Consider the following 144,179-nt stretch of genomic DNA (forward strand, 5'->3'; position numbering starts at 1 on the left):
GAATAGACTGCCCAGATGGGTTGTTGAATCTCCTTCCCTATAGACATTCAAAATCCACCTGGATGAGTTCCTCTGTGACCTACTCTAAGAGGTCCTGCTCTGGCAGGGGGGTTGGACTGGATGATCTTTTGAGGTCCCTTCCAACCCTTAAGATTCTGTGATTCTGTGAAAAGCTGCTAGAAGCTTCCCCTGTATCTGATAGGGCCAGTGCCAGTTGGCTCTAAGATGGACCCACCACTGACCAAGGCTGAGGCAACTAGCAATGGAGGTAACACCTCCGTGATTACCATAATGGAGAAGGGGAAGAAGTTGTTGTGCAGATGCCAAAACTACAGAAGAGAATGTGAATGGGAGAACAACATCTCCACAGACATCAAGCACTGGAGGAGAGATTCCCCTGCAACCTGTGGTGTAGCCCATGGTGAGGCCCTGCAGCCATGGAGGACCCTATGCCAGAGCAGGTGGATTCTCAAACAAGACTATGATCCTGTGAGAAGACCACGCTAGAGCAAGTTCCTGGCAGGGCCTAGGAACCCATGAAGAGAGGAGCCATGCCGGACTAGGTATGTTGTCAGGACTTGTAACCTGTTGGAGGACCCACACTGGAGCAGTCCATTCCTGAAGGGCTGTTTCCCCGTGGATGAGACCGATGCTGGAGCAGTTTGTGAAGAACTGTACCCTGTGTGAAGGACCTATGTTGCAGAAGTTTGTGGAGGCCTATCTCCCATGGGAGGGATCCCACACTGTAGCAGTGGGAAGTGTGAGGAGTCCTCCCCCTGAGAGGAAGCAGCGGCAAAGACCTTCTGTGATGAACTGACTGTAACCTCCATTCCTTATCCCCTGTGCCACTGTGGGGAGGAGGTAGAAACTTGAGGTGGGGGTGGTCTTTAAAGAGTCAGCTTTTATTTCACATTTCCCTACTTCATTTTAATCGGTTGTTAATAAATCAAACCAGTTCTCCCCAAGTTGAGCCTGTTTTGCCCATTACAGTAATTGCTGAGTAACTTCCCTGTCCTTATCTTGACTCACACACCCTTTAGTGTATTTCTGTCTCACCTGTTCAGCTTAGGAGGGAGAGTAATAGAATGGCTTTGGTTGGGGGGTTAAACACCACACAACTTCAAGCCCCTCAAAGATTCCCTGAATGGAACCTCAGCAGCCTTGCTTTGAAAAAACTCTTGAAACTGCCAGTCATTAGCATCATAACTCATTCTATTATATTGATAATGTAACACATCCTACTCTGTAATTCAACCAAAGACATGACTTGGCACCATCTACCCCATCAATACACTACCAACTACAGAAACTATTAAAATATTTTTTAAATAGATCATTGAAAAGTATTTTAAAAATGGAATTAGGAAAAGAATTTCAAGGTAATGATTGTTGGAAAGAAAATGATGTATGCAAATTGAAAATTTTACACCCTGGAGTAAAGCTCCTCAAAATCAATTAAGAGGTGGTTTAATTAATTCTATTATTAACAGTTGTTTCTAGTTACCAGGAAAACTATTTTAAACCAACAAAAAGTAGAGATTAGGCTACAACTACTTTAGGAAGCATAACAACATCAGGTCAGCATGGCCTTCTTAGAATATTTTACAATCCAAATTGCAAACACAAGTAAAATTGACAGGAGGTGGACCAAAGGAAGAAAAGATGGGAAGAAGCAATGCTATAAACAGGCTTATTGATTGAACATCAAAAACATATTAGCAACATAATTTTCTTAGTACTTCTTTGATCAAGGTTTTGTTAGAAATGCACATAGAAAAATTTAAGAAGAGAGAAACTGAAGGAAAACCATAAAGAAGCTAAGGCAAAAAAAAAAGTTGAGACAATATATGATCAATACATGAATAACTGCTGTTTTGTAAGCAGAACTAATACATATATCCCTAACCTCTGTATACTGTCGTCTTAGAGAATAATTACAGACTCTTCTTTAGATTTGTATTTGCAGAAATAAGATGGCAAATCCTATGTGAAATAACTCATATATAAGACATCTGTCTTTTTTATCACAATTTCTTAGATAATTACGATAATGGTCACACACAGAAAAAAAATAAAGACAGACTAATGGATTATGCATTGCTGTTTCCAAATATTCACCTTTTTTTCTTCAATTTTGGTAATGGTTTGAATGTTGATGTTAAGACTGGGCTATATCCTTCAACAATCCCAGTGTCCACGTAGTCTAGCACGTTCAACTGGATGCTTTCACCTGGACTTTCTTCGTAACTTTTGTAATCAATACATTTGCAAATAGAGGAACACATAATTTTGGCCTAGCAAATACAGAATACTTACATTAAAAATTGTACAGATCTTAAATTAAACATACGTTTAAGCAAGCATTGGTGCTATACCACCAGGGATGTGCTGGTCTTGGATACAGAGGAAGAACATCAGTATCAATATACTAAGGAAGCAAGATGGAGTTTTTTCCATGGATTCTCTGTGGAGATTGATATTCTGTATACGGACAAACCACTCCTCCCCTCAATTTGTGGAAAACTTCACAAGACAACAAAATACCAGAGACACAAAGAAACTACCACGATTAGCAGAAAACTATTCCACTTCAGTCGAAATCAGTTCTTTAAAGCCATGACAAGGAGACTGTGCCTCCTGTGTTCAAAAAGCTTTATGATGAAAAATGCAAAGAAAGAACTGATTATTTTCAGCAACTGCTAGTTACAGAATATAGTCAATGTCAAGGCAGTAGCTGATGAGAGGGAAGTTCACTTGACTCACCTCAAAGCACTCACAGTAGTTCTTGAGGCACTCTGAGTGCTTGCAATTACATCCTTTGTTATGGTGAGGTTTACTTTCTCCTAGTTTCCTTTTCCCAATCTTTGGTGAGAAAGCTTCAGGGTTTCTATCAAGACAGGCCTAAAAAAAAAAAACCTGCCATTATGAGAAATTCATAAGCCAACTTGGCTCTATCATGGGAAGCAACTTACATAGTTTTTACAGAATAATGACCCATCTACTATTCTCTTGAGGCTGTTTTTCTTTCACTGCCAATGCTACCTTCACCAGTAAGAAAAAGTTATCAGTGAAGAAAGAACCCTTGCATACACAGTTATATACATCTCAGAAGTTTTAAATGCATCTTGTTTTGTTACAGACAAAGATCATTCACTGAAATCAGCATTGGATTGGAAAAACAGGTTTTAATTAGGTCCCAAGACCTCACAATGCCATGAGTACTAAAAGGCAGGTTAAGGAGGTTATGTGCCCTTTACATACAATATTTATGGATGGCACAGGTATGCTTTTGTCAGTGACAAAAGATGCTATCTATGGCAGGGAAAGGCCCACGTTGATGAAGTCTCACAGGAACTATTACTTGGCACAACAGAAAAAAGTGCCTCCCCAACCTCTTGACATACAAATTTTAAATATTTGTAAATATTAATGAGATCCACCCTCAGTCTCCTCTTCTCCAGGCTGAATAGTCCCAGTTCCCACAGCCTTTCCTCATAAGGAAGATGCTCCAGTCCCCTGATCATCTTGCTGGCCCTACACTGGACTCAATAAAAGTTTACTGTCTCTCTTGAGCTGGGGAGCTCAGAACTGGACACAAGACTCCAGATGAGACCTACTGAGGGGAAGGAGAACCTCCCTATGACATGCTCTTCTTGATGCATCCCAAGATGCCATTGGCCTTCTTGGCTACAAGGGCACATTGCTGGCTCATGCTATCAACCAGTACTTCCAGGTCTCTCTCTGCAGAGCTGCTCTCTAGCAGGTCAATCCCCAGCCTGTACTGGTGCATGAGGTTGTTCCTTCCCCGATGCAGGACTCTGCACTTGTCCTTGTTGAACCTCATGAGGTTCCCCTCTGCCCAACTCTCAAGCTGGTCAAGATCCCACTAAATCGCAGCACAGCCTCCTGGTGAATCAGCCAGTCCTCCCAGTTTGGTGTCATCAGGGAACTTGCTGAGGGTACACTCTGTCCCATCATCCAGGTTGTTGATAAAGATGTTGAATAATACCCTGTGGAACCCCACTGGCCACAGGTCTCCAACTCAATTCTGTGCCATTGATCACCACTAGGTTCCATCAGTTAGCTAATTCTCTATTTCCTTATTTAAGAATAATACAGAGTCAATATTTAGCTTTATGTAGGTTAAAAAGAATGTATTTCAAATACAATAAGTAGTGGAAAAAACAATACTCCTGTATTTTTCATAAGGAAGGCTGATAACAAAGTGGATTGTTTTTTTTTCTTTTTTCCTTTTTTTTTTATTTACCTTAATGGCGTAAAATCTCTCAATTTCGTGAAGTTGGGTGTTGTAACAATTACTGCAGTTGCAGTTGTTGCAAAAATCACCATTGGCAAAGCAATCACAATATCTATGATTAATGTGTAAAAAAGATAGGAAATTCAGAGATTAACTAGCTTAAGTATAAATTTTTTTCTAGGCAGAATATTAAGTTTCTACACATGAAAAATGTTCCTTCTTCCTTAAGTTAATAACATCCAAACACAGACACAGAGCTTCTCTCTCCCTTTCAATTTCACATTTTATAAAATACATGCAGTCCATCAATTAATAAAAGTTTAAATATCGTGTATACATCTCTGTGCATATTTATGTATGAAAGAAGGAACAGGACAGAGAAATTATATTTTACTACAGAGCATATATAGTCTACACAGAATTTACCAGATGTGCTCTGAACAATTCTTCTAGCTTAGCTTTCTATTTTTCGTACTGCATTGTATGCAGTCATCTGCACTTCTGCACCAAATTCAAGTATCAGATGAGCAATTTTTGACGTGTATGTACTGTTCATTTTAAAGCACACATTTCTTGCATATTTGTCCTTCAATCTATACACTATTATCAGCATTTATTAAACATTGATAAACTATTACTTACAATTTAAGACACTGAGACTTTGTGCAGTTACATGGTTTCCTAGACTTTGTAACCCCTGAACCAAAAGTTAAGCTACACAGGTTGAAAGAGGAAAAAAAAAATTAGAAAAAAAAAGACAAATGGAACTACAATGAAAACTAATTATTCAACAGTTTTGAAACAGTTACTGATTTTATTTTTTTATACCAGTATTACTGCTGCTTAACAAACGTGGACTCACTGAGTGCATGAGAAGAATAAGCAGCCTGTACCCACCCTGTATCCACCAGCTGTCACTGCTTGGGATAGGTCTGCCCTTAGTCATACCACCTGTTAATCATTTGCAAAACTGCAAAGCTTTCACATCTGCTTCTTAATTAAAAATGATCTACATTTAAATATTATTAAAACAACTTCATTAGTGTTAGAAAAACAAGCTAAACACATGCTAATTAGATTGGGAAACATATCAATAAACTTAGAAAAGTAAATGTTTTTCAGCAAATGGACAGCAAAATTGCCCTGATCCTAGAAAAACCTGGAACCATGCTACATCATCTTGACTGCTAGCAACTGACATAATGACTAACAAGACAGATACATAAAACATTCTTACAGAACTGCATTTTTGTTACAATGAAGAAACTGCTAAGCAACACAAAAATATATAGGAGTTATCACTAGTTTAAAATTCAACTGTCATGGATGTGAGATGTTTAACGCATCTTACCCCTCTGAGGTAATTTTCATGGGTCCCTGCAGATTTGATTCTAGATGGAATGTAGCAGTGCTGGCTGTATTGTTGTAAGGATAAGGTTGTAAGGGTCCATTTGCAAACTGTTCCAGATAAAAAGCATTTGTCCTTTTTAACTTTAAAAAGAAATACTCTTGTAAGTTAACAGAGAAAAAGTATGTAAAGAAAATGTTTCAAGGATAATTTGATTGCCAAGGTTAATGATAAAAACTCAATGAAGCAGAGTCATGAAAATATTGTGCGTCTCCTCTTGGAAACCATTCAGTATGTCAGGAATCCTGTTTCTCTCAATGCAAAGAACCAAGAACAGCTTTCAGTGCTGCAGTGTTGCTACACTATTTTCAATTTTCTGATAATTCTAGGTTCAGGGACTTTTAATTCTAGTAGTTAATTGAAACTGGTTAGTGACTTGATGATTTACACTACATTGAGTGGCAATATGACATCTAGTTGGCTGAAGGATAAGTAAAATTGAAAAAAAATAGAATCATCTCGTAGGCCAAGAAAACACACTGCAGGTCTTCACACGTGTGATTAGTAAGGGCCTGGTTGCGGAGAGACAAGGGAAGAACAATCAGGATTATATTGATATTACTGGTAAGGGAGGGACAGTTATTTTAATAGGTAATTAATCTAGCTGACTATAAAGAAAAGTATAATTAATATATTTAAAGCAAGAAAAGAAATCTAGGAAACAACTAATTTGGGATGAAGTTCGAGAAGAATTACATGTCTATCTACACCACTGCTCCAGCATGTTTAGGCACCAGTTTGCAGATGTACCGCCATTAGATGAAAGAATCTCTAAGTCATTGTCCAGTTTGACCCTTGGGTTTTTTTCTTCTCTTTTTAAAGAATAATGGCTGCTATCCACAAACTGTTTCCTGTGTTTGTATGCACACCACTTATCCACTTTATACATATATACATATATATACTTTATAATTTTTTGGTACTAGCTTGGTTGAAAGTAACACATAAGAAGCCAAACATTTCAAGGACTTTTATTCTTCTATCCAATTTTCATCAACAGAAAAAAAATCAACACAAACATTAAAGACTTAATGACTGTTAAATCCTAATCAAAGAAAAAGAGTGTAAAAAAATTATACTAGAAGAAAGTATTTCCCTTCTTCTGGTAAAAATCAATATGCTTTCTTTCACTCCAAAGCAGTCTTAAAATAGTTGTCAGAAATAACATAAGATCAAAAAACATAGTACCAAATGAAAGGTTTCAAAACTGGAGTAAAATTATTTTGCTTATGAAACTATGACATTTGTTTTGCTTAGGTATTTTTAAGTCTGGTATTCTACAAAATGTTGAAATTAGAAACCTTTATATGCAGAAAGTATCCTAAGCGCAGAATTCATCTGCCCAAACTAGCTAAACTGTCTTTAGAAAATGTGTACAATTGTTACTTCCTAACATAGACTTAAGGGAAAAGAGTGTATATTGTACTTAACAAGGATAAAGCTTCTTTACCTCTTGTTCATTCAGAACCAGTGCACCTGAAACAGGCAACGATGGTCCCAGTACAGTTACAGGGTTGTCCACATCTAAAATGAAGACATTTGCCTGAAGACAGCAGAACTACTCACAGCTTAAAAAGTATCATTTACATGTGTAAACATTTTTTTTTAATTAAGCACACAGGCAAGTTGGTATCAACTTTTTTTAATAAATAAAAATAGCCTGAGGTTGTCTCTCTTCTCTTAACATTTTCTCCTACAATTTAGATTTTAATCCAAACTCACTCTACAATAGTGTAAATGAAGGACCTATAGGTTTTCTCTCCAGAAATGTTTTTCTCATTGCAAAAAACAAGAATAAAAACCTGACCACCCAATTATCCTTGACAGAAGAACCCATCACCAATATGTCACCAAGGAATTTGAGCATATTATTATCTTACATATTTCCTGAGTTCTGAGAGAGCATCTGTAAGAGAAGTCTTTAGCTTATGAAAAAAAAGTACTAAAAACCCATACAGGAAACCACAGCTGTAAGAGTAAGTCTTTGTATAAACCCTAGTAAAGAACTGCATCTGAGTATGCAATAGAAAAAGAGGAAACAGCCTCAAGTTGTGCCAGGGGAGGTTCAGGCTGGATATTAGGAGGAATTTCTTTACTGAAAGGGTTGTCAGGCATTGGAATGGGCTGCCCAGGGAGGCGATGGAGTCACCATCTCTTGAACTGTTTAAGAGAGAGGTGGATGTTGTACTTAGGGAAATGGTCTAGTAGTCAGTAGTGCTAGGACAAAGGCTGGACTTGATCTTAAAGGTCTCTTCCAGACAAAATGATTCTATGCAGAAAAAACCCAATCATTAGTCATAGTAAGTTTGCAAGATGAATCTTATATCTGTACTTCTCTCCTATCTAAAGAAAGAAAGAAAAAAAAAAAAAAACGGAAGCCTTAGCTTCATTCAAAAGTTCAAGAGATTAGCTCTGTAAACTTTCAGACCTCATTCTTTTGCTTGTTGTGAAGATGAGTAAAACAGAAGAATGCTCAAAGAAAAATTAAAAAACATATGCCTGTGCATACTTCAGCTTTTTCTTCCCTACCACTATAGCAAATAAATAACAGTCTGAATTCTATAAAAGAATATGACCTTTAGCCTGAAACTGCTTGGTTTACTCTTACGATGGATTCTGACAAATATGAGTAAACAGGCTGCATACCTGGAGCATCTGCTGAGAGATGCTCACATTCAGTACCATCACTAGAGAGAGCAGTATTTGTGCTTGCATAGCTCCCCATGCTAATAGGCTTTGTTTCCACATTGCCATCAAAATGCATCACTCTAATAAAATGATAATAATAAACAATAAACTATGTTAAGAACGTTTTTGAGAAAGTTGTATTTAGGTAAAGAAATATTTTTTAAAAATGAAAACTAAACCACACTCGAGTAGTTTGCTGATACTCAGATGAAAATGTGTTATTCCAGCTAAACAACATTTAGGACCTCAGAAACCACTTTCTTTAAATTTGATATCATTTCAAGTTCACATAATCATATAAATAATGATTAAGGTTAACTTCCTTTGGCAGAAGGTTGGACTAGGTGATCTCTGGAGATGCCTTCCAACTTCCACCATTCGGTGATTCTGTGTGACTCTCTGAGACATTCTGAATCCAAAGGCTAATGCAAACCCATACCCACTCTTCATGCATAGAGTGACACTTGGTGGCAAGCCAGGTAAATGCAGAGCTATGCAGATGCTTCTGCTAAATGCGCTTTCTATGGAAAGTAATGTCTGTGTTAAAAACTATCAAAAAAACTCAATACACTCATTAAATGATTGTTACTACACTGAATCACCTAGAAATTTTTCAATTATAAAATAATATATTAATTGGTTAAAGCTGTATTATCTTTGATTCATTGTTGCTTAAGAACATAAGCATATGCAGTTGCACATCAACAATCTACAATACAGTAACTGACACGCTAGAGATCATTCTAATTTTTATTGTACCTGATTGAAGATCGTTGTGTTGGTTGTGATACTCAGGAATCTGATGAAATGAGTTTAGCTCTTGTGTGTCACAACTATTTATACAGAGTATTTGAGTATCTCCTTCCAATTGGCAGATAATCTGGAATGAATAACTAATGATCAGCTTTCATCTAAGAAACTGTAATCTAAGTATAACGATATCAAGGTTTTCAAGAGTACCATTGTCTTGAAAGCTTGATAATCACAGACTGGAATCTCTCAAACAAAGTGGCATTATGCATTAAGATACTGGCTTTTTGACTCTTGATTTATTTTTGGAAGCAGCTACTGAGAATTAACACTGTAGCTCCTCTACCTAGGTGACATGGACTTCTGCTTCTTTAAAGTGCTCTGTAGGACACATTCTCATTATTTACTAGCATGTTGGCTTCAGATGCAATTCACTAATCAGGAGACACCAGGGTAATTGTTCACATTTCACTTCATTTCTTTGTGATTTTAAATCAATAATTTTCCTTCTGATTATGCAACCTTCACAATGCTTTTCTTTTGTTTCCAGCTGTTAAATAGAAAATAATGTTTTACATATATACACACATATGCTATAAATAGATAAAATTAGACTGGGAGTCCAAGGGAGGGACTGTCTTATTATTCTTGATACAGCACTTACTAAGTGAGACTTCTTGATGCTAGCATGGTACAAATAGCTAGCAGTTACTGGAAATAACTACCACAGGGTTGGAAAAACTTCTGTGTAAGCATCTGGATTCCTTCGCTACACTGTGCAACGTTAGTAACTTGAAGTTAGACTCATCAACATTTGTACTCTGAAAAATTGTTGTCTTGGTGATTCTCAATACTATTAGTAACTGCCTCTCTTACCTCAGTCTGAAATACCAAGTTTTACATTGGAATAGCCATGTTCTAAAATCTAAAATTTAAATTCCAAGCAAATATTTCACACGTAAGAATTTATCTGCATAAATCACGTATTTTCAAGCAAGGATTGTATTCAAATGTCATACTGAGAATAGTTAATTTACTTGTCAATGGTGGAATGAGTTTGTTTATATTTCAAGTAAAAGTATTCCTGGAGAGTAACAGTGGACAGTAACATACTTCACAGTAACAACGGCATTCGATGTCTCCAACATCATAAAGCATCAACTGATTTCGAAACTGCCTTTGAGAAGTAAGGCAATAGTCACAACAAATTATGCAAAACAAGAATTAATCTTGAATTATATAACTTCACTGGGGATCACAGGGATTCAGTCTAAGGAAGAACCAGCTCAGACACTGGAAAGTCAGTTGTACCTATGAATCGGATGAACTTTGTTACAGTGATCAACTACTGTGTGTCACAGCATTCCATCATAGATGTAGTGCCACTTGCATCTATTGAAAGCCAATTTATCACCTTTCCAGCCGACTCATTAATTTCTTACAGTGTCATCTTCACAAAGTCACACTTCCAAGTGAAGTCTTGTCCCTCTCAGTACAAACTTTAAACCACCAAATGGATAGCCTGGAAAAATCTGGCTAAAAAGTTCCAGTAATTTTTAGAAACTTCCCATTCATGAAATATCTGGATTTCTACAGTTTGTGTTGCAGATACCTAGAAAAATATATTTCAAAAAATAAAAAACTTCAAGATAATTAAGTTGCAAACAGTATCTCTTCACAGGTAGGGAAGGCTAATGTTAAAGCCATATCTACATCCTCAACTGTTCCTTTACATACACCATGCACATGATAAAGGCCCTCATCAGTGGTCCCAGGGTGTTTGGCACTTTGTTCAGCTGGCCTCAGGAGAGGTCCCCTCTCTGATCCATCTGACCTGGAACCTGAACATGCAACTAGCAGACAGGAGCCAGCTAGACTTGAGCCAACAGAAACAGGTGACAAATGCAGATGCCATCTTTCCTTCCTCTACAGTGCAGCAGCATAGGAAATCTATGAGCAACACTTTTGTGAACAGATCACATAGGACAGTGTCTGAAAGAACCTTTTACCCTCTAGCACTTAGAATAAATCCCATTTTAGGCATTCAACACATGCAGATTCTTCCAACAGTAATAAAATCATGCATACATACTTACTGTTTCATCACAGATGGAAGCACTAATCTGAGGTAAGCCACAGATGTCACTGGAAGATTCTAGTACATAAAATAAAGTAAATTTTCTTTACAGAAAGATCAGTGTTTTATACAAAGAACTCCTTTACAGCACCAATAAGAGATTCTGATGTCCCTACAGCATTACATTATCATGAAAGAAATATTTAATATTCTTAGTAACAGACTTGCTGGGAAAATCAGATACCAGTCTGGGTCTTTCTGATGTCTTTAAAAGGTTTATGGTGTGCCCATTTGGTAAAATTCATTTAGCTTCAGGACCAAATCAAATCTAGCAGTCAGTTTAACCCTGAGGAAGACTGAACAGATTAGGTACAGAACACACCAAACAACTACTGACAAGCTTACTGCCAGCAGCTCCTCCAGTGCAAAACACCTAACTTTTGTAACTTCAAAGTGAAATAAGAACATTCTCCAACAACAAAAATTTGTGCTGCAAGAAGGAATTTCTTCTTCACAGCCATCTGAAGGAATGGGGAGGTGGTATGAGAGGAGGAACAATCAAAAGCAGGACTGAACTATATGGTTCAACATGAACATACAGGAACAAACAGTGGCCTATTTCTCCTTTCAAATGTTATTGGTTATATTAACATTATCAGAAAAGGCTCAGACTGTAATTTGCCAAATCCCAAAATTAATTTATTTAGTCATTTAAATCCTTCCTTAAGGTCATAAGAGTAGAAGGAAAAAGAAAAATCTTCCTTGGTCACTTTGGGCACTTATTATTTCAGCAATTAGTCAAGTTTTGTAACTGTATAGCTCTATTTTGGATTCCTTTAAATTGATCGTAACAAATACATTTATACTCACCTGCAGCTGGAACTATGAATGATCTGAATACCTGAAGGAAAGAATGTTTTATTTATAACTATTTTATATATTAAATGATTCATTTGTCAAAAGTTAAATGAATAAACAAAAAACTTAAAGGTGACCTTGTAAATTGGAGGTTACCTACGTTTTCATAATTAAGCACATAAATGCTGCAGCCTATTCATCATTACCATATACCATTATTTACCTTGAATATCTTTTCTGCTCAACATGTGGTTATGGTTCAGTTCTAATGCACCTCCAACTATATTAGCATCATACTTAATATCTACATTTGTATTTTCAAAACTACACCAAATGAATTAGAAAATGGAACAAAGACAAAACCCAAATATTTTTTAGTTTCAAATCAGAATTGAGATTGTTCAAACTGTACAATTTGCTTTCTATGTCTGCTTTGCTTCCTCTTCATATAGACAGTAGTTTTGGAAGGTAAGTAAGCAGCATAGAAACAACCAACCAGCTTTCTGTATTTCAATAAAATTGTATATAACCTGATCAGAATTTTGTTCTAATACCTTCAAGAAACAGGAAAGCTTAAGGAAACATGCAGACTTAGTGCGATAAAAAGAGAGCTGGCCAGAAAGAAATTTTTAGCTTCGTGTGCAAAGACTAGCAAATTTTCATTAACTTCAACTTCACCTTTAAGAAGGCAACTGTTACATATTTTTACTTTCTAGAAGCTTCCACCAGTCTTCTGAATCTTATTAATGGGTGAAAAGGTTGAATGTCCCAATTTTTAAAGAACTACTGATAATACCAAGCATGTGTGTATACAACCTTCTGAGCCAGAGACACTTTTAAACTATAATCATAACCTGAAACCAGACAGAAACCCAAAACACCTTAGACAATTGTTAGGGCAGACCGCAGGCACTTTGGGATGAAGTGCACTGGGAAACCCTCTGAGCCAGGCAGTGCCAGCAATGGTTTCTCCGACAAGAGGCTTCTTGCATAGCCAGCCCCACCTTGGTGGGATTCTGTAAGGGAAAATCAGACCTCATTTTCAACTAAGTGCTTTTTGTGAATGTTGGAGGTTTTTGAATGCTTTTGATTTTTCAATAAAAGAATGGTGCTCTTTGTTAAAATATTTACATAAAAAGTCAACTGGCATACTTCATCATCTCAATATAGGTTCTCAAAGGAAACCTCAATGCCCCTCTAGAAGTCACAGTGCAAAGCTACCACATGGAGATTTCTTCAAGAAATTTCTACAGCCATAAACAAGGATGCAAGGACACTGAAGTATTCTACATAGGAAAAGCCTGCATCAAGCAGATAGATTTGGTCCTGTGAGCATCACAAGAAGTTTTACACTGTCTACCTTTCTGGATAGTAATTGATCCAATACAGCAAACGTGGCTTGACACTGTACAGAAAAACTGTCAAATGTGTTAAGCAATGGGGAATCCCTCTCTAACAAAACTACTTGTCTCATAGAGATTTAACAATATAGGCTTTACTGCTACAGTTTACTGCTGCAAATAAATTACTTTTAAACTCATTTGGACTATAAATTTTAAGATAACAAGTGTGACGTGTAGAACTGAAGAACATAAGTTAATATCCTATTTGTACTTTGTGTAATTATCTAATAGTTGATAATATAGATGGTAATACATAGAACTAAAATGGGTACATTTGCAACATGGTAAGATTTTTGTAATGAGCAAAATAACTACCCAGCTACTGAAAAGTACCACCCACAACAAGGACAATAAAGAATGACAGTTAGGACCACATGTTCATACTGCATGCTATTTCTGGCAATACAAAACAGAAATTTATTTACTACTGAGTATTAAGTTTGTTCTAGTACAAAATTTATGACATAACTTAAAACATTATGTGGCTCCTATACCAGTCTTAATGTAGTAATTTCCCACGCTTAGGTCATAAATAAGCATGAATATATAAAACTTCCTATTTCACTTAATCTTACTGATATTGTTCTGACATTTTCATTGACTGTTCCTTCTGGAGACAAAATGCTTGAAGATGGAACAATGCAATTTTTATGTTGCGTTGCTATAGAAGAAAGAAAGTGATTGCCATCGGAAGACAGATAATACCAATGTTGGGCTTCTTCTGGAGGATTTAATTCCCAGTATTTTTCAAGATCTTCATCATCACAGCTGTTGTTTCTGTATGGGTGTACTTCAACTTTTATTACGGTATTTTGATTTTCAATGGTAAGTGGAGACTTGGAGTGTTCTAAGAAAGTCTCTTCCACATTTATATTGCAGAAATGAGTGTCTTGACTTGTTAGCGATCCTTCTTCAATGGGATTAATGACTGCAGTTTCCAGATTAAAGTTTTCAGAACTAACAGCTGTATTTTGACTAAATATTTCAGTTGCAAGTCCACTGTCTGTTAGTGATCTTGTATCTAGAAATATATGATTCTCCATAGTCACGCACAGACTAGCAAGTGATCCATATTTATTTAACAAGATTTTCTATTTTGGTGTTCCTCTGGAAGTTTTTCTACTTAGAAATGAATGAAATAATCTTAACCAAACATCACATATACAGAATATTGAAGATTAACCCAATTAACATGGAACTGGGGAGCTTAAAAAACAGTGTTGGAAGAGGCTGGTTAGGTTCTGAATCTCGCTCTTAGAAAATGGAGGCCACCATGCCAATGCAGCTTTTACCTCAAGAACACCCTCTTTGTAATGTTAAACATATTAACAGTATTCAGACTTAAATCAGAATTGTGGTACTCAGCTTTAGTAACTAAAAAAAGCACATTAAAAAAAATGATGTATTTCACTCAGCTATAATCACACTGCTTTGTGTCAGTACACAGACCAAGCCTTATCAGTACTCTTCGTGTCCCTGTTTCCAGTTATAGATAACACAGGCCACAACACCTCTGGCTAGGAGACCACAAGGCCGCCATTAAATAGGCACAGGGCAAGATCCACCTGCACCAGCACCACTGCGCCTGCCGGACCAGGGCAGCACCGGGCGGCCTGAGCTGCCCAAGTCCCGCTGTCCCGCCTGGCGCACGGCAGCCCTGGAAGCCTTAAGTCTCCGGCCCATATGCACCAACGTCTGCTGTCTCCGGGCCCGCCGTCAGGGCGGCGCGGGACGACCAGCCGCGCGCGGGGGCTCCGGCCGCCTTCCTGCCCGCCCCCGGCCGCGCTTCCAGGCAGCACGGCCCAGCACAGCCCCGTTCCGCTCGCCCCCGCCCCTCGCTGGGCCGTTATGGGAGGCGGGGCACTCGCCCCAGCGCCGCCTCCTGCCCGTCTGCTGGGGTTGGTGGCTGTTCCTTACTTCAGCTATTATTTCGCCGAATTCTCTTCCAGTACAAGGAGTCAAAGAGTAACCAGAAGCCTAGGCTAGAGCGTGAAGCAGAAGAGGCTCACAGGGACGTGATGAGTGGTCTGCAACGGGCCACGAAGATGATGGAGAGACTGGGGTATCTCTCCCACAAGGAAAGGCTGAGACAACTGTTTAAGCTTGGAGATACAAAGTGGAAGGGAGGGTGCAAAGAAGATGGAGACAGGCCGTTGTCCGTGGTGTCCAGGGACAGGAGCCGAGGTAATGGGCACAAACTTATACAGGAGCTTCCCTCTGAACACGAGGAAACATTTTTCAGTGGCACAGGGACCCGGGGAGGTTGTGGAGTCTCCATTGTTTAAGATACTCAAAAGCCACCTGGACATGGTCCTAGGCAACCCTGTGGTTGGACCACATGGCCTCCAGAAATCTGTTCTGTGAAATACCCGGTGTCTGTAAATCTTGGAAGTGTCACCCTGCTGCCCTTAAGAGTTCAGAGCTTAGGAAGCCATCCAAACCTACCGGGCCTCTACCTATCACCATTTAAGACAAAAGACAGTTTACATGCGAGCAGAAATGGAACTGTTCATTTTACATATTAATGTCTTAATTTTTAGGAACTTTGCATATTAAAAAACATCACCACGGCAACTAAAAGCCACAAGCAATTTCAAGCCACCTTTCATTCACAAGGTGCCATATAAGTAATCCAAAAAAAACCCCTGAAATCCATTTTTCCTTATGCTTTGTTACGAACTTACAACCTTCTGGCCCAGGGTCTGCAGCCATGAAAACTGGTGAAGAATAGAATACCACAAAACAAAGAAACTCCACATATTCTCCTCCCATCTCAAAGACTTCATCTAACAGCTAAACTTTTTATTCTAGCCCTTCCCAACAGGAGTTCATTAATCTCAATTGGAGCTGATCAATCCCATGCATCATATCAGCATATGACCGTGCATCAACAGCACCACATCCTGAGTATAAGATGCATCAGACTTGCTACTCGCATTTCTGTTAAGAATGAACATACCAATTTACAATTTCAATATGCAACCTTGGTGGGAGATGGTTGAAATGCAATCAGGAAGTAATAGTATCTAAGAGATGAAGCATAAAACTGGAATCACTGGGTTCTTTCATGTAATGGAGGCTTCAACATCCAGAAAAGAAGCAAGCTAAATACACATGTAAATGCCTCCATCACACAAAACTACTTGATGGGTTTTGTGAGGGTTTGTGGTGGTGTTTGGTGGGGCTTTTTATTAAACAGAAATTAAAAAATAGCACAGGTAAAAATCCTCTTCAACTGTCTCAAAGTAGTGCCCAGTTTTAACACAATTCAAAAGAGTTTTCAGGTACTGGGAATCTTCAGATAAAGCAAGTAACATTTGAATATTAACTTTCTGTGCCTGAACTAGTTTACCACTGCCTTGCCATTCATATTCTGTGGATTATTCACTGTTAAAAATCAAACCGTTACTGTCCACTAGCTTGCAGACAGACTAATTCACAGAAACTTCCCAGCAGTTATTTGGCTCTTAGGAAATAAGATTACTGTAAAGTAAGACCTATATTGTTTGTTTTTTCTACTGAAGCTGAAAATTGTTCATCAATACATTTCTTATTAACTAGCAAGATGTGTATGTATACATCTCTGCAAAAAGAATACTCTGCTACTCTCATTCCTAACTGGATTTAATAGCAATTATTTCACATGTCCAAAAAGAACAGCAAGAGAGCTGGGAAGAAGATTAAAAAAATAAATATTTAACACTGCACTGAGTTGTGGTAATTGTGAAATTTTATTTTCTTTTTGAAGTCACAGAAGAGAGTAGAAAATAAAGACAAAGTATTGGATGTAAATAACCAACCATAAATGTAGAATAATTGAATGAGACAATAAAAAAACCCCTCAAACTAGCTTAAATTATTATATTTTATATGAGAAAACAAATTGGTACAAAGGCTGAATTATTTCCATGATTTTCAAGGTCAGGCACACACTTCCTTTAATCCTGCACAATCCTAGTTTCTGGCATGAAATAAGAAATTTGAAAAGTGCACATTCAAAGTATTCCACCAATCCCACGCTGCTATTGAACAAACAGGTCAATTTATTATCATCCAAACCTGACTTTTACCACCTACTCAACATCAACTTTGATCTCTTAAATCAATAATTGAGAATAAGTAATTTCTTACTAAAACCTTAGATTGTTTTCTTTGCAACATCAACATTATACTTCGTAATAAGAGTACACTGTACTAGAATGTTCATTCAAATCTAGGTCATTTGAGTTACATTCCTATGGCTTTTGAGCAAAAAAGCAAGCAGTTTTACTGTATGCACACAATAGCAAACATCAAGATTTAAATTAATTATTAATAACCTACATTCACTGTGGATTTCTAAGATTTACATCTAAAAACCACATTTTATTTACATGCTGTTGACATTTTAAAGAAAATGAAATAAAATCCTATCTGTTTAGGAATTATGATCTATCCCAAAATTAACACCACAAAATGCTGAAAACATTTACAATAAGAAACAGCTTTCTGTGCCAATTCTACTTACTCTCTCAGAATGTAAAATTGCATTGATAACTACACTAACTACAATTACACTTGAAACATTTAAAACCTGAGAGCAAAATCTAAACTTTTCAAAGAAAATCCGACAAACTAATATGCTGTAATATTAATTTAAGCACAGATTGATCAGTGGTCAATAAAAAAACACCAGCAAAACAGCACATTATTTCTGCAGCTCCAAAAGAACAGATCCCTACAAATTTGTCACAGTAGTTTGATGAACTCCAGGCCTGGCAACCACCGTAAGGCTTATTTGGAGGTGTCGCTTCAAACACATGGCACCCTAATGAAACAGCAAGTGTATTTGGCCAATTCCTATGAGGGTTCCCACATTATGTAGGCATACATTTGCTTAATTCGCTTTTGTCTGCGATCTTTGAGATTTCCCACCTGAAAAACACCTACAGAGGTGTTTCAATAGCTAGATCAGGGTGAAAAAAAATATCAAGAGGTATAGAAAGTTAGAAATACTGGCCAGAAAACATTCAAAGTCTAGTGAGAAGTTTTAGATCAACCCTTGAGGCCTTTGTCAAATCAACAGAGGTCTAGAGCAGTGTTCACCGTGTTACTGAACACCATGTACCTTACATGTAAAGAAATTGCTGAAGTACACTTTACTGCACTGCACTGCAGGATGTAAAAAGTAACCACAGAGATGAAGCCTGGGGAAGAGAAGCATCGCGCACAAAATTGCTCCATTTTGTAGTAGACATTTTATTTCTGCATGTGGAAACATTCCTTTGAGTGCAACAGCTTTCCCCTCCCCCTCCCTGTATCCTTCAGAAACTGTGCTTGACCAGGAGCACTTCCCAGGAGGGGTCTGAGAAGTCCAGGGTTTTCCCATTCTGGAGCTATTTTCCACAGCTGCAATAGTTTGCCCTTCTCATGCAGACAGCTGGTAATGTGGTAGTGGTGCTCGAGGCTGAAACCAGGCAAATCGCACCTGATCCACATCTCTGTGTAGCCTGGCTTTGCAGACTCTCCAACAGGTTACATTCAACTCAACCAACATTCCTTAGGACCCAGCAACTCGTATCTCAAATTAGCACCAGTACCATTCACAAAACTCCTGCATTTCATAGGAACTGATCTTTACCATTTAAAGATGGGAGCATTTAATTAGAGCATTATAAGGAACCGCACCATATGGCAACAAGTCTACTTACATCCACCACCACATCCACCTAACTTATGATTTGAAAACTGCATTACTACCACTTCACCTTCTTCACCACTAAGACAATGAGACAATGTAAAACCAACTCCCAGCATCAGCTTTTTTCCTGGGTTTAGGATCTTTCTTTTTCTAAGGCACTTGCATGAACAAGCACACAGGTCCATTTATTTATATGAAAATAAAATCAACAATGTGGCAAGATAAGTAGTGAGAAATGTGTACCTGCTAATTTAGTGACACGTTTCACCATCCAGTTTTCTACCAAAACCCCTAAAATTTCTACAACTTGCTATGTTATGGTGGGTTATATAGCAGGGATTTTTGGTTTGTTTTACAGAAATTACCTTAAACCCCCCCAAACAACCCCAAAAAACAACCAACAAAGGTAGACAGACACAAGTTTTGTCATTCATTGACATAAAGCAGTAGATACATTGAAGAACATCCTGCTATTAAGACATTGCAAATAAACTCAATTACTAGAAAAAGGTATAAGACAGTATATTTTATCCCTTTGATTCTGGAATACAAGTAGACTAATTTTAAGTAAAAAAAGAGCAAGTGTATACAAATTAGGAGAAAACAGCAGGTGTTAGAATATACATGACTTCATGCAATGATGCTATACTTCATCCATAGAAATGTACGAGATTTCAAAAGTCGTCTTTTGTGGAAATTATCTCTTCCAAACTACTGAAAAAAAACCTAAACATTTTATAGACTGCTAAGGTTTTCATAGGTGACCAAACAGATGGTAACTCAGTTTCTTCCTTCACCAGCTACTGTTTGACAAACCTTGCTCTCATTCCCTGTGCAGAAGAGTTCTCATCCCAACAACAGAAGATTGCTTGGCTCCAAGAAGGTAAATCACTTGGTACTGTTTTTACTCAGGTTAAATAAATCCATGATGTCCATCATTGCTTTCTGGATGTTTTTTCCAAAACGATGAGAATCCTTTAAAAACAAACAAAACCCAAACCCAAATATTTGTACTGTCAATCAACAGTTACCTTGTAGGCAGGAGGAGGAACCTGTTAACATTTTGTAATTTTGGAGCTTATGGAATTAGCTCACATATTTCACCATAAATGGTGAATTTAAACCACAAAAATTTTAATGCTGTACAAATTATTCCAAATTATATCACTGACTAATGAGTTCATTATGTATTTACTTTCCTACAGACAGAACAGAGATCTCCTTTTGAAGAAGTCAGATACATCTATAGCTTTCTGTTACTTTAAATCAGCTGGGTTTCGGTATTTTTTTAAATACAAGACATTGCAAAAGCTAATTTTTAGAAAACAAAGGATGTTCAGAAAGTGTTATGATGACCCAGAAGTACTGAAAAAACAGAAAAACATTTGAGTTTGTTTTGAGTTCCTACGTTAAATATTGAAAATGAAAATCACAGTTATCTAACTGTAAACAAACGATGAACTTGTTCTGTTTATTCTAAGCATCAGATGAATATACAAGGAAGAAATTAACATTACAAATATAAATTCACAGGTACCTGCTACAAAGACCCTACTAGTATCAAGGCCATGCACGTTAAATGCTGCCTTTTCTGGATGGACCTTTGGCCTGACTAATAAGTAGGTAAAAAATACAGGAAAATTTAAAGTACAAGCTAACAGGTATCCGAAGAACAATTTGAACTATGAAAAAAACAAAGTTGTATTTCCTAATCTTTAATGATTAAGCAAAGGCACTGAGATCTCCTGGTCAAGTTCAGGTCAAAAGAGAAAAAAAATAGTTCAACTATGTAACCCTAAACAAATGCAGCATGCTTATTAAAGTCATAAAATTCTAAAGGGGAAATATTAATCGAAGCTCACTCAAAGCAGGTCTCTGCAACAGCAGGATACTGAATGATGACATCTACTACATTCTAATAATGGGTGTTATTCTAATAACTTTTTGATTAACTGTATTTCTCAAGCACAGATTAGCACTTACAGGTCAACTTATTTCTTTCTTTTAAAACTTGTTTTAAAGATTTAAGGAATAGGGTGCATACATTTTTCTCTGTCTTTACAACTGCAGCCAGAGACAAAGAAAAACTGAAGTATCAAAAGCAGGAGACATCTAACTGTTTATGCAACAGATACAAATAATTTCATAAGAGTTCCAAGGAGCTATACAAGTGTAAAGACTACCTTGGGCTACATGCTTGCTTTATGCTTGAAAGCCTAAATAAAGCAGAGTATGGGTTCCTTGGTTTGTAAAGCTATTACATTTGTAGAAGTGGAGACAGAAAAACCCACCAAACCAACAACAAAATAGCATACGTTAAGACAGAAAAAAACCACATTATAACTATATGTCACAAGCCTGCTATATTTTTTTAGACAATGAGTAGAACAGTCTTATAAGCACATACCAGAACATATTTATTAAACCATAGGAAAGGACTGACTTACCGTCTCAGAACAAGATATTTTGCTGGAGACATGGAAGTGGATGGAATTTTCACCCAAGACCATATAAGAAACACCATAACCATCATCAGCCACCTACGATAAGGACAACAAGTTATAAACTCATTTTTAATTCCATTCCTAAATTATACACAATTACACATTTCTAATTGCGCAATTTTCAAAAGTGGTTGAAATTGCTCCTCAAGCAAAAATTTAGCTTTCACATTTAATGCATCATTTCTCAGTATTGATTCCACTTAGGGAAACAGTTCTAGTCTCATGTGAAGTGCATGAAGTTAACACTTCTGGATATATATCTGTAATATTTCCCAGCTTTAGTATTTTGAAATTGAATACTTATTCAAAGACATTATCCTGTCATGGTCTGGCCCAAAGCAGATATACAGCTTAAGTAGTAAGGAATAAAACAGTTCAATTGTATACCTAAACATCCTGTTTCATGGGATCACTCTACAGATGTAAACAAATACAGTGTGTGTATATATATATATATAGTGCATGCAAGCCTTGTATTATGAGAACTTGTCCAAAATCATGACTCTACAGCAAAGATATGATTCTGAACACCTGCCATTATAAATGGAGCTCTGGACTGATTTCAACATTAGCAGTATCAACTGTCCCAAGTTTCAGTCTGATGTTATACTTAAAGCATGCCTAGGAAACACAGACTATCCTGCTGCCACTCTCATTCCTCTTTCCTGACTCTAAGGATCATAGCCTTCAGGCACTCTTTGCTACCACTGCTGCTAAGCAGCCCAATAGTCTTCTCTACGTTAGTGCTACAGGGCTATATGCTACAAAACTTCCCTCCCCGACAAAACCCAATAAACAGCACACACCCATGAACAGTCTAAGGTACTGAATCTCTGGGCTACTTCAGCAAACCAAAGCAGTTTTTGTAAGGACACAAGAAACAAAGAAGGGAAATCTAAGCAGGGTTATTGGGAAACAGACAACTGAAGGAAGGAAATTAAAGGAATGAAGTAGCAGTAAGGAGGGAGCAGCTAATGTAGCATTAGCAAAAAAACAAAAGGAAAGCAGTGTTAGAAATTCCTGAAGCCAAAACCCTACTTCATTGCCAGACCACACCTTTTTTGGGATTCTAAATACTGATTTTACAATCTGCTGGAACACACCAGTTTCTCATGCTACTGCAATACTACAACTGCAATAGCTACCTTTCCTTGATACAGCAATTTCAACTTAACTTCAAGAACTACCGAAAGCTGTACCAGAAACATGAGGAAATAAAAAAATCCAAACAACCAACCATTAAAAAAAACCCAACCAAAACCAGCTTTCAGCTTGAAAACAAACCAAAATACACTGCACTTATCCTAATTTCTGAGACATACAGCAGTCCTGTGATGCTCCTCATTGTTTTTTCAACAGAAATGGTTTTTGAAAACAGATTAATCTAGAACTCATTAAGTCTCCTTAACAGATCTTGTTAACAGCAATATCATAAATGCCCCTGTTCAAATCTTGATACAATACTACAGCATGTCAGAAGCTTGTAAAATCTCTTAACAATACATTAGTTTCTTGAAAGTCTCCAGAAGCTGTAGAATGTGGTTTTACTCGACTTAAGACACTATTCACACTTTGGAGGGTAAGCAGAACAACATGAACAGCTTGATTTGGAGGAAAGCATGAACATATTAATCAGGAAATATAAGGATCAAGTCAAGTATAAGTACTTTTACAAACCCCAGCCTTAGAATCTAGTTTAAATAACAAGGCATTTGTCAGTGTAATTATGTAATAGTAGCCTGATGTACATAAGCTATAGGCATAGATAATGTGGTAAGAGCCCCCCCACACTTTACACAGTCTCTGCCATGGAGCCCTGAACCACATTTGATAACTGTGCATTTCCTTAAGAATAATCCATTATTGTAGTGGGATGTGAGAAAAAAGGTGATGCAGATTTTTCTGAGCACAGCTACAACATGGGAAAGCATTAAGCACATGCATTTAAAAGCATGAGTTGCACCTTTGATGTGCAACATTAAGCTATTACACATCTGAAATTTTCAGGCTGGCATATTAAAAAAAAAGAGTGTTTGAAGGGGTACTTGTATCCAGCAAACATACCGGTCCAAATCCTCCACCAGGGGATAACATCTCAGGGTTCTTCTTCAGATCAATGTATTGCTGTGGTGTCTGACTTGTTGACAGCCTCCAAGGCTCTGACAAAACCTTTATTAGATATGAAAGAGATGCAAACTAGTACAACACACTGCTTGAGAACTAAAAAACTAATTAAGGTAAGTTAGAAAGCACTCAATAAAGCTATATTAAAAATAAAAAAGCTCTATTAAACTCCAGTTCTGATTTCTATGGAAAGAGCAATGCAGAAGGTTAAAAGAAACAGCTAATCTTGTTGTGATACACAAACCGTAAATATATGAGGTTATGATGTCATTTCCTCAAAAGGGAAGAAAAGTTCTTTCCATGAACATGCTATTTCTAGACGGATTAGTCTGGTCTACAGCCTGGTTAATAACAAGATCATTAATGGCTATGTTCAAATCGCAGTAAGATACTGCATCAGGTTAAAAGCATGTAAAGTCTTGGACAATGCACATGTATCTTGAAAATCTGTGGAAGCTGTAGAAAGTTGGTTTATTCCTGACCTGGCCACTTCTTGCATTTAAGAGAGCAAGCAAATGAATGTGAGTAGCTTAAATTTGGAGACAAGCTGGAATACATTTTTTATTAATCAGAAAACATGAACAAATGCAAGAGAATTACTCTTACAAAACCTAACCTTAAAATCTAGTTTAAATAATAAAAGTATTTGCCACAGTAATGAATGCACAATGTTAATGTCACTATTTAAAAAAAAATAAGTCACAATATAGAACTCCTTTAACTCACAGTAACTTAATATTATTTTGTCACAATTCGAAAAGAACATTCTTGACAGAAGACACACAGCCTCTGTTGTGTGGCCTTGAAAATACATAAACCCCACAACGAACCAGTACTTTTTTGGTTGTAATACTGACTATGCCTTTCTTGCAATGTTTAGAAACATGTATTATACCACAAAGCTCATAGAAAGCATTACGAAAGGTCTGTTAGTAAAGTATATACAGAAACCAAAACTGAACTAACTGGTAATCTCCCAGAAGATGTTAAGCAATGCTAGCTAAAGTCTTACCTTTTTTTCATAGAAAAAAGAGAGTTCTAGAATTATGTAAGCAGCTACCACAAAACACTCAGTAACTAAAAGATTACTTACTGTAATTAATAGTTATCAATAAAAATCACTTACTTCCTTAAGGAAGGGAGACTCTACAGCAAGGTACTTGGATACAACATAAAGGCAGAACAGATGGCGGTCGATGCCAGCACCAGTCATTGCAAGACGATATAAGAGCTGATGCTTGGCAGCAGCAAGCCGAAAGAACTTTAGCTTACTTTCATTCTAGCAATGGAAAAAAACAAACAAACAAACAGTTAAGTGAAATGGGTTGAGGATGGAGATACTGAAACTGTCACAGCAATGGCTCTCAAGCCTAAAGCACTTCAGAGTCAAGTACAATAAAACTGACAATACCGAAGGTATTGGGTTAATGACTGCTGGTAATTTTTTAAAAGCTTTATAGCTCAGGAGGAGGCAACTCCAAAGTATCTGAAGTTAAGGGAGCCATGTAGAAGGCTGATTAGCTGAGCAGGGATTATATCCTAGAACTTAGGAGGAAAAGTAAAGGACATGGAAACCAGAAACAAGGACAGGCAATGAGAGAACTACAGAGATATTGTTTGCCACTGTAGGGAGAAAAATTGTGCAGTCAAAAAGCTTAATCAGAATTCAAGCTGGCCACTACTGTGAAGGACAACAAAAAGGGATCCACACAAACAGAGATGTTGACGAAGCAGAGACATTCTATGCCTTCTTCATCTCTGCCTTTAACATCAATGTTGGCCTCTAGGACCACCAGAGCCTGTGTTCAAAGACTGGGGCAGGGGAGATGATAAACTCGCAGCCAACTCTGAACTTGCTGGAGCCTTGCTGCTCTTGCTGAAGGCACATAAGTCTATGGGGCCCGGTGTGATTCATCCCGGGGTACTAAAAGAGTTGGCTGATGCTACTGCAGGACCTCTCTCCATTATTTTTCAATGGTCATGGAAATATAGAGTGGTCCCAGACAACTGGAAGCTGGGAAACGTCCCATTTTCCAGAAGGGTACGAAGGAAAACACCAGTTATTACAGGGCCATCAGTCTCAATTCACTGCCTGGAAAAATCATGGACATGGTCATTCTGCGAGTCATGGCAAAACAATAGAGAGACAATGCAGTCATAGGTCATGGCCAACATAGATTAGACAAGGGAAAAGTCCTTTTTAATGAGCTTAAATTCCTTTTATGATAAGGTGGCCCATCGAATTGGGATGTGGGTAGATGTGAGGATTTTTGGTGTGTCAGCCACTCCCCTCAGTTTAGTATCATCAGCAAACTTGCTGACAGTGCCCTCTCTTCCCTCATCAAGATCATTAATGAATATATTGAACAGTACCGGTCCCAGCACCAACCCCTAAGGGACTCCACTGGATACAGGCCTCCAACTAGATCCTGTCCGATTGATCACAATTCTCTGCCTTCTTCACTTCAACTATTTAACAATCCACCTCACTATCTGGATCATCCAAGCCCACTCTTTCTCAGTTTTGCTGCGAGGATGCTGTGGGAGATGGTGTCAAATGCTTTACTGAAATCAAGATCATCTATTGAGATGTCCGAGTGTCATAGTTTAAGCCTGGACAGCAACTAAGCACCATGTAGCCACTCACACGCTCCTTCCCCACACTGGTGGGATGGGGAGGAGAACTGGAAGAAATAGGTAAAAACTCATGCACTAAGGATAGTTTAATGGTACAGTACTAGGAGAGAAGAAATGATAATAGTAATGATAATAATAGTAGTAATAGATATACAAAGTGAGTGATGCACAATGCAATTGCTTACCACCCAGAACCCAATGATCCCTTCCCCCCTCTGCCCTGTCAGCTTCCTCAGTTTCTCTAGTAGTCATGATATTGTATGGTATGGAATATCCCATTGCCTGGTTTGGGTCAGCTGTCCTGGCTGTGTCCCTTCCCAGCTTAGTGTCACAATGAAATCTTTTCCAGTAAAGCCCAGGACAGTGAGCAACTCATGGCTGGATTAGAATCCTAGTTGCTAGCACTGCTTTAAGGCTGGCACAACTGAACAGAAAGTGATCCCAGGAGAATGTAGTACCTGTCTCCTCCGATTGTGGTTTTACTAGGAAGTGGCACTCGGGAGTTTAGAAGGGTTCACATACACAGAGTTGTGTATACAGGACATTCTGGCTTTTGTCAGAACATCAATGTATGTTACGAGGACCAGGTGAAGGCATTTGGTTTGTTCAGCTTAGGAAAGGCTGAGGTGACCTCATGGCAGTCTACAACTTCCTCAAGCGAGGCACCTTCTTGGGACTATGTAAAAATTACTTTCTATACACAGAGTATTTGTACAGGAGCTGTGTTTTACAGCCAGTTCTGTATGATATGTTGACACAGCTCTCTTCCTCTGTGCATATACTTTCTTGTGATAACATTTATCCATAGAATCATGGAGTATTTTCTAAAGAAAGAACCTACACTGCTCATCGAAGATCTGATCAATGAAAACTCTTTCCTGAAGGAGCAAAAAGACAACTAAGAAAGGACAAGACTAACAAAAGTGAGGGCTCCTATTTTTTTTCCCGCTGGTGTAGCACAGAATGTGCTATGTCAGTTATGATAATCTTTTTAATTAGAACTTCTATCCACGCAGCTGTTACTCAGGGTTAGATGTGATACTTTGAGTACATTCCTATTTAACAAAATCCTTCTTTTCAGGTCACTTTTTTATTGTCTGAAGAACTGGAAATACCCTTCAACTAGGCAAAATCTGCAAATGTAATGATTTACTTCATCAGCTGCACCTGTGGAAACTGTGACTAATGGTGAATAAACGATCAGAGAGGTCTACAGACAACTGTCTTCCCCTTTCTCATTTTGACAGCAAATATTTTAACCAGTTTTCAAACCAAGAAATTTTCCCCTAGACCACACTTCCTTTTGTTTGCTAATCAGAACATCACAAAAAAGCTTAAAAACCATCTGAAATCAACATATAATAGCAACTACTTATTTCCTACAAATCATACTTGCTTTCCTATCAGCAACAAAAACCTATCTGATATGAGATTGCTTGTTTTACAAGTCTTTGCTTGAGTTTCAGAAGTCACGAGTTTTCTGGAATTCAGGAATTGTAAGAAGGGGCATATTTGGCTGTTACCACTTTCTCCTTTGGTACAGCCTTGAATTTCTGCCATATTGACAAAAATGTGGACAATTACCTTACATGCTGCATTTCCTTCCTAAAGAACAAAAGCATAGCTCTATTTAAAAACTACTTGGGAACTTCTACAGATACCTCATGGTAGCTCATGTGACTTGTGGATTGTATAAAGCAACCACACTATGAACTTACACTTCTAGTTGGGTCTTCCATGGTTCGAACAAAATTACACGATTCAACGGTACACGAACGAACAGTTTCAGTCCTGCCTTCTCTGAACAAGCGTGTCATAGAGGCTTCATATGTTAAAGAAAATTTTCCCATGTCCTTGAAAAAGGAAAAATAAGAGCTTATAGGTTTATCCAGACTTAGCTGCTCTTTACCAACAGTTCAAGATACACACAGGTTATGAACCACTCCACAAACTAAACTAAACAATAAGTTTTTAGTAGCCCACCATTATCAGTCTTACTTAAAGATAATAAAGGCTAAAATAAGATTAGTAGCAAGATTTGAGAAATCCTAATAGAACAACCAAACTAGTAAGGAGTACTGTCTGCATTTTGCATTGTCTTCAGTTACTAACAGCTGACTTAAGTGCTATCAAAAACCGACTTGAAAGTTGAGCGGCCTCATAATTAAAACAGTTGTGGTAAATAATAGAGAAAGCTGTATTTTCAGTTAAAAGTTTAATAGCATGGAGACGTATGCCATTGAGATTTTCAAGAAGAGGAAAACTGAAAACTATCTGCAAAATCCAGGAAGTGAGGCTTCTGTATTTCCTGTAGATAGGCACAATCTAGAGATTAATAAATTTCCAAATGATAGCTGTTTATCTAAGAGTTGTTAGCAAATCTACCTGTCTAAAATGCCCATCAGAAGAGATAATGAAAGTCTGTTCCACTTTAGATTAAAAGGATGAGCATTTATAATAGAAGTAGGTGGGTAACCAAACTATTTGCCACATAGCTACCCTGACCAATGGTAAGAAAGACTATGTAGTGATAGCAGCCAGGAAAGCTAAATGCTTCAAAAAAGCTTTTGGAATTCCTTAAACCCCTCATAACAAACAAATGTAGATCAGTATCTCAACACTGACAGGAAGAAAGCAAAATGAAAAACATGCATGTTTATCCACTGGTGTTTTCTGAAAGCACTTTATAGAAGAGGTGTATTAACAAAAGAAAACACAGGCAGGCATCTGTTACCCCTGTTGGAGAATGTCCATGACTACTGAATCAATAGTGGCTCCAAATGAAAAGATAAGTTTTTAACATTGTTCGGATTATAAATACAGCTACTAGAAGTTTCGTATTTGTGTCTTTCAAGCCCCAAATGCCTAGAGATAGATCAGCTAAGCTGAAGAGAAAAATTTGCCTAAGTTTGGACAATTAATTTCCTGCTAGTAACCTGTTTAGGGTTTGTACAAATTTCCATTGAATGTCTTCAATAACCTGGACTGCTTGTGCAAGACTAAAGTAATTTACATGATCAGTTTTTAATCACAAACATGCTATACTCAATTTCATGAGATTCTATAAGCTAGAAAAAGTCTGTTCTTACCCGATAGTGAGCAAGCTGCAGGGCAAGTTGCACAAAGGCATCAGGGCTGGTTTTGGCTTTCTTTATTAGTCCCTTCCCAAAAGCATCAAAGGGAAATGAATGGAAGTCCACATCATCTGCCAGAGCTACTGCAGTGCTCAGAGACCTCTCAATCACTTCTTGACACTAAATATACAAAACAAACAAACAAACAATCTATATGCACATATGTGAATATTCAGTGGCATATGAGAACTGTTCAAGGTATTTTTAATTAACAAATAAGAAACACTGCCTTTATGCATGCCAGGAACATCATCACTTAAATAATCTCCCTTTGGAGAAAGGGGAGAAGCTATCTTTGCCATAATGTTAAAATTCAAAAAGCTAGTAAGAAAAAGTTTTAAGCCAATACACATCTGGGCTCCAAAAATTCCACTTTAAAATACATCACCGTTCAGATTGTCTGGATGACTAGAGCATAAAAGAACGACCCACAGAGACCGAAGGGCAATAGTTGTGTGGCTTCCAATCTGTCATACGTGGTTAATTAAGCATATCCACATCCATTAGCATGTATTAAAAATTAAAATCTAAATACATGGTGTGAAGTTTGTCATCGACTCAGGCAAAAAAAAAACCAACAAAACTTTACTAGACAAATATTCAGGATCTTGAACATACAAAAGACACCTAGTCTCAAGAGCATTTGTTGGGACAACAATAATAAAACCTCAGCAACTTAAAACCTCATTTTAATACAGTTACTTTTAAAAATAGGTGGCCACTTATTTTTACTATGTTATCAACCCAGAAAGCTTTACATTTCCTGGACAGAATTTGCGAAGAGTGATGTTAAAAATCCTTTATATCTTTAGGTAAACTGAGTAATGCCTACACATGAAATGAACTTCTCACAGGACTCAAAGGAATTTGAAGCTTCTTACCTAGAAGATCCTCTTTTCCCAAAATAGTCAAATTATTTTTCTCAAGCCACTCACTGTTCTATACTTACTTCTTCTGGAATTTCCCACTGTAGTTTGGTAGGAATAGGAATATTTTGATTGGTATCTCCTTTGCAATGTCCATCTTCAGAATAGCCCAGTTCAAGATACTCAGTTGCCATTACATTCTGCAAAGAACAATATTTCATCAGAATTGCAACACGTTACATATTGCTGTGGAATATAATCATTTTCAGTACACTGTAAAATATAATATGCAATCCATTCCAAATACTGAAAACAGCTGTTTCACCTCTTATTTTAAGGCATTTTTTGTGTTCTGAGTGAAAATAATACCAGATAGGCCCAAACACTGAGGTAATTAGATGCTACTGAATTAACCAAAATGTTTCATTAAAAATCCACCTCAAACTTACTAGTAGTAAAAAAAGTCAGTCTTACACTTAGGTTGTGCAATCTCTTTTCTACTTAGACTCAAGAGAATTTCTCCAAATTTGTCATCTATGAAAACTTGTTCAGGAAAGTTTATTTCAGAGCAAGTGCATATATCTGCAAAAATTTGATCACTTTTAAGATTTGCATCCCACTCAAAATTTCAGTTTGTTTTTGTTCCTGGGTAGGAAAGTAGAATGTTTCCAAGATGACCAATACAACTTGAACAACAGACAAAAAAGTCTGTATTACAAGATTTCAAACAATATCCTCAAGGTAAAAAACTAACTAAATAAAAAGATACTGAATTATCAAGACTTGAATCTGCTCAATATAGAAAGAAAAAGCTTGACAAGAGTCTATTACATGTTCAACACCTATTTCTACTGTCATCTTATCATTTTATTCACTTCACAGTCTGAACATGCCAACTATGAAATGAACTTTAATTCCATCTACTCTGAAAATAGACAATCTTTGAAGAGCTAACAACAGATAACTGTTTAGGAAATTAAATCCCGCATAGTCATCTTAATTCTTAGCAGAAAAATGAACCAACTCACACTAAGTACACTGAGATTTGACCTAGGCATATATCATAATTAAAAAAAAAAAACAAAGTAACTCTTTTCCATTGAGCTAGTCTAAAATACACTGTGAAGTCAATGTAAAATCAGTTTGGCTTTCTTTCTTCCCTGGGTAGAGAATACAATGAGGACTTTTTGTTCTTCCACACATGGACTCATATAATAAAACTAGGAAATTATGAGGTGCACCAGTCACACCTGACACCTATTTGCATTTAAATGCAAGGGATTAAAAGCAATTGCTAATCTCCAGAACTGTCACACAAAGCACATCACATTATCTTCTGCATAAACTTTTTGTACTAAACACTTACTTCCCACAGGTGTCCAACAATAGGAGCATCTGCCCAAGAGTGCTCTGCATTCAGACCCATTTTGCCATTTTTAAATACTACAAGAGTGACTGTTTTATCAAACCACCTACAAAAGAAATCAAGATTTCTTTATGGTTTTGTACATTTCAAAAGCATTTTTATACCACAACTTCGTCTCAAAAATTCACATTAAAATGAAATAGTTCTTGGCTTCTTTTTTAAAAATAATTGTTTATTTAAAGAAATAGACATAAATTTGAACTTCATAAAGTCTAGTCATGTGAACCTCATGAGGTTCAACAAGGCCAACTGCAAGGCCTAGCACATGCATCAGGCCAACCCCCAGTATCAATACAGGCTGAAAGAGGCTGAATGGATTGAGCAGCAATGCCAAGACAGACTTAGGGTTCTAGTGGATGAGAAATAGGATGGGAGCCAATGATGTGTACTCACAGGCCAGAAAGCCAGTCATGTCCTGGGCTGCATAAGCAGCAGTGAGGCCAGCAAGTTGAGGGAGGCAATCCTCACCTCTGCTCTGGTAAGATCCCACCTGCAGCGCTGCCCCCAGCACTGGGCTTCCAGCACAAGACAGACATGGATCTGTTAGAGCAGGTCTGAGTGCCATGAAAATAGTGAGAGGGCTCCAACACCCTCCCATGAAGAAAAGCTGAGAGTTGGGAGTCTGGAGAAGGCTCTGGGATACTTCCTTGCAGCCTTTCAATATATAAAGAGAGCTCATAAGAAGAACAGAGAAAGACTTTTTACCATGGCCCATAGCAACAGGAGAAGGGGCAATGGTTATACACTGAAAGAGATTAAATTGAGATTTGTCATAAGTGAGATTTTTTTTTTTTCCAATGAGGATGGTGAGACACTGGAACAAGTTGCCCAGAGAGACTGTAGATGCCCCATCATTTGGAGTGTTCAGTCAGGTTAGACAGGGTTTTGAGCAATCTCAATCTCACGTAGTGAAAGATGCCCCTGTCCATAGCAAGCAGGCTGGACTAGATGATCTCTTCCAACCCAAGCCATTCCTTGCTTTTATGAAATTTATCAGGTTTTAAGTCACTAATTCATTTCTATTAGCCACAGGAATTAGTGACATTCTAAAAAAGAGAAGGCGTTTTTCACAGAGTCAATACTGTACCTGTCATAACATCTACCATGTATTAAGGATTTTGCATACGCATCCAGTGACCTCACTGGATCTTCTTTCCTGTACCCTTGCTCGGTGTCGTCCAATGTCACAAAAAATGCTGCTTTTTCAACAGCATCTAAGGACTGTTTGTTCTTTCCATGGCTAAAATAAGCCTGTCGAGCTTTAGCCCATGGTACTCTGCAAAAAGAATTTGGTTTATAGCCAGATTATATGGATTTGTCAACGTTTTACCACTTTACACATCAGCATGAGACATTCCTCCTACTTTTAGCAAATTTGAAGCAACTCCTTTCATTGCATTTGAACTACATCAGCAGTGAAAAGTTCTAAAAATATATGTACAATGTAATCTTAGGAACCAGTTCAACATATCATCACACATGGGCGAAGCTTAATCCTCAGGAATTCAACATTTCTGTAGCACGTAATACCTATAGCATAGATTATCTACATTTATAACTGAAGAAGTGAAAATATCTATCTGTTATACAGAAGAAGAAAATAGCAATAATAATAATGACAACAATGAACAGGTATTAATACCCATTGCTCTAACACCTAAATCAAAGAATCTGGAAAATTACCAATAAAAAAAGTTCCATGGTAAATGCCTGGAACAGAAGTGAGAGAAGACCTGAACAAGGTAATATCTCTACAGTTGCACCACATTTACATGGTTTTCCCAAGGAAAAAATATTTTCAGTTGTTTTAAAGCACAAAGTCGGAAAAAGGAAGGACTCCTAGTAAGAAAACACATTAAATTGCACAGCTCCTCTCTTCCTTGTTCAGAAACAATTAGTTTGAATTAAGTTTTTCACAATTTAAATTCAGTGATCTTGCACCTAGAACCAACTGAGCACACAAATTTATTTTGTAGGTACAAGTCATGAGTATGGAGTAACAGATCCTGAATTTCCATTCTGAATCTTATTTTTTTAAAATAATCTTTAAAATTACAGTGAATCCCATGCAGATATAAAACTCAAGTAGTTTTATGCGTAATAGTGTAAAGCTTCCAGATACCACTCTTATGATAACCACAAGTAAACCAAACTTCTCCAGCTAAGCATAGGTAATCAGCATACAGTTGCAAAATTACTTTTAACTCTGAATAGGCACAAATTACTTAAGTGCTGTTACATGTTAGCAGTATAGAGAAATCAGTTTTCAAGGTATAATCATCTGTCTGCAGACTATTTTAAAATTCCAAAGCCAAGATTCAATTAGCACGTTTTGCAAATATTTCTAAGTACTAAAACTAATTTTAAAAATTATATCCACCCTACCTATCTCCTGCAGTAAGAGCTGCTAGTTTCTCTTCACCAGCCTGAGGCTCTGAATCATCATCAAGAATTCTTTGCATCTGCTGTTCAATTTCTCGGGGTTTCAACAGTCTGCCATCGTGGTATAGCCACACTTTGAAGTAACGGCCCTTATGATACACAACAATGTGTTTGCTGTCTTTCACATGCTGGAGGGTATCTAGAATAGCAATCACTTATGTGAAAACAAAGCTGAAGTCTCAAAACACTAAAGCACTAAATAACAAATGCCTACAGCATTGCACTACTGCTTAACAACAGCTTGATTATTCTAATGAGTAATAGTGTGGAATAAACCACTCCCCTATGTTAGTTGAGCACAAACATTTTGCCATGAAATAGTCCAATACCCATATCTGATAGTCATTTGCAGATATAGCACCACCAGTTTCCACACTGGAGGCCAGTATTAAGCAACTAAATCTGTGTTTCTGTATCTGAAAAGTGAGCACTGGTTAAGCAGTCAGCAAAAGAATATGCTAGATGAGTCTGAAGAAAGGTACTTTTAAGTCATCTGCATTCAAATGCTAGACAACTCAACAGTACGATCTGCAGGGTGTCTTGAGAGAGACCAAATTTATTACCACAAGCTTTTGTTCACCTTTATCCTGACAGATGCAGAGTTAATACTCCATCTGTGGCCAAAAGGCTACTGTTATGAAATTTAGTGAAGCAGAAACCTAGGTCACACTTTTTTTCCTCACTTTATTATTTATTTGGTTTAATTGGGATAAGTCTGAACGTGGTCATGAAGGCATTGCACCAAACCAAAGATGAAGGTTTCTACAATAGCCAGGAAAAACCCTCAGTTGATGAAAACTGTCACTACCCTAAAGAACTGTTATATTCCTGTGAAACTGAAGAGACCCATTACTGAGATTGTGAAGAAAGATGATGTCAAAAATATGAGCTGAGCCTAAAAGTCAGGATTCTGACAGATCTGAGAAATATTGTACCAGGAAAGGATTCTACACCATGGATGCTGTCAGCCATCCATAAACCTTTGGCAGATATGCTTCATCTATTGATCACAAGCAGTTTTATGTTAACCATGTCTTTGGCTATCCACTCTGCATTTCTGCCAAAAATAGGGTGATAAAAGTGCTAAGATTGGCAGAAGCACCACTCCAACTGGCAACTACGTTAATACAAAAGGTTGTGCATTGAGGAGAAACATCACAGAGGGGGAAAAGCAGCAGCAACGCAATCAGCTAGTGACATAACTTTTTCTACAGTCCCAGTTTAAGGCAGGCCACCCCAAGTACTTGTCTCATGTACATGATATGTCCACACAAAAAAAGATAACCTCTTAAGTGTAAAAAGAAAAACTTGGATCATTAGTCATCTACATCAACAACTGTCTTCACAACAGCTGTTAAGTCCTGGCCTTTCAGACACCTAAACTTACAGGCCTTAACACAGACCAGTGGACTTGAAGTACAGATTTGTTGTAATACAAAAAAAAATCTTTCCTTTTTTTTGCCAGTTCAAGAAGTCATTTATGTGTGAGTTTATGTAAGGCATTGGTTTCCCAGTAAAAAAAAATGAAAATCATAGAATGGTAGGGTTGCTCTTCCCTGCCTAAAAGCAGTGGTTCACTCTACAACATGCTTTGTTAAAAGACATGAAGAAAAACACCATACAGAGAACAATCAGCCTCAAGATCTTGGATGATGTATTGACCATAAAAAAACCCCAACTTTTTATGTTGAGATACAACAAATAATTTCTCAAAGGCCACTGACTAAAGTGAAATGTTTTATGTCTACAGGCAGTGTTAGCAAATGCACGCAATGAGAGCGGAATGTACAATTACATCAAGAAAATGTATATGAACTTTTAATTCCAGATACAAACGTAAATGTCTCTTTTAGACTTCCACAATAAGTGTAAGTTGTAGGAACACACTCAGGCAAAAATGATCCTGTTATAAGTCAACAGGTACATCCCTCTATTCAACATTAAAATGTGAAAACTTAGTTACTCAATTTAGGATACTCAGATCATTAATAGGAGATTGGGCAGAGCAGGAACTAACAAAACCCAGAGTATATATTTCATGACTGTGATACAAAGAAAGTTTTGGACATAGTTCTTAAAATAGGTTATTTTACTTGCCTGATGTCTGACAGCATATACAAAAGGTCATGTTAGCAATGATGTTGAAAACTTTGACAGGACTAAGACTGTACCTGCCTCTAAACCAGGTAAACAACTACTGTTGAATGTAGGTTCATATGAGAACACCACATTTGGATGTAGTTGTGGATCATACACTCAAAAGGAAATGGGAAACCAAGCAAGTAAGATTTTTAAATGGTTGAAATAAGAGAACACAACTTCTACAAAGATAAAAACATCAATATCCAAAGGATCCTGAAAAAATCAGAATGGAGAAATGTAAAGGTTATTTATAAATCAAAATCACAGGGCAGACAACAGTTTCTTGAATTTAGTTTTACTTCCATTCAAGGAAGAGACAAAAAAAACATTGAAGAAGATTCAAAATCACTCTAAAGGAGAAAACATCCATGTACTCCATAGCAATTCATTACTTTCTAAGACTCAGAACACAATATTGATGTGTCCTTGTGTCCATCTGTCTTTATATGGCAAAACAGTATTTTAGTAAAAAATATGCCCAAAATAGAATTCCATTAAGATGTTTATTCTCTTTCGGTGACCCTGCTTACCTGTTTCCTCTCCTGGGATACGGGAGGTATTAAACATCCTTTCCCACTGTGCTGAGCAGAGTGGAACAGTAGATCCCAACAGAAGAATCTGTGCCACAAATGTACATGAAAATGTAATTTTGCATATGCAATTAGCAAATTAAAAAGAAAATTACAAACAGGATCTGGTTAAAGACAAGCTGTAGATCAGTAAGATTTATAGTACATCAGCTGAGGGGTTTTTGTACTTTCCCCCCTGCCCCCTTGAACTACATGTGCAAGATTCCATTGACATTCCAGTAGCTGTATTTTTTTACCTCCTACCAAAAGCTCATTTTTCAGGATGAATGACTGAAGCTAGCTAGCATTTGAATTTCAAAGAGCTGCCAATGGCTGGTCCAGATACAAAACTTACACTTGTAGCATGCATTACCCTTTAATTTCTTCTTTTAAAGCTATTTCTGGCTGTATAGGAACAAAGTTCACATTTCTCAGATTTGTAGTTATATACAACTAATCACACCGCTACCATGACCATCAGCAAAACTACATAATTGTTTCTACAATATTTGTTTGCTATAACACACAGCCACTGGATAGAACAGAAATTCAGCATACATACATTAATTTCCAGTGCTGCAACTAGTTGGCATAACAGTATCCTTTATTTTTGACAAATGGTAGTTTCTGTCTTTGTGCAATTCAAGTTTGAGACCACAAATTTAGTTAGATCTTACATGTATCTGTGACAATAAGACATTCCTCTCCTGCTCAATTCTGAAAACAGAGAAAGATCAAAAGCCATTTAAATTCATATATACATACTGGCTTGATTTCTTGCCTGTCCAGTTTTTTCCTATAGAGCAGAATGGCATGGATAACATTACCAGCTCTAGCTGCCTGCAGAGTTGTGGGAGATAGATAAAGGAAGTCCTGTAAAGTACATAAAGAAAACTAATTTAATAGTTATTACATAAAAAACCCTCCATATTGATAAGCATTTCTCATTCATGTTCATTCATTCTGGTCAAGTGCACTAGAGCAGCGAGTCGATGACTTGAAACTTAAATCTCTTCAACCATTACAATCTCTTTAAACAGTATCTTAAAAGGCAATGCTACTTTAAACTTGAATCTAAGACTACTGTATTTCCTCTTTTTGCTTTTAATTTTAGGTCTTTTACAATTTTAATCCCCATATAGACATTTGTGAATATAAGCACACATCTGGTAAAGTGTCATCCATGAAGTTTTATGTAGCTTTTGAAAGACTGCTTGTTGCACTAAGCACAAAATCATGTAAGTTATTACTGCAGGAGTTTGACCTAAGTGGCAGATATGCTAAGTTTATAACTAAGATAGCATTGTACTTGAAGACATTGACGGCAGGTTATACTAGAAGAAAGAAAACCAAAGGTCACATAGCCCATGGCAATGGATTTCTAAATGGAAAAATATAACAAAATAAGATATCTGGCAGAATTTTTACAGTGTTGACATTTGTTTAAAGTATTTACCTACCATTGCAAAATAGTTACTATTAACCATAATTGGTCCACGTCCTCTAAGGTAGATATATTCTTCCCACCAATCACTAACCTGTAGCAGGAAGGAAAAAAAAGCAGGAAAATCTCATAACTTCTACAGTTTATGTGTTTCGTGTTAATGATTGCCCAACACATACAGAAGCAAGAAGGAAACCTGCTAGCTTGCTCCCCTACTTAAAAAAGACAATCAGAAAACCTCCTAATTTGTGTTATAGAAAACAGAAAAAAGGGGCAAGATAAATTAAATTCAGCTGTAGCTTTCTTATAAGCTTCTGAAGAAGTCATTATCTTCCAACAGTATTTGCAATGTATCTTCTGAAGGTTTTGCAGTCCTGCCAGGACAGCTTAGGCTACTGGACACAACTAAATGTTAGTTAATCTGTCAGGAAAGAACTATATTACAGTTCTGACTATGATGTTGGTGTTTGGGTTTTCCTTTTCACAAAAATCCCACAATTTTTTTTTTCTTACAAGTCTTAATTTATCTTCTATATGCTTTAGCTGCTCTATATAAAAAAGTTAACCTAAGTCTCTGTTTCAAACTACCAGGGTGGTCAGGTCCATTGTTGAGTTATCAAGCTTAACAACCAAACAAACAGCTCTCAAAAGCAACCTCAACAGCAAAAGCTAGATCACCTGCTACATGAGATGAGGATTCATTCTTTCAAGTTCCATTCACCACATAGTTTGCTTAACAAATCACACAAACTATGCGAAAATCAGGTCATCTCTAACACACTTGATGAAAATATTAGGCAGTTTCAATTGCTTTCTTGTACATTTAAGAAAGAATGAAAGTTAAGCAACAGGGAACAAATGATGTTGTTAGAACAACCGAACCTCTTATTTACTCACATAGTTTGTGGCCCACCAGGATTTCAGCTTCAAATACCACTGAAGCCTTGGTCCCAAATTAAATGCAAAATCTTTGGCAAGACCCTCCATCCTTCTGAACTTATCATCATCCATAAGTGGCTGAACTGATTCTAGATACTAGAACACAAGAAAAGTATCAGCATCAGGGTAGAAATCAACATGTAGCTTCTCACCACTACTACACAAGATTATACAGACTCAATTCCTAAGTTCACAACTATTATGTTGTTAAAATAGTATACACTCATCTAAACATTTACCTGCAAACTACAAAAATGAGATCTTTTTCCACACATTTGTCAGCTAATCACAAATATGAGAGGTTACTTTCCTAAGGATACGTATTCTACTCAAAAGGAGAAGACATACTGCCTCTTTAAGTATCAAGCAAAAAGATTTTTTCCATCTCAGAGTTAAGCCTTCAGTTTCTTTGACATAACTGTCCTACTTACACACTTTGTTATAAAGTTTTGTGTCATAAAACATACATTTATATGTTCATGCTGTGGAAGATAACAAAAATGCCATAATTCGAAAGCCCTAGTAATCACACTTTATTGCACAGACTTACATCAACAGACATCACATCACTCATCATGAATTGTGCCAGGTTCAAACTGTATCTTGTTTCAGTGGTTTGTATTTTAATTTCTATGCAGAAGTTTTAATCCATTGCACCACATTAATATCAACATGCAAAAATTTTATAAGACATGGCCAAAAAACCCACAGAGCATCTAAATATAAATTCAATGTTACTGAAGAAAATTAATCAATGACTATACACACCCTATTGACTGTGTCTTTAACAGCTGGAACTGGTAATCGTGGTAAAGATGTCTGGAAACTGTATAACATGGGTTTATGTCCCGAGAAGAGTTTTACAAGTGCCTGGAGGAAAAAAAAAAAAATCAAACAAAATATACCCCTCAAATTATTAGGTTCAACAAAAGAAAAAGGACAAAATAATAAAGGGTAAGGCAACTCATAGTTCTTTTCACTGGTAAATTCTACTGTACTAAATGTATCAAACCATCCCATTTACCATCATTTCATTGATATAAACTAACTTCCTAATGGTTAAACATGTCAGTGGAAAAGAAAGATGGTCATAGTCATTCCTGACTTCTCAGTCTTCTGGTCATTAGGCAATACTGGCACATGAACACTTTGATCTCAACATAAAGATGGAGTTACTTAGCACTTCCTTAGAATAAAGACTACAAAAGCAAGTCTAACAATTGATCTTTTACCATGTAGTAGGTACAACAAAAGTATCCACATCATGCTTCAAAATGGGAATCATTATCAAGCCTATCACTAGATCCTAGATAATTATAGCCACCTTTAAAAGTAATTTTTCAAAGTCATAGCTGAACATCAATAATAGTAATGATGTTACAGGGAGATTCTTAAAAGCACAAGTCTCTCAGGTAATCTACTGCATGATTTGAACATACCAAATCGTGCAAGTATGCCAGTGTTATACTCTGCTTGTATTACAAAAGAACAATGAAACAAAATGTCAGAGATGATAGTACCCATCTTAGCTTAAAATATTACAACATCTCCTGTTTTCCACAGGAGAGTGAAGATAAGAAGCAGCATTTCTGTCTATGACTGCATCTCAGCTGTGACATGCACTAGACTGAAAGTCTAGGCCATGCAACATCTAGGCTACACATGAAAGGATTTTGATGTTATCACCCTATTTCAGCATGAAAGTAAGGTCAAGTGTTACAGCAAATATCCAGTGGAACCTTCATTGTTCAGCCAGTAAGTTCAGTCTTGGTCCAATATACTATAATGTATATTGGACACAGGGCAACAGATTAAAGACAGAAGAAAACAGGGGATGTCATCATTTCACTACTAAATTCCTAGAACTTCTCCCATCTATCCCTCTACCAACTGGCAAAACTACTTTTAAAATGTAGAGTTTTTCCTCTCTCCCAATTTCCTTGGTTATACAGCTAGAGGAGGTTTTTAGGCAGCACAAAACTATTAAGACTTGCAGAGTATTACCAACAACAACGATCTCCCTGCAAACACATTTCACAGTATTTAACTCTTAAGTAAACTTGTAGAGAATTGTTAACAGTTTGAGCCCATTAAAGTGATCTGACAGACATACTTAACTACATTTCTGATTTCATATGCTCACAGAGCTAATAATCTCATCCTACTCTGCATGGCATCTGTTCACAGATTACTGTTTTTTTTAACCTGTTTTAAAAAAAATAGCAACCAATACTTAGATTTTCTCCCTAATTCTACTACAGGAAATACACTGTGACTGAAATCAGAACTCAGGTTTTTTATCAACATGACTATCTGAATACCAGACAGTATATTCACAGGAGAGCATTTTTCATGCAGTTAATCAGCACGAAAAACAGCTCAGAAGAAAGCAAACACAGAACCAAAAAACCCAAAACTCAACAAGAAAACACCTCCAGAAAATTACACAATGTTAAAAGATAATGAAAATCTAGAAAGCTAAGGTAGCTGGTAGTGGTTTACTAGGGAAAACAGTCTTCTCTTATTGGGACTAGCTAAAGAAAGAGTAAGGTATTAAAAAGGAGCTTCATACAAAGTCTAAATGAGACATTGGCATACACCTTTATAGTGTTCTATATTTTAAAGCATATATAATAAACAGCAAAATATCATACAGAACAAATACACAACATATATAACAGACAGAAATTTATAAATACATAGCAACAAAGCACAGTAAGTAGCATTACAGTTCATACTGTAATGATGGCTGTAATTAAGGCTAATAAGGCAATATTAAAAACTTTAAAATGTCTATCTGGTAGGACATGCTGAAAATCCAGACAGCCACAGCTTCAAGCAATGGACAGAAAGCCTTACCATTCAGAGCCTGTACTGTACAAATCGAGTCATGAGGCTCCTGATACTGCTTCCAGGAGAAACTATCAATTAGAAATTTCATTTGTAACAGATGAACATTAAATTCTATTTTAGTGTACCATTCTGGATACTTGGTTTTTTAACACATTTTGTAATAAATCTGACATGTTGCTAGTCTAACATACTTTAGTTAATTTTTGGTGCTGCAGAGACTAATTTTATCCTAGTAGGGCGCTTAAATTACTTCTACAACAACACTAGCAAAAATTAGTTGTAACAACTGAATCCAAGTAATAAAACCCACCTCATCTCTTAGAGCACCCAGATGTATGTTTCCTCACTTTATACCTATCACATCTTTTAAGCATCCTTGTCTAAAGCACTACAATAATCAACAGATCATTCTTGTCTCATGCTTATATGAAAACTACTTAACAAGTTACCTACCTTATGCATTTTCTCCAGCTAATTTTGGAGCCTTACCACTAAATCAATTGAAAGGGACATTCAATATCTTTTTCCTCAAGCAGAAGACTAATTTTAGAATGGATGACGAGAAATCCTAGCATTTCAAGGAAAAAATAGGGTATCACTTCACAGGGAGGAAAGGATTATTTGATGCTGCAGCCCAAGTTCTTTAAGCTGTACTTGCACAAAGAGAAAAAGTAGGTATTTGAATCATACAGTCCCAAGGCGCTGACAAATGTAGAAGTTATTCCTGAAGTGTTTACTCTTTCTTCTACAAGGCCATCCTGAATAATTTAATTATAGCATCAGAAGGACCATTCTATGATTCTCTGACTTCAGAAATTAGTAGAAATATCTACCTAGCAGCCTCCTGTCCCATGAGGCAGAAAACATAAGCAAGGAAAAATCCACAAATTTTTCTCTTTTTAGGGCTTTGAATACAGTTCATAGAGAAGTTAAGATGAAACAGGAAGACAATACGTCCTTACCATCCAAAACTTGGTGCCTGCAGAAAGTTTGCCATGTTCAGCGAACATCCAACCGTGATAGGAAAGCAACATTTTTAGTGAGTAGCGCATTGTGACAATAAGGGCAACCCAAAGCCCCGTGCCAAAAAGTACTCCACTCACGATGTTCTGTGTTTGGTTTGACATGTAGCCACTATTTAAAACAAAAGCCAGCATGTGCCAGTTAATGTCAGTTTAAGTTCTAAAGAGAATCTAATATTGCAAACCTAAGTCTATTGGTACTACAAGCAGACATTACACAAGCTTCGGGCCTGTTTAGTCCTTCATAAAACTCCTCTCCAAACACCCTCTCATACAGCAAGATCAAAGGCTACAGAAGCTGCCAAACATGCTTCCCAAATACTCAAAAAAAAAAAAAAAGTATAATACCAGTATAACAACCTACCTATTTCATACTCTCTGCTTATTGGGCTTATACTGTCACAAAGAAGATAGTTCAACAACTGATACACTTTAACACTATTAGCTTTAAAAGTAGCTACAAATAAAATTTATTTCCTTTAGTGGAACAATAACTTTTCAGTCTACTTACGTTGTATCAAGTGTTCTGTTGATTTTAGCTATTATTCCTAAAGAAGGATCAATTTTGGCATACATTGTTGACATCACACCCACAACTACAATAAGCCAGCTAGATGGGCTAGCAGGGTAAACGCCAGTGATAATTCCATTCTGGAAAAAAAAGCCTTCACATAATTTTTTCATAATAAAGTGGTTGACTTCATATGACCATGGAAAGGAATAATAATCAACAAATTAAAACCATTTGCTTGACTCAGGAGTAAGGAATGGATGCAATTAAGTTTGACTGCTACAGAAAACTGTGACAGTGATATCAAGAATTAAAGTAACTTTTAAATTCTTTTGTAGACAACATCGATCTCACTGCAAGTGTTATAAAAATACTGAAATCAGAAAACACAACTTAAAATACCTTGAATCTGATGAATTTTTTCTTCCATGAATAGACACCAGATAGGTATATTTGTTTGAGTGCCTCATGGCTCATTCGCAAGTCAATCCCATCTGGCGTTACTGTAAATTGAAAAGCTACTGCTTGATGAGCTTCTGCCATTTTCAGAGAGAATTCTGCCAAAAAAAAAAGAAGTTTTTTTTTTTTTTTTCTCTCCAAAGGAAGTAGGATCTAGTCTATTTCTAGCAAGATACCGTCTATACAGTAACTTTGAGATATATTTCATGGTATGACAAATTTACATAGGGTACTTACCTTTTCCTTACAGGATATGCTTGTACTTCAGTCTGAGCGTGCAGTAGGTTGATTAAGGTACCTCTTCTAATCACAACAGCTGAAAATGTAAGCAAAATGCTCTCATGTAATGTAGGCCTTTTGGTAGGATTGCAGCAAGCGGGACACCGTGCATACACGCAACAAACAAAAATTCAGTGCAGAGCAGAAAACTAAAGCCATAATATTTAGAAAAAGCAAGTGCAGGTACACAGCATCTCACTCTGTAACGATAAAAGAGATTCAGAAAAAGATTTTTTCCATCATTTTGAAACAAAAGGTATTTGAAGTCTTCACCTCAGCTAGCAAAACAAACCTACTTCTTGCCATATGTTCCTCTGAATTTTTTTTTCCACTTCTTTCTTTCAAGCTGATTAGTCACAGCAATAAGACATTAGAGCCCCTGTGGCTGGCTGGCAAAATCACAACTATGTAGAGTTAAGGAAACCAAATTAAAACTATCATAAATATGACATACAAACCTGAAATTCAGTGGAAAGTTAATTGAATTGCAGCTAGGTTTAAGTACTCAAAAAAATATCAACAGCAGTGCCAATATAGACAAAAGACCATCATAAGGGGCAGGCATAACAGGCTTAATAGCCACTGGAAGCCAAAACAGAAACCTGTAATTCTGTTTACATATTTATGTTTCAACTCTGTCTGAGGATACTGCCAATTCAAATCGAACCATATGCTCTTATTTATCAGCTCATCTTCATAGCTACTTTCTTTCCACAATCAGCATTTCTACATAACTATCCTGGCAGCTACCTGTATTCATCATTAATTCAGATTACCATTGTTTGAGCATTTAAAATCAGAATGCATATTTTTGCAGACAGGCTCTATGCATAATGCTGAAATAGTCCAAATTAGGTATTCCTGAGGAGCCCATTGCAATTCCAAAGTCTTTTGCTCACATTCATTTAGCTTTGTTAGCTTACCAAAACTGCTGTGCACAATCCTAAAAACAACACCCTCTTAAAAGTAGAGCAAAAAGATAGAAGAATCCATAATCACACCTGCAGGCAGGATTCAAGAGTAAGGTTTAATTTCACATTTTTACCGGTATAAAACATAACATTGTCAATATTGTTTAAAGGTGGCACTAGCATTTCTACTTAAGCAAAATCAGAAGAAAGTACAACTACTTCATGCCTTTTAAATCCTAAAAGTTGAAACTCAGATTTTTTGCAAACCTTAAACTTAAGACTTTGTGATTAAATTCTGGTAGATGTTCAACATTCCTTGTTGAATAGCATGTGAGAGGTAATCAGTGCAGTTTAGCTGGTCACTTTGAAAGCAGTTTATGATGACTGGAGTGCTGCTCTCTAGCCTGTAAATATTCTACTATGTCAAAGTCATCTAGAGCACAAAAACGTGGTGAAAAGGTGTATGAGTTAACAACTAGGGGATGTAAGATTGGGAATGCTACAGTAACAGTGAGTGTAGGAAATAAATAGCATCAGGCAGAGATGAACAAAGTAGTTACACTAGTAAGGCTGCTAACCAATAAATACGTAGTGAACTGCTGACAATACTTAAAGTGCATATCCCTAGACCAACCTGCAATGATCAGCTTGTGCAATACAACTACTGTTACAGTGCCTGATCTCTCAAATCCATCAACCAGTGCTCAAGTTTTAGAGGCCAAGTTCTGGATCAGTCAGGCTGGTGGGTTTCCAGAAGGGTAACTAAAGCTAAGTGTCATACAGATAGCATGTGTGAAATGTGTTCATCTGACTCATGTCAATGTGCCTCGTACAACTGCAGTTCCCATCTTTTTGCAAGGTGTCCATGTGTTTTTCTCTTTTTCTCCAGCAGTTAGCTTTGTTGCTGGCCGTATGATGCTGGGCAGAGGCAACCTGTCTGTTAGCATGACTGAGCACAACGTGGGTCTATTGGGCACATGCATAGGACATAGCTATGAATATGTATTAGCCTAGGAAATGAAAACCAAAAGCAGGAGCTGTACGGTGTGCATCTTGGTTGAGCAGAGACTCCTGGCGCACCCAGCGCTGTTTGCTTGCCTTTATTTGTTTTAATAAATTGTAAACTTTAATTGGAATCCTGTTTGGGACAAAATCATTTATCACACATGCATTTGATTTATGCATGTACAGTGTCTGATCAGAACAACAAAGCAATCAAATCAGCCTTCAACACCAGTTTCAGAGCTTTTAAGACAAGCCTTCTATGCCCTAAGAACAACTGCAATTTGTAATACCATCACTAACAACTGCCTATTCAGAGGCCTTGTTGTAGAAGTATCAGGAGGTCAAAGCCAGTTGTCCATCCACTCATCTAAATTGTGCATCACCAGTTCAACGTTGCGACCAAAACTGCAATAGAGCAATAAAACAGGTCGTAGCAATACACAGTACACCCAGTTGTCCATCCACTCATCTAAATTGTGCATCACCAGTTCAACATTGCGACCAAAACTGCAATAGAGCAATAAAACAGGTCGTAGCAATACACAGTACACCCTGGACTCAATAGGGTTTGCAAAAGGGGAAAGCACTCAAAAGTTAAGAATTCCTAATATGTTTAGCAGTACAATTAACATTCAGATGAAAGGAAAAAAAACAACACTACAAAACCAACCACATCCCCATATGGAGAATCAGACTCCTAAATTTGCCTCAACAAGGGTTGACATATTCTCCAATTCATTTGTGGAATTCTGTGTTTTGGAGAGCCAGTTTCAACTAGTTTCTATTCCAGAGCAACTAGTTTCTATTATCCTTCAATTCTCTTGTGACTTCTCAGTCTGGGAATTTCTAACTACCATCCTCTCAGTTTCTGAAGAGAAAGCATTTAAGGAATCCTTCCTGTTCTAGGCACATGTATTTCTACTGTCCGAGGCAGAAAATTATTATAAATAGCATCAATCATAAACAGCTAACATAATATTTTAATGAAGTAAAACTTAGAATGATCATAAAATTAAATAAATTTCAATAAGAAAAAACATTCCTTATTCCCAAATGAAGAAATATTAATCCAGCAAGAATTAATCCTGAATCAAGTAAACAAGCCCTGGAAAAAGAAATCTAGCTCAAGAACTCTATTACTTGATCCCAATATGTGAAACAGTCAAACAACTTGTTTCTTTCCAGATTCTTTCCCTTCACTGAAGGCTGCCGTAAGCCTTTAAGACTGTTCTGAATGATGATGGCCAAACACCAAAGACTTCCTGGTCCCTTTCTTTGAACACTTATTTTCCTCCTTAAAGGCCAATTTAGTCATAAGCTGCTGTGCGCTTCCCCTCCTCTGCATTCCTCTGCTGTCACGTGCCAGCCAGTAAAGTAGGGGAAAGGGCACAGCCAGGGGAGCATGCGCTGGGCTTCCAGACCTGGCTCGCCCCTGGCACCGAGGCAGCGCTCGTGACCGGCAGTTCACGTACCGAAACAGTAACTGCTAACTACAGGCATTTTGCTTTGCAAAATATTTCACTGCACCGTATGCTAGTTAACATCATTCCCCACAGAAAACCTTAAAGAAGAGCTTTTGCCTTTCTTGAAGTTTGGCTGGGTCTGACTTAAATGGTGGAAAAAAAGCACAACGGTTTCCAAAAGTAATCTGAAAAGGCTGTTCCTCCACAGTATTAATGTATCTTAAAAAACCCCACACTTGTCCCTTAAAACTTTGTTGGTTATTTTTCAGTTTAATTAAAGGAGAAAGTTGGCTGTTCCTTGATCTTTTCTGGTTTTACTTTGATTCAAACACACTGTAACAGCTGCAGATGTTTCTCCTCTTTTCATACCTCTACTTGAGCCAATCAAAACTTTTGCACATTTTTTTTTCCATTGTTACAAACAAGTACTGCTGAGTTGGATGTCACTTAAGAGAACATATAACATGCTAGAAGGGCTAAGCTCTGATACACTTGAGGTCTGAAAAACTATGCTGCTCTGCCTACTATGCATAAAGCCTCCTCAGTCAGCTCTTTTTGTAGTTTCAGGATATTTACACTACAAAGACCAATGTTTCACTCACAGACTGCTTATGGGCATTATGATTTCAGGTTGCAGGCCCTGAACTCTCTATTAGAGTTCCATGTTCCTACAGTCACAGCCCTGGAAAATCTGTAGCTTAAAAGAGATCCCAGATGCAGGATGTTTACATTTAGCCAGGCATGCAAGAAGTCATTTGTGGTTGGTAATGTATCTCTAAAGCACATAACACAACGTCTTAAAGATGGTGAAAGAATTACCGTCTGCTTCTTAAAAAACATACAGTGCATTGCACAATATGAGGTACTAATTCCTGAAGCAGTTACTTTTGGAAATGCTATTGAGGATGGGCCCTTCTATGTTTCTGTATATTTCATAAACTTTCATAAACCACTTCTGCCTCAGAAAAAGTGACTCCTCTGCTTTAAAGGCATATCCATGCCACCTCTTGTCTCAGAATTCATCTTAGTCACTTGCTTCCCATCCAAAGCTTGGCTCATGCAATCCAATTTTTTTTTCAACTATTTCCTGTTCTACTTGGAGCAGAGAAAACCCTGCCATTCCTCCTTATCAGGACTCAAACATTCACTGGAAAGAGATATTATTTAACTGTACTTTTCACATCTATTGGCTCTTTCTCCTACGAAGGAAGCAGTTAACAAATGTAGAGGAAAACTGGAGAGAATTCTTACCGACATGACCTGGAATAACTAAAACCTTGGTAAAAGACTTAATTCCATGACTGTCACTTGCAAGCTACCCCAACAACTATTACTATAGACATCTGCATTTTTTATTCTCCTAGAAAGCTGAAACTATAAATGCAGTGTTTTATACAAATCAGCAAATAATTACAGAATCAAAGGTCTCTTCCAGCTGAAACAATTCCATAAGATTATCTGTTGATTTCATGCCAGATACTAAACTAAAAAGCCAGATAATTACAAACACTGAGATGTCCACCCAAGTCTCCTCATGTGTTATTCCATATTTCTCTTCAGATTTCCGTTAGTGATGCTGCTACCAGTCTAAGCCTTCACTATCACCTACACAAAATAATTCAGATTATGGCAGCTGACTTTGCCTATATAGAATGCTTGCAAGGAAATTATAGGTAATGAAGCACAACAAAGTGCCAACATCCTAAAACAACTGGCCACCCTTTGCCAGAGTTACAATTTAATGGCAACAGGGATCTATACAGCCATTCCAGAAGGAGCTGCAATCTACAGATAATCAAGGTTTCCCACGTTTTTTTGGTTTTGCTGAAAAAGACTCCTGCAATCAAGGTTTTCCAAACCAAAAAGTGTACTGAATACTTACTCAAGCAACAGGACCTCATCTTATACAAAAGAAAAGGGTTAGAGTCTTCCAAAGAAATTTTTCTAACTGTAGTTGTCTTTGTAACATTTGTCATGTATGTCTTCACCTGTCTGAATTCTTCTGAGGTTCTGAAGTCTATATCAATCTGACACCCTTCCAGATGTTTGATGCAAAAGTAGTAGCTATCAAATCTGTTTTAAAGGTTCAAGACAGAAAAAAAAATCCCAAACAACAAAAAAGGAACAAAACTGAAAAGAGATTTACGTGTATAAGGAGTAGTGGCTGACAGACCAGATTTTGCTGCCATACAGATAGACCTTGACAGACTGGAGAAATGGGCAAGCTGAAAACTTTTAAGTTTAACAAAGATAACACAAAGTCTTGCACTGAGAGGGGACAAATGCTGTACATTAGTATAAACCGGCTGGAAAGCAACTTTGCAGCAAGTTGCAGACAAGCCCGCAAAGCCCCCTTGCAACAAAGAGCCAATGGGATCCTGTCCTCAGGTGCAGAAGCAGAAGTGTTGTCATCAGGCAGAGGGAGGTGACTCTTCCCTTCTGCTCAGTGCAGGTGAAGCTCCATATCAAACACTGGCTCCCAAGTAAAAGAAAGAAATGAGACTACTGGAAAGAGTTCAGTGCAGAGCCACTAAGAGGATTAAGGGCCTGAAGCATCAATTCTGTATTTTGTACAGTTGTAACTGTATACCTAGCAGAGATGCTTTATGAAATTTAAGGAGTTCTGTTATGAAAACTCCTACAATAAAGAAATAAACTTACTTTAGAACACTAATGCCTAAACAAGAAATCCTGTGCTTCAAACAGCAAAATCAAATTGGTAGTAGTAAACACCCAAAAAGAGCAAGTTATCTGTACCAGATAAAAACATCTGAAGGAGAGAAGAAGGTGAATTTTACAGTAGATTTTTACAGAGATTGTGCATGAACTTTTCAGACAGTGATTCATCTGGTTTTTTTTTAACATTATTCCAGTAACTTTGCCCTCACTAAAAAGCACCAGTGTGTCATTATACAAGGTTTTTAAAGGTATCTTAAACACCACCATGTTGTCCAAAGCAAGTCTGCTAGTCTCAAGGCAGCAAGTAGATTTCTAGAGCTGACCTGAAGTGTCATGTATACTTCAGCAATACAGTGGGAAACAGTACAAACACCTGATAAAAAATAGGCCCTTAGAATTTAATATTACATGTATATATCTAAACATTGACTATTCCTAAAACATTAAGAACTACTTTATTATCAACAACAAAAATTGATGTTACTTCAGTAAAGTGTTTTTGTGGAGTTTGCTATAAATGTAATTGTTTCAGATGCTAAAGTACACACTGTACAGCAGCACCCAGCACTGACTCAGTAACTCCAGCTGCTCTGGGGCGTCTGCCTCCCTACTGCAATCTGATATAAATATTGCCCTAAAATTCTCCCCTAATTCTGAAGGGATGTTAAAGTAAGGCAGCTAACAAGGGGATGCCAAAAGGATGCCAAAACCACCTTTACTCATGTGTATCTGATGCTCCTTTCATGCACAGTTGAACAAAGTTAAACTGAATGCTTTCTTTAGTTTTAACAGAAATCCAAAGATCAAAGTTGTCTATAGAGTTTTATGCGTTTCAACAGAAATTCAGGTTTTGTTCAATGAAATTTTCAGTAAATGGTATAAAATACACTGCTCAAAATTTAAATAGATGATCAAAGCCACTGTCTAGTCTCTTATCTTTTCCTTGGATTTTCTACTAGCTAAGCTAATACCACTCCTTGCAGTGTATACTACACCTCTCCATAAAGGTGACAAGATACCAAAGCTTCAGAAATAGGAGAGAGCTTTTTCACAGTTCACATGATAGTACGCAAGGCGCTGTCTTCTGAACTTGCTATAAAGATTAATCAGACACTGTTATTTACTTAAGAATTTCTATTTCTGAATAGCTTCCTTGCACACTAACCTAATCATGCTTCAGTATATAAAAAACCTAGTAATGCTGCTCTCAATCTTACCAATAATTTACCTGCCTTACAATGATAAATCCTATTCTACAGACACAAAATCATTAAGAGAAATCCAAGAGGAGTGAAGCCATATAATTTCTGTGCAATAATCATGTGGATTACATTCACTCCTCAGGTAAATTCAAATTCTCGTCTTTAGCTATTGCTAATCATTGGCTCCAATCCTTCCCACTCTTGTCTACAGCTGACAGCTGGAGTCCTTTGGAATTGCAAAAATCTTAAAAGGATTTCTCACATCTAAAAAAATATTAACCAATGCTGTGGTTCAAGCTGAGTGCAGAACTGAACACATATGTTTGCCTAGGTGCAGCATGCAGTCTGAAATCAGAACAGCTAAGGAGACTGCAGTAACTTGCTGTCTGATGCACAAACCTGCTGAGCTCAGGACGCAGCTGATAGTTTTCAAAAGTCACCTGCAGGTAAATATTAAGCTATCTTCTGCAGGCATCTCCTTTGGAATCTTTATCCCCTTCCTGACTAATGAAGTGGAGCAAAAGACACATATGGAAGGGAAGAGGTAATAACAGATCAGTGAAATGAAAGCATCTCTGAACAGCCATCTGCCTTAAAAGTAGATTTGAGGTCTATTTGTTACACAAAAATCTTTTGTCCCACAAGTTCACTGCAACTTGTTGAACAGGTTAGGACACACTGAGAGGCAGACTACTTCCAATGCTGCTAGGTCCTAATAGACATTACACTACCACAATGGCAAACACTCAGTTGCATCTCTGAAACAGAAAGTAAAGAAAACCAGCTTGAGCTTTGAGTGACACACAGCTTTCACCTGCTCGGAAGGACCAGATCAGACCGGAACTGTTTTAGAAAAAATGATGGCAATGGACAGAATAGTAATAGACAGCAACTCTGAAACTGTTTGCCATTACACTGGATGAATCTATTATTTGGATTGATCTGTCTTCATTTAACAGGTCTAAGATGGTGAGGAACTGTGCAGTGAAATAAAGTTCATCTGCCATTTCTGAGGGCTCAAACCAGTGCTGGCTAGCTAGTGCAGTAAATGAGGTGATCACAGAGGCTAGACCCCAATGTTCAGTTTTCAGTTTAAGACGTCCAAGTGTTTGCCTGCAGGCTTTCATGTCCCATCACAGTTAACACAGATACCATCAAGATTTCTTGGAGAGACGTTCACAGAACAGACTGTTTTCACTGGCACTTCCGGGAGAAAAGCCACAGATAATAAGTTGTCTCCTCACCCGATCAGACTGGAGACAGTCAGGCAAAGTAGAGGAGACTGGTTATAGCAGACAATGAGTTAACTACTAGACTAACATGAAAAAATATTAATCTCTAGTTTCTGGATCATAAGGCCTCTCTCCTCTTCCCAAAAAACACACTCCTGTAAAACATGGTTCTGAAATGTACACTTCAACAAAAAAAAACCCAAAACACTGACATATTCCACAACCGTAATCAAATCAGAAACTTTTAGAACGTCATATTACGTATATTTTTCCCCCTTTACAGAGTAGGACATACTATACTGTTAGCAGACCTTTTAGATTATTTTAGTTTCTACTGCAATACATGTTATACTGTACACATACCAGGGAGCTACCGCCTCTGGCCTCCTAGAAATTCAGAATAATCTTGCTAAGAGATACACATACAAAATTAAAACACCGCAGTTATCATATCATGCAGCAACCTCTCTCATTCCCCAAAACTAGGCTCTAGGTCTGAGTATTTCATTTTAGCACTGCTGTAAAAGACATAGCCAGGCATTTTGATTATACAAGCTTTATCTCTCTTCTCTCCCTTTGCACTAATGAGCTGCTATGTTGATGCAGTAAAGAATTATGGTCTTCTCTATTACAATGAATATTTTTGGAATGGCAGGACTTTTACAAGATGTGACATTTAGGACTTTCATGATCCTGGAAGACAGACAAGGTTTGGTGACCAAAGGCAAACTTGAGTGGACTGCTCTTACAATAGTTCAACTATCATTTATTGCCCGTGGCTGAAGACCTAGATGAGGTCTTTCAGTCTGTATAAAGCTGAAAGACTGAAGAACCAGTTCCAAACATTTTACAGATTTTTAAAACTGACCAGGCAAATTAAAGTTAATCCAGGCTTGGAAAAAAAGAAGGGTGCTTGTCAGTCATTCAGATCTTGTTTTTCCAGTCGTGTGGAGTCCGGGACTATGACACACCATGCGGCACGACAAAGACAACAGGTCTGGAACAGGACAGAGAACACAGAGGTGTTGCGGCTTTGGCAGCGCGCCCCCGCCGCGAGCCTGGCGCACGCCCCCCCCGCCCGCTGCCGGGCAGCCCCGCCCCTTGCCGGGCCTGCTCACGTGACCGCGCCGCAAAGTGGGTGAAAGGTCGCGCCGCCGCAGCGCGGGCGGAAGGGGTGGGGGCGTCGCGGGCCCTCCTCGGCCGGCGGCACGCGGGAGCGCGCGAGGGCGCGGAGCCCCGCAGCGCCCGGGCACGAGCTGGGACACCGGGCGCGCAGTGCTAAAAGCCTCACTTGCCCCACCTTGCCGTTTAACGGAGAATATGTTTTCTACCTGAAAGAAACTCTTGAATAATAATTGTAAAGGGCCTTCAGATCAACTTACCTTTCAAACCACGTCCCGACCCTGACGGGGTCCGCTACCCGTGTAACCGCATACAATCACGTTTCCTAAGCTAACGAGAGATCCGCGCCCAGCTTACCAACAGTACCACTTGTGGTACCATAAACTGGTGAATAACAGTTTATATTAGCCTATGACATGCTCACAGCAGCTAGTTACCATTGAAGACGACAGGACTGTTAAAATATAACAATCCCTTCACAATGGGCAGAAAACACATAAAAGAGCTTGTGGATCTGGGAATGGGAGAGGTCAGACACTCGGAGCGAACAGAATTGCTTGAGGGAAGGTGATCAAAGGCATTAGATCTTCCTTATTTTATTCACGCTCCTGAACACCGCCGGGGAGCGGCCCCGCGCCCGCCACCCTGGGTGCGTTTCTGTCCCTTCCCCCAGCAAGGATAAGCCCTGCTTAGGAAACGGCACACGACGCGCTCGCACATTGACCGCGGGACTTCGTGTTCGCCCTAGCGAAAATGGTAATTAGGCTACAAACAACCCAGCCCGACCGCTTGGCCCCAGCGCGGACGTCGGTGCGCTGCGGGCGCGTCCCGGCTGAGGGGGCGGGGAGCGGCAGCCCAGCGTGAATCAGTGGGACGCGGCGGAACGCGGCCCATCGCTGCCCCCTACCCCTATTCCCTGGGACCGCCAGAGCCCACCGTCTGCAGGCGGCGGAGCTACGCCAAGCCGCGCCGGGAGAGCCAGCGATCGAGTACCTGCGCCCCACATCCGTCTGGGACCCGCTGCCGGCGACCAGGCGCCCCTCCCACTCACCTTCTGAAAGAACGGCAGTTACCGGCGCTGGGGCTGGACGAGGCACAACCGGGCTGACGCGAACGCCCGCAGGAGCGAGAAGCGAAAGAAGCAGTAGCCGATGCCCTCACACACCCTGCGGGAGCCGGGCTTGCCGCGCGCTGCCCCATTGGCTGCGGCGGCGCGGGGCGGGCCAGAGGAGGCGGGGGCGGGAACGGAGGCCAGGGCAGGGCCGCGGGAGGCTCCGCGGGGTGGAGTCGAGGCCGCGGCAAGTGCAGCGTGCGTGCTCTGGCCGCCGTGGCCGGGCGGGAACGTCCAGGGCTTGCGAGGAGGCCCTGGGGATGTAAATGTGAGTGGGGCGGGCGGCACCTGCGGGACGGGTTTGGTGGCAGTGAAGGGACTGCCAAGGAAAAGTGAGAACTACAAACAGCTTTGAGACTTAGCCCCTTCTATGCCCAGCGGACAATGGCTGCCCCTTAAGGTCCTGTCTCTGGTGAGGTTGAGGATTGAAGTGTTAGAGCAAGGGTAGAGCAGCACTGTCAGGCCGTGAAGGGATTTCTGAGGGAAGGTGAGGACCAGCAACAGCTTCAACTCGTGGTTCTTGCTGAGTGGGAAGCTCTTGCGTTTTTTCACTTTTGGACCTCATTTCTGACAAGTGAGGCAGTAGGTAGATGAGATCCTTAAGAGGCAGCACTAGTACAGAGCAGCGTTAGGGGGGGTCTGTAATAGCTTCCAGAGGAAGCTGCTGGCAAGCAACCGCTTTCAGTCCTGACCTATGTGGGAGCCCTAGCTGGATGTTTTCTGAGCCAAGGCTCTGGCTGGGTGAGGTAGAAGAGCAAGTGCAAAGTGGTAGTGTTTTTGGTGCTATGAAGGGACTGCAAAGGAAAATTGAGAATTACAAAGATCTTTAGCCTTGACCTCTTCTGAGTGGGAAACTTCACCAGAGGTTTTTTCTTTTGGCCCGTGGCTATGGCTAGAGTTAGGTGGTAGGTCAGGCAGATCCTTAGGAGGCTGCACAAGTGCAGAGAAAGGTGCCAGCCAGCAACAGTTTGCAGTCCTGGACCCTTCCTATGAAAGCTCCCAGCTGGAGGTTTGGAGTGTAGCCATGGATCCAAGATGGTCTCCCTGGGTAGGACTGCTAAGCCCACTCTGCTTCAGCAAATGCTGAGACTTGAAGTATGTACCTCAACAAATCTAAAAAAATTAATTGCATTCTTTAAAAAATGAAAAATCATGAAAATAATGCAAACAAAAACGTGTGTCAGTCTCAGTGCAGAATGGCACTCAGTTGGAAATGATCATTTTAAAATTTGTCATGGGCTGATCACTGTCAAGAGCCCAGAGCTTAAATATCTGATGCTCTGGTTTCTATATGGTAACAGCAGGAAGACTGCTCTGTGCCCAGGTGACATCATGGCCTTTCAGGCTGCAGCTGTGTCAGAGTGAAGTTTCTTCATTGGGCCTGCTACAAGCCAGGATTCATACATTTCCCCCTTGTGTGGAGACTCGCTCAGCCACAAGCTCCTGCCTGCTGCAATTTCCAGGATGTGGCTGAAGGCTCCAAAGCACACCTATGACCAAATCCAGAAGCACAAACACTACAGATTAAGCTTCTCCCTTACTCTGAAGATCATGCAATGTCAGTAAGAAAAAAACCCCAAATCCACTTCTGATCAATATTTTCCCTTCTAGTGTTCTGTGTGTAATGATGCAATATTAAAAAGGTGATTTTTTTTTTTTTTCAGAAGGAAACCTTATGCCTAGAGGAAAACAAGCGGAAGAGAAGAAAATGAAGAGGAATTTAGATATATTAATATTAGCAGGGGGAGAAAGAAATAAGTCACTACAAACCCAGCTACACCCCAATATTCAGCAGCATTCATATCTATGTGTTTTTAACCACAGAAGATAGGAATATAATTTGGGCAATTACAAGAAGGTAATTATGAGCTTAAGAAGAAAATAATAATCTGTATGTTTTTTATTATCTACAAAGGCAGCCTAAAATGTCTCAAATGTCTTGTGAGGTCTTTTTTTTTAATTATCTTCCAGGTGCCTTTAATCTGTAAAGTATTTAAAAAGTAAATTAAATCTGCTTTTGCTCATTCTACCTGGGGTTTTGAACATTTCTTAACGCCCAGTCAACATTTTCATCTGTATGTATGCAGTCAGGGGGAAGTCTGCAACTGGAAACTGTTGTTGGTGTTAATTTTTTGTTCTCCAAATAATTGTGCAAGCTGCTATGAATTAGAGAGCACCAAGGCAGAGTGCTTACTTTAACATAACTCTAAGCCCCCTTCAGCTAACCCTAGTTAAGAAATTAAAAGTATTGTCTTACATAGGGCTGCAACAATTGCAATTTCACTGAACCTGACCTGGCTCTTAATGTAAACCTTACAGCTATTCCTGTGAGTAGTTGTCATTGGTCCAGACACAGACCTCTGGGTCAGGCTCTCTTTACCCATAAAACTACAAGGAGCAAGTCAGACACATCTGTAAGACCACCCCAATCAGAAATGTGTGCCACTGTGGCCAAATGCACTGCTGAAGTGCTGTCTCTCCTCTGCTAACTGTGTTTCTTAAGCTAAGGGCATAAGGTGATTCTGCCTGTCGTGGCTGCAACCAGAGTCATCTGCAGGCTTGCAGTGTGGCCTCTGCTTCTGTAGCAACCTTTCACTGCTCAGTAAAGGCGAGCCAATTTCTGCGCCATAGCTGCATATTTTTAATTTCAAAACAACTATATCATCAGCACACACCACATTCTGAATTCTGACCATTATAATCCAAAGAAATTGAAGTAATCGATGACAGGTCACATTTATCTGTGCCTCAGCAGACTGAAATAATTCCAAATTACCATGATGGACATTTATGTAACTCTTGAGTAAAATTCATATGGATATCTTATGCAGGCCTTTCAAGACTTCCTGGCTTCTATACATGCAACGTGGCTTCTTTGTAGCAGCTTTTCTTACCCGGTATACCTATCTCTTGTTATTTTTACATCTGTTTGTTTTGGGTTGTTTTTTGTAACAGATTTTATATATGGCAAAGCACTATACCTTAAACCTGGATCTGGTCCAGAAACCTGGCTATCTCCAGTGTAATTTTGTCTTGTTTTGTTTTGCCATATTTTTGTGAATTAGTTCAGTGTCTCAAATCACTTAAGCAGTTTTAATATAGACAAGGAATTACCTTTGCTGTCTTGAAACAGAATTATTCTGCTTATTGAAACTGAATTGCTCAGAGACCAAATTTATTGGATGCAGTCTCAGTTGCTTGAGCAGATATTTTCCCAGTTTGCTTGCTAGACAAAGCACTGCAGTTTCATTTTGAACGGGACCAACACCATTTATTTTTTTCCTAAATGTTTTCTCCCATGATACATCAAAATTAAAGTTTCTGGATCATAGGTAAGCACAGGTAAGTCAATGTGTCACAGCAGTTTGCCACTGATAGCCTGAGTGGCAAAACAGATCGGTAGTAAATGTTCTGAAGAACTCCAAAAGACAACTTTTTGTAGACAGGTGAGTGGATGCATGTGTATAAGCCAGGGAGGTGAGGCTGAGAGCAAAGCAGGCAGAGCAGGGCATTCCCTGACAAGAGCAATTGCCATGGCACCTGAACAAGGTAAGCAGGACAGGTCCTGTGACAGCAAACAAGGTCAGCCAGTTCTATGGCCACATCTTCACTGATGAGGCAAGTCAGGCTGAGAAACTGAGCCAGGATTAGGGTCTGGATCAACAGGGAACATGTCCAGGTGCAAGGCAGCTGCAGGAGGGCACTCCTCCCAAGCAAAGCAGAGAGCCCCACTGGGGCCTTGCAGTGCAGGTCCCAGTGCAGCTTCCCCCGACAGCTTATTTCAAGGCCAATCATGTGCTCTGTCTATGCAGACCCAGAGGTCTGGCAGTCAAAATCCCAGGGAGGATGGCCTCGGAGCCCTGACACTGCGCACACAGACATTTGTGCAGACGCAGAAAATGGCCACATTTGCCTTTATCTGAGATGATATAGGAAAAGTCAAGGCCCTTGTAAAAGGCAATGTCCAAGAGGCTATAGAATTTTTGTGTGAAGAACAGAATGTTGCAAAGCTATGTAATTGCACATGACTGACAGTGAAAATCACTGAGTTATTTCACATACCACAAATAATGCCCACACCACATCCTCCTCTTCTTCCAGACCACTCCTGTCTCCCAAGCTCTTACTGCTACAAGTCGACCATCTCAGCCACTGAAGAACATTGACCTCCTCATACCATCCCAGATGTGAGAAGATGGATGACATCCCAGATATGAAGGACATGACTTAGAAACCTCACAGCATGTGCCCAAGGTTATATTAACAGTACTATAATGGAGCCTGGCTAAGCTTTCAAAGGCAAGTGATGTTGGAAGTTTTCTAAGGTAAGTGAACAAATAAAAAATTCAATACTAAAGGTCACCGTATACTAGAAAAAGCCAAAGTGAATGTTGCAACCTCATAGTGGTTGTGTTTGTGACACTCTCTAAACTCTGAGAACTCTGAGAGAGAAAATTCTCTGACCTGAAAATGCATGCCATCATTTCTAGAGAAAAGTAGAGGTTTACTTAGAGATTATTTGGAAGTTTATTTAGAGTGTGATTTGGTCAGACTGAAGGATCTGTCAGACACTTTTGGGAAGATGCTGTAGAATATTTCAAATAAACCACCGTCAATAGAAAATCTGTCACTCAAGACTGTTTTCCATAACAGTTTCAAAGGTGAGGCATAACTGAAGGGGTTCTACTGCAGATTGTTTGTTCATTTGGTAATAGATAGTCTATGTATTCTTTCCTACTGCAATCTACTGGATGGAAGCAGAACTGTTTGTTTGCTACCCACGTAAGTCTGCAAGGACAATGGTAATAACTATTTGTGACTATTTGATTGGTTTTTAGTATCCTGATTATATGCCTTACAGTAATTCTCAGACTATGCCCAGAAACCGAAGGAGATTGAACTGCTGTTTAGGGTCCAAGCCTAAAACAAATTGGGTGGCTTCCAGTCCTTGCTTCTCTACTGAAGGGACAAAGCCTATCAGCCTCAAGGGTATTCATAGTTTGAGATAAACAGAGCACATAGGTAGACCATGCAAAAACAGATCTGTACAGGTGGGGAGTAAGGAAGAGAAACTTTTATTTCATGTGGTTTTGCCATTTTAGGTGGAATGCAAATGTATAGGATAAGACTATGTGCCCCCAGCTGAGTGGATTAAAAGATTCTCCATCCACTTTCTAGCTTTTGAACGAATAAAATGAAACCCCAAAACATCGCAACAGTCACTAGGATGGCTGTTGGTTATATAGGTCTACTGTGCCAGTGTAGTCTTTTCCCTTCAAATACCAGCAGTTCACCCATAGCTAACTGAAACACATCGACATTTCTTTGTGACATTTTCCTTATTAAATGTCATACATACTTAGATGTGCCTCTGTAGTGATGAGTACAGCTGTGTGAGGATACACTCTTCCATTCTGCCTAGTGCTTTGTACTCTACATTTCAGAATACCTCCCAGAAAAGAAGACATTCCCGTCAGACCAACCCTGCTCCCATCAAGCTTCTCTTGGCATCTAATGTATCGATGCCAGAGCCATTTCCAAACTAAGCCAGATAAAGTATCTAGTACTGAACACTGCAGTCATGGCAATCAAGCTAAGATCCCCAGTGCCATTCTTTACAAAGACTGCTCGCCAATGACTCTTTCAGGAAAGAAAAGGTTATTCTAACTATTTAAAGTCCTGAAAGGGGACTCATTTTCATGATAATGTTCATGACAAAGTAAAAACTGTGTGCTGTAGTTGCTCTCTTATCGCACCAGTAGATTTCTATAAACAGACTGCAATATGAGCTCAATGCTGTACACTTTGTTTCAGACGTATAATGCGTAACCAAGGGATTTTGAGGCCCTGTAGATTTGCAGTGTATACAAGTCACAAGTTAAGTCTAAGCTGAGTGCATACATACGATTAAAATCTACCTTTGTACCTTTTCTATTGAATTTCCTTATCTTTCTATATCTGCAGCCGTAATAAAACATACTTTGTTTACCATGTGTTTCCTTTAACTTATATAGTACCACCAACTCAAGTGAAGCAGAGTGCTGAGAGAGCAAAAAGAGGGAAAAGTCCAGAAATTGAAGCAGGACACAAGAAAGCAAGTGTGAGGCAGCTCGCGTGTGGACAATATTTGCACTGGAAGAAAAGCAGTTTAAAATCTCACTGCACAGTTATACTGCACATCCAGGTTAAAAAAGGTACATTTAAAAGGCAAGAAAACCTTGCCATAACCTCTCAAGTCATCTCTAGGAACATCACAGGGGTAAGAGAGGTAGCACAGCTGTCAAAGCAGTGCCAGATACTCAGAAATAGTAATCAAAATGGGCAGTAGCCACAGGTATGTTCAGATTTCGTAGGTGCCTAAGACAGATATGAAGCAATGGGGGCATTCCAATATGAGCCCTGACTCTCTGAGAGTGAAGCAGCACAGTGACATGAGCTAGTTAGCAAACTGTCCAATAACATGCTTTAACTGCAGTGTTACAACAGATGGATCCCAGCTATAATGCTCAAAGCTGTAGCTGCAAAATCAGAATCTTGTTTAATGCTTACAAACATTTACATTAGAATCCCAAGTCTTCCATTCATCTGCCACAGAATCTCTTTTTGTCTTTTTCATTTTTTTTTTTCCTTTCTTCCCCTCCACCAGAAACTGACACCAGCAAAGTCGATGGCTAGTTTTTACCACTGAGGCCTTTCTAGAGAGGAAAGAATTATCAGATTCAAAAGTTAGTTTGGGAGTTGTTTTATTCTGTCGTCTTCTGTGCTGCTGTTTGTGTTTATTCTCCTCCCTGCATGACGAAGCCCCTTCCAGATCAGGCAATTTGTCATGTTGATCTTTTTTCCTCACTTAATTGGAAAAATGTATTGCCTGTGTGTTTATATTTATTTATATTTATTTAACTCAGCACATCAATGTACCTGCATATGTAAAAGCAGAGCAAGTCTGGAAAAAGTGGTTTACACTTGGTGCAGGAGGCAGTGAAGTTTGTGGTACTCTTCACCTAAATATAAGATTATGTGGATAAATAGCTAAGAAAAGCACCATAACATTCTGGAGACTTGGAAGTATTTAGTCATGTTTAACAACCTCATGTTTATCAAATTAAAATGTTTGATTAACCTATTTACCAACATTAACTTCAGTTCCTATCAAGATGGGCAGCAGAAAGTAAACCAAGCAGTGCACAGGTACTTTTGTGCTGTTTGGCTGACTCTTTGACATGATGTAAGCATCCAGTGGACTTTGTTCATATTTATGACTGAATAGTTCAATTCAGTGTAATTCTGCTCAATTTTGTAAGCACAAATTCTATCCGTAGCTATCTAAAACACACATCAAAACCATGGAAAGATGTGAGAACAGCTAAGGAAAAGTGACTGGAAACACAGATCATCATCTTTCACAAGCAAGTTTTAAAAGACTTAAAGAAATATTATATACATGACTCTGTGGGCTACTTAGTAATCTGTAGGCAGGTCAACTTCCTAAGTAAACTGTATCTGCCAGGCCACTTCTCAAAATACTGTCAGACAGGGAAGGACTATAGGAGAGCCCCATATTGTGCCACCTGGAGCTTTAGACTCTCCTTGTCGGTAGGAATTTAGTTTGCATTTGTGCCTGGGAAGCTAATGAGATTAAAAACCACACAGATGGCCTGCTGGACTAGAATACCACCACACATAAATATGTTCCTGCAGTTGAATGAAGGGACAGAAGGATCAAGGCTAAGCAAGCCATCGGTAGGTGGAATTATTAAAAGCATATCGGGCTGAGAAGTCTCAGTGGTCTTCTGTAGGAGAGTATATAAGAAATTGGTCAGAGAAGGGACTGAAATTGCAGCTCTCCTTCAAAGACTATACTTTTCTGAATGATTTAAAATTAAGAATAGTGGACAAAAGCAGTATTGAGACACATGATAGAAAGGAAGGAAAGACTGCTTTCTACCAAAGCCCATGAAAACCGTAGAACAGTGTTTCTCAGGAGATCTTAATGCAGGCCTATCTTTTGTAATAAAGTGTAAACAGCTCTGTCAGTAACTGATTTTACGTGGCTTTTCTAGGAAGCTGATGTGATTTGAGTCCTGAAATTGATGCAGGCAGATTTTGATTTTACAAACAAACACATGAAAATGACTTTGTAGAAACAATACACTTAGGAAAATTACATGCTCTAGAATAATGCCTTCTTTTAATGGCCATAATAATAGGTACCTGATAAATGTCCTTATTTTCTTGGGTACTGAATTTGATTCAACATTTCAAAGTGATCCTCAATTTGAAAACTTGATGAGGTACTGCACTGTTACATGTTAGGTCCTTAGTAGCAAATATCAGCAGAATATATTATTGAACAAGGACTTTGTGCAACATGTTTAGAAGATAACATAAAACTTCCTTCACTAGAAAACAGGACTTACCGCCCTCGTGTGGCTGTTGCTTAAAAAAAAAAAGACGAAAAAGTCCTTGAAAAATTTAGGCTTCGGGATTTAATCCCACGTAGCTAATAGGAACAGCAAAGTGCAGGTTGCACATTATTCTCATAGTGAAATTTTCTCTGCTTGCCTTTGAAGCAGCTGTGTCATACCCAACACTTGGCAAGATGGACCAGCAATCTTATGTTGTCTGAATATTTCTAAATTCTTCCATATTTCAGGAGGTATTTTAGCTGTTCTGTTTGGAGATGGGAAGGAACTTATGGATTCATTTTTTTTCACTCTATATTTTTTGTAAATGGTCTTTTGTTATTTAATAATTTCTCGGGAGCACAGAATTACTTGCATGGAGATCAGTGTTCTTAAAAACCCAGCATGAAATGTGTTTGAATAGTTTTTAATTAATAGTTTTTAATTCTTTAATTTGAGAAATTAGCTAAATGCAGAGTTACTCTGCTCTCATACACTTTCTGAGTGTGCTTCTATTAAGCCCTTTTGAAAGTTTTGTTTGTTTGTTTTTATCTTCAGAAAATCTCCCACACATTGCAGGCCCCTCACAGGTTATCTGCAGTTCTCACTCCTCTCATAGAATCATAGAATGGTAGGGTTGGAAGGGACCTCTAGAGATCACCTAGTCCAACCCCCCTGCAGAAGCAGGTTCACCTAGATAAGGTCACATAGGAACTTGTCCAGGCGGGTCTTGAAGGCCTCCAAGGAAGGAGACTCCACAACCCCTCTGGGCAGCCTGTGCCAGGGTTCTGTCACCCTCAAAGTGAAATAGTTTCTTCTTACATTTAAATGGAACTTTTTGTGTTCCAGCTTCGTCCCATTACCCCTTGTCCTGTTACTATCTACTATAGAAAAAAGGGATGTCCCAACCTCCTGACACCCACCCTTTAGATATTTGTAAATGTTAATAAGATCTCCTCTGAATCTCCTCTTCTCCAGACTAAACAGCCCCAGTTCCTGGACATGACTTCCAAAGACAAAAGTATGTGGTTTTGCTGGGCCTCCTGTGAAAGTGTGGAAAATGTGTGAGTATAGATGCAAATATGACTGGACTGTTTTGATGTTCTGCTAATGTCATTCATCACCATTTTGTGGAAGGGCTCCTGCCTGTATCTGTTGCTACTTTTCTATAGTAATAATAATAATGCAACACACATGAGCTTGCATGATCTCTGCTTTTTTCCACAGGGTGCATACCTTCATGATCCTTAATACCTGGTAATTATGCTGATAGCATGATAAGCTCAAGATTGACCTTCCCACATTGTACCTGCAGCCACTCTCTAATGTAATGAGATGTGTGGAGGGCCATTACTCACCAAAGTTGCCCTTGCGTGGAGTTCTGTGTGTAGGACGCTACCAGTTGTCCACACTCCTTACCTGAACCAGGCATGTTAAGTAGTGTGTATGGCATGTGCAGATGCACATGTGGTATGCATACAGCAGTGTACACATAGGGTAAATATCAGGTACATGACATGACTTTACTGGGAAAATTTGGGCATATTCTCTGTTCCTGCCTCCCAGACATTTTTGCTGCAGTCAATATACATTGAAGACCTTTGAGTCTGCCTTTAAATACAAATGGTGGGGACAAATAGAAGGAGGGAGGCTTTCTCAAACAGCCTGTCCTTTTAAAGGAAGGCCTCAGGGATAAAAACCACTTGGCACCCTTGCCCAAAGTGGGCTTTTGAACTGTACAAGATATATGGTTTAAGATTTAGCAACTTATTTATTCTCTCTCTCTAAATACAGGTGCTAGTATGCTATCACCTACTCTGGTATTTACACTCCAGCCTGCTGACAGACAAGGTAGACAGCGTGACTCAATGACATCTTATTCAGCAGAACCTCACCAAATATCAACCAGACATACAACATGCCTTCTTGGTGAAATTACTAGAGAAAACACCATTGCTGGTGCCCCAGCTCTCAGAGGCTCCACAGGGTTGCACAGGTTTTTGACATAGTTTCAGACCCTAGTCTGAACTGGTTAAGCAGGACACTGATGGCTTCATGTATATAGGGGGTTTATGATTTCTGCCGTGGAAGAAGAAAGCATATTTTATTTAGGAAATTAAAGTGGGAGGGCTGATAGTAAAAAGAAGGGAATGTAAAAATCAAGGTTGTATTTATTAGGCCCAGCAACCCAGCTTAATGAAAATCTACTATCATCTAGGTAGTTGCCCCAACTAAATGTATCATCAAGACAGAGTTTGACTTAGCTCATGGTGCTTCTCTGATACTCAGTTCACAAATCTCCTGTCCCTTTATGAACAGTGGCAACATATCCTGTTCTGGGCAACTGGAGCACAGTCCACAGACATTGCCATTGCTATCTAGGGCTAAGAAAGAACTCTGGAACACTATCTTACACTTACATAATTAATTCTTAAAACACTTAAATTTTAAGTGATCCCTCTACAGAAAGAAGCTGATCCAGTGGTATTTATTTACGGCCAAATACTGCATGTCTGCTCCCATGAATGACCACAGTGCTGTACAATTAGCCCCATTTCTTCCAATAAGAGCAAAGTATTAGGCTCTGATTCTTCTCTGTATTTATGTAGCAACTGGAACAGTGAAAGATTTAATTTGAAAAGAAAGTGATACAAAACATGAACTTTAAAGCAAAGTAGTTTAATGAAGCAAAAAAGTTGCATTGACTCCTTCTAGTTTCATTAAAATGCCAAGTCTTCTGAAGAACTATCTGCACTTTAATGGGGTCTCCTTTGAAATCCAACCCAGTTCACTTATTTCTCTTGGCTACAGCCCCAGTGTGGCAATGCCTGGAAGTCTAGGGCAAACTTTTAATATGACATACTCAGCAAAAGGCACTGGCTTGTTGAGTGAAGAAGCTACAGAAAGATTACACCCATACTGCAAGACTGATAATTTAGTCTGATGAGATACTGACTCCAAAAGCTAATTACCCTGACTATTCCAAGTAGCTCATTGTCCTGGTTTCAGCTGGAATAGTTAATTTTCTTCCTAGTAGCTGCTACAGGGCTATATTTTGAATTTATGCTGAAGAGAAAGTTGATAGCACAGGGATGTTTTGGTTATTGCTGAGCAGTGCTTGCACAGCATCAAGGCCATTCATGCTTCTTACCTTGTCCTGCCATTGTGTGGACTTAGGGATTGGGAAGTTGGGGTGTGTGCACAAGAAGTTGAGAGGGAGCATGGCCAGCAGAGCTGACCCGAACTAACCAAAGAGCTATTCCATACCATAGGACATCATGCCCAGTATGCCCTCCAAACTGGGGGACAGTTGGCAGGGAGGGATGGACCGCCGCTCAGGCATCAGTCAACGGGTGGTGAGCAATTGCATTGGACATCACATCTTTTTCTTGGATTCTGTTTCTCTTCATTACTATTACTATTACTATCTTTTATTCTGCTTGCTGTTATTATATTTTATTTTAATGTCGTTATTATACTTGTTCTTATCTTAATCCATGAGTCTTGGTTTTCTTTTCTGATTCCTTTCCCTGTCCTATGGGAGACATGGGGAGAGGAAGTGAGTGAGTGGCAGTGAAGGGCTTTGTTACTGGCTAGACTTGAACCGCATCTCTCATTCAAGCCCATCCATACTCTTCTAGGCTACAGCTAGCTTATAGTGCACCCATGACCTAAAGAATCTGCAGTATTTCAGCAACATTACTAGTTGTACTTACTGCACCTGCATCCTGGTTACATCTTAGTGCTGTTTGACTTTTAGGTCAGTCCCTTACCATTTGTAATGATGGATTCTTATCATGAACAGAACCAAAGTCAGTGGCAGATCCTTGCTCTTCCCAAGAGAAGTCACCACTGTGAGATGCTGACTAGCTCTAATCTAGCAAACCATTAAACCATCTGCATATGCATTCTGTGACAGTGTTCATGTGCTTAAAGATGAACATCCATTTTGATGGCTGTCGGAGAGCACACCAAGTCTTTAACATGCTGTGGTTAACAAACTACTGTATTGGAACTGACTTTTAAGATAATCAGGTCTTCTATCTAAATGACAGCATTGAACTTTATCAATGCTCGAATAACTATATTCAACAGTGACTTGTGTATCAGAGCCTGCTTTTAGGTTTTGAAGTCTAGATTGTTCCACAACTACAGAAAATGAGACTAATAGGATTGATAGAAGACAGAAAGGGTTGAGAATGTGTATTTTCAGTGTATATCTGGAATTTGAAATACTCTTCTCTCCTAGATGCTACCACCAGATTATTTTCAGAAATAATTTTCACAACAATATAAATATTTAAGATACCTGGATGAGAAGTAATACTGTGGGACGTAGCAAACAAGTGACTGTGAGACAAGCATACTTAGCACCAAAGACACGACATTGTGCAAGAGTTTCCTGTAACTGATGACTTACTAAACTAAGGTGTACTTATGGACTACAGGGGTTGGTTATTTATCTACTTCTTGGAAGTATTTAAGCGTTCTCAGAAATATTTGGTTTAGTTTAACCGGGGTTGGGCTAGATGATCTTTCGAGGTCCTTTCCAGCCCTTGAGATTCTGTGATTCTGTGAACAAAGCTGATTATAACACAGAAAAGTCCCACAGGTTAAACATAAAACCTGGCAAGATTTTAAAAAGGGGAGAGCAAGACTGGCAACTGATGCAAACCACTAGAGCCAGCTCTTGTGGCAGTCTCAAGCTTTTATAATTTATTTGCTGCATGCCTGACATGTCTTCACAAGCAACCCAAGCTCTTGGTGCTTTGTGTTCAACAAGCTCTTAAGCCTAGGGACAGGCAGTGGCTAACCTCACCTGCCCCAGGAGGTTGAGAAGCTTCTGCACAAGAAGGAGCATATTCCTGGGTAAGACATCTCTTGTGGAGTTTGTATGCCATCATGACCTCTGTTAAAGATTGCATTAGGAGAGACAACTACAGCATTTGGGAGAGACATGGAAAGGGGAGCTGGCAGCCTGAGGCATAACCCAGCCTTGGACCAAATTCTGAGTTGAACTTTGTTGTGTCTGACAGGATTTCACCATGTGGGACAGCTTGGCACAGAAAGCCTCCAGATGACCACAGCAGTGGCTTACAGCAGGCTTACATCTCCTGCTATGTTCTACCTCTCCAGCCGCAGGTGACATTTAGGTCTCTTCAGATCAAGGCTGGTTCTGCCAGCATAACAACATAGAATAAAGTGCCATTAATCAAAATGCCTTGAGTCTTTTGAGTTTGGTCAGTATTGGAGTCCTGCTACTCCAGTTTTCAATGTGACAACTCCTTCAAAAATTCATTTCTCATTCAGCTTGTCATTCAGCAAACAACTTCATCACGAGAACGAGAGTGGTATCAAGAAAGGTCTTGTAATCAAACCACCCTTGGAAGGGTATCAGGAACCTGCCCAGCAGTAGTCCAACTGGCTCGGAAGCCAGGAGGCCGAAGGAATATGTAACAGAGGTTGCATGCACCTGTTGACCTATTGGATGAATGCCTGGCAATGGCAGAAAGCTTTGTAGAAAATATTTTGTTAGCTGCAAGCCATGCCCAAGCCAAAGAGGGGAGGCTTTCTGAAAAAAGACAACGCTCAGTGTAAATTGCTTTTGGTCTTGCTTTGCCGGTCTGCAGTGGTGCAAGCTAGTGGAGCACCTGAGGATAAGTAGGTGTGGTGTCCGTAACTCTGCTCCTTGGGGCTGTACAGAGACTTTCGTGTGTTGCCTTTGTTTCTGCAGAAGGCATCTTTCTGTTGAGAATGACTCTTCCCTAAATTATTCCAGGAGTGTCTGCACTTCTCTGGAGAAGACTGGAAAATGCAGAGGTAAAAACAATTTTCTCTTGACTAGACACATCTTTAAAGGAGCTCTGTGCCTTGGCCCCACCAAGACATTGTTTATGTCCTGTCTCCCACCAGCTTCACCTGGTGCAGCTTCCTGAGCTTCTCCTATTGCCCATTCTTTCTTTCTGCCAAATGGTCAGCTCCAACTCTCCATGTCCGTGAGAGGACTGGGGTCATCCATCCATCCACAATTTGGCTTGGGCTAGGCTGTTGGCAGCTCCACATTTTAAACACCAGAGAAGAGCAATGATAGCCTTTGCTATCCTGCATCTGTTTTTCTCTCAATTCTCAGAGACACTTTTGCAGCTTCCCGTTGCTGTGCTGCAACAGAAAGCCCCTGAAGGCAGCATTGTCCTCTTGAGATTCAGGAAAGACCAAAGGACAGTCTCTTCTCTCAGGTTGAGGTCAGGGTAGCCACAGCTCCCTACGAAGACCTTTGCAGGTGAGTAAGGTTCAAGGACAGGAGGCAGCCGTGCAATTGGCACCATCAAGCAGCAACATTTGGCAATGGCAGCTGCTTTCTCTGCTCTTTGTGCACCTCCTTTGCTTCTCTCTGAGCTGTATGTGTAATCTCACAGGGATTGGTGTGCTATGCCACATTGGCTCCTGCTTAACCTGCAGCTGCCTGCCTTGAGAGAGGTTTTTAAAAAAACAAACTGCACATCTCTTGTTTCTGTTATTTTCCTGATGAACTGCCAGCTGCACCTTTTCATATCTGCTCTTGCATAGCTTTGATGATACATTGACACCTGTAGTAGGGAAAAGAGGTGGCTTCAGGTGTTTGAGACCCTCAGTAGTTCCCTGAAATGTACTCAGAGAGCTGGGAGGCAGCTTTTTAGCCTGTAGCTCTGGGAACTTTGCAGCCACTTTAAGATGCTCTTATCCTACCAAGTCCTCCAAAGCCAGGCTTCTTGCTCACTCACAGTCCTACAACGTCTGAGGGGCCAACCACAAGAGTGACAGTCTTTCCATTGATCACTCTTTCTAGGCCAGCAGGGGATGAGTTAGAAGTGCTGCGGAAAACCCTGCAAGAACACCTACATCCACCTGCAATGGAACATGAAGGATGTTGCTGAGTGTGCTCTCCAGGAAGCTCTGAAGCAGGCTGAGCTGCCAGGCTTTACTGGATGGGTAAAGGCACACTGCAGAAGACTCTACTCAAGGGTTTCTTTCCCTCTCTAGCATGTGTCCTACTCCAGTTCCCTGCAATAGCTAGGCAAAAGGCTGGTGCTGTTTGAAAAAGTGCTGTGCATTGCCACATGGGGGAAGAGAAGTACATGATAGGAATGGCAATTGTCTAGTTGTTCCTTCCGCTCTATCCGGATCTCAGATCCTGCTCAAGGGAGGACTGGAAAGAAAGTTCTCATCAGGCCACAGCTACCCCAGTCTCAAATCATGCTCAGAAGCCTTGTCTATCCGTACTGCCTGGCATGGAGCATCTCCATAGGAAAAGCCCATTCCTGCAGCATTGGTGTGAGCTGCTCCTCCATTCTGAAACACGTCAATCAGAGCAGAGAAAACCTGGAGCAGATTCTATGCCATTTGAGCATTCCTTACATCTGACTGGAACCTTGCCCCAGTTCCCCTTGGCCAGACTTGCAGGGGAGCTGCTTACCCTGTTCCTTTTCCTTCTCTCTTCCCCTGTCTTTGTGTTCCTTTTCATATTGTTCAAAAGATTATCAAGCCTTGGAGAGATGGAAGATAACCAAGTCTTGATGCATCATGATACCAGCAAATCATCAGATGCTGTGACACAGCACAAACCACACAGTTTTTCAAGATAGAATCAGAAAATGGTAGAGATTGGAAGGAACCTCTAGAGACCATCCAGTCCAATCCCCTGCTCTTCACTCCCTAGTGTAACAGGAGTCCTCCTGCTGAGCAAAAAGCACTGGAACTAAGGTGTCAGTAGCCCGTATAGAAGAAGTCCCATTTGAAGAGTTGGGGTACTGAATCCTGTAGGAACCTCTGTCTTTAGTATATATTCAATGTTGTGCATCTGAACAGTAGGCCAGAAAGAACCTTGAGTTGTTGTCAATCCAAGTTCACAGTTCAGCGTGACTCTGGGAACCTGCTGCTTCCCACTCCACAAGGATAAAGTGTCAGGCTGGAGTAAGAGGATGCCTTATGTCTTCACTAACAGCTGGTATCACGGAGCCACTGGTGGTCCTGACAGCATGAGCTTGTCTGAGACCAGCTGTCGCAAAGGGCCACGAGGCTGCTCACTCAGTCCTCCCCCTCCCAGTGGAACGGGGAGGGGAACCAGAGAAAAGGGAAAAAACTCGCGTAGGTTGGAATAAGAACAGTTTAATAGAATAACAACAAAATAAATAAGTTAAGAAAACATGTAGAGTTATAACAGTAAATGAGGGGACATACAAAAGGAATGTTGTGTGCCGCAGTTGCTCACCACCTGGGACCCGACACAACTGCTCCCAACTGGCAGCCGAACCAGCGGTTCCGCAGCGCCTACCCCAATTAGCTCCTTGCCTAAATGTACTGGGTATGACTCAATACCTGTTGGCTGGCCTGGGTCAGCTGCCCATGCTGTACCTCTTCCTACTTCCTCATCAAAGTCAACCCTATCCTAGCCCAAACCAGGACACCAGCCCTCTGCCTCTTTCAGGTGTCCATTCTGCAGACAGTTCCCCTGGGAAGAAAAATACAAGCAAGAATGTATAGAGTGCTGTACCAAGACAAGCTGTCAGACCTTCTTCAAGACCTGTCTTTGTAGCAGCTGTGGTCAGGGAGCCCAAAGCTGCTGTTCTGGAGGCAGAGAGTCAGAAGCTGTGCAGGCTGCTCTGAGACACCTTCTCTTGTAGAAAAACAGCTGCAGCATCACAAGACCACATGTCTTGTGGTCTTCTCAGAAATGACTTATGTCCTGCTGTGGGACATAGGGGTGTTCTGTCTGCATTTGGAAGCATCTCATCTGTTATATTTTATTTCATTCTAGTTAGTAGACTGATTTCCTCTCAACCCACAAATTTTCCTTTTTCTTCCCAGTTCTCCTCCCCATCCCACTGGTGAGCGGGGGAATGAGTGAGTGGTTGTGTGGGGCTCAGCTGCTGGCTGGGGCTAAACTACAACAAACAGAAAACCTAAATAAGTAATATTTGATGACAACTTCCTGTCGCAGGTGATTGAGGAACCAATGAGGAGGGGTGTACTGCTGGACCTGGTACTGACAAATAAGTAGGGCTTGGTTGGGGATGTGAAGGTTGGAGGCAAGGTCGGCTGCAGCGACCATGAGATGGTAGAGTTCAAGATCCTGTGTGGAAGAGGCAGGACACAAAGCAGGATTGTGACCCTGGATTTCAGGTGAGCCGACTTTGGCCTCTTCAGAGATGTACTTGGACAGATCTCATGGGATATGATTCTAGAAGACAGAAGTGCCCATGAGAGCTGGTCAGTCTTCAAGCACCATTTCCCCCAAGCCAAGGATCAGTGTGTCCCACCACGCAAGAAAGGAGGAAAAGGAGGCAGGAGAGTATAGGAACATTGCCAGGGCATGCAGGGGTGCAACTAGGAAGGCCAGAGCCCTTCTAGAATTAAATTTAGCCAGGGAAGTTAAGGACAGTAATAAGGCATTTTTCAAGTACATCAGCAGCAGAAGGATGGCGAGGGGGGATGTGGGCCCATTGCTAAATGCTGAGGGTGATCTGGTGTCTGAGGATGGAGAGAAGGCTGAAGTACTGAATGTCTTCTTTGCTTCAGTCTTTACGGCCAAGGCCGGCCCTCGGGAAGCCCAGTGCGGCAAGGATAACAGGATGGCCAGGACAGCAGAGGACTTGCCCTGGGTGGGTGAGGAAGAGGTTAAAGATTTGTTGGCCAAGCTTAAGGCTCATAAGTCAATGGGTCCTGATGGGATGCTTCCTAGAGTGCTGAGGGAGCTGGCTGATGTGATTGCTAAGCCTCTCTATCATTTTTGAACAATCATGGAGGACAGGTGAGGTGCCTGAGGACTGCAGAAAGGTCAGTGTCACACTAGTCTTCAAAAAGGGCAAGAATGACCCAGGAAACTACAGGCCGGTCAGCCTCACCCCCATACCTGGAAAAGTGATGGAACAACTCATCCTGAATGTTATCACTAAACATATGAAGGAAAAGATGGTTATCAGGGGGAGTCAACATGGATTCACCAAGGGGAAATTCTGTTTGACCAACCTGACAGCCTTCTATGAGGGCATAACTGCCTGGCTAGATGAGGGGAGAGCAGTGGATGTCATCTACCTTGACTTCAGCAAGGCTTTTGACACTGTCTCCCATAACATCCTCATCAGAAAGCTCAGGCAGTGTGGCTTGGATGAGTGGACAGTGAGGTGGATCGAGAGCTGGCTGAATGACAGAGCCCAGAGGGTGGTGATCAATGGCACAGAGTCGAGTTGGAGGCCTGTGGCCAGTGGAGTTCCACAGGGATTGGTTCTGGGGCCAGGCTTGTTCAACATCTTCATTAATGACCTGGATGAGGGGACAGAGTGCACCCTCAGCAAGTTCCCTGATGACACCAAACTGGGAGGACTGGCTGATTCCCCAGAGGCTGTGCTGCCATTCAGTGGGATCTCAACCAGCTTGAGAGTTGGGCAGAGAGGAACCTCATGAGGTTCAACAAGGACAAGTGCAGAGTCCTGCATCTGGGAAGGAACAACCCCCTGCACCAGTACAGGCTGGGGGTCAAACTGCTGGAGAGCAGCTCTGCAGAGAGAGACCTGGGAGTGCTGGTTGATAATAAGCTAAATATGAGCTAAATGTGCCCTCGTGGCCAAGAAGGCCAGTGCTGTCCTGGGATGCATCAAGAAGAGTGTGGCCAGCAGGTCGAGGGAGGTTCTTCTCCCTCTCTACTCTGCCCTGGTGAGGCCTCATCTGGAGTCCTGTGTCCAGTTCTGGGCTCCTCAGCTCATGAGGGATGGAGAACTTCTGGAGAGAGCCCAGCGCAGGGCCACCAAGATGATCAGGGGACTGGAGCATCTTTCATATGAGGAAAGGCTGCGGGAACTGGGGCTGTTTAGTCTGGAGGAGACTGAGGGAAGATCTTATTAACATTTATAAATATCTAAAGGGTGGGTGTCAGGAGGTTGGGACATCCCTTTTTTCTATAGTAGATAGTAACAGGACAAGGGGTAATGGGATGAAGCTGGAACACAAGAAGTTCCATTTAAACATAAGAAAAAAACTATTTCACTGTTCAGGTGAGGGAGCCCTGGCACAGGCTGCCCAGAGGGGTTGTGGAGTCTCCTTCCTTGGAGATCTTCAAGACCCGCCTGGACATGTTCCTATGTGACCTGATCTAGGTGAACCTGCTTCTGCAGGGCGGTTGGACTAGATGATCTCTAAAGGTCCCTTCCGACCCCTACCATGCTATGATTCTATGATTCTATGAATATTTTTAATGTTTCTATAAATACTAATGAAATACTAACCAAGAGTGCAAGACAGATGTAGGAATACCCAAGAAAGAATACTTAATGATATTCAGAACTTGAACTCAGTGTAGTTTCAACTCTGTGGGTACGTATTCATGCAGCGGGTTACCTCAGAAGAGGAGAAAGCATCAGCTAGAGAAGACAGTGAAAAATTACAAAACCTATTGAACAGAGAAAATGAATAATTAGGTGACAGTGTCTCTTGTCCCAGCAGCGGGAGCATCTGCAAGGCTCGAACATGAGAAGGATGAGCTGAAGCAACTCTATGCTGAACTCAGGAAGACTCTCGAGCAGGTAAAACAGGCTTTCATTGCCTCTGCAAAGCCTCACATTCATCTGGAACACCACACATTTCCAAATATGACAGAAAGGACTCTTAGGGCTGACTTGTTTCCTGGGCAGGGAGTGGCCAGGAGCCATCCAGCCTAACCCACCAGCTCAGATGGCCCCAGCATCTGAAGCTCCTGAGAAGGCCCGAAGGGCAGCTGCTGGTCTTGGCCCGGGCTCGTGAAGCTCTAGAGAGGTTCCTGTGGAGAGAGGAGGCTGCTGAGGCTCTACTGTGGCAGTGGTACCAGGTAAGTGAAGGGTTGCTGGGCAATGCTGGGTGCACATTGGCATTTGGGCACCTGCCTGCACGTGGAATTTGTATGCACAGGTTTGTGCAGAAAACGGGATGCCCCACACCCCCTGCTTTGTCTTTACTTACCCACTCATGGCTCATTTCCTCTAGCCCTGACCATCCTGACCTGCCTGCACTGCACATGCTGAGAAGAAGACCTGACTCTGGCAGATCGAGAGGACCAAAGCTGGGAATGGCACTGTAGGGTCAGGAGATGCTTGTTCTCATTTCTCAGCATGCCTGGCAGAGACCAGCACAGCTCCCGGTTCATCCCTCACTGGACAAGCTGAACACCTCAGCTGTCTGCTTGGTGGTGTGAGCCATCCTCTCTCGAGAGTATGTACCCAAAGAGGTACATATCCCTGCACAGACAAAGCCCTGTCAGTGCCAAGGACACGCGTGCTGGCAGTGGTGGACTGGAAATGGAGGGACTGACTTTCTCGAAAGCAAGGCTGACAGCGGGAAAGGTTTCTCAGTGACATGGATGAGTTGCTGGGACACCATGCCTGAGGTGCACGTCAGGGATTTATGACATCATCTAACAGGGTAATTGCTGCTGATGGGTTCCCTGGCAGAGAGATGTCACCATGGTAATTCTCACTTTCTGTGGTCATGCCAGCTCTTGTTTCTACGTTCTGACCTTGCTCTGCCTACGTCTATCTCTAGGTTTGCTCTTGTCGAGGCAGGGTCACTTTAACATTTGCCACAGAAAGAGGGGTTTCAGAAAAGAGTGCCCATTAGTCTGGAGGAGATTGAGTGAAGATCTTATTAACATTTATAAATATCTAAAGGGTGGGTGTCAGGAGGTTGGGACATCTCTTTTTTCTATAGTAGATAGTAACAGGACAAGCTCCTGAGATCAGCTGTCACAGAACTCCAGATGCCCAGTCAGTCATGAGCCCAGGGAGAAGGCAATCTTTTCCATGCCCGATGGAGCCGGTCTCGCAGCCTGGGTCGGGAGGAAGCTGTTCCCTCTACAGCTGTTAAGATGAACAGGGTTTGAGTTGCCAGGTTTGAGACGGAGAGTCTGGTGTCGTTTGTCATGCTTTGAAGGGCTGGAACAGAGAGGAACAGAGCTGAGATCAGAGCCTGGGTCTGCAGGGACCCCAGGAAATCCTCCTGCCAGGGCCACCTCACCCAACTCTGCCTGTGGCTGGAATGAGCAGAGGCCAATGGGAGAGGGCACAGCTCTCCCTGGCTGGGGCAGGAGTTGCAGCTCTCTGCCCAGTGCTTTTCCTCCTCCCTGCCAGTCCCCACTGACACCAGGCTGCCGTCACTCACCCGCATGGATGACCTGGAGCTCTTCCTGATGACCTCTCAGGTGCCGCGCGGCGACCCCTGGGAACACACAGTTTGTCACTGGCCCCAGCAGCACGGCTGCCCCATACAAGCTCCACCAGCCTGGCCACGAGCCCTCCTCCCCTTGCAAGGGCTGAGCCCAGGATCTTCCCTGGGTGAGGGGGTGTGAGGCCCCAGGCAAGCCTGGGAGAGGGTGCAGGGAGCCCCACGGGTGTCCTGGACCCACACTGGGCACTCAAGGCTCCACAGTCACGGACTGATTCCTTTGGCCACAGCAGCAGCTGCGGCTGAGCCAACCTGTGCTGGGGCAGGGAGGAACTTGGGGGCTGTGGCTCACCAATGAACCTGATGGCCGCCTCTCGCGTGGATGGCTGTCGGCTCCGCAGGCACCGCAGGGCCTGTGCCAGGAACTCGATGGCTCTACTGCTGCTGCAGTCTGCCAGCTGGAAAGAGAACAAGGGGATGGAGGGAAGAGTTGGTGCTGACTCTCCCCCTCTGACCAGGACTGGCCGTAAGGCTCAGCAAGCAGCCAGCTGGTGCTGATGGCTTGTCCGTGCTGGGGCTTCTGGGCCATCCTTACCAGGCACTCGCGGACAAGCCATGTTTGCTTCCTCTCCAGAAGCCGTCTGAGCTTCCTCTTCTTCAGCAACGAAGCAGCTTGAAATAGAGTTTCCCGAGCAGCCTGTAAAACAGCAGAGATTGTGACAAGGCACTGCTGCCCAGGGCACGGGACCTTTGTGTTCTCGCCTGGGCAAGACCTTTCCTGGCCCCAGGTGGGAAGATGCAGGAGCTGGGAGATATGTCTGTTGGTGGTTTCAGAGCCCAGGCTGAGGAGTGGGGCAACCTCTATCTCAGGCCACTGGTTCTGCCAGGACAGTGGGACAAAGGTGTTCTCAAGCTACTGCCTGTAGCCAAAGCCAGGAGGAGGCTAGAGTGCTACCATCCACCCAGCAAGAGTGGCCAGGCCACCTCCTGCAGGGACACCAGGGTCAGAGATCCTCACCTCTGCTACACACTGCTTCTCTTCATGCAAGAGGCAGAGCAGTGGAAGTAGGCTCTGGCGCACCTGCTCCTTCAACAGCTTTTTTCCCTCTTTGCTGGCAAACTCCATCACATCTTGGAAGAGGTGAAGAGAGAGCAGTTGCACAAGGCTGGTATCCTGTTGGAAAGGAAGGGAGCAAGAACTAAGCACTGGCTGGTCCAGGCCCACCCAGTCACAGAGCTGAAAGTCCACAGGGCACAAAGTTTCCTTGGCAGTACCCAGTGCCCATGGAGGGGGCATAAAGTCTTACACGATCAAAGAGTGACCGGAGCCTCTCAGCCAGTTCCAGAGCAATGGTGCTGCAAATTGGGGTGTCAATGGCCCGGAGCATCTTTCTGAGCACAGCAAGGGTCACCCCAACAAGCTCCCCATCTGCATCGTCCAGTAGCTCTATGAGCCTTTGCTGCAGGTTCTGCATTCTTATGCCCTGTGTGGAACACAATGCTGATTGTCAAGTCATAAAAGCTACACTGCTAAAACTGCTCCAGTGGGTCAACCTCATGCTGCCACCTCGGGGCTCAGAAGCCAAGGGCCTGCCCCAAAGGACTCGGGGAGGCCAGCGAAGAGGCAGGAGGACTGTCACCAGCTCCTGAAGCCCAATCAAGTCTGAGCTACTGTGTCACTCCGCACCCCTTCCCAAGTCCCATGCTGCCATCATGGCTTCGGCTAGCTGCCCTTTGCTCACCATCGAGGGTTTCTCGCAGAGGTTGATGAGGCCTTTGAGCACCAGATGATGCATTGCTCTGGACTTGCACTGCAGGTACCTTGAGAACAGCTGCAGAATCTGTTCGTCCCATGTCCTCATGTCAGGGCAGGCCAGGAGCTGAAATACACAGAGCATTGACGGGGTGCCCAGCTGGCAAGACCGCAGCACTGTGCAGGGCTGACTCCATCCTGCAGCACCAGGCACAGGCACTGTCCAGTGCAGACAAGCCCTAAGGCAGCGGTGGCTGCAGAGAGCCTGTGGGCTCCTGCCCTGCACTGCAGGGCACACAGCACAGGTCGTTTGCCTGCTCTGCTCTGCCTCCCAGCCCTCAGCAGTCTTAGATTCCTGGGCCTTTGAGGAGCCGTGATGGAAGAATGAGAGCTGACACAAGGGTAGCATGAAACACAAGTGACAACAAGTGTTAGCCCAGCAGGAAGGGGCCAAGGGTCTGCAGCAGAGCCTACCCTCCGGCTTTACTGACTGAGCTCCTCATGCAGCTCAGCTCTGCAGCGCTCCCAGTCAGGCTCACCTCAATCAGAAATGCCATGGCAGGGACCTCCCAGTGAGGCTTCTCTCTACTGAGCAGCTCCACCAGGAACTGAGCAATCTCGTAACGCAAGCCACTTGAAATCCTGTGCATCTCTCTGGAAGGGAAAAGAAGGCAACGTTGACCCCGATCCTGGGCAAACCTCTCCCAGGACCAGCTCACTGAGGGTTCATCTTTCCTCACCAGTCCTCACCAGCAGAAAGGCAGCGCCAAAGACCAGCAGGCTCCTTTGGGGCAGGAGTCCTTTCTGAGGACACCCCTTTCCTGCCCACAGGACAGTCACCCCCCGGTCTCTGTCTCTGGCCCTCAGTGCATTTTGCCCTGCCCTGGCAGACTGCCCTTGGTGGAGCAGCTTGCAGACAGAACCTCATCCTGTGCCATCAGCAAGGCTCCATAGGAGGGAGATGTTGGTGATTTGAGAGGTCTGCTCCTGTAAACCCATGTTTCCCAGGCTTTTCCACTCTGCTGGCCAGCCCTTGGTGACAAGTCCATCTAACCTACCACCAAGGGGATTGTAGGGGGTGCCTTGTCTACAGTGGAGAAACGGTGGAGGGAACAGGGAGAAGGGAACTCTCACCTGGCCAGCAGTGCCATTGCACAGTGCCTGGTCTCAGCGTTGAGGAATGTGTCCCAGCCACTCTTACGCTCGACTTCGAGCACCACATCCTCATAGCCCAGGCGCCAAAGCAGTGCTTTCACAGTCAGCACTGCAAACCTGTATGCAAAGCAGAGCCCAGGTCATACTGGGAGCACTGGCCCAAACTCCAGGGCCATTGCAGAGACAATACAGCTGGTATGCGGTACCTGTTAGGGGTGGTGGGATGCCGGCTTCCCTGCTGGCATTGTCTCCAGAAGATACTGACTTTTTCAGGCATCTCCTCTGTGCTGAAGAAAATTTGGAAGAGAAGAGCTAGGAGGAGGCGGGGGAAATGCAGCCTCAAGCTTGTGGAGCACAGGGGCATCTGTAGGATCCCATGCAGTGCCCTAGTTGCCTGCAGAAAACAAAATACCCATAGACAGTGCTCAGTGCTGAGATGTCCCCGTTCAGGGCCTGAGCCTGAAGGAAAGTGAAGGCACAGTCCAGAAACTCACAGCCAGGGCAAAGAGGTCAGTGCTGTGCCCATCAGAGGTGGATGTGCTGTGCAGTGGCCAGTCCTCCAGCACGCAGATCAGCTCCCGCAGCACCATATCTGCTGTCCTGCTTGTGGAGACTACGTCCCTCCAGATAGTCACTGTTTCTCTGCAGGTCCAGAACTCAGTGTCAGTAGGGTCTGGCCAGAGCACCATGGCCTGGGAAACCACAGGGGTTTATCTGGCTACCAGCCCTGCCTCTGCCCACTGCTCCTTGCCAGCAGCACCCAACTGGCCTGCTGCTGTGGGCAGCTGAATGAGCAATGGGGTCTTGAGCTGCAGGACGGAGCATGCTAGTGGGCTTTGGGGCTGACAGACCAGCACTGGGAAATGGAGGGTCTGGAGTGTCCTGAAAATCTCCATCTGCCTGACAGCAATATGAGATAGGCTCTACAGATTGATGAGCCCTGACCTCTCCAGGCAGATGGGATCTGTTACCTGCTGCATGATGGAGCATACTGCAAGATCAACGCCACCACATCATGGGAGTGCTTGAGGGCCAGACACCTCAGAAGAGTCTTGTCAAGGCTGTGCTCAGCAGACACGTCCCTGACCAGCTTCTCTTCTGGCAGATCCCAGCCTGGATTGGAAAAAGAGCAAGCTCAGGCAGAGCTGAAGGAATGTGAAAGAGGCTGGGGAACACAACTGGGCCCTGCACTCCCCAGGAAGGGCCAGACCTGAGGCAGGGGCTGCTGGGCATGCTGACCCACACCTCTCTGGCTGCAGGTTGTGACAGAGGATGCGCAGGGGATGGAGCATGGCTCAAGTCCAGCTGTGGGGAATGTTCCCCTCTCCTCTTTTGCTGGAGATATCCATGGGGGATGGGACAGGGCCAAGCTGGCTGCAGCCACCAGCCCTGTGGCACAGCTCAGTCACTCACCTGCCTGCAGTAGCTGAACCTCTTCTACCTCATCAGGCTGCCCTGCTGTGGCAGCCACAGTGCCTTTCTTCTCCTCCTCCTTTCCCAGCCAGGGCATGCTGTGGTGTCTCTCCACCATCCCGCTGAGGCCTTGCCCAAGTTCTTCTTCTGTAGGGACGACAGATGCCTTGGAAAAGCACCACATATGTGGATCAGCAGGGAATGAGGCTGAGCAGGGGCTCCTTGCATCCCCACTCTGTCATGTCCTGTCCTATCACATCCTCAGGGCATTGTGATGTGGCTGCGTCACCGCCACTAGCCATACCACAGCGCGTCACAAAGGGCTCTGTGACATGTTGCCACGTGTGCACTGTGGGACCTCCCCCACCCACCACACCTGCCCCAGGACTCCATCCTGTCAGTTCCTTAGCAAATAATTTATAAACTCGTTGAGCCTCTAGTTTTTCTTTCCTGTTAAAATAAACTTGACCTCTATTACAATTAGAGTTTGGCCTTTATTAGAGAAAGGGACCAAGAAACAAAACAATAAGAGAAAATGTAAACTGTGTACAAATACCAAAGGAGACCGTCCTATTTAAGCAAAACCAGTTTAAATAGGAAATATGAAATTAAAATTGTAGAATTCCTATGAATTTTAGGGAAAAATTTAGAATGCCATTTGCCTTGGTTTAGTTTGCATCAGTTACCATCTGCAATGAAAAAGTGTATGGGAAAAAACACTATCATTTGGGTTATGTTAGATGCACTTTAGTGTAACTGCTGCCCAGTACACTATTGAAATACAAACATGGAAAACAAAGCAACTTCATGAGCCAAACACTCCTCTTTCAGTCTCTGTTGTTCTCTGCAGAACTCTTCCCTAGATACAGGAGGTTGTTGTGTCATCAGTGCTGAGGCCTGAGCCTTTTGGGTACGTTCACTCTGCGGATGTCCTCAATTCCAACTTCTGAAGAAACCCAAAACCATGTGTCATTGTTTGTTGCACTCTGTCCTGATTTTAAAGAGGAATGTGAATGAAGTGGAAGCATGGTAGTGAGCCCCTTCTTGTTCCCAGCTGAGGCATTTCGTTCCCTGCTTTCTGTTCGTTTGAGACCTTGCTCATCTCTTGAGCCTCATGCTTGCTTTCCACATCCCCAACGGGGCCCTCAGCCTGCCTTCCTTACACGTGGCTTTGCAACTGTGAATGGCAGCTGCTCATGCCTAAAACAGACACCATCTCCCACATGCCAAGTGCCAACTGCACCTCTGCCACACTTCAAGCCCTCAACTTACTGCACAGATGTTAACTCAGCTTCTCTGGGACTGCTTCTAACTTCTTCCACATATGCTTCCTGCATGGTTATCTCGGAAGATCTTGTCTCCGAATTGTTATTTTCTTACCTACCAAATGCGACTTTTTAGACAACCTGGGATGGCTCCTGGGTGTTGAGTTATCTTTGACATTTTATCAACACCACACACCATTACCAGCTTGAGACTGCAAGAATAGATTTAAACAGACTCCTTTCTCTGCAATTGAGAGAAAACAGGTTTGTAATTTGAGATGTCTAAATGGAAGAAATTTAAAATTCTCATAAAATAGCAGCCTTGAATTTTCCAATAATTTGCTCTATCAGTATCAGCAAACTTGTTAAAAAAGAACGTTGGAGTCTGATTTCTATGGGGAAATCGATTTCTTCAGCCCTAATCAACCAGTACTTAAAAGGGTGGCATTCCACCAAAGTTAAATGATAATTAATTTTGACATGTACTTAAGGTTCCCTAAAAAAGGGTTCATTTTTCAAAGACCTCTTTTCAATCTTGTGCTAGAGGTTTATTTTAACTGATCTGACTACAAGCACAGATCTCCTTTCTTTAAGCTAATTGAAATGAAGAAACTGAAAATTAATGAGCACTTAGACTCTCCACAACATTCTAGGCAGACTTATTTCATTATAAATTTTTACAGCCCATACTAAGAACTGTGAACTGTCTTCATAGGGAGTTAAAACCAGGAAGCTCTCCAGTCATACTGAAATATATAAAAATATACATGAAAGTTTGCAGAGAAAGATCAAGGTATATATTTAGTGTCCATGACTTAGAAACAAGTCCACATTTATAACTCCATGTTTCCCTCGAATGTTGAAGAACTTTGCAATGTTGCCACATAACTGCCGTATTTCACCCAGGAAAAACTATTCTTATCGTGATTATTCATGGATTTCTTCTGCAACTGCCCAGGTGAAAAAACCCTAAAAACTAACCCAGAAGTTTCCCCATTTGTTGTGTAGTACTTTATATAGAGGCCAGGTTATCAACAATTAAAAGAAGACAGTGGAGGTGCACCTCAGGGTTTCTTGACGTAACTGGAAGTGTTTTGGGGAAAAAAAACCCAATGAGTTGTGCATGTGTCTCTCTTGTCAAAACAAAACATCTCCACAATGTTTCCATCATCTTCCAAGAACAGATTTGACAGTGCAGTTACTTGATGGGATCATATTCATAGCAGGACTGTATCATCATGGCTTTCATTTTATCTTCTTTGGAAATTTTGGCTTTGGCTAGATTTAAAGTCTGTTTCACAGTGAATGATTTGACACACACATTAGAATTACGTAGAAGCCCACACAGCCAAAGACAGCCATTATCACTCATTGCTGTCAGGAGCAGCACAATGCCCCCTGAGATTGCATGAAAACAGCTGTTTCTGTTGAAGAGAGTTGTCCTGAACATGTTCTGGGGAGCCTGTGCGCTATCACATGGTGCATACGTGCCTGTTAACCTCCTGGAAAACACCATTCATGGACACTCTAAATCTTCAGCTCTGTTGGTACCTTACCTAGAGACCTGTTGAAGTGCTGAGGCCTAACACGTCCCAGACCAAAGCTGACCTCTAGATGAATCTCTCAACCAAACATTATATAGAATCAGTATCTGATTATTAGTGAAATATGAATGATTATTAAAGAAGTAGCTTAGACAAAATATAAATATTAGTGAGGATAGATGCCGTGAGAATGTACTCCTTTGCTTGTTCAGAGGCAGGCTGTCAAGGCCATGAAACCCGTGTCTGGCCTTGTGTGAAAATTCGCGATCAAAGCCAAATAGATATAGAAACTCTCTTGGTTCCTAGCCTCAGCTCCAGGTGGTATCTCAATGAAGAGTGAAACCCGCATTTGAAGTTATGTAACATTTTTTATTCAGTAAAATAAAAGCTGGACCCTCTTACAACGGCTTTGGAGACCTCACTTATGAGTGGATACACTGTGTAGGACTTTCCAATTGTCAGGACAGGTTCTCTGAATACTCACTGCACAGGAGCTCCCAGCGACTGTGGATCAGAATGATGATAACTAAGGCAACTGATGATGTATTTTTCTTAATTACTATCACTAACCTTACGTAGAAAAAATTAGCTGCGTTACATTGCTTATTCTCTCTGCTCCTTCAAACTGAATTTGATGCATTTTTTCTCTTACTGTCTTAGTGCTTTAAATGTAAAAACCAGCCTATTTCCTTTTAACGTGGTGTCTGTGTCCTTTGTGCTGACCCTGACCATTAGCGGAACACCTGTGTAACGAATCCAAGTGGGCTGAAGGTATGAGTATAAAAAAATGACTCTACCCAGTAGTTTTCAGCTGGTTTTTAAGCTCCAGACTATCTGAAGGAGAAGCCATTCACTACACATTTAACTCAGGAGAGATCTCATTAACATTTATAAATATCTAAAGGGTGGGTGTTAGGAGGTTGGGACATCCCTTTTTTCTATAGTAGCTAGCAACAGGACCAGGGGTCATGGGATGAAGTTGGAACACAAAAAGTTCCATTTAAATATAAGAAAAACCTATTTCACTGTTGAGGTGAGGGAGCCCTGGCACAGGCTGCCCAGAGGGGCTGTGGAGGCTCCTTCCTTGGAGGTCTTCAAGACCCTCCTGGACATGTTCCTATGCGACCTGATTCTAGGTGAACCTGCTTCTGCAGGGGAGTTGGACTAGGTGATCTCTAAAGGTCCCTTCCAACCCTACCATTCTCTGATTCTATGAAAGTATCACTGTGTACATTTTGCAGAATTAAATGGGCACAAAAATGCTCCTTCAAGCACCGATTATTGAGATCAATCACTCACATTGGGGTTTGTTATATACAAGGGCAACAGACCAGTTTCAACATTGTATTAAAAGGATATTTCATGTATACTTTTTTTTCTTCTCAACAGGAACATCATCTAGGTTGACAGTTATGAAATCATTTCCATTACTACATATATAAAAATATAGAGATAATTGAGTAATTTATTTGAAATCAAATAGTTTACAAAACATCCAAAATCCCCAAAACATAAATATGAAAACAAACCTAAATCAAAATCCCCTAAACAAATATTGAAATATGGCATTTCAATATAAGAAACAGTTGCAAGCTGCCTTATATGCCTCTATTTTTCTGAAATACTAAAATTTTCTCAAAAGCTGAAAATGTGTACACCACTGGGACCATTTTTCATCAATGCCCATAATTTACAGCCAATTAAATTCTTTGATAAAAACTGTGTTTCCAATGCAAAATAAATGGAACATCTGAGAAACAGTAAACATCTTCTGAAGTTATACTGCTTTGTATCTTGAAGATGAGTAATAGGGCAGCATTATGTTGAGGTTGATAAGGTGCTTTCTCCTGTCTGCCCAAACTCTTTGCAGGATGTTACTAAACAGATACCCAGTTTAAAGTTAAAAAAGCACCTTATTAAAAATTAAATTTTTGCTCACATTACAACAGTTATGCAGCTTGACATCACTGTATAAGGTTTAAAAATACAAAGCACACACTTTTAAAGTATCTGTTCTCAAAAAACCAAACACACCTTCAAGTTTTACAATCAAAACACAGCGACAGGTAACCTCTCCTGCAGTCTCAAAGTCTGCACTCTGTCCTCTGAGTGTCACTGAAAGAGGCGATTCCCACCCTGTGTAATTTGTATTTGTCCAAAGCCGAGTCCACACCTATGACAACTTCAGAGTGCCTTTGTGGTCAACAAGAAGAAAACTAAATAGTCAAACCCCACTTGAGAGCAACTTCTTGCTCCAGACTATCCCAGAGAAGGACCTTTGTCAAATGCTCACAACAGCTGAAAAAGTGAAGGATAATGAAGCTGTCAACTCTTAAAAACAAATATTTTACTGAAAATGTTGAAGTCTATTTGAGAAGGAATTATTGCTACAGGAAACTTATTTTCCGTGTAGTGCAGTTTTTCACAGAAGAAAAATAATAACTATTCTCTTGCCCCTTTTCTACTATGTTGAATTATGTTATGCCACCAGCAGCAGGAAAGCTTACACTAGTTATGCATGATTATAAAGACACAGGAATCCCTGCTTATGATGCCTTCAGTTAAAAGATGTAGAAGAAAATTTCACAGTGTAAACTGAACAGTTCTCCTCAAGAGAACCCTACATTGTCTGGAAGAACAATGAAGACCCTTGTTTGGAAAAAGCTCTTGTCTTTTATTACTTCATACAGTGGAAGAATTCACGGCAGACTCTGGGAAAAATTGTTTCCATGCACCAGATTCCAGGCACCAGATTCCTTTGTTCTACATTTAGGAAAACCCATTACTGTATTGCTGAGTTAAAAGTTCTTGAAAACATACCTTAGGAGTGGGACAACCAAATCTGTAAAAAGAGATATACTTTACATTGCAAGTCCTACCATAGATTCATCTTTCCTCCTTTTCAGAACATTTTGTACCCAGTTCTGTCAAAAAGGAAGTCTGATCAAGTATTTTGAAGCTTCATGCTCCATTGACCACTCTTCTTCACACACGAAGAAGACAGGCCTATATTTTCTCATGGCAGGCACAATTGCTCTCCTTTGGCAGAATTTCAGAATAAACAAGAAATTAGGAAAATGCTCCATTGGTGCCTGGTATTAAACAGTCTAGTATGGATAAGGAAATAAAATGTAACAGTCCATTACCTATTATTTACTCCTTGTCTTGTTTTAGGAAGCAGTTATTATATGGCCAGCAGGTAACATTAGTTTCTTAAAGGAGGAGAAAGCACTTCAATACGCAGATATTCAAAGTAGCAAACAGATATTTCTGTACTATTTAGTTTGATTTTTCCTTTGAATTTCTAATGAAGTATTCCCTGGCAGTCTCCCCAATTGATCAAATGCAAACAGTATTTCCATGAAACTTGTATGCCACTCTAAGATAATACTGCAGAAGAATTGGGGACAAAAACCAAAAATCAAACAACTCCAGAAATCTCCAAAACGAGACAGTCAGTGCCTTAACTCCAATTTCAAACAGAAGAGTAAAGAGAAACTAACAGAAAGCAAGTGGGAAAGCAGGAAGAAAATAGGAGGAAAAGGCTCACCTCACTGCTGGAATATATTTCCATGACAGTGGTTTCCTAAAACCCGAGAGCTTGGCTAATCTAGAAATTCAGACAGGAAGGATTAAAGCTGTGTTTGATGCTGTTAAAACTCTATTTCTGCAGCCTCCAAGGACAAACACCAACCAGATATCCTTGCGGTTACCAAACCAGCAATACCAAACCAGAAAGACTCACTTTCTTGCTTTGGCTGAAGTAACAGATGGACGGCAGCACAAACTGGGAAGTATAGAATGACAGCCAGTAAGAGCAGAATAAGAGCAAGATGGTATAAACTTTTGTGCATCATTTAAAAAAAAAAATCTTTACTATTTTGAATTTTACTGGTTTACTGTTCAAAAATAATTGGCTAGCTTTCTAGAGATTTATTCTTAGCACGCTAAGATCCAGGTTCTGCTTAGAAACGTATGCAGAAACATATGTATTTAAAAAGACCCTAACAATCAAAACTACAAACTTTAGATGGAGACCTAAGTTAGCTTTAAGAACAAAGCTTATTTTGTCTCCAACATAAGAAACCCCTGAGGCTGCAGTGCTTTCACAGGGAGATGGAGAGTACTTGTAAATAGCAATGCAAGTCTTCCTCGGGACTACCCGTAACCCAAATCACAGTCAGACAGAGCAAACAAGAAAGGAATGATTTTGCTTTGTCTTTCATTTACTTTCAACTTTCATTAGTTCTAACTAACACTGAGCCTCCAAGATTTGTCTTTTTTTTTTTTTGAGACAGCTATATTAACTTCTGGTAAGAGACTCCTTAGAATATAAGGTGACTTGAAATGTGAGATGGCTTGCAGAGATGCTAGGGAACACACCGGGATAAAGGTCACCAATCACAGAATCACACAGAATCACAGAGTCCTAAGGGTTGGAAGGGACCTCAAAAGATCATCTAGTCCAACCCCCTGCCAGAGTAGGATCACCTCGAGTAGGTCATGGAGGAACTCATCCAGGTGGGTTTTGAATGTCTCCAGAGAAGGAGACTCAGCAAGCCACCTGGGCAGCCCGTTCCAGAGCTCTCCCACCCTCACAGTGAAGAAATTCTTCCTTGTATTTCTTTGTAAACTCTGGTGTTTCAGCTTATGCCCATTGCCCCTTGTCCTATCATTGGCCATCATGGAGAAGAGCCTGGCTCCATCCTCCTGACACCCTCCCTTTACATATTTGTAAACATTAGTGAGATCATCCGTCAGTCTCCTCTTCTCCAAGCTAAAAAGCCCCACCTCCCTCAGCCTTCCATCATAAGGAAGATGCTCCACTCCCTTAGTCATCTTGGTGGCCCTGTGCTGAGCTCTCTCCAGCAGCTCCCTGTCCTTCTTGAACTGAGGGGCCCAGAACTGGACACAATATTCCAGATGTGGTTTCACGAGGGCAGAGTAGAGGGAAAGGTGAACGCTACAGCCCTTCTAATATACCTCAGGATGTCATTGACCTTCTTGGCTATGAGGGCTCATGGTCATCCTGCTGTCCACCAAGACCTCCAGGTCCCTTTCCCCTACACTACTCTCTAACAGTTCATTCCCCAGTCTGTACTGGTACATGGGATTATTCTTTCCCAGATGCAAGTCTCTGCACTGGTCCTTGTTGAGTTTCATTGGATTTCTCCCTGCCCAACTCTCCAGCCTGTCCAGGTCTCATTGAATGGCAGCACAGCCTTCTGGTGTGTCAGCCACTCCCCCCAGTTTAGTATCATCAGCAAACTTGCTGACAGTGCCCTTTGTTCCCTCATCTAGGTCATTAATGAATATATTCAACAGTACTGGTCCCAGCACTGACCCCTGAGGGACTTCTCTGGACACAGGCCTCCAACTAGACCCTGCCCCATTGATCACAACTCTCTGCCTTCTTCCCTTCAATCAGTTAATAAGCCACCTCTCTACCTGATCATCCAGCCCATACTTTCTCAGTTTTGCTGTGAGGATGTTGTAAAGCCACGCTGACTGCTCCTAATGACCCTCTTGTCCTTTAAATGCCTGGAGACATCCCCCAGGATAAGTCATTCCATCACCTTTCCAGGGATGGAGGTGAGGCTGACTGGTCTGTAGTTACCCATCTCCTCCTTACTCTTTTGAAGACTGGAGTGACATTTGCTCTCCTCCAGTCCTCAGGCACCTCTCCTGTTCTCCATGACTTACTGAAGACGATGGAGAGTGGTTTAGCAATGACTTCTGCCAGATCCCTCAGCACCCACAGAATTAACAATGTGAGATTTAGGCCTAATTTTTTTTGATTTACATACAAAATTTTTTCAATTTTAAGTTGACTGAATACCATTCCATGAGAATCACAGACCACGTTCTTCACAGAACACAAACCAAGTGTTCATGAATTTCTAGATTCTGTTATCCTAACAGATTTTCAAGTGACTCGATCCAACGCAGTTATACTTCAAATAAAGATGAACAATAAAATCCATCACAAACTCTTAAACTAAACTGGTTCTTCAGGTAAAATGAAAAGATCAAATGCAGAACTTCAAAATACCACTTTGCATAGCAACAACACTATCAATAGCAATCTATTAGAGACATTTCTGTACTCAGAGGGCTCTAAACAGTATCACTTCAATGACAGTCTTAGGAACAAATTCCCAAGTATTGAAGACAAGAAAAGTAATCATTTGACTGCACAGAACTCTTCAAATTGTAGTGGATATGATGGCTTTGGTATTTGTCCGAGCTTCTAAGTCAAAAGTAGAAACAGGACTAAGTGTAACAATGGTGGTTTTGCAGTTATTTTGACAACATTTTACAAAAACATCGGGAAACAAACAAGTATTTCAAAGCAAAAGATATACGATACAATGTGAAAACAGCAAAAAATACACTCCAAAGCATGGTTATTGAAAGAAAAAAAGCACAGAACAACCTGTACAAACATACATGACAGACAGACATAGAACATGGCACCAAGTCAAATTGTGCAGAGCTTGAACCTACATGACCCCAAAACTACCACACACTCCCTGTACTAGGTCATACAGGAACTATTCTGGCATACTCAATAAGAAATACAGTGCATCACATGGCACAAATACTAAGGTTCATGTTGGAGCTGCGCAAATGTCGACACCACGCAGCTTTTAGTATACTGAATCAAGCACATAGTATTTACAGCCTGTACTATATTTTACTGGAAAATATGCTAATATTTGGAAAATTAATACAAGTCTACAGTCCTCAGTATAGTAAAGTCATGCCTTGAAATGTAAGTAAAATTGCAAATGCTTAAATTCGAGTGATTGTTTAATGGTGCTTCCAGGTTGTCTATTAACAAATTATCACAAAGGATTCTCAGACATACATTATCAGAATACATTTCAAAATGACAAACGCTCTGTTCCATGTCTAAGCAAATGTTTTGAGCTTTTAAAGAATTGCTTTCTTATTCGTATTTTCATGTTCCCTTTCACGATGCAACAACAAATGCATAAACAAAATGTATTCAGTTACAGCGATTTCTAAGCAGCAAAAAGCATAAGCAAAGCAATGCACCTAACTGATACTGCGTGAGAATAGTGATAGTTAAGATACATAACCAGCCCTGAGTTGGGGCTGTGATAACCCCGAAGCCAGGATGACCCCAGCTGCAGACATAAACCTGGCTGCTGAGCATCTCCCCTGGGTTAGTGTTACAGCTGTGTTAAGCTTAGGGTCTTGCTGGGATTTGGGTGAAATTGTGTTAAGATTGGGTTGGGGTTTTGAATATGTCAGAATGAGGTTAAATCCTATATATTTCGGGTTAGGCCTGGGTCAGCCTCCCTGACCCACAGGACTTTCAATTGCAATTTAAATGATGCAGAAGAAAAGCAGAAATGTGAAGATCAGGTTTCTTAGCAGGGAGTTGTTTGCTGCATCTTGAATTAAAAAGATGATGTACACATATTTCCCTAGACAAAACACAACAATCATAGTTTGAGTGATGCAAACAGGCCTCTCTCAGTTTTGGTGGAAAATACACTGATAGCAGCTGAGAACCTGCTACAGTGTGATCCGACTTCAGGTTCCCACAATAAACCTAACCTCTTTCAGCTATTCAAAAGATGCTCTCAGGCAAAATAACAAAATTCTAGTTAGCAAAGTTACATGCAAGATTGTTTTAATGCATTGTACAGCTGAAGCCGTGATAACATAAGCTAGAAGATGACTTTTTAAGTCAAACAAAAATCAGTTGTAATTTATGATTGTTGCTGTCTTCATGTATTACCAGCCATATTGATTACTTTCATCCCATATGTCATTGGCCATGATACATGCATCAGAGCATCAGAGATTGGTGTACGTTTAGAAACAAGATTCCCACAGTGTAATTGTAGCAACTGGATGATCACACATGTGCATATTAAAATGCCAACAGCTTGATTCCTGGACAATACTAGCAAACATTTCACTGTTTGGGTTAGGAAGAAAGGTCAAAAGTTCAACAACTGACAAGCATGGTGGCTGTACCTCTAAGAGTGTCCTCTGAAAACTGTGTGGCTTATATTGGCCACTGTGAAAGGGAAGCTGTTAAAAAAAAGAATCTCTTTCCAGGATGAAGAGATGATGCATTTGGAGATTAGTGTGTTCATCTCTCTCCTGCTTTACCTGGCCCCATAACACAGGAATTTACATCTCCATATCAGTAAAGGCCATCTACACATACCCTGCATGGGCTCAGCTGCCAGAGGGCAGCACGTGCACAACAGAGCACGGTGCAGAGGTACCTGGCTCATTACGTATCATAAAAATTGCAAAAGGGTGAGGTTTATTACCAGGCGTAAAATTGTACAGATGTGGCCACACAGTAAGGACAAATTGCCCATAAGCAAAGTCAATTTGGAGGAAACTGACAGCTGCCTGTGCAGAAGCATCTGTTGGGAACTTAGATGTCTCAATAAAGCATTTATCTGTTTTGTGAAGCAGAAGCAGCTGTTTCTGGGAAACCGGTCCTAACAGTGGGCTGTTTTAGACAGGAGTTGTACAGGACTGATCAAAGTGTGAACATTTCCACTAAAAGTCAACCAAAATGTCTCTAAGTAGAGCACAATATGGGTCCACTCGTAGAAGAAATAGCAGTCATTCAGAATGCCAGACATCTTCTAGCAAATTCTTTATTCAATATAAATAAACTGATGATCATAGACTACTGAGAATATTGAGTGTGATAAAACTGGCTGTCCAAGTAGTTCAGTCTTTGACTGTGCCAATTGGACTATGCTAGGGAAGACAGCACAAGAGATGCTGTGGCTGACAGCTATAGCATAATCAGCCCCGAGACAATTATCTTTAAGTAGAATTGGTCAGAAATCTGTTAAATAGTCTTGAACATTATGTATTTGTCACTGACATTCCAATTGGTGCAGGAGCCTACTGAAGGCCTGATCTTTTTCAGGACCCTGTTATATTTATATGCATGTTGATACTGTTGATGAATGGCAATATATTCCATGCAAAGAAAATTCCTGCCTGGCTTCAATATACCACTCCTCTGTCTCACTGTATGCCCTTTTATCCTTTAAGAGGGGGATGAATAAAGAGTATGCCCTAAACTACTTTTTTCCATTTCATTTAGCTTCTTATACACTTCCATCATGTTTACTATCAACCTAGTGACCACATAACAGACTGGAAAGTTTTCTCTCTCTCTCTCAGGCTTCAGTCCACCCTGTAAGAACTAACAGTCACGACAATCAAAGTAGACTGCGGGTGGCGTTATATTGCACAACATCCTGACATAGATGTAAGACAAAGTCCTACTACAAGGGGTGTTTTGCAACAAGAAATCCAAGTGTACAGACTTTGCGTATCAAGTTTATCTTTATTTCAGAAAAGCTTCTCATTATGTTGAAATGTTTGCTTTCAAGTTTTCCTACATCCCTGAGTTACCTGCAGCGAATGACCCCGTCCATGTTATTTTCCCCCTACACGGGATTTTAAGACACTGAATCTACATAGCCACAGCACCAGATCAAACAGATCTCCATCTCCTCAGACTGTTCCCACCTTCCTCTCTCTGGCTTCCAAATAATTTATTTTTGTTCAAGCCATCTTTGTCTACCTGTAGAACTGGAAGGGAGAAGCAAGACCCACCCTCTCAGAACATACCGCTCCATGGAGAACATCTTCTGGAGAGGGCATGACATGAAGAAATGTCCTTCATAGCATTCAGAGTGATGTGAGTCAAATTTCAAATGAGAGGCCACAATTTTCACTGCCAGAGGCTCCCAACCATCTCGGGCACGTGGCAGTACCACTTGCATTCTTGTAAGCTGCTTAGTAACCTGAAACAGATACAAACTGAACTTTTGGAATCTTTCACAGGTGAGCTTCCACAGAGGGCTATGAAGCCACAGGCCACAATGGTTGGCATGCAGATAGCATGTAAAAAACTAGTGCATACAAATTACACATGTATTTATTGGGACAATGTGGCAGAGTGACTCAACCATGTGTCAACAGCATGTATTAATAAACACTGATGCTTAATACATAATTTTCCAAAAAGATAGCTTTTTTTATTTAGGCAAGCTGAGCAGCTACATTCACGGGGAAACTGTAAGCCTTTTATTGGGTGAGTTAGTAGCTGTGTGTTTGAATAGCCCTGTATTTGAAGTTTGAGAGCAGGAAACTGCTCTTCAACAGTGGTAAATCTGTATTAGATGTTCCTTTTTTGCTGTTTTGGGAGAAGACCAACCTGGGAATTGTGCATATTTCACTAAAGATCAGCTACTGATTTTATAACACATGTAGTTGGGAGGTTCATCTAGAGGTTCAGGGCCTCAGCACTCTGTCACAAATCCGCTTTTCAGATAACAAAGATGTCAATGGGGCGTCTCCTTGTACCTCCAATCTGTACCCCTGCGGAGCCACCCCTGCAGAAGCATCAGGGCAATAGGCTTGGAGGGGGAGGGGGGGGTAGATCCAGTTCCTCCGGGGTCTGGAGGTCGCTAAGCCGGTCCCGCAACAGACGGCTGTCTGAGATAGGCAGCTGCAGGTGCCGAGGTGGGGGTGGGCGAGCTGGCCGGGGTGGGCAAGCTGGGCTGGCACGGGCTGGTTCCCCAGGGCTCGATTTTCCAGAAACAGTCACTGTCTTAGGCTGTGGAGTCCTGCTCTCAGCGGTGCCGGGGTGTGCATGATGACTGGGGAGGCCCGAAGGGCAGCTGCTGGTCTTGGCCCGGGCCCGTGAAGCTCTAGAGAGGTTCCTGTGGAGAGAGGAGGCTGCTGAGGCTCTACTGTGGCAGTGGTACCAGGTAAGTGAAGGGTTGCTGGGCAATGCTGGGTGCACATTGGCATTTGGGCACCTGCCTGCACATGGAATCTGTATGCACAGATTTGTGCAGAAAACGGGATGCCCCACACCCCCTGCTTTGTCTTTACTTACCCACTCATGGCTCATTTCCTCTAGCCGTGACCATCCTGACCTGCCTGCACTGCACACGCTGAGAAGAAGACCTGACTCTGGCAGATCAAGAGGACCAAAGCTGGGAATGGCACTGTAGGGTCAGGAGATGCCTGTTCTCATTTCTCAGCATGCCTGGCAGCGACCAGCACAGCTCCCGGTTCATCCCTCACTGGACAAGCTGAACACCTCAGCTGTCTGCTTGGTGAAGTGTGAGCCATCCTCTCTCGAGAGTATGTACCCAAAGAGGTACATATCCCTGCACAGACAAAGCCCTGTCAGTGCCAAGGACACGCGTGCTGGCAGTGGTGGACTGGAAATGGACGGACTGACTTTCTTGAAAGCAAGGCTGACAGCGGGAAAGGTTTCTCAGTGACGGATGAGTTGCTGGGACACCATGCCTGAGGTGCACGTCAGGGATTTATGACATCATCTAACAGGGTGATTGCTGCTGATGGGTTCCCTGGTAGAGAGATGTCACCATGATAATTCTCACTTTCTGTGGTCATGCCAGCTCTTGTTTCTACGTTCTGACCTTGCTCTGCCTACGTCTATCTCTAGGTTTGCTCTTGTCGAGGCAGGGTCACTTTAACATTTGCCACAGAAAGAGGGGTTTCAGAAAAGAGTGCCCATTAATTGAGAGGCCACTTAAATCATCTGACGCCAGATACAGTAGCTGTCTCACACAGACAAACTCACCGCTTTCTCTTCCTCCACACATAGATCACGCCAGAGAATACCATCCCAAGCAGCACGGAGCCCAAGATTGCCATGACACCTTCTGTGCAATACTTCTGGAAATCCTGCGGATCTGCAGCTTTTGTATTTCTCTCATCATCCACAGCTGGAGAAACAGTTTTGCACATTAGTGTATCCTGCGCACTGCTGGTAGGTCTGGCATTGCCAGGAAATGGTCTTCCTTACTTTCTTAGCATCTCTGAACACATGAATATACTGGGGCCAGGACATTTCCTTGGTTTCAGTAGAAACAAAGGACGCTCCCCAAACTGTCTCAAGTCAAAGCACTCTGGACCTGGTCTTTCCTCTCAGCTTTGTGCACCCACTGGGCTCGCTATAATCCAGTTTTCCCAGTGCCATGGGTTTGCTTACCCTTCTAGGCTGATGACGTTTCAGAACCATTTCTTTGGCACCCTTCCCTCTCTGCAGCCCATTAGTGCTGCTGCTTCTCTCTGACCCTTTGGGACAAGTTCTCTCACCCACTGAACACAACTCACGGAGGAGACATGGGTGAGCACAACACTTTGACCAATCAGTCCCTTAAGCAACACAGACAAAAACCATGCCCTGCATCACGGAATTGTCCAATTTGTTCATGATTTCCTCCAGGGTTTATGAGGAATACTAACAAGATTTTCATCTTTCTGCTTTATACTTGGCTCTTTGAGGACCTTAATGGAAAATATTAAGCTAAATTTCTCACTAATCAGATATGGAAAACGAGTGCTTAGCCTGTGAAGCCAGACAAGACGGACTACTTACCCTTGGGATGCCAGGTGGGCCTTGGCACAGGATCCAAATGTGGAGCTTGTGTTGGAGCCACATCTGCAACCAAACATGCATTTCCATCATACATTGTGAGATACACCCCACAGCAGAATAGCAACAATATCTGAGGGATCATGTCACAGCGTGTCACACATAGTACAAGTCTATATTCTCACAACCACTAGAGACCCCTCACATTTGGGCTTTGAGCCAGCAGCTCTCAAAGCAAAAAGCTGTGACCTACCTGTGAGATCTCTCAGTGTGTCAGCCCCTGCCCCTATCCAGACAGCTGGATATCCATCACCTCCAGCCACCTCTGTAAAGAGAGAGAGTGTTGTAGTTCCTGTTAAATATTTCAATAGATCTCTTCAGATCTGAAAAGCAGAGAATGAAGTTCAAAGGTGGGATTGCTCCATGGCACTTGTCTCTCCCTCCAACACACGAGCATCCTGCAGTTCCTGGATGCCTAGACCATGCTTATCCAAAGGAAACTGTGCATGGAGCTGTGGGAAAAAAGCTTACACCTAGAGCTCACATGAGCTCTGAACTCAACTCCAACAAGACTGCTGGCTTTTCAGAAAACACTGGAAACAGCACAGGGTAGGAAAGGCTGGCAAAGAGCTTTGCAAGGCAGAGCCCCCAGGGTAGAATCCAACCAACCCATTCCCTTTCTGCTCTTCTGCAGGTCTCAGCAGTGGCCAAGGAAATATGAAGTCACATTTAATACGAACTTAATATTAAAACCACTTAGAAGCCCACCTGAAAGCACTGGAGGGCAAAAAAGGGCCGTTTGCATCCTGGAGAAGAGCTCACTGGCCAGTGAGAGGCTGCACCAGCATTGCTCCATCTATTTCCCGGGCTTTGGGCTTGTACTGTGTGTTGAGAACTTGGGTTTGCCCAGGGAGAGCACTGCAGGGCTGGAATAGAAATGCTCCCATCTTCCTCAGGGGCTATCTCCCAAGGATGGACATCTCGGAGGCTGAAAGCCAGGATCCATCTGGGGAGTGGCAGAGCCATGGCCCCAGACATGGCTGTGCCAGCTAGAGGGAGAACTGCTCCCATGGGCACTTACTCAACTCTGCCCTGCAGCTCTGGCCCCAGGTAAGGCTGCCCTGGGGCAGGACAGCTGTCCATTTGCTCTTGGACAGTTTCTCACCCCATGGCACCACTCCCAACTCCACTGTTCACCTTGGAAAAACACTTCTGCAGCCACCACAGCTTCCAGTGGCTTCCTGCAGGACACCTGCTTTTTGCTTGCTTATGGAGTGGCCACACCTCACCCAGCCCAGCCTGACCCTGCTGGGTTGCCACTCCTAGCTCTCCCTCCCAAGCCCAGCACCCACATCTCAAGGGCACAGAGTCAGTGCATCCCTTTGGACCTCGGTTCACAGGAGGAATTCCCCTCTCATGTGCCTCAGGTTTCTGGGGCTCACGGCAGTTCTGTAACAAAAGTACCAAGTGAGAGACATTCCATCAAGAGTCACATTGCCCATCATCTGCTTGGTGGGGTTCAGATGGCCTTGAGCATGCTCCCTCTTGAGCATGCAGAGGGAGTGTCTCTCTGGTACTCTGCTGGCAACAACCTCCCCAGCGCAGAGAGGACAGTCGTCCTCAGAGACCCATTCCCGGCTGCTTTTAGAACACTTGCTGGGAGTTTGGCTGCTGACACCATGTTCAGCAGCGGCACCAGGGGAAGAGCCTGCAGACACTCCTTGAGTCTGACTGATGACTCTGGGTGCCTGAGAGATAGCCATTATCTTGCACACCTGCTGACTGAATTGCCTCTTTCTTTTCATCAGAGGCTGCCACTGCCTGACTGCCTCCTTCCTGAACTGTCGCCTGCTCCACGGTCCCGTGGTCCATTCCTTTAGAAAGAAAAGAGGGTCAGTTTAATTAGAAGTAACTGTTCCTCATCAGGAACATGATCTTCAGGAGAAAAAAATACATTCCTGACACATAGAAACAAAGCCTGGGCATTTGGGGATGCATCTTGTCCAAACCACAGAATCACACAGAATCAGAATCCTAAGGGTTGGAAGGGACTTTGAAAGATCATCTAGTCCAACCCCCTTGCCAGAGCAGGACCACCTAGAGTAGGTCACACAGGAACTCATCCAGGTGGGTTTTGAAAGTCTCCAGAGAAGGAGACTTCACAACTCATGGGCAGTCCGTTCCAGTGCTCCATCACACTCACAGTGAAGAAATTTTTCCTTGTGTTTCTTTGGAACCTCTTGTGCTCCAGCTTGTACTCATTGCCCCTTTTCCTATCATTGGACATCCATCTGCCTGACACCTGCCCTTTACATATTTGTATTTGTATTTTAATGAGGTCACCCCTCAGTCTCCTCCAAGCTAAAGAGCCCCAGCTCCCTCAGCCTTTCATCATAAGGGAGATGCTCCACTCCCCTCATCATCTTGGTGGCCCTGCACTGAACTCTCTCCAGCATCTCCCTGTCCTTGAACTGAGGGCCCCCGAACTGGACACAATATTCCAGATGTGGTCTCACAAGGGCAGAGTAGAGCGGGAGGAGAATCTCTCTCGACCTACTGCCCACATCCCTTCTAATACACACATCTCAGGATGCCATTGGCCTTCTTGGCCACAAGGGCACATTGCTGGTTCATGGTCATGCTGCTGTCCACCAGCACCCTCAGGTCCCTTTCCCCTGCACTACTCTCTAAGAGTTCATTCCCAAATCTGTACTGGTACATGGGGTTACCCCTTCCCAGATGCAAGACTCTGCACTTGCCCTTGTTGAATTTCATTAGATAAACCACGAGTCATTCATGGAAAAACACTGGAGCACTAGACACTTTCCAGTTTACTGGTAGACAGCAATACCTGACCTGCTGAGAAGCTTGGAGATTGCAGGTCATTTTCCTGTTCACATTCTCCTTAGGGCATTTTTGGCCAACTGCAAGATGATGGAAACTTCCTTACGGCCAACTGCAAGATGATGGAAACTTCCTTCCTTCCTTCAGAGAGGACAGGAAGAGGCTGGAGCCAAATCAGCTGGGGAAAGAGCCCTTTGCAGAAACGCCTCCCATTGTGCCAGCTCCACACAGTGGGCTGAACCGAAGGCTCTTGCAACCACACTCTGGGCATGTTCACAAGTAGTAGTGAGGAGCCCACAGTCCCTCAAAACAAGATAAAAACCACAACCAAGTTTTCTAAAACAACAACTAGAAACAGAAAGCCAAACCACCTGAGACTGAGTTCACAGCACTCATTCTAGCTGGCTTCTAGTTAAGAGTCCAGCTTCAAGCTGACTGTCCAGCTTACACCTGTCCCTGACCCCAAGGTTTCACTTAGACTCCTCAGACATCCAGGAGAACAACAGGGCTGGACCAAGCTCTGGAGCTGGGGCTGCTCTGATCCTGGTCAGGGCATGGCTGCATCCACAGAAAAGTCTGCCGGTCTCAGCAACCCTGTGTTGCCTGCACATCCTCCTCGCTGCCTAAGGGCCTCCTCCTGTCCAGCGATGGGCAGCAAGGCTTGAGCACCACCAGTTTCTGACAGTTGACTACCAGAGAGAGCAGCTGTCCCTGGGACTCAGTTTGAAACACAGCTGGAGTGGGGACTCAGGGTCTTTCCTGCAGCTCATCAGCACCTCCAAGGTGTGAAATCAAGGGTCGGTGCCATGAGGCTCTGATTGATCCCTTCCTGCAAGTGCTAGCTACGGCCTGTCAATACCTGGATCCAAAACATCTCAGCTTCTCAAAGCTTATGGTTAAGGGCGCCATATTCATCCACTATTTTCTGCTTTGTCCAAGTAATCCATGAATTTCTTTACGACTTCTGAGGAGTGCTAACAAGATTTTCCTCCTTCTGCTTTATACTCAGCTCTTTGAGGACCTTAACAGCAAGTATTAAGTGATATTTCTTACCAATAAGTTATGGAAAACAAGTGCTTAGTCTGTGAAGTCAGTCAAGATGGACTACCCACCTCTGGGATGCCAGGTAGGCCCTGGCACAGGATCCAGATGTTGGAGCCACATCTGCAACCAACACTCATGAGCATTTCCCTATACATTGTTGGGTGAGATACACTCAACAGCAGAACAGCAACAACATCTTGATGCGTGTTCCTTCAAGTGAACGCACCTGTGTGATCGCCCTGATGGTCCCAGACAAGATCCAGCTGAGATGTGGGGTGGTCATTGCCTACAGGTACATCTGTAATCAAGCACATTTCCATCAGGAGTTGTGGTCTACTACTTTCTCATTGACCTGGAAGGACTGGAGGGGGGTCAGGTAATGATGTAAAACCCAGGCACAGGTGGAGAAGAGTGCAGAAGGGCCCAAGTGACTTTTGGCTGGCACTTGGAAGCTCTCCAAATTCTGTTTCCAGGCCATATACAACCCCCTCAGGAACTGGATGGACAAACATACAGCCCCTCGGGGATATCTTACTGAGAGTTCTCTTCTCTGCAAGAAAAGAAGCCCCCATGAAAGCACGGTAGGGAAAATAGGATCATTTGTATGTCTCCTGGAGAAGGGCTGCACCAGTGCTACCTTGTCTATTCCCCGTGCTTTGGGCTTGGGCCGAGGGCTGGGGACTTTGTTTTACCCAGGGAGAGTACTGCAGGGCTGGAACAGAAATGCTCCCGTCTTCCTCTGGGGCTATCTCCCAAGGATAGACATCCTGGAGGTTGAAAGCCAGGACCTGGATGGGGAGTGGTAGAGCCATGGCCTCAGGCGTGGCTGTGCCCAGCCAGGGGGAGAATTGCTCCCATGGGCTCTTACCCAACTCTTCCCTGCAGCTCTGGCCCCAGGTAAGGCTGCCCTAGGGCAGGGCAGTTGAACTTTTGGCTCTCTGGGAGTTGCTCACTGTGTGGCACTGCTCCCAACCCCACTGTTCACCTTGGAAAAATGCTCCCACGTTGGTCATGGCCTACTGTGCCTCCCTGCAGGGCACCTGCCTCCTGCTTGTTTGTGGAGTGGCCATGTCTCACCCTGCCCAGCCTGGCCCCACTGCCCCACCACAGCCTCAGCCTTGCTCACGTCCCAGGGTCTCCGTGCTGTTCCTGCCTGCCCACCTACCTAATTGCTGTGCTTGCCATGCAGCTGCTTGGGTGTCCTGGGCTAGCAGGGCCACCAGGAGAAGGAGGATAACGAGGCTGGTGGGGGCAACAGCCCCCTGCACCAGCACCATGGTGCTGCTGCTGCTGCCACCGCCTCACTGCCAGAGCGGTTCCTAGGTACAGTACAGCACTTGACAGCGTAGAATTGTGGGGCTCTGTGAGGTCACAGCCTGTTCCCAACACAGCTCTCAGTGGAGGGGCTCTGCTGCACATGGGTGGCAGGATGGCCTCAGCGCCCTCCCTGCAGCAGCCTCACCCTCTCCAGTGCCATGTGGGGTGAAGGGTCTGCGGGCACTCTGCTGGGGGTCAGGCAGCACCCTGGGGCATGGCCATGGTGCAGGAACAGACTGTGATGTCACAGAGCCCTGTGGTTCCACATCTTCCTGTGCTGTGAAGTCACAGAACCCCACAGTTCCACATCATCATGGACCTTGTGTTCAGGAACTGCTCCAGCTCACTGATTTTTTAACAACCTAATCCCATTTAATTTTTAATAGCCTAGAAACTTCCTGCACTACCTCTGCTACCTCTCTGACCCTGGCATTGGTGATACTCCACCTTTGCTGGGAGGCAGGACCAGAAATCCCAGCATTCTTTTCCCAACTATTTCTTTCTCTTTTCCCATCAGCTTATGCCTTGCAGTGTGCCCCAGGAGAAAAGGTTCAGCTGGAGAGGGTCTCTACGGCAGAGTGTCGTAGGACAATTCAGGGTGGAGTGGCCCTGTCCACAGGAGGTCTCTAAGCCCCCTTGGTTCCAGGGCCAGCTCTGAGGTCCAAGTAGGTTGCTCCATAAATGTCAGCATCCTTGTACAGAGTCTGTACACGTGCCAAGCATCAAAGCCACCATTCCGGACATAGACACAAAGCATTTGACCAGCTCCTCAAAACCATTTTTCTATGCTGTGTCTCCTGAGATTCCTAGGAACACCTAAACTTTATGAGCAGACGAGTGTGAGTCCCCAGCGTGGAATAATTACTAGTGGTGACTTACTGAGACTTATTGGGACTTACTGAAACTAAAGTTACATCCACATTTTAAGAGAAGGTATAGAATTAAGGGAACTTTCAGGGTGGGATATGGCTGATGTGCACAAAGTCTGTTCTGTCCCATGATAGTTCCCCACGAAACATAACCTGCAGCCTTAGATCAGGTTGGAACGCTGACTCTGACAGCACAGGGAGTGCAGCAGAGCAGAGACACTGCGGCCAGGCTCTGGGATATCAGTGTGCTGATGGGAAGCCAATGGTGCCACAGAACTGATGAGAACTGCAGAGCAGCTACCCTGAGCCAAGTTGTTGAATCTTAAAGGCTATTCTCAGTTTGCAATTACAAAAATATCAGGGAAGCTTCAGGCCAGTCTGCCCCAAAACATCCTGAAAACTCTCTGCTTCTGAGCTGTGACCATTCCTCACTGAAATTTTACACCCACTATGGTAAAGGTCTGTATGACCAGAGCCACTCAAGCTCCACCTAAAAGTCAAAAAACATGTATAAATATGGCTTAAGAGAGGAGGGATATAGGGTAAGACATCATCACAGGGAAACTGGGAAGACCCATCACTGTCATCACTGGGATCAGTCGACAGGCTGAACCTCTTTCCCCAGCCATAGGTGATGAGGAGCTGGAAAGCTAGCTGGCAATAAAGGACATGTGAGTGTTAATTGACAGCCAGATGAATGTGAGCCAGCAGTGTACTCAGGTGGCCAAGAAGGCCAATGGCATCCTGGCTTGTATGAGTGTCCTGGGTTTGGTGGGGACAGCCGCCAGGGGCGGGGCCAGGCTGTTCAATCCCACCTGAGCTGCGAGGCCGCGGCGGGTGAGGGCGCTGCGCAGGCTGCGGGTGCTGAGCAGTTACTGCGGGCATCACTCGTTTTGTGTCCCTTGGCCGTCATTGTAGCTGCTTACTCTTTGTGCTATTCTATTAAATTGTTCTGATCTCAACCCACAAGGTTCTAGAACTCTCTTGATTCTCCTCCCCATCCTGCTGAGTTGGGGAGGAGTGAGTAACTGGGTGGTTTGGTTATTGTTCAGCCAGGGCTAAGCCACCACAGTCCTTTTGGTGCCCAACGTAAGGCATGATGGGTTGAGATAAGGACAGATCTAAGAGTGTGTTGAAATTTGTTATACAGTTTTCTTATATTGATTATACAAGGCAACTGATCACAGTACTCACTCAGCTTTTTGCATGGTGGTTTTATGCAAACTCGTACTTTCTCTGTGTGTTCCCCGCAGTGGTGTTTATCACCTCGGGGAAAGTAACGAGGAGCACAATTTTGTCATATTGGGCTCTTTCGGCTGATGATAGAACTGTATCATTGGTTATGGGGCTTAGCTGGCATTTGTAATACAGCGTTGTGGTCACTCCCATACCTTGGGCTTTTCCTTTCAGAATTAGTTATTAATCTCACTCAACCTATGGAGAAGGCAAGGAGGGATACTTTCTCTCACCTTTACTTTCTCTTTCTCCTTCTGGCTAACTACAACAACATTTGAGAAATTTGGATATTCTTGGGACATCGCAGTCATCCTGCTTTTATTGTTATGTCTCCTGAATATGCTTCATATCTTGCTTAGGGTTGTAAAATTTGTTAAGAGTCTCACCCAAAGATCTGCCCCAAGGCTAGATAGTAATGGGTGGAATGGCATGTGGGAGAATATGGGCAGGCATCTAGAGAACTTCTCACCTCCAATGGTTTGGAACTTCACCCTGGAACAACTACATGACCCTGATAGAGTGATAGACTATTTGAAAAGAAAATGCTATGGCTATTCCAGAGAGGCACAACTGTCTGCACTGTGCTGGGCCCTGGCTAGTATCTATCAAATGCTACTCAACATTAGACAGCACCCTCAGGGGGAAGAGGAGAAAAATAGACTGATAGGCACTGCAGCTACCCCAGCCCCAGTGACGTGCACTGTGGCTACTTAGAGCTCAGCACCAAGCAAGCATGGCTACTCAAACCCTGGTGGCAGGCACTGCAGCTAAATAAAGAAAACAACCTTTGCCACCATTGGTTGCCCCTATAGAGAAGAAGAAATGTTGGACGCAAAAGTCAACTCGTTTAGAAAGGGAAGAAACTCTAATTACGGGGGGGAGGAGGAAGAAATGGAAGCAGGACCATCACAAGAGGAGGAGGAGGAAGACGCAGAAGTTATGAATGAAACAATTACCACCCGATCCCTATCCCTGAGTGAGTTCTGAGACATGCAAAAGGACTTCAGCCATTGCTTGGGGGAGCACATTGTCACCTGGCTGCTCCGATGCTGGAATAATGGGGCCACTAGCCTGAAAACGAAGGGCAGAGAAGCCAAACAACTGGGCTCCCTGTCTAGGTAAGGAGGCATTGACAAGGCAATTGGAAGAAGGACACAAGTACGCAGCCTTTGGAGGCAACTTCTCCCAGGTTTAAAGGAAAGGTATCTATTCAAGGAAGACATTACTTGTCACCCAGGCAAGTGGACTACCATGGAGAAAGGTATCCAGTACCTAAGGGAACTGCCTGTAGTAGAAGTGACTTATAATGATCCACACAATGTAGTTATCCACCGATGCAGACGAAGTCCAGTGCACATCCCCATGTGGTGAAAGTTCCTCTGAAGTGCACCACTTGTTGGTAGTCATGTCCTGGAAAGAAGGTGAGGGGAAAACAGTGGATGAAGTGCTCAGCCAACTCCAGAAGTACAAAGGAAGTCTTTCTTCTTCTTTACGGTCCTGTGTCTCCACTGTGGAAAAACCATCCAGGGAGTTCCATCAATTTGATATCTCCTACTCTCCACTTGTACGGGCCTATGTCTCCACCGTTAGGAACAAGTGTTCATCTGATCAAGACAGGAGATACAGAGGATATACACACCGGTGCAACCTGTAGTTTTATCTATGCAGCAAGGAAGAGGACATTGAGGAGGACAGATGAAGTGTCTGAGGACTAGAGAAAGGCCAATGTCACGCCAGTCTTCAAAAGGGGCAGGAATGACAACCCAGGAAACCACAGGCCGGTCAGCCTCACCTCCATCCCTGGAAAAGTGATGGAACAACTAATTCTGAATATCATCACTGAACATATGAAGGAAAAGACGGTTATCAGAGGGAGTCAGCATGGATTCACCAAGGGGAAATCCTGTTTGACCAACCTGATATCCTTCTATGAGGGCATAACCAGCTGGCTAGATGAGGGGAGAGCAGCGGATGTCATCAACCTTGACTTCAGCAAGGCTTTTGACACTGTCTCCCATAACATCCTCATCAGAAAGCTCAGGCAGTGTGGCTTGGATGAGTGGACAGTGAGGTGGATCGAGAGCTGGCTGAATGACAGAGCCCAGAGGGTGGTGATCAATGGCACAGAGTCGAGTTGGAGGCCTGTGGCCAGTGGAGTTCCACCGGGATCGGTTCTGGGGCCAGGCTTATTCAACATCTTCATCAATGACTTGGATGAGGGGACAGAGTGACCCTCTGCAAGTTCCCTGATGACACCAAACTGGGAGGACTGGCTGATTCCCCAGAGGCTGTGCTGCCATTCAGTGGGATCTCGACCGGCTTGAGAGTTAGGCAGAGAGGAACCTCATGAGGTTCAACAAGGACAAGTGCAGAGTCCTGCACCTGGGAAGGAGCAACCCCATGCACCAGTACAGGCTGGGGGTCGAACTGCTGGAGAACAGCTCTGCAGAGAGAGACCTGGGAGTCCTGATTGATAATAAGCTAAATATGAGTCAGCAATGTGCCCTCATGGCCAAGAAGGCCAATGGCATCCTGGGATGCATCAAGATGACTGTATCCAGCAGGTTGAGGGAGGTTCTGCTCTCAATCTACTCTGCCCTGGTGAGGCCTCATCTGGAGTCCTGTGTCCAGTTCTGGGCTCCTCAGCTCAAGAGGGACAGGGAAGTGCTGGAGAGAGCCCAGCACAGGGCCACCAAGGTGATCAGGGGACTGGAACATCTTTCATATGAGGAAAGGCTGCGGGAACTGGGGCTGTTTAGTCTGGAGAAGAGGAAACTGAGGGGAGACCTTATTAACATTTACAAATATCTAAAGGGTGGGTGTCAGGAGGTTGGGACATCCTTTTTTCTATAGTAGATAGCAACGGGACAAGGGGTAATAGGATGAAGCCGGAACACAAAAAGTTCCACTTAAACATAAGGAAAAACTATTTCACTGTTCAGGTGAGGGAGCCCTGGCACAGGCTGCCCAGGGAGGATGTAGAGTCTCCTTCCTTGGAGGTCTTCAGTACTCGCCTGGACATGTTCCTGGTGTGACTGATCTAGGTGAACCTGCTTCTGCAGGGGGGGTGGACTAGATGATCTCTAAAGGTCCCTTCCAACCCCTACCATCCTATGATTCTGTGACAAGAGGAAAATTGACAGGGGATGTTTAGATTGGAGATTAGGAAAAGTTTTTTCACTGAGACGGTTGTTAAACACCGACACAGGCTGCCCTGGAAAATGATGGAATCACCACCCCTGGAGATTCTGAAGAGCCACATAGAAGAGATGCTGAGAGACATTGTTTAGTGGTGGACTTGGCAGTGCGAGTCGGTGGTTGGACTCAATGATCTTCAAGGTCTTTTTCAACCAAAATGATTCTATGATTATTTGCCTCGTTTGCTGCTGCTAGGGCCCAGCTGTGCCTCATAAACACCCCAACCACCGTGAAGATGAGTGCCCAGCCCTAAGTCCCTCCTCAAGGGTAGTCTGTGCCACCAGAGCTGGTAAGTAGCCTCAGCTGGGGGCTTTTTTCTGGTTTCCCTTGGAGTTTGTGCCATGTCGGGGTCTCATCATCCCTAGGATCTACTTCTTCCCCTGAGATACTTTGCCACTGTGCTTTTGGCCCCTCAGCCCTTGCTGGTATGTCTGGAGCTGCTGTGGTCCAATTTTGTGGGAGTTATCCCCAGTTGCTTGTTGCATGAGCAATGTGGAAATGGGGGTGGGTTTTCTTTCCATTTTAATTTAGTTTGGATATTTAAGCACTAAACCAGAGCCTGGCATGGTGTCTGAAGGCATTAGCAAGGTGCTGGCCCAGTGAGTTCTGGTAGGGTCCGGGCCCTGAGCTTTGCTTGCCCTATGGGAGGAACTAAGGCACAGGCTGTGCTAGGGTAGCCCTGCTATAGGGTGTCCGTGGGCACGATGCCGCAGTAGACGGTGGGGCTGAGAGGAACTGAAGAACGGGAGGAAACCAGGCCAGGGAGAAGGGGAGAGGCCGAACGCGGGGGCAGGAATAGAAGGCCAGGAGCTGCGGAATCTCTCGCAGATCTCCCCGCCATTGCCGGCCCGGCTCCCCGCCGCTGCCGCCCCCGCAGAGTGTGTTATGTCCTGGGGGGCGGGCGGTGGCTCTGCAGCGAGAGCGCTCCCGATCCCGTCCCCAGAGCCGGGAAACGCCAGCGTCTGAGCTACCCCACTCCGCCCGGACTGTCGGCGCTCTCGGGGAAGGAAGCGGGGGGAAACCAGGCTCCTCCCGCTACGGCCGGAGCAATAGCCCCCAGCCCCGGGCGGGCAGCGAGGGCAGGACGGCTACGGCCGAGGGGAAGGTGGCGGGCGGCGCGCGGCCGGGCTGCTCGGGATTGGCGGGGCCGGCTGGCGTCTCGAGTCACGACTGGCCGAGCTGGCCGGACGGGGCGGGCCATGGGGTGGGCCATGGGGTGTGGGGCGCGTGCGCGGCGCTGCCCAGCGAGAAGCGCTGGTGGGGCGGGCGGGCGTGCGCTGGGGGCGCTGCGCTCCGGCTGCTGGAGCGGAGGGGCCGAGCCGACAGGCAGGAGGGGGAAAGGGGGAATCTCCGGCCCTCCCCAGCCGGGGGGGCGGTTTCCGTGTCCAGCGGCAACGGCGCGTCTCGCTGCTCCCAGTGGGTTCCGGCAGCGGCGGCCTCGGGGGCTGGTGCGGTGGGAGCGGGGCTCTGGGCCTCTTCCTGCCGAGGGGGTGGCTGTTCCCCAGCGCAGTCGGAGCCGCATCCAGGCGAGGCCGGGGAACAGCACAGCTGCCGTCGGTGCTGCGGCTGAGTGGGTTGGGGCGTTGTAATAATATTTTTATTGTTGGCTTTGATAATATTTATGATGCTTTTATAAAGAGAACGAATAATAACAGTGTAATAAAATGTAGCCAAGTACAATAAAGCTTTTCCTGAGTGGGTGGATGGGTGCTGCCCCAGCATGCTAGGGCTGCTTCCTCTGGTGCCTCCTGGTTCTCAACCACTCACTGCCTATGCTGGGGGATGCCCTCCCATTACCCCTGGGCCAGGGGCTGCTGTAGCAGCTTGAGGTCCCAGCCCCTGCACTGGAGAGTAAATGCTGCAGCTGGGGCTGGAGAATCCAGTTGTGCAGCTCCCCAGAGCTGTGTTTTCAGGAGCGATAAGTGGTATTTCTGGGCCAGAAAACAAGCTCAGGGTGTACTTAGGCAAGGGGCCAGGGAAGAACTGACCATCATGTCAGAAAGGGAAGGAGCAGGCAGGCTTGTGTAGAAGCCGGAGTATCAATCAGGAAGGTCCGGCATCGGGAGCCAAAGTGATGCCAAGTTAGAACTTCAACAAGCCAGAGCATCCATCAGCAGGAGAGGGAACAGGCTGGGCATCCATCAGCTGGAGCTGTAGGAAGCCAGAGTGTCTCTAAAATCAGTGCTGGGGAGGAACTAAAGGCTGCGGGGCTGGTGCTGGTGGCAGTCTGAAGCAGCAGTAACACCTAGTGGGAGACGGGTCTGGAGCAGCGAGGGCGCAGGGCTGCGCGGCCAGCACAGGCAAGCCAAGGCCAGAGGCGGGCAGGGGCGCAGCTCCCCGCGGGGCTCGGCCCCGGAGCGCCTCCCGGAGCCCGCAGCGGCCCCGCCGGGCCCCTCAGCCCCGATCCGCCCCGGACGCTCCCTAGCACCCCTCAGCCGCGCTCGTGGCGGCCACTCCCGGCTCCGGGCTGGGAACGGTGACCCCGAGGACAGCGGGGAGGCGGCGCCGGGCGGGCCCGCAGAGCCGGCCCGGGGCAGAGGCAGGGAACTAGGGCCGCCACGCTGGGAGGAGCTCTGACTGCGGGAAGGTGGTGGGATCGGGGCTGGGGGAGACAAGGGCTGATAGAGACAGGACATAGCAGTGAGAGGGCAGAAGTGGGGGCCAGCAGCCGATGACAGATCTGTGCCTCCCAAAGCACAGAGGATGTCACCAGATGATGTCCCGTGTCCCCACTACTCTTCCCAGCCAGCACAGGCAGTGAAGAGCACTTTGAGTGTCTTGGGGAGGGCCTCTGTCCCCCCCGCCCAGCGCTGGGTGCTTTGCTCCCCAGCAGCCAGCATTAAAGGACAATGTGAAAAAGCCAATGGCTTTCTCTTTAGGTCACCTCCTTGGAGAGATCCCCATTCCACTCATAGCCTGAGGACATCCTGGGACATCCTCAGTGGGCTGTTGCTGTGGCACCACGGCCTCAGTTAAACACGCAACCCTCCAAAGCAATGGGTTTTAATGGTTTCTGTTTTCAAAGCTCATGAAAATAACAATAATATTAACAATAATAAACCAAGACTTCCAGCCATTTCACAGACTCCCTCTTGAGTTTTAAAAGCCAAAAAACAGAGCGAGTGCCCTGTTAATGTGATGAGATTTCCAGTATCTTCAGTACAAGTACCTGGAGCATCCCAATGTGGCAGCCACCTCAAGAAGAGTGGTCCAGCATCTGTGCCAGGGTAGCACCTCCAAACCCTGGCTGTCTTCTTCCCCACTCCAGGGAGGCAGCATTGCTAGAGACATCTCCCTCCGAAAAAAATGCCAAAGGGCTTAAAGTCTCCAGAACATTCTATTGCTGATAGGCACTTTACAGCATTTATATGGCTTTTATGGGTCTCTAACTTGCTTCCAGCGTCGGTTTACCTTGGGAAATGGGAAAAATCCCAGAAGGTTAAAGAAAAGTTAAGTATAAAAGAGTCCTTCTTGCATCCCCTGCTTTAAAAGTGACAAAATGATGGGGTTGGGGTTGTTTCAAGGAGCTGGTGATGGGCTCCTGGGTCTGCAGTGAGACAGAGGAGTCAGATCAGGCCCTTTCTCAAGAGGGGGACACAGAAGCTGCAGCAGGTGATGTCCCTCCGCCTCTGCTCCCGTCAAGATCTGAAATACAACATAGAAAATATCCCAGGATTTGGGGAATGAGCTGAGGAAGACATTTAAGAACATTTTTTCAAAGGCTGGGGGAGTGTTCTTTTAAAGTCAGCTTCATTCTTTCCCAGAATAACAAGGACATTGAATAGAAACACCGCAAGAGAGTGGCACACTAACTCCCAACTCAATCCAGGGAAGGACAGAGATGGACACAGAACAGATGGACATCTCCTTACTGGGAAATCTTGCAGTTTGTCGTGGCGACATAGCGGCCAGTGTAATGGATGTTGCACCTCACTACATTGTTGGTGTAGTCTGACTCCAGGACGATGTATTTGGGGTTCACTTGAACCTAAAAAAAGGGGAAAGCAAAGGAAGAACTTTCACAAAAATTAGAACTGAGGGGACAAGCAGTGCCTGACCCCATGGTAAAGGGATGGCACCAAAAAAGGTGCATGGCCCCAAACCCAAGGGTTGAGAACACCCCAAGCTGACCCCTAAAGTGGTCATGCTTGCCCCTAAAAATCTCCTCTGGTTACCTTTAAGATGTAATTCCCTGGCTGCACGTCTGTGATATCAATCCACTGGCAGTCGATGTCAGCATTGTAGGTATCGTAGCAGCCTGGGCTCAAGCCCTGTGGGGAATACAATGGGGTCAGGGTGTGCTGAATCTCGAAGGGCCCTTCCAGCATCCCCCACAAAAGGCACCTGGGTGTGCGATGTGCAGGCATAACGCTTCAGGTTGCCAAAATCGCAGGTGGTGTCTTCCAGGCAAAAGCTAGCCTTGTGGCCTTCAGCCACCTTTCTCCCTGTAGTGGTATCCAGCAGGTCATAGTGGCTGAACTCATCCATGCTGTGGTAGTGCCTAAGGATGGGACAGTCAGGGTCACACCCCCACAAATGGCACCATCCTCTCCTGAGATGCAATTTTGGGGACTCCCCATCAACTCTGGGTCCACAGCAGCTTGCCAGCTCCCTTCTTGGGGACAGTGATTGCAGGAACTTGGTGGCTTTAGGGACAAAGAGGCCAAGTAAGGTGATACCCCCTCCCCACCCCAAAGATCTCAAAGCAAAGCCACAAAAAGGATGAAGCGCCATTAAAAAAACCTTAAAGTTGCCACAAAAACAGGGGCTGCTTAGGAGCACATGGGGATACTTACTGGTGGCAACTGTGCCACTCCCAGCTGTGCCGGGGTCGGCTGGGCAGAAAGTCGGCTGTCCCCTGGTTCTTCACCCGTTGGGGAAACCGCAGGAGCACCCGGATGTCGTAGTCGGTGGCTTCGGCAGTGTAGGCAGTGCTGGGGACATCAAGGTAGGTCAATGTCAGTGCCCAGCCTCTCCCCCAGTCCCAGGGGACAGGAGCCCTCATCTCCCTGTTCTGATGGTTCATTAATAAATGAAACCTTTTTCTCCCCAAGTTGAGTCTGTTTTGCCTGTGACACTAATTGCTGAGTAATCTCACTGTCCTTATCTCTACTCACAAACCTCTCATTATATTTTTCTCTTCCCCTGTCCAGTTTTGGGAGCGATATTAGGACTTGATGGACACTTGACACCCAGCAAGGGCTAAACCACCACATCCTCATTCCCCTTCCCTTTTCTTCTCTCCTCCATTTTTCTCCTTCATCCTCCTTTCCCTTTCCTTTCCCCTTCCCTCTTCCTCATCTTTCTATTTACCCTTTCCTTCCCCTCTCCTTGATCCTCCTCCGTCCTTATCCTCCATCTGCTCCCCTTGCTGCAGGATGCAGCCCACAGCTCACAGCTGCTCCTACCTGGCCAGGCACTTCTCCTCAGCAGCACAGCGCAGTGAGTACAGGTGAGCTCGCTGTACATAGGTGGATGCTTGTACGTAGTTGGGGTCCGGCACCAAGTCAGGGAGACCTGCCAGGAGGACAGGAACAGCCCTGAAGATGAGGACAGGGCTTGGAGACAGAACAGACCCCTCCTTGAAGCTCCCTGACCCAACCTCGCAAGGAAATTTTGCTTCAGTCACTACCACAGTTTTGGATTTAAAGTTGTAGATGTAAAATCCTCCCCTCCTCTGCCTCCTCAGCTCCTGCAGGCAAATCCCAATCCTCCATTTTCCTGCAGCGTGATCACTCAGCCCATCCTGCTGGGAGCAATTACAGTTGGCTCTGGCTGGCTGCCAAGCCCAGCCATGCTGCCAGGGGTTACTGAGGTCTTCCTGAGCCCCCTGGCTCCCACCCCTGCAGCAGCCTGGGATGGGAGAGTGACACAAGCCCTAAAAAGGGGGAGTCCCTATTTCCTGCCCTATGTCCTCTTCTCACCACAAAACAGGGATGGAAGGGGAAGCTCTGCTAACCCCAGCCCCCAATGCCATTCTCCCTTCCATCCTTCAGTTTCCAATGTTGCCCTGCACTTGCGGCCCAGCTGAAGCAATCTGCAGACAGACAGACAGGCAGGCATGGGGACAGGCAGGGGCTGCCTCTCTTTCCAACAGCATTTCAGAGCCCAGCTGGAGATAGCATTTCCGCACCAACAAAGCCTTTTCATACCTCCCTTTCCCAAAGGCTCCTCTGGGACCACCAGCCCAGAAAGCAACCTCATGGCTGCCCCTCAAGAAGGACCAGGTCGGGGGGAGATGCTCCCCAGGAGCACCCACCTCAATTTCCATTCTCACAGCCCTCTGCAAAGCCAAGCCCTGCTCTGCTGCAACCTCTGCTCAGCATCTCTACTTGAGAGCTTGCCAGCCTCTCCCTATCCCTATTCTCATCCCCTTCTGCATCCCCTCATTTCATTCCCCACATCCACCCCTGTCCCCATGCCCACCTTCATCCCCATCCCCAATCCCATCCCTGTCTTCATCCTCATCTTCACTCCCATCTTGATCTGCAACCCCACCCCCTCTCCCCCTGCCCACTCCTATCCTCATCCCCATCCCTCATCCTCCTCTTCATCCCTGTCCCGTTCCTCATTCCCATCCTCTTTCAAGGGCTGGGGGTTTCCAGCCACATCAGTTTCCTCCTTTTGCTCCCAGACACTTTCCAGCATGTTTCCTTTTTTCCCCATTTTTTTAATTCTTATTTTATCTTTTTTTTTTTTTTTCCATGGGCAAAAAACACAATGCCTTTTTGTTTCTTAGCCTGCCTTCCCTCGAGGGATCACGTCACTCAATCAGGGCTCACTTCCTGCCCCACTCACTTGGTCAATGCTGCTGATGTAATACCCAGGGGGGCTGCACACATGGCGGCGGGGGGGGGGGGGGGCGGCAGGCGCAGAGAGGAAAAGCTTGGAGAGACTTTCTTCCCCTTTCCTCACAAGAGGAACATTAATCATCATTTATAATTCATATTTTCCTCCCCACTGTTGTTTATAAGAAATTATTGGATACTCCAGAGAGAAACTCAACTCCTTTCCCAACAGGGAGTTTGATGTTCCCCCTTCAACAGGGCTTGCCCTGCATGGCCCCGTTGTTATTGCAGGGTCTCATGCCTCATTTTCATCTCAGGCCTAGCAGTGAACGCTCAAACAGCAGCACAGGGTTTAACAGGATGGCAGGATCTGGCCTTACCACTCTCCAAATATCCCCTTGTCACAGCAGGGCACCAAACTGTCCCCAGAACTGTCCCCATTTGGGGCTGGCCAAATCCTGATCCGTTTTGCTGAGCCGGCATTTTCCCACCTCATGCAAGCCAGAGGGCTGGCAGCCCCACCACTATTGCCTCCAAAAAGGGACAACCACAGCAAGAAAATGTTTGTTTTTCCTCCCCCGCCCCTTGGCCTGGCCCGGGGAGCTGCCAGAGAAGATTTCCTTCTTCATGAAAATTAAATTCATACAAAAAGGCCAGCCTGCTACCCGCCACGTTGTTTGTGCAGGTGTGCCAGGCTTAGCCAAAAAATCCCAGCTCTAGCAGTTTTCCAGGAGGAAAACTTTGCCTCCCTGAGCCCAGCAGTGCTGGGTCCCAGACCTGGAGATGCGGGACCACCAAAGGGGGTGGCTGTGAGCAGTGGGGACAGTGATATAGAGACACTTCCAAGTGACCAAGATGCACTCCTTCATCCTATTCCATTGCTCCTCCAGTACCTCCCGACATACTCCTTCCTTTCCTCTCCTCACTGAGAGGGTCCCAGCCCTACTGAACCTTCTCAGGATCCCCATTTGCTTGTTAAATGGTGGTATTCCCCAGAGCTCGGTGCTGGGGCCTGTTCTGTTTAACATCTTTATTGATGATCTGGATGAGGAGATTGAGTAAATTTGCAGATTACACCAAGCTGGACGAGTGTGTAGATGTGCTTGAAGATGGGAAGGCCTTTCAGAGGAGGCTGGACAGGCTGGAGTGATGGGCCAAAGCCAATTGCATGAGGCTCAGCAAGGCCAAGGGCCGGGTCCTGCACTTGGGCCACAATAACCCCATGCAATGCTACAGGCTTGGAACAGAGTGACTTGAGGGCTGTCTTGCAGAAAAGGACCTGGAGGTGTTAATCAACAGCCAGCTGAACATGAGCCAGCAGTGTGCCCAGGTGGCCAAGAAGGCCAATGGCATCCTGGCCTGTACTGAAAGTGTGACCAGCAGGACCAAGGAGGTGATTGTCCCCTTATACTCAGCGCTGGTAAGGCCACATGTCAAACACTGTGTCCAGTTCTGGACCCCTCACTTACAAGAAGGACATTGAGGTGCTGGAGCATGTCCAGAGATGGGCAACAAAGCTAGTGAAGGGTCCAGAGAACAAGTCTTATGAGGAGCTGCTGAGGGGGCTGGGGATGTTCAGCCTAGAGAAGAGGAGGCTGAAAGGAGATATGATCACTCTCTACAACTACTTGAAGGGGAGTTGTAGTGAGGTGGGAGGTCGATCTCTTCTCTCCAGTAACGAATGACAGAACATGAGGAAATGGGCTCAAGTTGCACCAGGAGAGGTTTAGATTGCATGTTAGGAAGAACTTATTCACTGAGAGCGTTATTAAGCCACCAGTAGATTTAGGCCTGGAAATTATTTCAACTCCCAAGTTCCAAGATATCTTCATCACCTACTTGGAGGGCACTCCCATCCCCCTAAACACACTCCCTGGTGCTGGGAATGCTGCACATTCCTGGCAGAGAAGACAGCTGGGATTAAGAGGCCCTTAAAGAGTTTAGACACACAATTAACATCCAGCTTTCTAAAGTGTTCTGGTCAATTAGAAACCTGCCTGAAGGGTAGCCCTGCAGGTGATAGGCTAGAGGGTTTTTTGGAACATCCCAGTGAGGTGACAGCTTTTCCCAAACCATGCTTGACTGGAGAGAGCAGCAGGCAACCTGGAGGAGAAGCCAGGAAGTGGAGTGGCCCCAGACAGCCACCTCCCTGGGCTGGTCAGGTTTATTAGTGAGTAATACAAAGGAGGAGGCTGGAGACTCTGGCACGAAGAAGTGGATGTTCTGTCGACGGGCTTATTGGCCAACGAGGGTTTTCCACCCACCCATGGGAAACTCAACCTCCCTGTCAGACCCACAGCACTGTCACCTCCTGTCCCTGCTTCCAAGGATCCTTGAAGGATACAGCCTTTCCTACCAAGAAGATAAGCTTGGCAGGCATCTTCCCATTTCCCTCTGTTGCCTTGGGTCATCTGCAGGGCAGCTGTCCCCAGCAGTCACTCCTCAGAGACACGGGACAGCCAGCAGCCCTCATCCCTGAATCCTTTGCCCCTCCATCCCCAGCCTGGGAGGAGCAACTGCTCTTGGTCCGGCAGGCAGAGATATGGAAGTGTATCCTCTCTGCACAAACCCTGTCCCCAAGCTTTTTCTCACACATCTTCAGCAAGGCCAGACAGATCTTGGGCTGACCCAGCCCTGCTGCTCTTCCTTTGTTTACTTGCTCGCACACAACAGGGCAGGGCTGAGACGAATGCTTTCCCCAGTATAAGATTTTTTTTTTTCCCAGAAACCAGGGATGGGATGGGATGGGATGGGATGACTTATTGGGTCAGATGGGTCAGAGGCTCCAGCTGAGATGCATTTCGTAAGGGACAGGCAGGGTACAGATTCCCCAGGCTGCTGCTCTTCACGCCTTCCAGCCTTGCTTCCAATTTTACCACAAAGAAAAAATACTCTTGGCAAGCCTCAGCCAAAAGCCAGAGTATTTCATCAGGACTGGGGTCAGTAGAACATGAAGTGGCAGTGTCTGTGCTGTGACCTTCATCCCCTGATGCAGCCCCAATGCATCCAACATGGGAGGGCATTGGGGTCAATGGGCCCCAGGTGAGGCAGCACAGATCCACTTGTGAACTGAGCATGCCCTGGCACGGGTCACATGGCCAGGATGACTTGGGATATGGCATACAGTCATACCAGGAGCATGGCATGACCCTAATTTATGGCACATAGCCACCCCATGCAGGCAGGATGGCCTGTGAAATAGCATAGACCCACTCCACAAAGTAAGACGACTGGAGACATAGCACAGAACAACCCCATGAGCACAGTAGCCCTGCTACCACAGCACAGTCCCACTCCATAAAGACAGGATGCCCTGGGACGTGGCACAGGCACCCCTTCCCTTTTTTTCCTGTTTTCACCACCTCAAATACCCAAAATATGTTACAGGGTCTCCCATACCCCCTCTGCCACCTTTGTAGTGACTGGCAACAGAGATGGGTTACAGAGGGCTCTGCCCTCAGGGATGCATGGGATAATGATAGCCCCAGGGCACCATCCCACCCCAGGGAGCTGCCACCCATTCCAGGGTCCCCTCCAGACTTACCCCGTCCACTGTGGCTGGGCCTGTAGACACTGCCCACGCTGACCCGGGCTTGACTGTCAGGGACAGCCTGAGGCATTTCAGGGCTCCTGGCAGGCAGGTAGGACTCAGGGCGAGACATCACATAAGGCTCCAGTGCCCGAAAAGGAGGCTGCAGCTCATAGGGGACATACTGGCCCCCATACCCAGTCCTGGTGGGACCTTGTAGGTTATCTGCTGACACGATGTCATGGCCAGCAGATTGCTGGTTGGTGTATGTGTCTGTGGCACTCTGCTCTGGTGAGCCTCCCGTGTCGTGATACAAGCTATGGGAATACCGGCGGTCCAGGCTGTCAACTGGCTGGGGAGCGACGGGCACGTAGGGGCGCTCAGCTGCCGGGTAGTGACCCTGGGCTCTGTAGGGGCTCTGTTCCTCCCCGTAGTCCTCATAGCGTGCCTGGGGTTGGAAGGGGTAAACCACGCTGGCACCCGCTGCCGCCGAAGCCACGGCTGCCCCGCCGGCGCTCCGGTAATAGGTGTACGCCTCGTCGTACGCCCGGGGCGCCTCATAGGGCTCGTGCTGAGGGGCAAAGGGGAATTCGGGGTATGGTGGCTGCCCGGCGGAGGCGTAGGCGAAAGAGGAGGAGGCGGAGGAAGGTTGTCGCAAGCGGCCAGCGGGCCGGAGCCGTTGCGAAGCGGTACTGTCGCCCACCGGGCCTTCGCGCCAATTTTCGGGCACCTGCCCGAAGCCGAAGGGATGCCGCGTCTGCCCCCGCACCGTCTCGGAGCCCGGCGGTCGCGGCGCTACTGCCGGTGCCTGCCGCCGGACGCTGCCCGTTGCTCCCCTCAGCGTCCCCGCCAGCAACACCCGGCTCCCTCCGGGTCTCTCCTGCCTTGCCGGTACATACTCGGCGCCGGTATTAAGCAAGCTGTAAACGCGGCCGTTGTTCTCCCACTGGATGAGCTGCCTCCAGGGCTGCCGGCCGCCCGCCTGCTCCTGCCCGCCCGCCAGCAGGCACAGCCCGCAGCCCAGCGCTGCCCACAGCCTCCACGCTGCCCCCCGCGCCATCCCGACAGCGCTCGTGCCGCCAGTCCCCGCGCGGCTTCCCCTTCCCCGGCCCCGGCGGTGCGGCTCCGGGGCGGGCAGCGGGCAACAGCGCCGAGCACGCTCCGGCGGCGGCGCCGAGGGAAGGGAGGGGCGTCACCGCAGGGTCCTAGGGACCGCCTCCGGCACGGAGCTGACCGCGGGAGGTGGGGAGAGCTGCGGCGTGCCGTCCGCTCGCGGTAAGAACCTGACATTTCGGCTTTTACGCTTGTTTTTTTAACTTTTTTTTTTTTTTTTTTGGCCTGGCCCAACAACCACCTTCCGTGTTTGCGTTGAATGCCGGAGGTTTTGTGGTTATACAATGGTCTTCAAACAGGGCTCCGGTGTGGGGAAAGCATAGATGGGGCAACATGATGGCAGTCCTGCCCTGCATCACTGCTTGTGAAGACGCCATTTCCCCCCAGAAGAGCCCAGATTCACAGCAGTGATTGTCTCACGTGGAGGCCCGATCCCAGGACCATCACCCTGTCCCACTCCTCTGTATCACTGAATGAAAGGCCTGTGCAAACTGCAGTGGGGCCTTGCCACCTCATCCTAGCCTAGGAAACCCCTGAAACCTCCCTCTGCCTTTTTACAGCCCCACAACTTCAGCCCAGCATCCATGGGACGATATTTCGAGGCAGAAAGTAATCTGGGAGAACATCCTAGCATCCTTCCCTCTAACTTCCACTCTGGGGATACTAAGGCAGTACCCTAAAAGCCAGAGCAGACATTCCAATCCCTGCCACCTCCCTGTCCCTAGAGCTGCCCAGCACCTTCCTGTTCCTTTAAGTCCCAGCTATATGGATGTGTTTTCCATGTATAGATTTTTCCTTTTCCCCCATCCTGCTGCTTTTGTTCCCAGCCCAGGGATGAAGCCAGGGGCGAAGGCCAGCCTGACTAGGGGTGAGCTCAGCACTAAGCCTTACCAAAGGACCTGAGTGGGACCCCCCAGTTTCCTGCATCCCCCAGTATTGTTTTTTCTTGCTGCCCCTCCTCCCGTCCTAACTTCTTCCATCTCCCAGCAGAGACTGCAAATACCAGAGCTGATATAACAGGCAGTGTGGAGATGGCCAGGCAGAAAAGCCTGGCCTAACCTCCTCTTCCCACATCTCCATGGCTTCATGGCTGCCTGTCCTGAGTGGTCTGTGGGTTGCTCCCTTCCCCATCACTCCAGACCTGCACACATCCAGGATTTTAGGGAGGGATAAGTCTTGGTGGGATGGAACATAGACCTGCAGCGGGGACAAGGTTACCATCGCTCTCATGTGGGGCAAGGTGATGGGATGAGACACTACAGGTTTGATTCAAGGATGAGGGATTCACATGGCTCTACACCTGGTCCTGCTCCCCAGGCCGTGAGATGACGCTGGGGTGCGTTGGCCAAGGGGGACAGGCTGCTAGACCTGAGGACATTGATCTAAAGCGGGACTCTGGGCCACCAAGATATAACACGAGGGGCTGTGTCCCGCTGTGCTAGCGGGTGTCCACTAGATGCCCACTCCCACTAGATGGTGCCAGCAGCCCACACTTTTGATGCCACTGCATCTGGGATGACAGGAAAGGGGACAGCAGCCCAGCAGTGACTCCTCCCACCACAGCCTCACAGAAACTCCTTCCCGAGGTGGAGTGGGAAAAGGGGACAGAGTAGCTGGGCCCTCTGAACCATTTTCTCCCCCGTTCTTTTTCTAAGGATCCCATGGGAATGGAGCTGCCTGTATCCAGCAACAGAGCTGCGGACATCATTGGGTGTCACACGAAACAGAGGGCAAGGTGAAGCCACGTTACTGGGGAAACTGAGACACTGCTAGCCTGGATTAAGCCTCTGTCCCACCTTACGGGTCTCCCACCCCTGAATTTCAACTTAACTCTTCAACCTGTCCATTCTATTTCCCCTTTGCAGAAATAATTACCAATATGATGAATTCATTCTTAAATTATTTAGCAACTTAATCACCTAAAGACTTATTTTCTATTACTATTATTTTTAGACGATTTGTGATAACCAATTATGTGAGTTACTGAGTGTCACCTTATTGAAATTATGGGAATATGTGGTCACTACGAGGCACAGTGGGATTTTCCTGCCACCTTTTTAACACTAATTTTCCGTAACTGACTTGATTTTTCAAGACAGGCAGGTAAGGAAAAGCATGGGTGAAAAAAAAGGGGAATTTAACTGAACTTGAATCTCCACTTCCTTGCCTGAAAAAAAGGTTTTTTTGAGGAAATTGCAGACTTTTCCCACAAACAATTTTTAACAGTTTATGTCAGAAATCCATTTTTTCCAGTTCCCAGCACATCAAAGATCACGAAATCCCAGGAGCAAGGTCAGCATCCCTCATCTCTTCAACCCCCATGGGATTGCCCCACTATGGGGGCAAGTGAATGGGACCAATGGCTACCAGCTAAGCCAGTGACAACTGGTGTCTTTGAAGTCCTCTGTTCAACCATCTGCTTTTTGATTTTATGTGTGAGGTAATTTCCAAGGCAGGGAAAGGTGGATTTGTCATCCCAGCCATCAGACCTGACAAACCCTACTGCCTCACAAAAATCCCCCAAAACATTCTATTCCTGTTTTCCCAGGGAATAGAAGGGAGAGCATGAAGTGATGCTATATATCCTTCAGCAGTTAGTGGCAGGGGGTTTTTTGGGTTGTCTAAAAGTTTTTTCTCTGTGAATTTGGCTGGTGATGGCATCCCATAGGAAAGAGCTCCAAAACCAAACAAGGGTTGTGCAAGCTCTCTCCTTCCTAGAGCCAGTCTTGAGACATGAAGGCAAGAAAATAATGGGGGAAAAATATAATCTGGAGTAATAAAGCTAAATTTCAACTTTGGGGTGAGGCAGCTCCTCTCCTCCCCAACCTGGGCAACCCCAATGCCAAATTCAAGAGTAATTACATAGGTAAACCTATGGAATGGAGCAGAGAGGTCCCAGACCTGTCATTACCTTGACTGGACTTGGCCAGATCCTTCCCCACCCCGCACTTGACCCAAAGATGGCTGAGGCGGGTCTGCAACGGATGGTAGCCTTTCTCCAAACATGTGCTCCCCTACTTTGCCTTATAGCTTCCCAGTGTTTTTGAGCCCTTGCAGCACTCCTTGCTTTCTAGACATTCCTCTGTCACATTCAGCAATTAAAGGTGATTTTCTTTTCTCTCTCCATGTTCCTAATGGAGCTTATAATTAACTTGCTTCTGATTTGCATCCCTGTCTCTGTGCCAGCCTCATCGGACATACCAGCAAAATTCTTCAATAATGTTGCCTCCAGATCTTTCATAGCCAAGCACAGTTTGGGATATGAATTCAGAGGGGTTCTTTTCCCGAAGGATGAGAAGCCCACTGACTCTAGGAGATGCTTTCCCTCAGCAGCTGGCTTGTAGGGACGCTTACAGAGAGATGAAGCTGGGAGGGCCCATGGCTTCACTCACATTCCTGGCTCCTGGTCCCAGCACACTCCACACTGAACAACTCATCCAGAGTGGCAGGGTTTTAGCCAAAACCTGAAGAGGAGAAATATAGCTTTTGAGATTTTTTTTCCTGGTGGTTCAGATTAGCCTGCAGTGTAAGACCAGCCATTGGGGACTTTAATGGTACCTGGAAGAAGCATCCTTTTAAGCTATATGGCTGTGTGCTCCCAGCACACATGCAGAAACACCTGGATTTCATTGGAGGTTTCTCTTAGCTCTTGTAAATTGAATGAAGTTGTCACGACCCTAATCTCAGCTGTGCTGCATGAGGAATGTTGTTCCTTCCCTTATCTCGCCAAAGCTCCAGCCTCAGGTTTCCAGTCTGTTTGGATTGCTTTAATGCTTTGCAACCCAATGCAGTCCTTAGATAGCCAAGAAAATCTATCTTCTTCCTTGAGGTAAGAGTAAAGTCCATGAAGCTTTTCACCTTCATAAGCCTTCCCAGAGGGCATCATCCTCTCATCTCCTGAGCCTGACCATCATCACAATGCCCAAGTGCAAGTCAGCCCTTGCTGAGGGCCAGTGCCTACCCCAGACAAGGAAAATGGGAACAGACATCACGAGGGACATCCCAACTCCTTGCCTTCCAGCCTTCCTGTTCTCCTATGGTTGGATTCATGGGCAGAGGAGATCTTCAGTCATCAGCCTGAGAGAGAGATGTGCTCTGTACAAGGTGGACAGAGGCTCAGAACCATCCATCAGCTGTTGCTGAAAAAAAAAAAAAAGACATTAAAGCTTCCTTTGGGAAGCCAAAGGAGATTTTTTTTTTCTGGCTCTTCTCATCTGGAGGCATTGAAGCAGCCATAGGTGCACCACTGGGTCTGGCAGGGCTGCCTGCACCCAGCTGTACAGGTGAAGCACCCCAGTCACAACTAGCCAGCAGAACCCTAGAGGAGGTTTTCTATCCTTACAACATCACTCTGTTGATCTCAACAAAGTAAAACCAAACATTTGCCCCTTGCAGACCCATTCTGCTCCACCAACACACCATAATTAATCATGTCCAGCACAGCAATACCCAGGGATCAAACAATCCCAGCATCAGCTGGCTGAAGGCCAGCCTTCCCTGGCTTGGCCCAATACCCACAACAACCAACTTAATACCCTAAAATAACACAAATCCACTGTTCCCATGGGCAAATGGATTTGTTTTGTTAATTCTTAATGCAAGAATTGAGGGGTTCTCTGCCCAGAAAAGGTGACTCGAGGTGTCTTATCTGTCTCAGCACTGGCAAATGGCAACCTTGGCAGCCTAAAAACCATCCACTGCTATCTTACTCATCCCCACAGCATCACCAAGGGGTCTCAGCACTCTCTCCCAGGGATCCTAGCAGCCTCTGAGGAGCTCACCCTGTCACACATACTGAGTACCCTGCAGGTTTCACTCATGCATGGCATGAGATAGAATTAATTAGAGAGGCAGAGTGGATAATAATATGTTTTTTAAAGCAGATTTTAATAACATGTTTGTAGCAGATTTCTCTGGAGTGGGTTATTTATAGGCTGTGTCTGTAACCTAAATACAGCAGCTAAATTTTGCTGTGCTTCTCTGGGGGGGTGATGGTGGTTGTGGGGTGCAGATGCTTCCCAGGCACCCCTAGCCCCTCTGTGGGTACAGCAGAACATTTCGGATCAAGTCAGCAGTTTGAGGACCTGGAGCATCTTTCTTCCAGCAGTAATGCTGGTTAAATGAGAGCTGGTTTAATAAGCAGACTCTCATTGGGGTACTACAGCCCATCCCCACCTCCATGACTGACCTCTCACATGGGACCCCAAGGAGGAAGACACAATACTGCAAGGTAGACCAGCTGCTTCACCATTGCTTTATCCCAGCCCTGGGCTGCTGCAAACAGGGAGCAGGAGGGCTGTATCCTGAGCAGGATACAGACAGGGCAGAGCTGTCAACCAGTCCCAGTTATCCCAGCTTAGTTGGAAACTGGGGCAGGGAGGGAGAGTGTCTCAGACACCTCAATCCCAGCTCACCCTAAGGGAGCCTTGAATCAGCTGTCAAGGATGCCACAGCCACCTCCCCACGCCAGGAGCAATGAGCTTCCTCCCACCACCCTCTTCTTCATGATCTCCTTCCTTGACTTCCTCACCCTTTATTCCCTGTGACTATTCTCAGGTGTTTAATAGTTCCCCTAGGTTTAACCCATCACAATCCTGCCTGTGGCTGCCCAGGCTCTTCTGGGTAGGCAGGGACAATGGTGGCAGTTGTCACCAGCAGATGATTGTCTCCAAACCTTGCCAGGATAACACATGCTTGCAAGGGATTTTCTCCCAAACCCTCATTTAGTTCACCAGACACAGTCAATGGTGAGATTGTGACAATGCTCCCCCCGCCTCAGTTTTCCACTTTGCCTGGTGGAGGCCTCAATACCACCATTGGGAAACCTCAGTTGGTAGCAGGGAGGATAAATAAACCCAACATACCCCTTGTCATTCCTACAGCTGCTTTAAAAGGAGAAACACCACCCACAACTGTGACAAATGTCTTTGTCTAGCTCAAAAGTGGAATAGCTAACACTCAGAGTTGTTGTTTCTTATGCTCTGGAGTGGTAGGTGTATAAATATATAGTGAATAAAATGAATAGTTTTGTTTGTTCTGCTCTTATCTAATTTAATAGCTTCTGGATGAACAATTACTCTCTGCAACAAGAGCAAATAAGCAGCATTAGTGTAAATGGTTGAATATTACTCTGCTTTACGCTATATAATGAAACATTAGGACCTCAGCACTTACTCTTAAAGGAAGGTTTTCTGCTCCAGTCAAGGCTGGAGGGATACACAGCATGGGTTAGCCCCGGTTTCACTTGAAAAATCTCAAATCCAGCTCATTTTGCCACTCTCAGCTAATGAAAACTGCACTTTTCCCTGTCTTAGTATTTGTTACAGAAGATTTACAGCAAGAAATCTTCCCTTTAGGAACGGAGTAAGTGGTCTCACCTTGATGTTCTTCCTTTCCTCCAGCAAAAACAGGGCAGAAGCTGGCCCGGGCAGCTGGAAGAGCTGAGCCTTGCACATGACTGGATTTAAAAGAAAAGGGAAAAAAAATCATCTGTCAAGAAAGCAAAAGAAATCAGCCCATCATCTTTGGCCAGACCATCTATGAACAGAGGCATAAATGGTCATTAATGCATCCCTTCCTGCTTGAAAACGTATCTGGGTTAATGTCCTCGCCTGTACACTCTGTGATGGGCACCTCCATTAGAAGCAATTGGAAAAGTGACAAGATTGTCAGGGAAAAAAAAAAAAAAAGAGATAAATTGGCTTTTGGGTTGGGGAGAGGTGGAAATTTCATATAAGTTGCTGAGGAGAAAATGAGAAGGAATGGGGAAATGGGAACTAAAAAACCCAAACCACAACAGTTTTAGGGTATTGCTGCAAGGAACAAGCACCTGTTTCTCCAGACCAGACAAGAAGGGACCAGCAGCCTCCTTCCCTCCAGCCCAGCATAGAGAAAATTTGCTTCCACAGAAGAGGAGGAGCCACCAGACACTAGCCCCATCTCTGCACACTAGGTCCCACTGCCATCTCCTGTGTTTTCCACCTTCACACCCTCCTTGTGAAACCAGAAGCAGAGCTGCTGATGGAAAAGCAACCTCTTGAGCCCAGCCCATGAGCTGAACTATCACCCAGGAAAGGGCAATTGCCCAAGAAAGGGCAATTCGCCAGGGACTCATTACCTCATGCCCAAGCATGGGGTGACATCCCCCCTGATGGAGCTGCTGCTACTGCTCGTTCATCGTCACCAAACCAAACCAAAATCCCACTGCAAGCAATGTGCTTTGAAATCATAGAATGGTAGGAGCCTGAAGGGAGCTTTAGAGATTATCTAGGCCAATCCCCCTGCCAAAGCAGGTCCACCTAGATCAAGTCACACAGGAGTGCATCCAGGTGGGTTTTGAAGACCTCCAGAGAAGGAGACTCCACAGCCCCTCTGGGCAGCCTGTGCCAGGGCTCCCTCACCTGAACAGTGAAATAGTTTTTTCTTATGTTTAAGTGGAACTTTTTGTGTTCCATCTTCATCCCCTTCCTCCTTGTCCTGTCACTAGATACAATATAAAAAAGGGATCTCCCAACCTCCTGACACTCACCATTTAGATATTTGTAAGTACTAATGAGGTCCCCCCTCAGGCTTCCCTTTTCTAGACTAAACAGCCCCAGTTCCCACAGCCTTTCCTCATAAGGAAGATGATCTGTCCCCTGATCATCTTAGTGGCTCTGTTCTGGTCTCTCTCCAGAAGTTCTCTGTCCCTCTTGAACTGCAGAGCCCAAAAATGCGAAGGAAATGGGAAGGAAAAAGGGGAGAAAGAGAAGCAGCGAGGCTGAGGAAGCATAATCTTGTTAACAACCTCAGCAAGGACACGATGTAATTAATCCTAACAAATTTATGATGGAACAATCCGTCAGTTGGTTTGGGATGAAACAAAAGGGGACAGGGACCCTGTGAGTTCCTGGATACCCAAATCCCCAAGCTGAGATGGGGAACAGGATGGGGATGCTCAAGCAGGAACAGTCAGCCCTCCTCTGCAATTACGTTTAGGATAACAAAGCTGAGATCTCCCCACATTTTAGCTACAAGGTGAAATTAATTTAGTAAATAAATACAGGTTGATTTGCTCTGCATTTTTGCAGGCATAGCCTTTTGTCCCTCACTTTGCAGAAATTTCATCACAAGCTAATCCAACACTGATCTGACTGCATTGCTCAGCCTTCCCTGTTTCTTCTCACCGTCAGCGCAAGCAATGAATGCCCCGTGCAAGGCGATGAAAATAGGAAGCATTAAAAATTTCTCCTATTTCAGCTGGAGAACAATATCTGGCTTAAAATAAATGTCTCGTGAAGACATCTATGTTTTTTCATCATGCCTTGTGTCATGATTTGACATAGATTAATTTCAGGTAATGGGGAAGGGGCTGTAAAGATGGCTCCTGTAAGAAGTTACTCGAAATTCTCCCCAGCTCTGAGCCAGACCCACTTCTGGGACTGGGTCAATTACTTGCCCCCACAATCACTTTTTAAGAAGAAGCCAGAAGAGTAGGGTTCTTCCTGTTCCTTCTTGTTCTGTCCTTCCTTTCTTCTTTTCTGGTTGGTCGTGGTGCAAGGAGTTTGGAGAGAGAGAGAGAAGCAACCTTGTGGACCCCAAGGTCAGTGAGGGAAGAGGGGTGGAGGTGTGCTGGAGCAGAGACTCCCCTGCATCCTGCAGAGAGGACTGGTGAAGCTGAGATTTGTTTGTACTTTGTAAAAGACCCTGCATTGGGGCACTGAGTCAGTTCATTAAAGACTCTGTGCCAAGGGCAGTGACTATGGCCAGAGGAGGCCGTGTCCTGTATGAGAGACCCCGTATTCACAGAAGCTGTAACTGTTGGGAGAACCCATACCAAAGAAGTTCATTAAAACCATGCCCAGAAGAGGCCGTGTCCTGTGTGAGGGACCCTGTATCTGCAGAAGCCACAGCTGCTGGGAAGAACCCACACCAGAGAAGTTTGTTAAGGACTGTGACTCATGGGAGGGACTTTGCATTGGAACAGGGGAAGAATGCCAGGAGGCGTCCTCCTCTGAGAAGAGAGAAGCAGCAGAGCCCATCTGTGAGAGACTGACCACATCCCCCATTCCCTAGCCTACCTCGAGCCGTTGATGGGGGAGGAGGCAGAGATCTGGGGAGCAGTGAGCTGGGCCCAGGAAGAAAGGAGGGATGGGGAAGGGAGATCTTAAAGCGCTGGTTGTCATTTTCTCATCATCCTACTCCCTTTTTGCTTTTATTCTGTTTCTTGTAGAATAAACTTTCATACTTTCCTCTCTAAGTCAAGTACTGGAGTCTTTTTTGTCCGGAACCATAATTGACAGCCAGCCCTCACCTGCCCTTGTCTCAGTCCACAACACCCTTGCTTATCTTTTTACTCCCATTTCACTGGGGTCTTCTCAATCCTAATGAGGGTGAGGATGGATGGGAGGCATCAATAAAGAGACTGTCATGGTGCTTCATTGCTGGCTGGGCAAAACCATGACACATTGTAAGATGTCCCAGGCCAGCAAAATAGTAATGAAACACCGTCAACTCTGCCAGCTCTTCCTTGCTGAAGCCTGGGAAGCACTGCTTTTGGTGTACCAGCCAGCCCGGTACCAGGATGCTAGGCTTTGGGTACCACCAGCATCCCAACAGCACTGGCATCTCAACACCCTTTTCTGGTGCAAAGGGCTTTCCTCCCTAGAGGCTTTGCCAGCTTTCCACTGCTTCTCACTGCCTTATCTTATTTTCTAAATGAAGTATGTCAGGCAGCATTAGCACAGCCTTCCCTTGATCCCTGCCCAAGGACCATCCCTTGCAAAACAAATTGCTTGATGTAAGCAGAAGTGTCTGGAGTGCTAAAAGTTATCTGGCAGTAGTGGCTCCATATGACCAGCCACTGGATGCTCCTGAATTTATTAGGATTTTGAATATATCGGCAGGTCCTGTTTCTCTTTCCTCATGGATATGTATGGTTTTTTTGGTGGCTTTTGCCTTTCTGTGGAGATCCTCACTGCACAGCATGGTGCATAGTGGCTGCTTGCCTCAGTTTCCCCATCTGTAATTAAAAAATAAATAAGGAAGGAGTTTTAATTCTTAGCAGTTCGGGATCTATTTATCTATGCCCCATGTCCTTGTTGCTGGAATGACCTGTCTGACCATAAGAAGACAGAAAAAGCAGAAGAGATGTGGGAGATAATGCCCACCATCACGTAGAATGAGGTACCCAGGTAGGGAGAAGCCATGGAGTTGACATATGGGCAGCACATGGAGCTTCTCTCTGAGGTGAGTGTCTTCCTTTCTGAAGCAGGAGTCACAGTTTACTGTGTTTCAGGATCCACTTTTCTCCTTGTGCTCGCTTATTTTGTAGTGAACTTGTGTGGTGCTGGGGAAGATCAACACATCCAGCATTTTGCAATGTGAAGGCTTTTCCCTTTTCTTCCTCGTTTTTCCTTTCTTTTTTTTTTTTTTCCTTTTCTCCCTCCTTTTTCCCCCTTTTTTTCTCCTTTTCCCACTCCTGCCACTCACCGTCAGGTGGTCGTTCCTGCTCCTATTCTCCCACAGGACCTGCTACCACCCCATCAAGGCCACAAGCACTTGGGAATTTCAGCAGGGCTTGCTTGTTAGGAAAACCCGGAGGAGCAGATGGGAGAGAGACATGGAGGGAGTTGACATCAGGGGAAGTCTGCAAGCAGAATCTCCAAAAACAGATAACCAGACCCTCAAATACAAGTTAAACTGCATGATAAGTCACAGAGTAAAGCAGCAACCCAAAATCCTTGATGTACTCTGGGACCTCCTGAGCCATGGATGCCTCTGAAGAGGTGATCTCACATTGGCCAGAGGATAATAAGAACACTTGCTGCATGGGCTTCACCAAAACAGATGAGTGCAGAGAAAGCACAAATATTAATTGAGACAGTCAGAGCTACAGGGAAGCAGGGCTGAAGGATGAGCTGAAAAGAGATAGACCTCTCTCCTTCCCATGGACCAGGAGTTGGGGATGGATGAGGCTGATTGGATGGATGCAGGATGCTTGGGGTGCCTTGGCAGATGTCTGCAAAATGCTCAGGATGCCTGGGCAGATGCAGGACAGATAGGAGCAACCAAGGATGGAATCTTAACATACACTCACCTCCTAGAGCCTTCAGATATCATCAAAGGACTTGAACACTTACTGGAAGGAGGAGCAAGAGCAGAGGACCAGTAAGTGAATAACTTCTGGGCCTTTTCCTACTGAAATATGAGAAAAGTAAACCCTGGGGCAGAGACAATGCTGTATTTAAGGGCAAAAAGGGACAGATGTGAGTATTTGGGATGGGAGGTAAAACCTGTTCAGAGAAATTCAGTCTGTTAAACCTGGAGGAGAGGGAATATTTTCCCAAGTGATTCCTGAACAGCATCAATGAGACATGAGAAAGGCTGGACTGTGGAAAGACAACCTGGGAGGACTCAAATGCTGCGGCTTCAGCTCCTTTCTTCACACCACTCTCAGAGAAAAAGCTAAATTAAAAAGAGTGAGTGCAATGGGCTAAGATGTTCCAGAGTCTCGCCATGGAGCCATTTCAGGAAAGCCAAGATTCATAACCCCTGCTCAGTGGCCCTGATCCATGTCCTTGGTGTATTTAGCAGGGTTAGGTGATGCCAATCGCTGTGGAAATATTTACTCCCTTTTATTAGCATCATCTCTAAATGATGGATCTGTGGAGGTGCTGAGGAAGTATGGGACTCACCCAGGTGTTTTGCAAAAGTTGGACCCATATGCAAACAATGTCCAAACCCCTGCTAAAGCAGGTTCACCTTGATCAGGTTGCACAGAAATGCACCCAGGTGGGTTTGGAAACCTCCAGAGAATACTCCACAACCTCACTGGGCAGCTTGTGCCAGGGCTCCCTCATCCTGCAAAGATGCTCCAGTCCCCTTAGTAGTCATCCACTGCACCGTCTCTAGAAGTTCCCTGTCTCTCTTGAACTGGGGAGCCCAGAACTGGACACAGGACTCCAGATGAGGTCTCATCAGAGCTGGTATAGAGTGAGAGGAGAACCTCCCTTGACCTGCTGGCCACACTCTTGATGCATCCCAGGATGCCATTGGCCTTCTTGGCAGCTGGTGGGTTGCCATCCCTCACCTTGCTACCACTGTGGGGCTGTCATGGTTTTGCCCAGCCAGTCATTGAAGCACCACAACAGTCTCTTGCTCACTGCCCCTCATCCACTCCCACTCTTGTTAGGACAGTGGGAGCCCCAGCAAAATGGGAGGGAAGAAAAAATTGCCAAGGATGTTGTGGATTGAGACAAGGGCAGGGAGGGCTCACTGCCAATTATGGGCTAAAAGTATTCCAGTACTCGACTTAGAAAGTAAGGAAAGTTTATTCTACTACCTACAAGAAACACCACAGAACCAAAAACCAAAAAGAGAGCAAGATGATTCAGAAAAATACAACCAGCACTTTAAGATCTCACTCCCCCATCACTCCTTTCTTCCCGGGCCCAGCTCACTGCTCCCGATATCTCTACCTCCTCCCCCTGTCAACGGCACGTGGGACTAAGGGAATGGAGGATATGGTCAATCTCTCACAGATGCTCTCTGCCACTTCTCTTTTCTCAGAGGATGACATCTTGCATTTGCCCACTGCTCCAATGCAAGGTCACTCCCACGGGTCACAGTCCTTAAACTGTATGGCTTCTTCCCAGCAGCTGTGGCTTCTACCAATACAGGGTCCCTCACACGGGACACGGCCTCCTCTGGCCATAGTCACTGCCCCTGATGCGGGGTCTTTTACGAAGTACAAACAAATCATTGCTTCACCAGTCCTCTCCATAGGATGCAGAGGAGTCTCTGCTCCAGCACACCTCCGCCTCTCTTCCCTTACTGATCCACATGGTTGCTTCTCTCTCTCTCTCCGAACTCCTTGCACCACGACCAACTGGAAAAGAAGGAAGGACAGAACAAGAAGGAACAGGAAGAACCCTACTCTTCTAACGTCTTAAAAATTGATTGTGGAAGTGTCTCATTGTCTCAGCCCCAGAAATGGGTCTGGCTCAGAGCTGGGGAGAGTTTCGAGCCACTTCCTACAGGAGCCATCTTTACAGTCCCTTACCCATTACCAGAAATTACTTCATGTCAAATCATGACATTGGCAAAGACACCCATCCCAGTGTCTCAACTAGGTAAAAATCCAGCATTGATAGCCTCAAGTCCTGCTGCAGCTGATGGAGAGAAGGGAGGATTTCATTACAGCTTCTCTCCCCAGTCCCAGCACAGAATTTCAAAAGCAGCTTAAGGTGATACACAGTCTTCATAGTGTCTTTGGTAGCATTGTCCCCATTCCTCCTGCAAGGACTAGCTGCCTGCTGGATTAGGGAGCTGATGAGGCTTGGAGCCAGCTCCACGCACGTCTACAGGGTGAGTTATCCTGAAGACAGCTGGATACTGAAACTCAAGTCACTGTAACCTCACCAGGGACACCTCAGTCCCCTCCTCACTGCCACTTTCACTTACCGATGAAGCTGCAGACATAGGAGCACAGTAGCCTTGTACTGTGTCTCCAGCAACACCTAGATGTTGTCATGTATCTTGCAGAGTTTGTCCTGATTCTGTCCTCTTCTGCAAGGAGAGGCATGTCTGAAAAACTACCCCATGTTTTGGACTCAAATAGGATTTCTTGGTGACTTTTTTCCCCATTTCATACCCAGAGGGGTGTGGAGGATGGGGGAACAGCCTGGCAGACAGTCATATCTCCAAGTGGTGTCAGCCACAAGCATCTCATCTCAGGAACTGCCCCACAAGATATTTCCATGCCTCTGGCTGCACAGGGGATGACAGACCCTGGGCATGACAACATGGCACCTCAGTCACCCTATCCATGGCCCCAGGGGTGGCTTTGGTGCCATTGTCTGCTCTCACGACCCTCATGAAGGTGGCAATGTCCTAAACCACACTACTTGGACAAGGAGTTTCAGAGTTTCCTGCTAAAGCAGCCTCAATTTACAAGTTCATTTAAACCCAAACAGCTCAGCAGAAGAGTTTTCAGCCCAGATTTGCCCAGATACACTGGGGCTCCCTGGTGTCAGGAGAAGGGATGCTCATAGAATGCTGCAGAGACACAGATGGTGGCTGCATCCTGTTTCACAGAAGGGGAGGGAACAGTGACTGGCACTTTTGCATGATCAGTCTCTTGTCGTGGCTCCTCTTGGACAACATAACTCCATTTTCAAGGGGGCAGGAACATCATCTCTCCCACCTCCCCATCCTCTGGGCCCTAAGGCTGTAGCTTTGTCCACCAGCTCACAGAATCTGAGAAGTCATCCTGCCAAAATGCACTGTCCCCCGTTTCCATGATATCAGTAAGCCAGCCCTGACCTCCCCAGATGCTTTCTAGACACTGGCTTTAAGCCTAGACAGGAAAATTCCTCACTACCATTCCATCGAGTGGGAAGCAGACTGTTTTTGCAGCTCTCTGCAAATGTGAAAATGTGTCAGGGTTCATCTTGGAGCTCTCTTAGCTGCTTTCAGGGGAATGAAAAGCTGGTTTTAGAGGCTTAAAAAAAGGAAGGAATAATAATAAAAAAAAAAAAGCAACCTGGAAGGTGTTTTACTGTAAGTATCAATTATCAATTCTCCCTCACTAGGCAAAGCTGACTGATTTGTAAACTGCAAGAAAAGAATAAAAAGAAGCCATCAAGTGAGAAATGCCAGATGAAGCGCAGAGCATGACTAGGCAAAGGGACACTGGTTCCTCAAGGACTTCTCTATTCTCCTAGAAAAACAGGGAGGAAAAGGGAAACTTTCTGGAGATAGTTTCCCTTTCACGTGCTACCCAGGTGGACCTCCTGGCAAGGTTAGGGACTCCCTGGAGCCCTCCTCTCTCTGCTGCTGAGCTTGCTCACTCTATGATAGACATCATCTTGTCTCTCTACAAGCAAGAGAAGAGTGTGGCCAGCCAGGCAAGGGTAGCAAAAGCTCCCCAGGCTAAACACCATCCTAAAGCTCATAACATCAGCAACCTGCTTAGCTCTAACACAGTGCTGATTGTGTACCACAACTTCCTCAGCAGGAACCTCTAGCTTACATCACTCCATTTAAATCCAGCCCAAGCTTGCTTTTAGCAGAGGATAAAAGGCAAATGAAGTGTGGGGTAGCATTACTAATTAGATACAACCAGAGAGAAGGAATTAAAAGGACGAAAACAGTATCAGAATCTGAAATTTCTGCATCCAGCAGAAGAAACACAAAATAATGCCACTCCTGGGGTCTAAAGGCAGGTCCTGGATGAAGGGCTGTGCAAGCAGCAGAGTGCAGGAATGCGACCAATGCTGCTGCCTGGCTCTTTGGAGAGAGAGAAATTAACTTTTTAAAAGCTCAGAACCAAACCAAAGGGAAACAAGTGAATTTGTACTTCTTGTGCTTCTGCTCTCTCCTTACAAAAGGATAGGCTTCAGCAGAAGTTTGACCATCCTGAGAGCAAATGGATCATGTCCCCATCACTGGCACTGATGTGGCAGTTCTGCCACCTTGGGGCTATGAGACTGAAGAAATAGAGTATAAAAAACCCAAGCTGGCTATGGGTGAGCATGGGTCAAGGTGTGTTCCCAAACCAGTATACCTAAGATCCTGAGCAATGCCAGCTCAGCCAGTGCTTCTTAAAATATCACAGATGTCTGACCTTTCAGATCCTGCCTCCAAAACACCTTGTCTTGTTTCAGTCACCTTATATGTACAGTTGAGATTTCGTCTACCAAGGAAATTATCTGGGCTGGAAATAGCACCTGGGGGAGTGTTACAAAAAAGTATAGTGTAGACTTGCTCAGTTTTTACTCCTCTTGAAGTGCAGGAGTAAAAGTAAAAAGATCTCCAAAGGACCATGTACCAGCAGGGAGAATGAGGGTCTGAGCTGAGAAATGTTGATTTAGGAAGAGTCACTTCTCCCACCTCCTCAGTAATGCTTATGCATCAGCCACTACTAAGAGAAGAGGGAAGGAGATCACATGCCCGCAGGGCAGAGATGCACACTGATGGATGCTGTGAGGCCACAGGGACAGAAGTTCCCTGAGATAAGAGATCTTCTCTCTAACTGAAATCTGAGCCCCTTGGCAAGGAGCTAAAGTTGTCTGTGTCATTTAGCATCTCCTGGGTTTACTGATGACCCATTTGCAATGGCTTTGGTAAATCTCAGTCTACATCCCATGTATAATGTGATTACAAGGCTGTGTAATTGCTGCGTAATTGTCCTTCTTCCTGAGGCTGGTACACCCTGGAGTTCCAGCCTCTCAATCTTAATTGAAAAGAACAAACCTTAATCAATCACAATTTCAGAGCTGGAAGTCAGGAGGAGGATCCCTCACACATAGCCACCTCTTGGGGTATAAGTGTAATAGGAACCCATTTGGGGAAATTAGCCTGACAAAGGGTTTCAGGTGACATGCCCCATTGTTAGGGGTCTAAATTGAGGAATCTTGTAAACAAACTCCTCAGAAGCTGGTCCTTTGGCAGAGCTAAGCCTCACCTGCCAGCTACAGAGAATTTCTAAGCAGCCAAGCATGCTCTTCCCTGCATTTTGCAGAGATAGGAAGCAGAGTACGAGTAGATATGCTTGGCATCCTCCAACTGCTGGGAGGTAGAGCAAATTATCCTTTTCCTGTCCTCAAATCAAAGCAAGTGATGCCACATCTCATTTTTCTCAGCAAAAGTTTGCAACAGGAGTTAGAGACACTCAATTAACCTTTCACCCATCCACTCACAGCCCTTTTTGTTGCAGAAGTGTACTGACCTGTGAGGCTAGGGTAGTGAGTTGCAAAGCAGCTCCTGCCTTGAAAGCAAAAAGCCATATTAATGATGGGGCAGAGCTATTAAGCCTTGCCAGGATCTGCTTGCCAAGCTGCTGGGACCCAGGGAAGCTGAGGATGAGGAGGAAGGGCTTCCTAAGAGAAAGGTTTCCAAGGCAAGGATCTGGAAAAGACAGACGAAGGAGAAGCTAGAAGTTAAGGCAGGAATTAAGGGCATTGGAAAGGAGAGGAAGCCACCTCAAGGACTTTGCCAATGCTTGCTGAACACGGGCTGCTCTATGGGAGCCTGCTCCTGGATATAAAGTCTGTGTCTTGGCCTCGAACCTGATGAAGTGGTGAGTCAGACATCCAGACAATGGCTGAGGTTGTAAACCAAAAAAATACAGAGAAAATGAACAGGAACTAGGGTAATGGGGGCAAAAAAGGAAAGGAAAAAAATCAAAATGACAGATAGATTTTTCCTAACTTCATTTATCTCATTTTTTTAATGCAGACCCCAGATGCACAGTAGGAGCCTGCAAAGCCTGACTGATTTGGCTGCAGGTAACTAAATCAGTCAGTACTGTTATTGCAAACAAACCACCAGTCATCTGAGATACACAGCTGCTAACACCAAAGACAGAGTAAGAGAGATGCTCAGGCACGTAATACTCAAGGGAAGGTTCACCATCTCCCTCCTGCATCCTACCATCTAGGACCAGGAGAGTTGACTCACTAGCCCTGATACTTTTAGAGAAGAGCCACCCAGGGAGCAGGGTTTGCATTTGGAGAGCTGAAAAGGTATTAGATGATGCAGCACAAAGAAGAGAAGAGATCTAGATACAAAGAAATGTTCTTTCAGATCATTTTGAGCAGTAACTGGGCCAGATCTCATCTCCTATATTAACTACTTTGTCTTTGCTTCTGAGACTGGCAAGGATCTGCCCCACTTGGCATCCAAGGAAACCTAAACAAGTTACAAAAAGACTAACAGTGAAATGAGGAGGAAAAGATAAAAGAGTGATCCCAAGAAGCTTTGGAGAGAGCTGATGAAGGAAGAGAACTCAAGAGAAGTAAATCCTCAGAAACCTCACCATTTCCAAATGCTCTTTTAATGAAAAAGATAATGTCCTTTTACAGTCATTTAACATATAAAGGAAAAATCATCCTCTAACATTTACTGCTTCTGAGCATCTCAAGACTACATGGAGAACTGAATTATAACCTTTCCCACCTTTTTCCCTTTACAGAACCTTTCCCTTTCCATTCCTGAGAGGCAGGACCAGAAATTAATTCAGTCTCCTACAGAAGGAGAAAAAGTTCTCTGGAGACAGGGAGATATGACCTCATAGAGGTCAAGTGGTGATGACACCTCTGGGAGAAGAATTGCTACAGAGGCCCCAGTTGGAGACTGAGGTATAATTTTCTATTTAACACAAAGATGAGCCTCAGTCCCCCGGAGGTCTGAAAGCAATGAGAAGCCTTGCTACAGTCCTTATCTAGGCAAGGCTAGATGGTGCCACAAATCAAGAGCAACCAGAATCCCCAAACATCTCCGTCAAACAGAAGAAACCCCAGAATGGATTTAATCTCCACATCCAAGTCCTCTCCTGGCATGGCATGGAGAAGGGTATTTGGCATCATGGTACATGACTTCTACCACCTTGCAGCTTGCCCTCATGGTCTAATGTTCCTCTCTGAACCATTGTTTTGCTCAGGGGACACAGTACCACAGCTGTGTTTTCAGCATTGCAATTTAGCTCTTTTCCAAGCCTTCTGAGCAAGGTCTGACTGTAGCTAGAGGAGGAGATAACTCCTCATGAATCATATGTTGTGAAAAACTTCAATCATCCTTGGAGATAATGCAAAACCTGAGATATAGGGAGCAAAATCCACTGTGGTTTGTTCAAAAGGATGGAGTGGAATTTTAAAACTCCAACTTCAAGATGGGAGAGTTGACCCAAACCACTTCAAAATAGTCAGTCCCATCCCCACTGTGTCCTGTCTGGGATGCTGCATATCTGTGTTAACGCTATGGAGCTGAATGATGGGTTGTGCAAACAAGTCCCGTCTTTGTTTTAAGACTTCTTTCATTTGATGTCTTCTGGTTCTTGCCTTGCGAAAGTATAATTGTTCACTGCTTGCCCCTTGCTGTTGCTCAGGTTTTTATAGACTTCTGTCACCAACCCCATACATCATCCCTTCCCTATGCTGATGAGAGCAGATTCATTTAAGTTTTCCTCTTACACAAGGAAATTCCACCCCTCGTACATCCCACCCCTCTGATCTCATTCAACACCCCTCTGTATTATCATCTAGGGAGCTCCAATTCTCAGCAGAGCAGCTAGGAGCCATGACACACATATGAGAAAGGTGCAGGCACTGTGCTACATCTGGCTGAAATATATAAAAGTGAAAATGTGATTATTTCCACCTTCAGCTTTCCCACATCCACCCAAGACTACTTTCAGGTAGGGTTCAGACCCGTGAGCTGGAAGTCTGATTTCTTGAAAGTTATGTGCCTGCAATTCACTGAGTAACTCTTGACTATTCTGCCTGGCAAGTTCAGCTCAGCTGGTGTGCTTTCTTGTCTTCTGGTTCCCAAAGACCATGAAACATTAAGGGAAAAAACCCATAAGTAAGAGACGGATTTCCAAGGAGCTCTTGTCTACTGCTTGAGTAGGTCAAAGTTGAACCCACAAAGAGGAGCAGAGAAAGGAAGAGGCGAGTTCTTTGACACAGCTAAGATCTTGCTTAAAATAAATTTAAACAGGAAAGTGTGTTGAGATGGAGGAGCTCCTTTGGGCAGCAAACCTACCATTGTCCAAACAGCTGTTTATCTTCTCTGACAGCATCTTCCAGCAACCCATTCATCTTTTATGGATGGGCTGCAAACTATCTTTGTCTCCAGTTTTGTTCTTAAGAACTGTTCCATCAAGGAGGAACTAAAGGCTCGGTTCCCAGCTGACAATCTGTATATTCACAGTTTATATGCTTGGGAGCATTCACAAAGTCTTTTTAATGGGAAACTGCTGAAGAGAGCAAGCCATACGCAGCTGCTACACAAACATGTCTCTTATCTTTTAATGTTCCCCAGCTTGGAGCTCCCATGCTTCTCATCCCATCCTCTCCCTGCTTCAGTTATTGAGATTCACTTATTCCTCATCAGTGAGAGCAAGCATATCTGAGAGTCTGGCAGAGTAGAACAAGGCATCACATGGAGGTTCACCTCACTGAAAGGGTTAAACTGGATGGCTCTTCTTGAGGAGCTGCATCTTCAGCATGGACCATGGTACTTCAGTTTGCATGGCAGGAGAGCAACTGCAATGAGGTGGACATGGGAATGGCAGGGTCACATCTCCTGGGATCAAAGAAGGAGGCAAGTTTAAGATGGAGCAAAGTGAACCCATCTCCAGTGCATGATGACAATGTTAAGTATTTTAACCCTCTCTGCAAAGATCTTAGAAGACATATGGATGGTCTGTGTGTAGGAGAGTTGGGGTAAAAAGAGCTGGGGGTACATAGAGACAGAGGCTCTCCCCTGCACCAGAAGGCTGCAGCAGGGCATCCTGCACCCCGAAGTCAACCCCCATAGGGAAAGTCCAGGCACATGGATACCACTGTGCAACAGCAGGAAGAAGAAAGCATCAGAAAGCTTGACTTGTGGCCTGTGTCTCCTCTCAGGGCTGCCTGCTGAGCTAGTTACAAGATAACATCCTTGTTCTGTCAGCTCCACAAACCTAGAGAGGGTCCTTCCAACCTTCCTGGAAACTTGCTGCCTGGCAAAAAACACTTTCTCCAACACTGGCTTCATTCAATCTGGGAAAATAAAGAATTCAAAGTGTCCTTTCAAACCCATATCAGAAATGTAAGCAATTGCCTTCATGTATTCATACCTTAGGTGATGATTTACACCTGGCATGCTGAGAAGCAGAGCCTGACCTTAGCTCCATTGAAATCAAAGATTTATCAGCAAACACCCACAAAGCTCATTAAATCAGGTGAGGAGTGGAGCAGAGGTGAATGGATAATAAGGGCATTGCACTTTTCCCTTCCCAATGCACAGGTAAATAAATGCAGCATTTCCAGACAGGCAATGACACATAAAATGTGGCCGATCAAAGGTAATTGCTTGTGCTTTTTCTAGCCTAAGATTTCCAGCCTTGGAGTTTTCCACCTGAAAGAAAACCCCTGCTCTTCTGATAAATACCTCTGGCTGTGCAGTTCATGTTTAGTTCGATCAGAAGACAAAACAATAGAAGTCTAGAAATTAGGGACTAAAAAAAGGGTGTTGAGCAGGAGAAGACTTTCTTTGGAATGAGGAGTTGCAAACTTGGGTCTGTGAAGGCCAGATGGCTGACACTGATGGAGATAAGCAAAGCAACACATGCTTGAGAGGGTTGGCAGAGAGATGCCAATCCCTCCATCTCTGACTATGATCTAATGCTGAGCTCCCTCTGTGGACTAGCATCAACAAGAAAACTTCATCCAGACATTTCCGTCACTCCTGCTTACTGCAGGCTCTTGGTTTCTGCATCATCCATGAGCATTTCCAAGGTGGTCCATATGGCCCTGTGCCCACTTCCAAGCAGCTGGCAGATGTTTTGGAGTGATGAGGCAGCAGGGGTGGGGATTTCTGCTCTTACCGTTATTTAGCCTTGGACTGCTGTCAGCACTGAGCTTCTCCATCTCAGGAGATGGAGCCACACACCTCTCCTGGCAGCAGAAAAGATACTTTTATAGGCAGCTGAGAGCTCTGCTGAAGGCAGATGGTGCCCAAGGTAGTGCTTAAGCCCATTTCTAAGCTTGCAGAGGCTATATAAATGAACAGCAATGCCAAGCCTCATTCTTTGCCTGCAGCCAGGTGGGAAAGCTCATCAGCCCTTGAAAAAGGCCTTCCCCAAACACCCACAAATCCATCTAATGTTACAGCTTCAAATATTGATTACATGATGTGGCCAAAGCAAGCAGCTCCTGAGAATTCCCACCAAGATTTACAGATGCTGTTTTGCAGCACGTGGATTTTTGTGAAGACACAAAGAATGTCATTTTTGGTATCATTCCATCTCTTCATGATATTACTTCCTTTTATGGTTTTGATGTATTTTTTTAAGAAGTACTTTTATTGAGCCATTTCCTAATGAACAACCCTGTCAACTAGCTTCTTGAAAGAAGACAAGGTAATAGTGACACTTTATGTCAATGCAGTAAAAAGCAATATAATGCTGTTAACGCTTCAAAGTTCACAGGTCCTCACCTGCATGGAAATGCCTTGGGACACAAAAAGTAGATTCACTGTTAATGCATTGTCATGAATCACTTTGTACATCAGCACCTTCTACAGAGCCCAGGCTTGGATTTCAATGTGAAATATCACTACATGTAAGCTCAGCTCAGCATTTACTGTGAGGTTCCTCATCTGTTGAGAAAGGTTTTCCTTGGCTCAGCTCTCTGAACAGAATGGATGTTGTGTTGGGGCATCTCAACCTGGAGGTCACTACAGGGCGATGAGACTAGTGCTGTATCTCACCTAGTGGTAACTTGAAAAAGCAAGCAGTCCTGAAAAAGGAGGGCCAAAGGGAGAGATGTAAAATGGGGTCAGACATGGCAAGTGCAGATCAGAAACCAACAGGAGAGTGTGGAAAAGGGGAGTCAGAGATTCAGATACCCTTCCAAGTTCATTGCCTCACTTTGCAGCACTGTGGACAGACAACCCATCTGGCTTAGTCCCCAGCAGCAGTGCTGAGACAAGACCCTGTGGTCCAGAAAAGCATTCAGAGACTGTGACTCTACAAGAACAACTGTCTTCATCTTGGCTTATGGGCTCAAAATAGCCACCCACTGCAATGAAATCATTGTCAGGCTATTCATCGACATTGTCAGCCCAGCACAAACTACTTATTCACACTTCAGGCATCAGAAATAAGATTTGCTTGGGGTGAGCCAGAAAATTACAGGGGGCAAGGAGATAAATCACACTGAGATCACCTATCCTATTGTTTGCTCAGAGTGAATTACACTGGTTTAAATTCAGACATGAGGTTATATCCAGTACATATTTCCTAGATAAATAAGCTGCAAGACTTTTCTACTTGTAACCAGGCAACATGCAGACATGTGGGTTTAGGACACCAATGAATGTTTATTTTGGGTGTTATAACCTTTATTTACTGTTGGACCAGCGCTATTCTCTCATTCTTCAAAAGAAAGGAAAGTTTATTGCCAAGCTGAGTGGATATGGTCTCCTGCCTTAGAGCCAAGCCTCACATGGCAAATAAAAAAGGTATTACATCTCTCCATCCTCCCCAAACATCAGATAAAGGGTCATTGCCATAGCTCCTGGCATGGGGAGCAGCTCTTTAAACATTTAACATGCTAAAATCAGCAGTGAACAAGACAGAAAAATAAAAAATACCGAGCAGCCAGAGTTGCAACCTTCAGAGACCCAGAGCCATTAAAATTTCATGTCCACCTTTTGCCTCCTCACTGCCTGACTCTGATCTGATTTAGCAAGCATGTGGTCCCAAGGACTGAGACCTGCTGCGGGAGAGGCACAAATAATAAAAAAGGCAGAGGTGCCTGGGCATAGGATGCCAAGACACAAGATCCTAAGGAAAAGGTGGTTTCTTTAGGTTAGTCTTTGCAGGATGACTTTCTATCTGTGCCAGAAGATCTCCTTTCCACCAGCCCAAGGATAACAGGGGCATATCTGGGGATGTTAGAAAGGCAACCAATATGGGTGTATACATTTTTTGAATTATATAAATGTTAAAAATAAAAAACATATAAAAGATTGTGCTGGGTTTGTGTGGACCTGTTTGGTTGAGGTGGTTTTTTTGTAACAAGGGATAGGGCTGCAGTGCTGGTCCCTGTAAGGAGATTGACACTTCCCCTGGCTCTGAGTTGGGCTCACCTTTGGCCCAGCCGGGCCAACCCAGTGCCTCTGCCATCACTGTTTAAGAAGGCAGATCTGCAGCAGGATGAGATGGGAACAAGATGGAAGTGACCACATAGACCCTGAGGTCAGCAAGGAGTGAGAGCAGGAGGCGTGCCAGACTGGAGACCCCCCTGCATCCCATGGTGAGATGGTGGCTGTTCCCTGCACCTGTGGAACTGACACCCACCTGCAGCTCTGGGAGAGCCCCACAGCCAAGTGGTGACTGTGTGCAGAGAGGCTGGGGCTGTTTGGGGAGGTGGCCCTGGAATGAGACAGTACAGAGATTCACACCGCAGGAGCTGGTGAGGAGCTGCACCCTTAGGATAGACCCATGTCGGAGAGGCCTGTGCAGGGCTTCCTGACACCTGAGAGATATTCTGTAGGGGACTGACAGAAGTCCATTCCCCACCTCCTGCACCACTGATGAGAGGTGGAGATAGCAGGATGGGATGTGTGAGCATGGGAAGAGGAGAGGGGGAAGGGAAGGCAGTGTGTCAGGGCTGGTTGTGGTCTTCATCACTATCCTACTCTGTTTTGCTTTCTGCTTCTGGTTGGTGGTGAGTTAAATTAATTTTGCTTTCTTCCCCAAATAAAACAGTCCTCTCTGTTTTGCCCGGGATGGTAATCAGTGATGGAGCCCGCCCTGGCCCCGGGGATCTCCATGAGCCTCTTGAGACCTTTTCTCTTCCCCATCCCCCCACAGGACACCACAGGAGAGCAGGTGAGCAGATTGTCTTGTGCCCAGCTGGGCATAAAACCATGACAAAGATACATTAAAGAAATAAACATATAGTGTATATGTTTATATTTTAATGTCATTTTCTCAATAGGTTTTCATGGAATGATTAAAAATAAACTTCTTGCTAAGCTCTCCACTTCAACAATATAAAACATATCAAGGAAAAAAAAATCTTCAGAATGGTTCCAATTTAGGTTCTGTATTTTTTCCTCCCTCACCCCTTGTGTTCTGCAGAAACTGTCTCAACTCCCCATTTCACCCAGGTTTCTAACACAGGGCAGCGGATTTAAGTTTTCCCTTCAGTGGAGTACAAACCACATATCATGAGCAGATAAGGTTTTCTGAAGGTTTACATCGATCAACAGCGTGACCAAGTGAGCCACATTGAAAAGTAACCCCAAAAGCCACGGTTTCTGGCTCTTGTCACTGCTCGGCACTCCATTGATGCTCAGGAGCCTTGAGCACAGTTGCTGTGCAACCACTCCTACAGCAAAACCAAGGTCACTTAAGGTCCTAACAAGGGGAAGGTCTCCTGTTCCTGGTACTCATGGGCATCTGCCCCACAGAGAACCTGGGATGTGCAGGATGGCGCCCAGGGGGTACCTTCAATCCGCTGATGTCCACCTACACACTCCTCCACCATCAATGCCATCCCTCTATCTTAGTTAAAAAACGTCTGTTGGCATTTCTTTTTCCAGGAAGAAAACATTTCTGAAACAAGCAACTCTAAGCAAAACATGACCAAATCATCTGGCAAAATGCATTTCCAGATGCAGTGGTGGCAAGGTGCCTCCAGCCCTTGGTGCAGCTTGATCTCCACGTCCTATCACGCAGAAGGATGTTCTCCCCATCACTGCAGAGGTGACCCTCCAAACTCTATGACAGGTACCAGCAGCCCCATCTCTGCTCAGCATCACTGCAAAGCACAGATCTTGGTCAAACTGGGACTCATGAGGAGAAACTATCATACACCAGAATATTTGCTATGATCAGAAGTGACACCACTTCTCCTCCTGACCCAGCTGAACCACCAAGCAGGCGTTAACCACCTGTCTCAAGCTGCTGACAGCCCAGTATGGCATCCATGTAATAAATCCATAGGTCTGGTTATATATAGAAGCTTTAGAGTGACGTCCTCAGACTACTCAAGTGGTAGGGATGGTGGGTACCAGCTCACTCATGGTTCTTCTCTTTCCACTCTGGCACAGATTCTCTGGTGACACCACAGCTTCTCCAAGTAAAAAAAGGGCAGGAGGTGGAGAAACTGATGGTACCAGTGATAAAAACAGGGGAGTTTTCAGCATCTCACGGTCAGACGGAAATGGCTGTGGGATGACTTTAAACAAGAAGATCTTTATGAACTCCAACCAAGTTGCATCCTTGTGTGCTGATAGGGAACATCTGCCAGCAGAACTACCCAAGGGGATATTTGCAGGAGGGATAGGGACAAATTTGTTCTCAGAGGGTCTTCTGGAGCTTTCCAGTCTCTCCAGGCAGGCTGGGGGCTGTTAGGGTGGAGA

The 144,179-nt window shown here is 43.9% G+C and overlaps 2 protein-coding genes across 5 annotated transcripts; both read right to left on the bottom strand.

The window, feature by feature from the left end:
* Nucleotides 1-2,114: 2,114 nt before the first annotated feature.
* Nucleotides 2,115-55,286, bottom strand: CPT1A (carnitine palmitoyltransferase 1A). Of its 4 annotated transcripts, XM_061999174.1 has the most exons (24): nucleotides 55,139-55,286; nucleotides 53,834-53,962; nucleotides 44,432-44,510; nucleotides 44,138-44,292; nucleotides 43,736-43,875; nucleotides 43,165-43,336; nucleotides 40,118-40,219; nucleotides 39,308-39,445; nucleotides 38,427-38,504; nucleotides 37,732-37,839; nucleotides 36,928-37,015; nucleotides 34,199-34,394; nucleotides 32,901-33,089; nucleotides 31,754-31,859; nucleotides 30,471-30,587; nucleotides 29,477-29,641; nucleotides 28,106-28,240; nucleotides 24,877-25,029; nucleotides 23,691-23,795; nucleotides 21,570-21,662; nucleotides 5,610-5,716; nucleotides 4,268-4,370; nucleotides 2,764-2,901; nucleotides 2,115-2,294 (listed from the first exon to the last, which is right to left on the bottom strand). In XM_061999174.1, exons 4-24 carry the CDS (start codon nucleotides 44,276-44,278, stop codon nucleotides 2,115-2,117), a joined length of 2,754 nt encoding a protein of 917 aa, XP_061855158.1. In that variant the 5' UTR covers nucleotides 44,279-44,292; nucleotides 44,432-44,510; nucleotides 53,834-53,962; nucleotides 55,139-55,286. The 4 variants fall into 4 exon arrangements, with proteins under 4 accessions (XP_061855158.1, XP_061855155.1, XP_061855156.1 ...); XM_061999171.1 differs by lacking the exons at nucleotides 2,115-2,294; nucleotides 2,764-2,901; nucleotides 4,268-4,370; nucleotides 5,610-5,716 and adding an exon at nucleotides 17,289-20,097; XM_061999172.1 differs by lacking the exons at nucleotides 2,115-2,294; nucleotides 2,764-2,901; nucleotides 4,268-4,370; nucleotides 5,610-5,716; nucleotides 53,834-53,962 and adding an exon at nucleotides 17,289-20,097.
* A 54,564-nt stretch (nucleotides 55,287-109,850) lies between these two features.
* LOXL1 (lysyl oxidase like 1) lies at nucleotides 109,851-118,305 on the bottom strand. Its single transcript, XM_010202429.2, has 7 exons — nucleotides 117,180-118,305; nucleotides 112,256-112,364; nucleotides 111,644-111,781; nucleotides 111,192-111,348; nucleotides 111,023-111,118; nucleotides 110,720-110,835; nucleotides 109,851-110,492 (listed from the first exon to the last, which is right to left on the bottom strand). Exons 1-7 carry the CDS (start codon nucleotides 118,222-118,224, stop codon nucleotides 110,486-110,488), a joined length of 1,668 nt encoding a protein of 555 aa, XP_010200731.2. The 5' UTR covers nucleotides 118,225-118,305; the 3' UTR covers nucleotides 109,851-110,485.
* Between the last annotated feature and the right edge of the window lie 25,874 nt (nucleotides 118,306-144,179).

The sequence above is a fragment of the Colius striatus genome, chromosome 7 (assembly GCF_028858725.1).
Source record: "Colius striatus isolate bColStr4 chromosome 7, bColStr4.1.hap1, whole genome shotgun sequence".
Lineage (NCBI taxonomy): Eukaryota > Metazoa > Chordata > Aves > Coliiformes > Coliidae > Colius > Colius striatus.

Coding starts and splice junctions, on each gene's coding strand:
- CPT1A (XM_061999174.1), bottom strand. CDS start 44,278: ATGGCAGAAGCTCATCAAGCAGTAGCTTTTCAATTTACAGTAACGCCA. Junction 34,395..36,927: donor TATCCCAGGAGAGGAAACAG/GTAAGCAGGGTC, acceptor TTGCTATTCTAG/ATACCCTCCAGCATGTGAAA. Junction 33,090..34,198: donor GCTCTTACTGCAGGAGATAG/GTAGGGTGGATA, acceptor TTCTTTTTGCAG/AGTACCATGGGCTAAAGCTC.
- LOXL1 (XM_010202429.2), bottom strand. CDS start 118,224: ATGGCGCGGGGGGCAGCGTGGAGGCTGTGGGCAGCGCTGGGCTGCGGG. Junction 112,365..117,179: donor GCCCAGCCACAGTGGACGGG/GTAAGTCTGGAG, acceptor TCCTCCTGGCAG/GTCTCCCTGACTTGGTGCCG. Junction 111,119..111,191: donor CCTGCACATCGCACACCCAG/GTGCCTTTTGTG, acceptor TATTCCCCACAG/GGCTTGAGCCCAGGCTGCTA.